Raw genomic sequence first — 144,179 nt, forward strand, 5'->3', positions numbered from 1 at the left:
CTTGTTCATTGACTGATATCGTTTAAACAACCCCCGGGAAATCTTAGATTAGAACAAAAAATTGGAACACATCTACTAAATTTCTTGCGTTCCGGTTGCACTTCAGTATGGCTACAATGAAGGAATTTCATGAGATAGTCTTAACCTTTATACAAAAGAGGTGCAGGATACTCAAAGGACATTCAAACTTATAAGTCGAACATAAACTAACAACGCCATGGAAGAAAAAAGACCAAAAACTTAAAGACCAGCAACAGCATACAAAAGTCAACACATGAAAAATAAAAAGAAGCTAGCATTATCTTTTCACTTCATTTTTCGCTATATGGATGGTGTCCTCTCACTTAATAGTTTTTTGACCATTTTGTATGAATATATTCCACCAATCTTGTAATAAATGATACAACAGATACATTTACTACATTGGTTAGAGGAATAGAGATCTCAAAAACCATGTTGAGCCCCCCTAAATATTGCGCCTGTCCCAAGTCAGGAGCCTCTAGCCTTTGTTAGTCTTGTATGATTTTAAATTTTAGTTCTTGTGTATAATTCGGAGTTTAGTATGACGTCCATTATCACTGAACTAGTATACAAATGGTTTAGGAGCCAGCTGAAAGTGCGGGAGTTTCTCGCTGCATTGAAGACCCATTGGTGGCCTTCGGCTGTTGTCTGCTCCATGGTCGGGTTTTTGTCTCTTTGACACATTCCCCATTTCCATTTTCATTTTTATTTAAGTGATGACAATGGTTCATTCTCCAACTTATGGGTTTACTGGTAGGGAATTTAGCAAATTATACACAAAGTTTCCAGATAAAAATGAATTGTTCGAACTTACCAACACATCATTGTGTTGTTGATGGTTTAAACTGCGTAAGTGTTTTTTCAGAAGCCATTCAACATTTGTTTCTGAAACGATGATGTGAAAATGCAAAGTAAATTTAAACATTCATATTTTATGGTAAACAACAGGAATTAATCACTTCTTTCAATTGAAAGTGTTTTTTTTTTATTCGTAAATGAACTATATATTCATCATTCAAGGTTTTGAAATTTTACAGAAAAATGTATGGTATGCACTTATATTTGGACATCTTTCAACAAATGTTGATATACCTTATCACTTTGTCTATCACAAATGCATGTATTTAAAAAAAAAACAAAAAACATACTGAATGACACACAAATTGCAACTATTAAAGATGTGAAATTAGTTTTTTAATTTGTTAGATGAATAGATAACTTTCAGATAGTCCCCTCCTCAAAAATTTAAATTTGGACTGAATAATTTTGTTCTACCCGTTAAATTGAATAGTAGATATCAAAATTTGGCATGAAATATATGAAATTTTTTTTAAAAAGCAAGAACTTATCAAGATGCAGCCTACAACTGACCAAAATTTTGATCATTGAAAAATCCGCGCTTGGTTAAATAGAAAAGTGTAGCACTAACTTATTAAAGTGAGTTTACAGTTAGCGTCAGGCAGTATCACAATATCAAAGTTTTTATGAGCTGTAACATTAGAACTAGAAACAATATAGGCTATAAAGTAAATAGATTATTACCTACACGTATTTACATGAACATGGTGGGATTAGCCCAAATATAGACTTTTGAATTTGGTGCAAATGACTGTCATTGGTCCAAACATAACACTTATTTTACATCACTTATCCAATTGTGCATCTCTCAGACATCAGGCTATTATTCTCGATTCTTTCCAACAGTTGAAGATTTACATTTTAACAAAACAGTGTAAAAAGGTCCCATATTTTATCGAAATAAAAGTTACAAACATGTCAAAATAAAGTAAAGTATGTTTTACCTTTTGTTTGAAAATTCATATAAATAACCAAAACCGTATACGTAACAAATCCAAAAGCAGTGACTCTTCCAAATCTCCCAACTGCTTTCATTTTTCTGAAAGAAGGACATTCGCAACACAACATAGTATTACTGTAATCAATATCCTCTCAAATAATTATATTTATCTTACCTACTATGCATTTCTAGGAATATAATTGGTTAAAACAGTCCGCGTGGAGATCGTGTATATTTCCTATTATATTCCATATTAGATTAAAAGGAAGGCGGGGCTTATTTCATACACGGTTAGTAGTGGTGTTACGTCCATTTATAAACAAAAAAACGGTATTGAGAAAAAATCTTAAACGTTTCGAAGAAATTGATGATTAATCATCATTTAAACCTAACAAGTTGTTATTGTTGGCATCTGTTTTTGTAGGATCAATGGAAGAAGTTTCTTAATGCTAACCGTATTGAAGACCTGCTCATTTTGATAGGTCACTAGTCTAAATTTCACACGTTAAGAGAGTCGGTAAGATAAATTCGTTAAATAGTGTGCTAGTGACGTAATATGGTATATATGGGGTCAGTAAATTCCATATGGGGATTCGAGCTTCGTTCGCTCTCATCCCATAGGGAATTTACTGACCCCATGTCTACTGTATTAGGTCACTAGCACAGTATGTAACTAATAGTATTTCTCTTTCGTTCAATCGTTCGTAAAATAAAATGCAGAATTGAATATTATTCTATTCCTTTGCCCCATCAAAATTGCTTAAATAATTTGTGTTATGAAAAAGTTATAATTCTTCTTTCTTGTATCAATTCACTTAAGGTTTGTTTGTTACTCTTGTTATCATATTTGGCATTTCCACAACCATCTTGAAAGTAAATGAATATTCTTAGCAAATGATGAATAAAGATGAATTAAAAATATCAATTTACTTACCTTTAATTACCTTACTTCAGCAAGAAATGCGACAGAATATTTAGTTGATGTTTGTAGATCTCACTTCAGTTTTACTGCATTATTTACTACATGCGATAAAACAATCGATACGGAAATCGAAGAAATTTACAAATGTCTATTAAAGGTTAATCTATCGCTAAGTGAAAATGATTAGCTCGTGTTGTAAAATAAAGCATGTTAAAACTACTACCTCAACCAGTATTTATAAATTAAATCGAAATTTTTCTCGATGCATAACTTTTGTTTATTTTTTCATCTTCTTTGAATGTATTTTATTACCGTTAATATCATTGTGAACAGCTATTATTTTTCCTGTAATAATCATTAGATATAGAAATTGGATGTAAGGGACGAAAGAATGTTTTACATACAACGCATATATCATGTAGAATAGTCCTATGACGACCCTGATTATGACTTTTTTATGACACCTTTCATTCACAGTCTTAGATGTATCCTAGGATGATCCAGGGTAGGACATACATGTCGTTAGATATTTTTTCGAACATGACTTATGGTACTTTCAAAAACTAAACCCTTCGACTTTGCTAACTCGCTTTAACGACTAAACTAATTCATTGACATACATATTTTCCTCGTAATCACGACTAAGTCACCTCGTTGTAACGATTTAGATAACTTGTTGTAAAGACTTGGTCACTCGTTAAGACGACATAACTTAATCGTTAGTTCTCAAAGGTACCAGGGTTATAATTTTATACGCCAGACGCGCGTTTCGTCTACATAAGACTCACCAGTGACGCTGAGATCAAAAAAGTTTGAAAGCCAAAACAAATACAAAGTTGAAGAGCATTGAGGACCAAAAATTCCAAAATAAGATACTTCGCCTCAGAAATAGTTGGTATCTCTGGAACAAAGAAACTTGCCATTGTTGTTTGTGAAATCAAGATAAAGGTTGTTTATGGATTTAACAGAGGAAAACATTCAAGTGAAGTAATCATCGAAATGAAGACACATCTGAACAAAACAGGTTATGGTCCTAAGCCATGTCGATATAAAACACATTCAAACAAAACAGGATTATGGTCCAAAGTCATGTCGATATAAAACATATTCAAACAAAACAGTTTATGGTCCAAAGCCATGTCGATATAAAACAGATACGAACAAAACAGGTTATGGTCCAAAGCCATGTCGATATAAAACACATTCGAACAAAACAGGTTATGGTCCAAAGTCATGTCGATATAAAACACATTCAAACAAAACAGTTTATGGTCCAAAGCCATGTCGATATAAAACAGATACGAACAAAACAGGTTATGGTCCAAAGCCATGTCGATATAAAACACATTCGAACAAAACAGGTTATGGTCCAAAGTCATGTCGATATAAAACACATTCGAATAAAACAGGTTCTGGTCCAAAGCCATGTCGATATAAAACACATTCGAACAAAACAGGTTATGGTCCAAAGCCATGTCAATATAAAACACATTCGAACAAAACAGGTTATGGTCCAAAGCCATGTCAATATAAAACAGATACAAACAAAACAGGTTATGGTCCAAAGCCATGTCAATATAAAACAGATACAAACAAAACAGGTTATGGTCCAAAGCCATGTCAATATAAAACAGATACAAACAAAACAGGTTGTGGTCCAAAGCCATGTCAATATAAAACAGATACAAACAAAACAGGTTATGGTCCAAAGCCATGTCGATATAAAACAGATACAAACAAAACAGGTTATGGTCCAAAGCCATGTCGATATAAACACATTCGAACAAAACAGGTTATGGTCCAAAGCCATGTCGATATAAAACACATTCGAACAAAGCAGGTTATGATCCCAAGCCATGTCGATAATGATTGGCAATTGAAATTTAATTTCATTTATACAAACCTGCAAAAATACCTGCTGGAATAATTATACAATACATAATAAAATAATACACACGCTAAAACATTATAAATGTATGAATAATAATTTACTTACTTTTATCTAAATGGAACTACTAATCATTTTATAATTCCAAATATATTTATGTCTGGTGTTTAGAATGTGTATAGAAATATTATATTTTGACCCTCAACTTTAAAAAAGGAATTATTAATTTTTCAAATGACATAATAAAAAACAATATTGTTGCCTCATTTAAAACCTTCTATTTACAAATGTGCACATGGATATCTTGTTATACATCTCTTTTGTGTTAAATAAAGGCAACAGTAGAATTACGCTGTTCAATAGTCATACATCAATTTAACTGAAACAAAGCCGGGTTATTACCAAAACCGAAGAAACACATCAACTATAAGAGGAAAACAACGGAACACAGAAACACTAATTGCTACGAAAAACCAAAAGCCAACAAACTTAGAAACACATTAACACATAGGATTTTATGGACATATATATAAGTGTCTAAGAATGTAACTTTAACACACTAATGAGTGTTATAAAATTAGTTTTTTTGTAAAATTCATTAGTGTGTTAAAGTTACATTCTTAGACACTTATATAATTTAATTTAGTAACTGCATCAGTTTATTTACAAACTGATCCACACCTAGATAGATTGAATGTTGATTGTTGCTATTTTTAGACACTATATATATATATGTATGTTTTGCCATCCGTATTATCTGTCTGATCTCTCAATGCTCTGTTTTGATTTAGTAAGAATTTTAATGTCTTTTTGGTACTTGTCAAATAAAATAATACGTTTTGATGCGTACATTTTGTTGATGTAGTAAATAGACAATTTCATTCTTTTTCTCTCCTCAAAATACATCTACTTGAATTGATGTGCTTAGCGTTCTTTCTTTGAACCTGAAGTACAGCCGTTCTATATAATTAATTAATGTTACGAACAGCTACCTTCAAAGTTACGTACGGCTTCTTGTTTTTTTTTTAACGTCGTATAAAACCATTTTTTTTTATTTAACATTTAGCGTCAGCATTCTGACCGAACGTGGCTGTGTACTTATACATCCCACAATTAGTATTACGGCCGAACAGAAGACCAAGAGTAAAACAAATTATCCCCCGTGTCACCTTATATAATTAGAGGCGCTCTTTATTGAATGCCGTAAAATGGCCTATAATTGTTGACACGTCATTTGAACTCTGTGTGAAAGTTGATCAATTGGCTCCATAACTTTATAGAAGGGGCCACATTCAACCATACTGAAGCATAGAGATTTGGAGTTACTGATGTTATGCAATTAGCTGCTGTAACGTACGATTCCGGTAATTAATAAAGGCATCAATTAATATGGACCTCAAAATAACGAATCACAAGAATTTCCTTGTCCAATTTGGAATAATTATAGCTTAAACCGTCTCTATTTTAATGAATAAGTTCCAAGTGGGCCTCATTAGGGTCTAAGCGTGACGCGGGATTGCTGAGTTTTTGTAAGCGGGACACGTGAAAGTCAAATTATTGTGTCGTGAAAACGGGAAATGAGGTCTTGCGGGACCCGGGAAATGACAAAAAAATGAGAATTGCTTCCGTAAATAGTGTAAGCGGGATACGGGAATCTGACAAAACAGTAAGCGGGATCCGAACCCCCACATTAGACCCCCTTCCAAGCTGATATGCGTACCGCTTCAAGTTTAACCACGTTGTGCGGACGAAAAAAAAACCCAACCCAATATGTCATCTACTATCGTAGACAGAACATAATTTTGACTTGAGTTTGACGTTATTTTCATATTTTAAATCAAACACTACCTGGTCATACCCGTTCTGTCCCCATTCATCATAGATTTTGACTGCTGTGTCAGAAGTGACTTTTCCCACCAAAATTTCCTTCAATCTCTCATTAAAGTGATCTAAAAAAAAAGAGCAAATTAATAAAACTTTTAATGTTAAGTTATTCACAGTTAAGAGACACGGATATGTACGTGTAGCACTGACAAAGGTAACGACGTTTTCAATACGAAGTGTATTCATTTGAGCAAAATACAAGCCGTGTTTGATTTCAAAGTAATATACATGTACCTGTTTAAAATGATATTATCATAAACTTTTTAATATCAAGTAAATTTATTGGTCTAATGTCGGTAGTTACTTGAAAAAATGTGTGTGTTTTACTATTATTATTGAGTATATGCTGTTTCGATGTGCTCAGGTTAAAGAAGGTTGTTCACATTTTTTGCACTTTCAAAATTTGAAACTATATTTTGTAGCGGGTATAATATATATAAATTTGTTTTACCAAGCCTCTGCTGTGGGTCGTATTAAACTAGATGTTAGATGCGATAGTTTGTTTTCGGTTAAAGACCTCATTGTTACTGTTGTATGAAGAACATCAGTAAAAGCATTTCTTCTTCTTTAGTTGAGTAAAACGCGTGGAGGGATTTGAAGTCACAGCTACATTGGTGCATCTTTTCCATTGTTTGATCATTTCGGTGTTTACGAGAGGAGGGAAATGGATCGTAACCCTTGGTTAGCGAAGATGTTTATACATCCGACCGTTTACTTTTATATTTTTATTGAATATAAAATTTGATAAAGATAATGCGGTTTTGCAATTGTTTCATTCTTTTACAAATAGTTTAATTTGTATCCCCAAATTTCATTCAGATAAGATATATGACGAGGGATGACTGTTTAACGTCCAGTTGGAAGTTGAATGCATATATTCAGGACGACAGCGTGTTCATGTAAGGCAGCAACCATTTGATTTTCGGGGGGGGGGGGGGGGGGGGCTATGGTTTTTTTTGGAAAAAAAAGTTTGTTTCCAGTTTTTGGAGAAAAAATAATTTGTTTTTGATTCTGAGAAAAAAAAATTGTTTCTTTCACCCTCAGCTGCCACTATATGTAATGCTAAAATTGAAAGAAAAAAATTGTTTTCGACTTGTCGCGAAAAAAATAGATTGTTTTTCGCCACAGGCGGAAAAAAAAGTTTGTCCAGAAAAAAAAACCATAGCCCCCCCAGAAAATCAAATGGTTGCTGCCTAATATGATTTTTTAAACAGATTGTACTAGACATGCCGTGTCGGATTTTCATCGTACTAGTATATATGATAACAGTCTGACATGCGTAGCAGAGAAACAACAAATACCATATTTCAAGTCTTTGATTTGACCCGTCAAGGAATCGAACCACGGGTCTCCAGTCCTGAAAGACGTACGGATTGACCATTTTTTAATTCGGGTAAAATTGTGAACGAGATTCGGGGTTTTCGTCTTTTAAGCTCGGGAAATCGTGAATCTTCATAACTCGTAACGATAACTATACTCATCACTGACTATATTAATCTGTCATCACTGGGGTTGTAAGTTTAAATAGGATCACCTTTTGAAGTGCGGACGGTGTTAGACTTTTTTTCTGAATTTAGAAGGATTTCATTTTTACTGCCAAAAGACGGCGAAAACCCACAACAAAACCCAACAATAAAATTTCAGAATCCGCATAGCACAAAACAATAACTTGGGGAATTTATAAAATACATTAAAAAACTGTCGGTTACGGCTAACGGTTTCAAATAAAACTTCCTCCATTACACACATGCTTCAAATGGAATCCAGTTTCGCCAAAAAGTGTTACTAGACCAAGTTTTAAGATTGGGATTTCCGGAAAAGAACCATTCCTGTCCCCTCTTCAACTGTGGTGCCAATGATGGTAAAAACGTCCCTAACTGACGTTAAACTATGATCGAAGACCCACTGCTGTTTCGATAGACTAATTTTTAAAATATCATAATTAATTCTTTTTCTAAACATGATTTGAGTACTATAAAAACTGGTTAAAATGATTATTCTTGAACTTCATACATTATAATGGATGTTTTATAAAAATGCTATATCTAAAGCCAAGAGCATCATTCTGATAAATGTGAAAAATCCACAAACATCGCAGATTTTCACCAAGCATTATTTGCACGTGCAATAAATGCTTACAACCGTACTGCTGTCGTATTAATACTTCGATCGACACGATTTATTTTTTGAAGAAAGCGATATGAATTCCGGATATATGTGTCACACAATCGACATTCTTCTGGTTTCTAGTTGAATCCCATATTTGGCAATTTTGAAATGGTTATTTGAATTGATTTGGCGTAATTCTTGTTTACTGTAGCATTTCTTAGGCTCTGGATTTATTTATGTTGTAAGGTATATTGTTGTTTAGTCGTGTTTATTAAATTTAACCATGAAATTTGCATTCATTGTAGGCTTTCTGGTGTGTTCGATTTGTTGAATATTCAATTAAAAGGACAATTACGGATTATGTACCCTTGTGTTGATTCAATGCTAAACATATGGACATTTTATTAAAAAAAAAAACACTTTTTCCTTGTACTCTAGTATTTGACAATTCGGTGATTGATAGATAGAGGTTTATTGCATGCAGTTCTAGCAATGATGTCCTTAAAACAAGCTTATAATTTGAAATATTGGTTTAAACAAATATAAATATGGAGCAATTCATGTACACTTTCAAAGGTGCGCTCGACATTAGGGACTCAGTACAAGGTTTTTGGGTTTGTAAATATCATTTAGTATTTTTTGGTAAAAAAACAAACACAAGCACACCATGGCAAAACAAGTTAGTAGATCTTGATCCTAATCTGTGTTTAAAATTTTATAACAAAAAATCTCTGCCTTAAACATGTTAAAAGTCTGTGGATTTTCTACAAAAGTCTTGGTTTTTTTTGCCACAAAATACCCAATTTCTATTAAATGCCATACAACAATAAATAATAATGCTTAACATGAACTTTTTCGTTGGCATATGTCCAAAATGGCCTGTTTCTGTTATTCATATTTTTTGCTATTTTGATACTATTGCAGCAAGAAAATATCTCATTTCATATGGGTACAGAAGGGGCAATAAACATTAAAGTAACCAATACATTACCTTTAATTTAGTTTTTTGTTGAAATTTTAATAATAGTATCAGAATCAAGAAAAAAAAACGGTCTGCAGAGACCTGATGCCCACATGCTTGACATCAAGACCAAATTACACAAAAAGTTTTTTTTAAAATTATAGACTAAGACATTATTCGTGACAAAGACTCAATGTTGATAATGTACCAGTTTTTCTAACCAAATTACTGAAATCCCTAGTTATCTAGCCTCATTGTTAGACTTAAGAGGCGTAACGTGGGTGCATTAGTGATATTTTCTAAACAAGAACCGGGTAAATCGAACATTTAATTAGCAAGCATCATGTTTATTTGCGACGCCTATAAAGCCGCGAATACAAATGTAAAACAAAGGAATCTGAAAAATTGTTCTAAACCCGATCGGTAATGTTATTAGCTGTCCCGACTTTACGTCGTAACCATCGAGAGGCAGATCTTAGGCCAATTAAAATTAATTGATAGATTTTCATCCCCGCCCGCCCCTCTGAAATCGTCCCGCCCCGATTTTTTTTATTTTGCAAAATTTACGATTTCCGGATTTTGTTCATTTCCGTTACCGGTAACCGTCAATAATTTCGTTTCATTCGAACTTCCTGTTTATAAAATTTCGGTTTTCATATTTCTTGTTTCGAGTACTTTAAAACGATTATGTTGACAAATTCTGCTGCTCAATGATGACAGTATCATCTACGGAGAATATAGAAAGATTACCAGAAGGGCATGAAATATTCGGGTTACGAGTATAAAATACGCTGTGTCCAACGCAAATCGCGGTATGTCACAAATTGGAAATTTCTTTCATCAGAAAATTGTGGATTTATTTAATAATACACTGACTTTATGTAAGCAAATTTGGGCTGTGAATGATTTCCAAAGTGCAAGAATCGTGGAACAAATTGGTAGAAAAAAAAGAGTTCAAAAAGTCGACAAACATACACATTGTGTACTAGAAAACCCTTAGATTCATGAGATTTACCTATGGCTAAATACCATTTATAATGTAATTATATATGCGTCACTTCTTGCATAACTTGAGAATCTTAAAAGCGCCAACTTGACTATTCCTGGCAACACTTGTTTGAGTGTTCATTTCATTCATAATATTTGTGCTGCATACCATTGCATTTGCATAAGTTTATGGGGACTACAAACCATCGCTTAGAGAGCAAAATAAATTTGGAGTTGGTAGTCAAATGAATAGAGAATTTCTCCATGGTTTTACTGTTTGCTGAAAATATGTTTCTAAAGTAGCGATTGCATGTAGAACAGTCCGCGTTGCAAATCAGAGATGTTTATTCAAGAATTATGTACGATTTTTTATACATGTTTAAACATTTACATGGTATAAGCTAAATTTTGTAATTATAACACTTGCATATATATGAAGTTCACGCCACAAGAAGGTTTCAAATTGAATAAAATTTAAAAAAATTAAATCCTCCCACCCGCCCCATTTTTTTCAAAACTTTGGATGAAAATCTACTAATTAATTTTAGTTGGCCTTAGCCTGATGAATAAAAGACAAATGTATACCAGTTCAAATTCTTTTGAATCGCAAAAAGTCGGAAAGCAAGCCATTACAGTAATTCTGTAGCATTAACACACGGCGATGATGATAGTGCTTGTTACTGCAATACATAGCTTTGAATGAAAATTCAATAAATCACACAACAGTTTAGCTTAACCTTTCACTTGTATGGCAGTCGCATAAAATTCCATTATATTGACAACGATGTGTGAACAAAACAAACTGACATAATATAATGTAGTTAATATATCTGTACTGTAAGAGTTTTTAGATAATTATTTGATTATAAAAAAATAAATCTTCACAAATTAACCATCTTCAATTTTCAAACTTTTCATATTAAAAGTCACTAGACTAGTGTGTCGCCAACGACATGCTTTAAAACATCATCAGTTCATCTCTAAAATTGTCCGATGATTTAAAATCTTATGTTACAACTGCCTTATAGAGCACAGTTTACCGATTTGGCTATAATTCATTTGGTTCAAATATGTTTTTTTTTCTATATTAAATGCCTTTCGGTCATTTATACACTCTTTTAAATACATGATATTATTGATGAATACATGATAGCATATATTTATACTTGATAGTATTTACTTCTCAGGCGTGATATTAGACAATAATGCAGAATAAGTTAATGATTAAGTCAAAAATCGTATTAAAAAAAAATCAAGAATAGGGAAAAAAAACAGGGGAACAAGATGGAAAAGGTGATGTAAATTTTATCACTTTTATTTTTAATATTAAAAAAAATTAAAACATTTTGACTGCTAACTTATGCATTTATTAGTATACGTACCAGAATTCAAAGGACGAAGACCCGTTGAATATTTATAATTGTTTTAACCGAGTTTTTCAGAACTTCGTTCCTCATTTCTTCGATTTCTTTAACTAGTTCTCTCGTGGATTTTCTCTTTCTTGTTTGCTTTGTCTTCTTTTTTTATGTCTCTTTTGTTCGCATTGTTTGGCTACTTTCCTAGCCCAGTGAAGCCTTACATCGTCCGCATCCTTGATATCAACTAAAGTGGATGAGGTAGATGGTCTTGGCCTCGGTGTTGATGTACAAGGCTTCACGGGGGATAAGGCTGGATCGGGAAGATCATGAATCCTTCCCTGATGATTGGTTAAGTCGAACTAATCCTGTACGTTTCTTCTGTAGCTTCATCTTCAGGGGGTGAGATTGGAACAGGTAGTATAAGTAGATTTTGAGCGAAATCACGAGAAAGCGAGTCATTGACTCTGGTCGTCCGAAATCTTTTAACTGTGATGAAATTATCTTACCGTAAATTCAATTAGTAAGAGTTCAAATATGGCTCTATATGAGATGTAATTATAAGCATCTACATTGTAATGTTAAAATCATTGAATCATAAAATACACACATAATACACAAACAGATACATACACAATCAGACACAATTCTTACCTGTCATGTTGTTATCACACTATTTAAGGCCGGGTTCACACTAATCTACATGTACTGTAAACCTTTTAGCAATAAATTGTATTGAACATTTTCAATGCACATTAGATTCTCATTAAATAGTTTTCATCTGTACATCGGTTTTCGATTACCTGTATATGAAAATTATTCACAATTGTTAAATAGAAGTTACTTAAATGTACATTACATATATGTTAGAAAATATTCACCCCAACTCGTCCAATTGGAAATCAGTTTTTCCCTTCTAATTTTCATAGTACATGGCTTTTAATGCATTATACCATGTAAATTAATTATGAAAATTAACTGTGTGCAAAAGTGTGCAATTCCTCTCAGGCATGCTCCGAGGAAACAGCATACTGAAACGATAAAAGAGAATAGAATTATATATTTTCTTTAATTTAGAATAAAGTAAAATGCTGTCGACCAATGGAATGCAAGATTTGTTACCCTCGTAATAGTGAACAATGATCTGATGACACAAAACATGTTCTTAGTAACGGATCACCAACAAAGGGCCAAATTTACTGTAGCAAGATATTTTCTTTGGAAATTTGGTCATGAAAGTGAGTTCAACTAGGAAGAAGATTTTATGATACCTGGCAATTTAAATTTGCATTAATTATTTTTATGAATAGTATTAAGATGAACAAAAGATTTGAACACGCACGTAGTTCAAATTTTTAAATAAAATCTCTTTCAATTAGAACATGTGATCGCATACATATAATACAGGGATAACACCTTTTCGGAACCTACATGGATTGACAGTTTCGCGTACGTGAACAGTGTCTATGAGGGAGTAAGACGGTTCATTTTAAACAAAAGTGGGCTTCTTCCTGTGGGCCTGTACTACTTTTGGGTGCCACCACAACATCAACCACCTCTTCCTCAGTCGTGTCTGCAATTAAAAATATGTTCGTGTTATAATTGAAATGTTGATGATTTATACAGATACAAAGGGAAAGCGGTGACCCGTTGTCATTTGCAACGACAGATTATTTGCATGAATCGAGACTTGTATTGAAATGTGTTGATCTACAGTTGAGAGAAGGATGTTTGAACATGTGATTGCATACATATAATACAGTGATAACACCTTTTGGGCACCTACATTGATTGACAGTTACGCGAAAATGAACAGTATCTATGAGGGAGTAAGACGGTTCATTTTAAACAAAAGTGTCATTGACTTACCAACATCAGTGTCGATGTGGGCTTCTTCCTGTAGGCATGTACTACTTTTGGGTGCCACCACAACATCAACCACCTCTTCCTCAGTCGTGTCTGCAATTAAAAATATGTTCGTGTTATAATTGAAATGTTGATGATTTATACAGATGCAAAGGGAAAGCGATGACCCGTTGTCATTTGCAACGACAGATCACTTGCATGAATCGAGACTTGTATTGAAATATGTTGATCTACAGTTGAGAAAAGGATGTTTGAAACTGTGATTGTATACATATAATAAAGTGATAACACCTTCTTGGCAGATATATGGATTGACAGTTTAGCGTACGTGAATAGTGTCTATCAGGAGTAAGACGGTTCATTCTAAAATTTGTCATTGACTTACCAAGATCAGTGGCCTTGTGTTTTTCCTGTGTTCCATGAGTAATCTGCCTCATGTCTGCAATTAAGATATGTACATGTTATTATTGATGAGTTGAGAAGTAATACCCAAAAAATACAAGAGTCCCAAAGTCACGCGTCAGTGTATTGTGTGTATGAGGAGGTAATGGGCCCGGGGTTAATTGATGTAGTGTCGTTAACTTACCGAAATCCCAGACTGGTTTATATAGACCTATGAGGTGGAGGCTTTCATCCAATTGTACGGTGTTGCTGGTGTTGATGGTATTTCTGTAATAGTAAACCACTTAATTTACATCAAAACTTTTAACATGTACAGTTAATCTTAGTCAAATGTTGTCATTGATAGGAAACGTGTGTTACTTTACGTTATGCAACATAATGTTATGCACGTGTTCATTTATATTCACCCCTCCTAATAAATTATATCACATTTTGCAAAAAAGATATCAATTGCATTTCAACAACATGCTTAAATAAATTACAAACCTGGTGAACATCTACCACTGGAGGAGTGGACTGTTTCTGTTGAAGAAATATAGCACACACATATACATATATCTGTAAATTTGCTTTCACAAATTTTTGGTTCTTCCCTCGCCGGGATTCGAACCCATGCTACTGTGATATCGTGACACCAAATCGCCTGCACTGCAGCCGTCCCGCTAGACCACACGACCACCTGGGCTCTCAAAAAAAGAGCTTTCGCTGGCCGTGTGTTACCTTTCCTCGTCAGTTTTAATCTAGCGGCGTACTACAGTACATGATATATAAGGCATGAAGATGTTATTGTTACAGATCAGCTAAATTATCTATAGTAAAGGATCCTACAAATTAATGTAATATACAGTCACAGAAAATAATTATATTTATAAGTACGTCTGAGTCAGTGACAACTCTACAACAGATGTATCCATCGGATCGCCATCAATGATGGTGATACATGGCTGTGTACATAATGTATATACAACTCGTCTAAACATCAACCCAACAATGTTAGATCTGTAAATTTGCTTTCACAAATTTTTGGTTCTTCCCTCGCCGGGATTCGAACCCATGCTACTGTGATATCGTGACACCAAATCGCCTGCACTGCAGCCGTCCCGCTAGACCACACGACCACCTGGGCTCTAAAAAAAAAGAGCTTTCGCTAGCTGTGTGTTACCTTTCCTCGTCAGTTTTAATCTAGCGGCGTACTACAGTACATGATATATAAGGCATATATATTTGGTCTTTTTTTTCTTCTTCTTTATTTCGATAAAATTGTATAATAACTGTATATAAATGTCCAATACCACCATCCATCCCCCATCCCAAGCGAACCACTTTCGCCCGGGTTGTGGATGGATGGTGGCATTGGATTTTGTTATATCACCATACACCCCCAAGCCTGCCAAATCACGTTCGGTTGCAGTTGGCCTGGATGTCGGCATTAAACAGTTATGTAGAGTAATAATACAGTTATTGCCTATTAATCAATTAAAACCAATGGACATTATATTGTCAAAGTATTATAAGTTCCAGCGGTCTCCCACCACAGTTCCGCTTAAGTGTACAGCGTATGTGAGTCGGTGTGATGGGGTTCATTTTAGTTATGTAATTGACTTACTAATATGTGGGGATAGCATCTGGTACTCTACACCACTATGGTTATTATCGGCAGTAAACATATGTGCATATTATAATGGATATATTGAGCAATAATAAAACAGTACACCAGAGGCCTGTAATCAATTCCGAAGACACTTACATTGAACGGTTGATGTAACAGCAGTATACTACTGTTGCCTTAACTTCCGTCTGCACTATACCATGTAAAAATGTAATTGTGGAGTCCAAACGTTTGTTCATGAAAAGGATATATTGTCCACTTTCAGTTTTTTCATAAATAATTCGATACACGTGTACATTGATAATCCAACCTCCAAATATGACATGAATCCATTGTTGTAATCAAATGTGAGTGTGTAATCGTTGAGTGAAGAATGACTAAACATGACTGTGATCGGCTACATATCATAAAGTCACAACAGCAGTGGGAGCGCCCTGCCATCAGAGTTAGTCGTAATTGTACAGCATATGTCAAGATGTAATGGGTTTAAATTAACAATAGCCATAGACTTACCAGTCATATCAGTGGCCTGCTTATTGCCACTTGTTATGAGCCAGTTGTACGGACTGCATATCTTTGTGGATGAGTGTTCTGTAAAAATAAAAAATAAATATATTTACATCTAAGCTGTAACATGTTGAGCTCAATTGTACGTTTGGCAGAAATAACTATATACACGTGTAAATTAATAATTACAACTTTGTTCATTGAATTTCGCACATTTATTGTCATTGTATTATAATCATTTTCTTTGTTTTCGCTTTCATTTCGATAATTCTTTCGAACGGACAATACGTGTTCCTTCCTTATATAATTATTTACAGATGGCGGCTGTAACGCCTTGATAACATTCTCTCATAATACTTCCAACGAACTCTTATACGTATCAAGGGCCGAGATCGGAGACCCGTCTATGACTTTTCAGTGGAATCGTCGCTTTCATATTTTATAATTCTTGTGAACGGGCAAGTCATTTTCTTCTTTATATATCTATTGACGGATGGCGGCTGTAAAGCCTAACTTTCAAGGTCCTAAATCGCTAACCACGTCTGGACTTTACAATGGATCAATAAAATCTGCTTTCAAGAGTGAAGTGCAACATGTAACTTTTTCCAGAATGATCGAAGTTATTGCGGTCAGTGATTAAAATACCGACAGTCTTGAATACTTCCTTCATTTTGAAAGATAAACTGTACGTTTCTTACTATAGGTTATACACTGAATAGAACATAAACATTTGAATTTTCATAGAAAAATACTTGCAGTAAAACCTACCGTTACATGGAATTAAAGAAAATACTTTTCAAAGATTTTACCAAGCATATAGTGTTTGATGGATCTTTTTTCTAAGTAATGCGTTTTACCTCAATATTTCTGTTGTTAAGCCCATCTTGTACATTCTTGCACAGCCTCCTGGTATAATGTAATAACTTGTATCCATTCGTATCAACTGAAATACCACACTGACTAGCGTCAAGTTATTTGTGCTCATCGAGTGCAAGAAATAATTAAGAGAGCTTACAGTTATAGAAACAAAAAACGTTGTTAAGACCAGTGGCCGTTTCATAACCGAAAACCCTGCTGTCCCACCTAATTTCTTCGTCTTATTTCAATAAAGGGTCTCCTCTTTCAGCATTGATTCCAATATGATTATTCGTAAGTTCATTAATTCTATTGTCAAGACATTTTCTAAAAACGAAAATGGAACGGAGTCTATTCGATTTGTTTTTATGTCATTTCTATTACAATCTGTTCTCAGATACCTGAAATATTATGCGGATTTTGCTTCTTCTATCAATACACCATCGTAAGGATTATTTAGACTTTGTTTTGTTAAAATTTGTCCATCTGGTTTTATGAGATGATATTTAGAGAAAAAAAAAAGAATAGTTTGCCTTATGATGAGATGATAATATAAGTAAATTAATATAAATGTAATTTTTCACACGAAAACTAGTTTGATTTTAGATTGATGATGAATTGCTGCTTATTAAACGGAAAAGTAATATTTTTTGTTGTTTCGTTATTCTTTACACAAATTCCTTTTCTTTTATAATTTTGTTCGTGTAAATCTCGATCTGATATTGGAGCCAAAAATCTACGGGTGGCAACAGCCGCACATACGAGAGGCTCGGTTTCATATTTTACTAAGTCCTATGTAGGGAAAAGGATGAGAACGTACTCGGACACTTCTTCATGCTATTCCCAATTACAAATTCCCACATATTTATTTATTAAACATGTTAAAAGGCTTAAGACATGAGTTACTGAATATAATACAATTTTTTTATAGTAGAAAATCAAAATCGTGCAAGTCGACTACAATACCGCTAGATGGGTATTTTTTTGATACCTTATATTTAAGAACTATATGCATTAAGACTATTTTTAAAGGAGATATAATGGACTGACTTGTATAACATTTTGTGTTATTTCAAGAAATATAAGTAGGTCATCCGAATCAGAAAATAGGTTTGAACAATTTCCTCTTTTGTCCTCACAAAACTACGTCAGTGTTATTTCATTTCATCCATTCAAATGACCATTAACATTTTAACATCAAGCATCTTTTTTTTCAAACTAATCCGGAAAAAACTGATCTTATTACATATCAAATATAAACAAAGTTTTAAGAAAAACTGTAATGACCAAATAATACCCACGTGTTAAAACCCTGCCTATAGCCATGAATGGTCTCCTCTTCTTTCTTCATCTGTTTATGTGGGTCACATATAGAGGCTGTATACCTGCAACAAAAAACTATGAATTAGTATCACCTTTAACTAGAGACTCTTTGCTGTTGCAATTTTTTCAGAATTTAATCTTGATAAAGAAAGAAGATGTGGTATGATTGCCAATGAGACAACTCTCCACAAGAGACCAACATGACAGAGAAATTAACAATTATAGGTAACCGTAAGGCCCTTCAACAATGAGCAAAGCATATACCGCAAGTCATTTTTAAATCAAAACCTAAATTTGCTTTCCGCAGAGTTAATACTGCTTTTACAAGTCCCATTTTAACATGAAGCATCTTTTTTTTTCAAAATACTGTGGATTCATTATTATTCGTTGGATACCAATTTTCGTGGGTATAGGTAAACCACGAATTTAGATGTTCAACGAATTATAAATTTGTATAGGTTTATTATGCAAATATTGGCAATATTACGAAATCAAATGCCTACGAACATGCAAGTTTTCCTCAATCTTGCTCATTCATTTGTGCTCTTCTTTTTTTTTCGATAGAACCGGTACCAGATCTTTGCTATCGTTAGGTTCATTGGGTTCTTCATCGAGATCGTCTATTTGTATTGGATGGTAATTTATATCCTTTTCCTGTTTTCTTCGGGGACAAACTTCTTTAATGCGTTCCTCAGCCTCAGCATGAGTTCTTTATAATGCTTCTCTATTGATTTTCCCAACACTCCAACCTTATCAGAAATATAAACATTTCTTTAACGTGTTGAACGTCACCTTACATGTACCATAACAGTTTGTTTACGAATAATACTGAAAAATTAGCTATTGTGTGGCATTTACAAATGATTAAGGCTTCGAATTTAAAGTTAAAATACTTTGAAATATATATGTTTATATTTTAATCACTCATGTGCATAAATTCACGTACATACTATATCAAAGAAAAAGAAGCGAACATAATGTACATTGTACATGCACTTCTGTTTTCAATAATATTTTTTTGGTCTCTTTCTCTCAAACTATTAGACAAAACATTAATTATTCAAACATACCGAACGTGGGTTTACAATTCCATGTTCATTTTTGTTCATTCGTTGTGAAGAAATAACATGAAGACCAGTCTCGCTTTATGATTACCTGAATTCATGAAACTAAACAAAAAAGCTTTAGTGATTGATAATTTCCCAATTTTTCATTCATTTTCCACGTGATAAAAACAACTGTTCCTACTACTGTCATTGTAAGGTCATAAAGATAAGAGCATTTTACTAAAATATGCTATGAAAAATGCAACTGATATATCATTAACAACACAAACCTATTTATGTACTGCTTTTCTTTCTAATGGGTGTTTGTTTGTGCTGTATCTGCACTCTAATTATTTATTTTTGGCTTTGAGTTGTTAGATTTCCATATTAGGTATAAGAGTAACAAGTCTTGTAATTTGGTCTGACATCCTTCTTTTGATTTAGTATAGTAAGCCTTTGCTCTGTCAGACAGTTTTTCTACATCCTTGAAGTACGTCTGAGTAAAATGATTGCCAGTTGCATTTATTTCTTGCATTGCTATTGGGAAATCGCATTAGTTCTTCACTGCTTCCTGTTGCGTGACCGCATTACAATTTTATCATGTTTTTGAGGAATATAACAAAAAAATAGTATTGCGATAAAACAATTGAAACACATGTGTGGTATGCGTATGCATAATGTAAAAACGTTTTTATTTATACCATTATTTATCGCTATAATTGTTAAAACTGTACGTATACATTGACTCGGTAATTTGTTTTAATATTACCATGATTGCTAAATGAGTTCAAAATTAAAAATTGTGATTTATACATTTTGTGTAAAATAAAAATAAATTGTAATAAAACGTTAACGCATCCGCAACTGTCTTGGCTAGCTGGTTCGTGGTTGGAACTGCCTAAGCAAATCTAGTGAAGTGATATGTGATGACTAATAGTGTTGATAGCCTCCCTTAGATGGATCAAGGGAAAGGAAGTCCATGCACATTAACTGCAATGGCGATATCGTTGACATACTTGCCAGTGGTGCACGTTCGTTGGTAGTCGACTTTCTACGGACACATCTTCCACATTCCTTTATCCATTTCTATTTTGTATTTTGCATTGGTGCAATTTTGGCCAGTAAAACTTATCCGTGGCCAGTGATGTTGTTTGATATCTCCCAGGATGCCCGATGTCTTTGTGTATGGCTTCCAACCGATGGTACATGTTCTAATGGTAGCATTAGTTGACATTTTTCCTCTTCATTTACATCGGTAACACTATCAAGAAATCCGTCTTACAGCAAAAGATGGTTAAACTGCTAAACGAATGTGTTCGGTCCAATGTTTTTCCTGGTAGGCTTTATGTTTCCTGAAATTTTGTAAAGTGCTAAAGACTCAGGTTCAAATTTACAAGTTGCTTTTTCATCTAGGGCGACATTTTTTTATTCCATGAGGGCATTTTCATTATGTCTCTTTTCTCCTAATGTCAAGGATGTTCGCTTGTCATGTTTGGGATTATTGTAAAATTTTCGAAATCCTCTGGTTTTATCCATTTTAATTGCCTTCGACATTTTTGCCCATTGACCCCCCAATTGCCTTGTGTATAATTATAAGCCATCTATCAAATCTTTGTTATTTTCTAATAGTTTTTGAAAACTTCAACTTGTCAATGACAAAGCTATGAAAAATCAAGAGAGAAGATTTTCCCGCCAAAATTAAAATGTTCTTATCTCGAAAACAAGCACATTGACTTATATATATATTTTGTTTAACTTTTTTTGGTTCCTTTATTTAACCTCTATCAACATATACTAGTGTTATGAAATTAAAGCTTGTTATTTTGAAACTGAGCAGCGAACTACCCTAATACAGTTCCAAAAATGTCATTTATGTCATGCGGAATGTGAATACAGCGTAAGGAAGAGACATTCAGAAACTTATGTTGAACGAAATAATCCGAGTATTGTATAAATTCCTTCCCAGTTTGGAAAAGAAATTCAGGGACTGTCATATCATCAGTTTTGATAGTATATACATCAATAAGATTGAATTACAGTTCATTTAAAGTAGAAAATATGACATGCTACTACTTAAAAATATTGATGCATATGCATATGCTTGTCAGTTAAAAAATGTATAACGGTTCTCAATGTAATAATCTGAACAGTTATTCATATTCCTACATGTAATATAATCTAGCAAAATTCATTTGGAAGATAATATGAAGTTGGAAAGGCTACTAATGTTGTAACAAGAAAGACTTTTCTAGACATGTATTTCAGGAAACCGTTCTTATGCATTTTTTTCAAATCACTGTGCCGTTTCCCACAATACGGTTCGCAATTAGATGGTTCTGTATCTCCCGCAAAATATCATATGGTGCAACGAGGTTAAAAAGTTCCGAAGACATTTTCCAGGCAATAAGATACTACATGTATTAATTTCGATAGCAATCCATTTATGGGAAGGAAATTCAAAGTAAGTTAGTGTCTGATGGAGTAATGACAAATGATCTTTTACCAAGTCTATCTACAATTTCTAAAATGCGAGAAATGACTTTCTCTAATTTTTGCGATACTTCCACATTTTTTGATCGGTGGGAGAAAACTATTTCTCTTTACTAGTGAAAAATCTGTTCTCGGCAAATGATTGGTCAAAATTTTATTGTGACGTTAATTTTTCTTGGTGTCTTAATAGTTTTCCTATTGTGAAGTCATGAAAAAAGGCGACCATGCCTCATGACGTCACATAAAAAGTAAACAACTTTCTTCAAATCTTTGAAAAGAAAGGATAAAAATCGTTAGAGAAAAAGATTTCACCACTATAACTCATGTGTTACGATATTTCTTCACACTAGACAATTAAATTTTAATTATTTTAAAAGCTCCGCAAGCCTTGCGCTTTAAATAATAAAATTCAACTATCTCGAGTGGAGAAATATCGTAACACACTTGTTGCAGTTGTGCAATCTATATGCCAAAATTAGAGAAATGACTGCCACATGTCGCACACAAAATCAAAAGTATGTGTTAGGGAAGCCTTAAATGCTTAGAACCAACGACGATTTGACAAATATGTAAATATTGTTTCGGAAATTAATCCTTATTCTTTACATTTCTTTGACGAATCATCTGTCATAAAAAATAACTGAAAAATGGAAATAGGCATCCAACAGTAGAGGAAAAGGCTGAAAATAGGCTTCAAATGCCACCCACACGGTCAACCTCTTTCATGGCCCTTTGTAATTGATTATTTCAATGTTTAAGATGGACCTTCAAATGGATTTCATCTCTTTGACGTTTTTCTAATGCTTTATCGGAATTAGATCGATTTGGAAATTATTGCTTACATTCGGGGACACTGTTGTTATGGACAATTGTGGCTTCCAGTACGATAGAGTCACCGAAAATACCCTAATATTTATTTTGGTTCACCGTAACGTAGACTCATATCACCAGACTTAAATACACGTAAAGTATGTTTTAAAGTAATGAAAGGCTTTTCGTGTAGCCATACGATTTACGCACGTGAATAGTCTTAAATGGCTATATGTGACGGTCTAGAACAAATTACCGCTTCAAAGTCTTATTTCTATATTTTGTGGATGTGGTTATTTGTAAAAACACTTGGTTATTGCATCATATATATCCTAATAATGGATTCAATAAAAATTGTTCATGTATTTTTTTTTGAAGGGGGAGGTACACAGATCTATACAAAGTATAATACTGAAAGAGAACCTCTTTCAACGGATTTTTATAGTTCGTTCTTATGTTGTACTGTTACACCACTGTCCCAGGTTAGGAGCGTCCCGCTAACATGTTTAACCCCGCCACATTATGTGTGCATGTGCATGTCACAAGTCAGGGGCCTGTAATTCGTTGGTTGTCGTTTGTTGATGTGTTACATATTTGTTTTTCGTTATTTTTTATATATAAATTTGGCCGTTAGTTTTCCTGTTTGAATTGTTTCATAATTTCGGGGCCTTTTATATTTGACTATGCGGTATTGGCGCTGTCCATTATTGAAGGCCGTACGGTGAACTACAGTTGTTAATTTCTGTGTTATTTGATCTCTTGCGGAAAGTTATCTCATTGGCAATCATACCACATCTTCTTCATTATATTCAATATCATGCCCCACCTAATTAGACAAATGCAATTTAGCAATCGTCTTTTTATGACAGAACGATGACTTATCTACTCACGACGAGTTTATATGAACAATCCAAATAATTGAATTCCGCTGATTGCATAAAACGATGTGCTACTCACAACCCAATATACAAATGTAATTTGACAAGTTAATGGCTGTCTATTAAAATTGAAAAGACCAATCTTATCACTCCCAAACGATACAAGATTCTTGTAATGAAAACATGTATGCACTTGTCCTACGTCAGGAACCTGATGTTCAGTGGTTGTCGTCTGTTGGTGCGGTTTATAATAACATTAACTGCACCAGATGCGCATTTCGACAATACATGTCTCTTCAGTGATGCTCGTGGCCAAAATATTTGCAATCCAAAGCTTTAATAAATGATGAAGAGCTATAATCCAAAAGGTCCAAAAAGTAATCACAGATTTGCATGAGGGAGATACATTCCTTAACTTATCATAATTTCTAACATTTTGTAACAGTAAATTTTAATAACACAAAAAAATCCGTATTTTCATGCCAGTACCGAAGTACTGGCTACTGAGCTGGTGTTACCCTCGGGAACTAACAGTCCACCAGCAGATGCATCGACCCAGTGGTAGTAATAACATTAACGGTACCAATTTTTTCTGCACCAGATGCGCATTTCGACAATACATGTCTCTTCAGTGATGCTCGTTGCCAAAATATTTGAAACCCAAAGCTTATATAAATGATGAAGAGCTATAATCAAAAAGGTCCAAAAAGTATAGCCAAATCCGTGAAAGAAATCAGAGCTTTTCATGAGGGAGATACATTCCTTAATTTATTATAATTTCTAACATTTTGTAACAGTAAATTTTATTAACACAAAAAATCCGTTTTTTCATGCCAGTACCGAAGAACTGGCTACTGGGCTCTTGCACCAGATGCGCATTTCGACAATACATGTCTCTTCAGTGATGCTCGTGGCCAAAATATTTGAGATCCAAAGCTTATATAAAAGATGAAGAGCTATAATCCAAAAGGTCCAAAAAGTATAGCCAAATCCGTGAAAGGAATCAGAGCTTTGCATGAGGGAGATACATTCCTTAATATATAATAATTTCTATCATTTTGTAACAGCAAATTTTAATTACACAAAAAATCCGTATTTTCATGCCAGTACCGAAGTACTGGCTACTGGGCTGGTGATACCCTCAGGGACTAATAGTCCACCAGCAGAGGTATCGACCCAGTGGTAGTAATAAAATTAACGGTACCAGTTTTCTTGCACCATATAAGTGTTTCTAGTTTTTAATATATATATAAGATCGTTGGTTTTCTCGTTTGAATGGTTTAACAATAGTAATTTTTGGGCCCTTTATAGTGTACTGTTCAGTGTGAACTGATGCTCCGTGTTGAAGACCTTACTTTGATCTATAATGGTTTACTTTTATAAATTATGAATTGGATGGATAGTTGTCTCATTGGCAATAATACCAATCTTCGTATATCTATATAACGTGGATCGAAAAACCGATAGTAAGTGCTTGCTCCTTTGTTGTGAATCTTCAACAAAAAACAATTTTGTTTGTCATGTTTGTCGATGAGACAATGCTAATGTGTAGCCTTGGTGATATATCATGTACATGTTTTTTTTTATAGATTTATTTATTCTCAGTGATACCATTGTATCTCTCCTTTCTATTATTAATTCTGGGAAGATATCTTTAAGTGACGTTTCTGTTTTGTTTAAGTGGCGATTTGATAAGTCAATCAAAATTAAAAGCATTGTTGATATCTTTATTTTGGTAAAGACAAATCAGCCATGTTGGATCCTACTCTCCACATCCTGAAAGTCCAACACTGAAAATATACATGAAATATGTGCATCAATGTGTATACACATGTTAGACTAGTCCATGCATTATAAGTTGTCTTGTTCGTTTCTTTTCTGTGCTGATATGTCGCAACAACTAGCGTAATAGCGATATATGCCCGACGATTTCTTAACTTTTAAATGATGTTTGTTCCAGACTCGACGATCTGATTAATTAATGACATGCTATTTTTATTCATTTTTTCCTAGCGTTTAAGTCACTGATATTAAGGAGATAATCGTAACTGGAATTACGATTATCCCAATATGGCGACGGCAGATATAGGTAAAATCTTTACAGTCATTTTTCTCAAATCAATCATGTTTTTGTCAATAGTTACTGAGCTTCAAGGTTTTTCTATACCATTACATCATATTTGAATCGTAACGGTGCACTTGAATTGTCTAAGCGCTTTAAAAATTGCCGTTGAAAAATTCGGGTTGATAATCGTAACTCTATGGATTTTTTCTTGTTTGATAATCGTAATTCCTTTATCGGATAATAGTAACTGAAAAATAATAAATGTGTCTTTCAGCATTTCAATGGTATTTTGTGCATGTTGTGTGTTAAAATGCAAATGTCCAGTTAATTGATGACATTAACTGAAAATAAAAATAAATGAAGAAACTTACAGGTTAATATCTAAGAAAAATGTACTTATATATCTCGATTTATGGGCGTTTTTCAACAAAACCGTGATTTCTTGTCCCAGCCACTTAAAAAAAAGTGTTTGATCTTTACAAGTGAGTTTTTGTGCATGGAATTAGATTTAACATTTTTAAGCAAAAAAACATACTATTTTTAGAGGGACTAATAAGCTGTTGATTCCTTCATGATTCAAAATAACCAAAAAAAGCATGTCCCCAGACGCCCTATTCAACATTCATTCTCAATGTTTGCAAGATATATAAACATAAGGATCTTACAAAAGAAGTTATGATTTTATAACGGCAGTTTAATTGTTTGGAAAAAAAAATAGCACATCATATGGACCAGAGTGATACCGTATTTTTGTTAATATCCACTACGAAACGGTTCAAATCACCTTCAGTATCTGGTTTGAAAATTATGAAAAAAATATCAGTATACAGCTTAGTACGTGCTTTGATGAATAGAATCATTCTTGTTACTATTGCAATATAGGGATTGTGGGGGAAATATAACATGTAAAAATGTCCACTACGAAACAAGTATATTGGACATTTTGTATTTTTTTCAATTCTATTCGTGCGAAACAAATAACAAGGATTAGTTTCATGCTTCCCAGGGGGGGGGGGAGAAATAGCACATATAGCCACCTGCAATAAATGATTTAAAACAATATTTTCTACATTTACTTTGTTTTATTCAGGATAAATCTCAATGTTTTTAACAGTCTTAATCACAAATCTGATGTAGGGTGACATGCATTTTGCCCGAAAATTATTGCCATATATCATAACTTCCTTTAAAATTGCCTCTTCGCTCGTTCTCATGTGTTGTGACATTCCTAGTTCTCGGAGTTTTCTGTATTTTAACATAGTTCGTGTTTTTCCCATTTCCAAATTTATCGAAGATTGTTCAACTTTCCAATTTGATGATATGATAGTATGTAGCTGTTTTCATTAGAACTATTAATAATATATGCACAAAAAGAAATGTCATAAGATGTTAAAACGTGATTAATTTATCACCATGATTTCATTATGTGCTATCATATATACGTTTTTAGTGTCAATATCAATAAAACACTATCCAGTTACGATTATCTTCTCATTTTTTAATACCATAATTACGATTATCTTTTTTCCGAGTTACGATTATCATCCCGAATTTTTCAACGGCTATTTTAAAAGCGCTCAGACAATTCCAGTGCAACGTTACGATTCAAATATGATGTAATTGTATAGAAAAACCTTGCAGCTGAGTAACTATTGACGAAAAATGACTGTAAAGATTTTACCTATATCTGCCGTCGCCATATTGGGATAATCGTAATTCCAGTTACGATTATCTCTTTAATACCAGTGTAAGTGAAAGGCACCTATCTTAAATAAAAATTACGATGCGGTATAATTGCCATCAAGACAATTATTAGGCAAATTCCAAATCAAGTTGATTTTAAAACAAATGTTATCATCATGTTTATAGGACATACAGTGCCTTAAAACATTTTCAAATTCAAACTGTATAGTTAGTTATTAAAGGTCCCGGAATGACAAAATATGAATTGTCATGAATAAATCAACACACTGATATATGACAAAACCATAAAAGATATGGAAGACAGCAACCTACGGCAACTGTGTTTATTAGTCTTTTGACTTGCAACAGGTTCACATAATATGTGTAGTCGTAAGTATGCATTAGATAAACTTCGGTTCCAGGACCGTTATAGAACAGCATATCATAAAAAATAACTAATACAAGTTTGTTGAGTTAACAAAAGAGTTAGCATACTATGGAAAAGTAAAGGTTTACATTTAACTCAATATTTGGTATCTAGCAAACTAGTGTCACAGACATATGTTATTGAATTACCTTTTTTCACACACAAAGAAGTGCCACGTTGAGCATGCCCTATCGTTCCAATGAAGTTTACCATCATTGTACATGTGCGTTGATAGACAGTGTTCATAATCACGCCCATTAGGCTCGCCAGGTCCCCAGTCAGTAAAATCCAAGTAGGTGGAGCTATTGTTCCAGATGAATAGTCTTTTGACATTTAAAGCATTTGCACCGAGCCAAACCTCTCCAGCCAAACCAGCTGAAGTTAATAGGTATGATTAGATAAGATTATATAGTCGCCGTCAGCTGAAATTCGTAGCGGTTATCGGTAAAAATTATCTAAACTATCAATCCCGTTCACTCGAGATATAGTTTTTCACATTCCATTCATAAATCGCAAAAAGAAAAACCACTACTGACCTACCTTTTAAGTGATCACACTGTAATAATCCTGACCTTCACATTTTCCAGAATATTTTCCATTGTAATTCCGCCATCTTCGTTTCTATGAGGATCATTTGTTTACATATGACATTCGTCACTGTACGCAGTTTCCTGAAATGTTCCTTTCATTGATGTGATAAGGTTTCCCGCTCTTTATGCAAATTTTATGAAATTGAACTCCACGGAAACACTTCCGGTAAAAACAATGGCTGATTCCACCATTCAAAATCGTCTATGAAAAAGTGAAGGTCAGGATTATTACAGTGCGATCACTTAAAAGGTAGGTCAGTAGTGGTTTTTCTTTTTGCGATTTATGAATGGAATGTGAAAAACTATATCTCGAGTGAACGGGATTGATAGTTAAGATAATTTTTACCGATAACCGCTACGAATTTCAGCTGACGGCGACTATACTTGATCTTTGCTCAAATGGGTCTACTTATTTTTAAGATGATTGCCTTTACTTGGTGTACACAAAGACTAGCTGCAAAAACATGTTTACATATAAAGAAACGAAAATGCATTTACAAACAAAAAAAATCATCATTATCCTTTTACAGGCGGAATTTAAAGATACTTTAAGTGAGTGCAGATTTTATTAGGAAATGAAGGTATTTTTTTTTTTAAATTAATCGTTATAAATTATTGAAGTGAATGGTACTATCAATAAATACAGCAAACAAGCGTAAAAAAGGTAAAATTTTCGAGAATCTAAAACATATATCCGGTACATGTACAATCGATTCAAATTGTATCTGCATGCGTACAGTATCGATAAACTCTAGATTTTATTTGATTTTCAATATGTGTTTGGTAATGTTGTTAAGTGTGTTTTTGTAGCTAAATTATTATCTGTCTCATGAATTACTTACTGATATCTATGTTTGGCTTGGGAAGGATACCCATCAGGAAGCTGTTTTCTCTAGAAGTTTTAATTTCAGCTAAATACGCATTTAGGTTGTCGTGACAGAGGTTCTGAAAGAAAGGAAATCTCAATTTGATGGACATTTTATCAACTTGTGAGCTCTTTTTATTATATGTGTATCAATAATTCATTGCATTACCTTTAAGAAATATATCGTTATATATGCCTGCATATGCATAACTATTTATATTGCCAGTTCCACAGATAAACTTTCTAGATTCAATTTTCATTGAATTTCTTACAGTAATAACCTACATTTACAACTACTTAACTAATCATAAGTTATATGAATTAATATGAAAAAAGTACATATTGTGGATTTAGCGTTCTTCGTTGGATACAACATTTACAAGTGAACCAATAATTCAACAATTAGATGTTCATGAAAGAACGAATTTACCATTGGCTTGTATACAGACTGTGGCAAAACCAAAAAATCAAATATCCACGAAAATAAACGAATCAACAAAATGTTTTGAGATGAAATAATCATTATAAACTATGTATATATTCATAATCGTATTGGTATTTAAATATGAAATTAAGAAGAGACACAAAAAATTTAAAAAATAAGTAGAGGAGAAGATTTATCAATTCAAGGCAACAAACTGAAAAACAAACAGATTGTAAGGACAATACAGATACAATTTCATTTTGATCAAAACCAGCAACAGCAAAGGTATACCTTTGCCTCATCCCAAGTTTGTAATGTATACTGGATTATATAACACGAATCTTCATATCTTTGCCAGCCATGTTTCCAATTTTGCCATCCTGTAGTATTTATAAAAAAAATGAGGTAAGTGCATTTAAAGATATTATACATAATATGAAAATACACTTTCGAATAATATTTATATAACGACTTTAATGTTTACGTTATTTTTTATATAATCGTGTGTCATATCTTAAAACATAATTATTTTGACATTTATAACGTAAAGTTGTTGTATTTGAATTCGAAGGTACTGTCCATCATGCAGTATTTTTGATTCAGTTCTAAGTAAACGGTTTACACGCGTCTCTGAAACAAACTTTATTTTTAAATTTAAATCACTACATGACATGACTGAGTTTTAGCATGTCAGATAGACCTGGGTGTTAATAATCGATCAGGTTTCAGATAAATCGTGTTTCAACAGTATAAATGTATACAAATGAATCATCAGAGCAGACTAGTATGATTAAAACAACTATGAAGATATATTTGGCAAAGAGATTTACAAGACCGTTAATGCCTGCAAAATTTCTTCATCGCGAGTTTTATGCTAATAATAGTTATCAAAGGTACCAGGATTATAATTTAGTACGCCAGACGCGCGTTTCGTCTACATAAGACTCATCAGTGACGCTCATATCAAAATAGTTATAAACCAAACAAATACAAAGTTGGAAGAGCATTGAGGATCCAAAATTCCAAAAAGTTGTGCCAAATACGGCTAAGGTAATCTATGCCTGGGATAAGAAAATCCTTAGTTTTTCGAAAAATTCAAAGTTTTGTAAACAGGAAATTTATAAAAATGACCACATAATTGATATTCATGTCAACACAGAAGTGCTGACTACTGGGCTGGTGATACCCTCGGGGACGAAACGTCCACTCAGTATAATTGTTATTTGTTTGATGATGAATGTTATCATGCAACTTCATTACAAATATCATTTTCAATATGTTGACATAAACTGACACCATGTTAGTAAAAAGCGTCTGGTAATTGTTTTTCCAATAACAATAATAAGCCAACTCTATAATAGACATTTATTATAAAATATTACATAAGGTATAGTAGACAAAATCGGAAAATAGATGTTGCAACGTAGTTGTTTGACATTATGCAGATAATCATTTAAGTTATTTGTTTTTAGAGTGATTAAGTTTTAGCATGTTCGCTTGTCATGTTTGGGATTTTCGTCAATTCTCGGAATCCTCTGGATTTATCCATTTGAATGCCTTAGAAATATTTGACTATGGACCCTCTTCTTTTTTCTTTTAATAAATAATACGTATAAGCCATCTGTAAAAATCTTATAAAATCTTTGTTATTTTCTAATAGTTTTTGAGAAATTTAAGTTGTCAATGATTAAGCTATGAAAAATCAAGAGATAACATTTTCCGTCCAAAATTTAATAGGCTAATATCATGAAATCATGCACGTTGACCTATATTTTTTTTTGCTTTTTGGTTCCTTTATTAAACCCCTATCAATATATACCAGTGTTATGAAAAGCTTGTTATTTTGAAACTGACATGCTTACCTTTTATGTCTGTGAGTGTTTGTTCACATATTGTTTTCAATATGATAGAATTTTACGAATTGTCACCCGAAGTTAGAAGTTAGAACTTAGATAATTACAACCAGGTGTAAACCACAATGTTCTACATACGGAATTGCTTGTATCAGTCTTAAAAAAAGACAGTTGTTTTCCATTTGTTTGATGTGTTTTGAGTTTTTGATTTTGCCATTTGGTATGGTTCTTTCCGTTTTAATCTGAACTTGGAGCTCTTTTTTTATTTTTTATTTGTTGCCATGTCTTATCCGGTAAACATGGTAAAAGATATTTATAGCTCAGTTTTTCTTTATTTATAGAGAGATTAAGGTTGTCCTTATGTCAACTTTACTTACCTGGGAAATTGGCTCCTTCATCTGCCAAAAAATATATACAAGCTTGATAAGCACTATCGGTATTTCTGACATTCAATACAATTATCTAAACAACATTTATATTGTAGGACATTACCATATTTATAAAGTAAATTAAAGGCATTGGTAGTATACCACTTCGAAAGTCATAAATCCGATTGACACACTTAAAACGAAAAATACACATCTACTTACAGAGTAAAACTAGGATTAACTGCACATTTGCTTGAATAGATTTCATTGATGTACAAATATATGAATAAATCCGGATAAAAACGGGAAAAGGATCGACATTCTTGTCTCTCTTACCAATGTATTTGCAAGTTATGAAAACACGTTTTCCCTGTGTCTTTTATTTGATAAAGTAATTTTTAATCGACCATAGCGTTATGTTAATATGGCAAAATATCATGAACAAAGAACAAAAGTTAAAAAAAAATAAGATATGATTTCTGCGAGATAAATTATAATAATTGTAGTTTTGGATTGATGACCAACGGATAGCATAATCCCTTCTTAAAACAGCCAAACTAATTAGTGTTTGATTATTTTTGAAACAGTTAGACTTAAGTTTTCATAAACTATAACAATGTATCATTAACTATTTACTATGGTGATTAAACATAATATAAGGTTAATACTCGTGGAGAAACATGTCATTTAATCAATACAGTGGTCAGTGACCGGAAATCTAATAACGTGTGTTACATCCCAGCTCCTTTGTTCTAACAGGGTGATCTGAGCCGGATCACCCCTACCAGATCACCCCAGTATGAGTTTCTTTGTTATGCATGCTTTCCTTTGTTCTGTAACATTTTGGCGGGAATGTCAAAAACTTATAATTAATCATACGGAAAAGACTATCCAGTGTATATGCTGGGATTCGAACTCAAGACCTTTAGCATATCAAGCCACGACACATACCTCTACACCAGGAAGACTGGATACGAATTAATAGTAATTTGACATACTTAAAGGAAGCAAGATCATTTTATAAGTGGGGCGAGTTGTCAAACTTTTATTCAGTGGGGGTTAAACCTTTTTCGTTAATAGCATGAATAAGTGAGTTTTCAGACTGATTGTTCAATTTGATTTTACACTTTTTGAAAAGTGGGACGAGTCGGTAAACAAGAGTGGGGCGTTTTTTTTTTATATAAAGTGGCGATATAGTGTTGGCCGATTGGCAAGTGGGGCGAGTTGACATTATTTGATATCTACTCATCGTGTTTGAGGGTCATTAAGGGTATATATCATATAGTAATATATAAAGTATATTATAATGATTGTGTGGCATTCTAAACTGATCTAAACTAGATTTTATGAATTGTAAATGGTTTTCCGTCTAATCTAAAACAACTGGGATGTAAAATAAATATCCCATTCGGACTTGGTGTGTCAGTGTTAGATCACCCTCTGGCCTCCGGCCATCGGGGTGATCTTACACTGACACACCGCGTCCTTGTGGGATAACTATTAATATTATCAGATTAACTCTTCAATCCATTTAAATCACCGAGTTATGTGTTGTTATATGAGTAGTAGTTGAAGATACATAATATATTTTAAATGCTTTTGTCAAACTTGTTAATTTAGTTCGAGTTGACCGATTTTTCGACTCATCAGGGGTATAAATTCATACTTTCATATCTTCGCTGAGCTTCCAAAATGTCGTATATGACTTTTTTTGGCTGAAAATACTTTTTGGCACAAATGGTCTGGGCGGGAGGAAATATTTGGTATTACAAAATAGCATACAGTTAGACCAATCAAAACATTTGAAATAAGACATATTACAAAATTGCCAATCTCTGTTGTTTGTAAAGTTTTCTTCCAAAATGTAGTATGATAACTCGAAAATTGTTATTTAATGGCTCTGGGAATAATATAATTGTATATTTCTTTATATCTGTGAAAATAATTTAAGTTCTCGGGTAATCCAGAAATGTCAAGGTTTTTATTTCACTGCGATTTACAAAAAAATTCAAGTTCACATGCAACATTTTGGAAGCATGCATTTTGTCAAAATTTTCAAAGCCTGTTTGTTAGATATGTTTTTCTTGAAAAAATTATAATTCACAACATTTTGGAAGCCCAGCGACGATATTGAACTAAGCTTGGAACCACGAGAAAAAAACGATGACTCATCCGAAGTTTCGAGTAAACCGAGTCTCGAAACAACGAAGGTTAATACAAAGAATGTATCGGGAATGTATAATTTCGGAAAATATTTGAAATTCGCCAGATATAAAATTTTCATAGCAATCCTCTGAATGATTTATAATATGTAGTTTTGCCCCCGATTGTGTTTAAAATGCCCTGTTATGATTTACATGTATATATTTTTGATATTTAATAAGCTGTATTGCTTCTGGTTTGACATAAACTACTAACTGTAAACATTTCTACATACCACAAAAAGGAATACCGCAATATCCCCATTCTTCTGAATCAGGTCCATGATCATACGTATAACACCAAGGTCCATATCGGTCATTATCAGGATTTCGACAATAGTTATGTGAATCTCCTAGCAGCTGTTTTGTGTTTTCAGTCATATTGAGACCTACTCTTGCCCATTCCTCGCAGGAAAATCCACTGCGTGTTGTATTTACGGTTCCAGTATAATCTAAACCCTCAATAGTTGTCAGACATTCTTTAGCTTTTATGAAGGAAAAAAATCAGGATGCGGTAAATTGTTCTATTTCTACGTTTTTTCAGTTGACCAATAGCTACACAATAAGACATGCTACACAAATGATTTCCTTAATTGAGATAATAGAAGCCATACATGTAAAGTATAGAGATTATTGATCATTTGTGGACTAAAACAATGTTTCGTGAATAAATGTTGATGACGAATAAATACATAATGTACATCGTAAAAACTTCAACATTACAACTTTTTTACAGAATCTTTTACGTTCCCCTTCTTTCCACCAGATCAACGTTGTTAGTTTGAGTCACAATTACAGGTTAATTTCTTTGACATTTGGTCTCTTGTGGAGAGTTGTCTTATTGGCAATCTTACCACATATTCTTTTAAATATTTATTATTCATGTTATTATTAGTTTTAATTGTGTTTAGCATTCCCATGCCAGTTGCAGTTAGATCGAAGCGTGTCAAGGTTTCTATGATGTCAGTGAAAGCTGTACATAGATTGATATAGGGAGTTTGTTTCTCAATTCCAAAATAATTAGCTTTTTTAAACACTAGTTTATATTGATAGAGGATTACTAAAGGAATCTAAAGAGCAAAACAAATATATAGATCAATGTGCTTATTTTCGAGATGTAAGTTATTGAAATTTTGGCAGGAACATGTTCTCTCTTAACTTTTCATAGCTTTATCATTGACAAGTTCAAGTTCTCAAAAACTATTAAACAAAAATACAAAATAGGACAAGCAAACATCCTTAAATGATTCTGGTATTCTCATAACATTCATAAGTGCAAACCAAAACAAAAAGCAAGAATGAAAATTTTGCATACGATAACGACTATTGATACTATCATGTTGTGACTAATATTGACACCTATTTACTGAATACTAAAAGTTACGATACACGTACACACATAGGGTACTAATAGTAACACAAAAAAATATATAAAAAATCAACAAGCAAAGACACAAGGAATGTCAATGTAACAACTAAAGATCAATCTATCAACAACTGATTGCTATGCTATTTTAGGTAAAAGTTGCTAAAATTGAATATTATTGCGTTTTTATTAATCGTTATATATAAAATCATACCTGCTACATTTACAGTCAAAACACTAAGAAACCATATTTCACAGAAGAGTGTATATCTTGTCAAAAAAGACATCATGTTCTACAAAACAGCAAAATAGTTTGTCATTATTTCTATATCTACATAAATCAGGTAGCAGATTTATTGTAATCGAATAATTGACTTTATGGTGATAAATATTTCATATTTCTCGATTTCTTCATGTTCTCTATCTTTACGCAATGTAGGTTGCATTTCTTGGTTGAACCGTACCACTTTTACTGTGAAGTTTCGATTTGTTTAATAAATCCTTGAATGGAAAGCTCATATGCACTACTTACATCTATTTGGAGAGTAGAAAATTAGTACTGTATACTTACCTCTCAGATGTAATTTATAAAATAAAAACAATACACAATGTATTTGGAGAGTTGAACATTAGTACTGTATACTTACCTCTCAGATGTAATTTATAAAATAAAAACAATACACAATGTATTTAGAGAGTAGAAAATTAGTACTGTATACTTACCTCTCAGATGTAATTTATAAAATAAAAACAATACACAATGTATTTAGAGAGTAGAAAATTAGTACTGTATACTTACCTCTCAGATGTAATTTATAAAATAAAAACAATACACAATGTATTTAGAGAGTAGAAAATTAGTACTGTATACTTACCTCTCAGATGTAATTTATAAAATAAAAACAATACACAATGTATTTAGAGAGTAGAAAATTAGTACTGTATACTTACCTCTCAGATGTAATTTATAAAATAAAAACAATACACAATGTATTTAGAGAGTAGAAAATTAGTACTGTATACTTACCTCTCAGATGTAATTTATAAAATAAAAACAATACACAATGTATTTAGAGAGTAGAAAATTAGTACTGTATACTTACCTCTCAGATGTAATTTATAAAATAAAAATAAAACACAATGTATTTAGAGAGTAGAAAATTAGTACTGTATACTTACCTCTCAGATGTAATTTATAAAATAAAAAACAATACACAATGTTTTTGGAGAGTAGAAAATTAGTACTGTATACTTACCTCTCAGATGTAATTTATAAAATAAAAATAAAACACAATGTATTTGGAGAGTTGAACATTAGAACTGTATACTTACCTCTCATATGTAATTTATAAAATAAAAATAAAACACAATGTATTTGGAGAGTTGAACATTAGTACTGTATACTTACCTCTCAGATGTAATTTATAAAATAAAAACAATACACAATGTATTTAGAGAGTAGAAAATTAGTACTGTATACTTACCTCTCAGATGTAATTTATAAAATAAAAACAATACACAACGTATTTAGAGAGTAGAAAATTAGGTCTGTATACTTACCTCTCAGATGTAATTTATAAAATAAAAACAATACACAATGTATTTAGAGAGTAGAAAATTAGTACTGTATACTTACCTCTCAGATGTAATTTATAAAGTAAAAACAATACACAATGTATTTAGAGAGTAGAAAATTAGTACTGTATACTTACCTCTCAGATGTAATTTATAAAATAAAAATAAAACACAATGTATTTAGAGAGTAGAAAATTAGTACTGTATACTTACCTCTCAGATGTAATTTATAAAATAAAAAACAATACACAATGTTTTTGGAGAGTAGAAAATTAGTACTGTATACTTACCTCTCAGATGTAATTTATAAAATAAAAATAAAACACAATGTATTTGGAGAGTTGAACATTAGAACTGTATACTTACCTCTCAGATGTAATTTATAAATGAAAATAAAACACAATGTATTTGGAGAGTAGAAAATTAGTACTGCATACTTACCTCTCAGATGTAATTTATAAAATTGAAATAAAACACAATGTTTTTGGAGAGTAGAACATTAGTATACTTAACTCTCAGATGTAATTTATAAAATTAAAATAAAACACAATGTATTTGGAGAGTAGAAAATTAGTACTGTATACTTACCTCTCAGATGTAATTTATAAAAAAAAAACCACAATGCATTTGGAGATTAGAAAGTTAGTACTGTATATATACTTACCTCTCAAATGTAATTTATAAAATAAGAATAACACACTGTATTTGGAGAGAAGAAAATCAGTAGTTTGTGCTTACCTCTCAGAGCTATGTTGCTGTTTGAAAATACCATTAGTGGTGATGTTTTATATTTGTAATCAGCACTGTTTCAAAAGGTTAGCAATCAATTGTAATTGTGATAAACGTGGCGGCGTGATATTTGTCACAACAGTTCGTATCCTTTCACCAAAAAATAAACTATATTACAATAGGTATCATTATCTATTTTAAATATTATATTACAGATTGATAAAATCGTATAATGCATAATTGTTCAACTAAATGTTCATTCTAATGCAACAAATTTGTAACGTTCATTTTGATTGGATAACGTCACATATTTACATGGCATCAATTGACAATTGATGCTATGGGACGTACGCGCAAGCGCAGACGGCATATGGCAAACTTTAAATACATGTTTTAACGTTGTTTTCAGTCAGTTTCATTAGAATGGAGATAACAATATTGTATTTTAAGCTCCGACGGCATCAATTGGGGATTTGATGGTCGCAAATACCCGTTTACTGTCTCCGCTAACGCGTCGCCAGTAAACTTAATTTGCGACCATCAAATCACCAATTGATGCCGTCGGAGCTTAAAAAACAATACAGTTATCTTCTAAATCGCACAATTTTAAAATTACAATTGCTACTATATTCTCTACAAATTCTGTAAATGACATTACATTTCTAAATTTCTGTCAAATTATAAATAAACAGCAACAGTAAATTTGAGATATAAGCATACTTTAATATCCTAATAGGTTATCAAAACACAATTAATATATAGTTATCTAACTGGTACAGTTTTCCTTCCGGTGGAAAAATAGTATTATAGTATTATCTAAAAGTTTAGTAATATCATGAACTTCATACAATGATTCTACGTTCAATTTCTTTAAGAAATGTCTCCTTAAACAGAAACAAAATTAACATTCATTTCTTAAATGAATGTGGCCTCCCAAAGATCCCCAGATGAAATAACATTTTTTAGTTGTTTCATAATAAAAAAAATATGCTGTCATACGGTTATATGACCAAATAGTGCAAACATGAATTAGTTCATGCAGTTATCAGAATCGGGACAAACTATAACAATACATGTACATCAACATGTTCATCTTTTTTTATCTTGATGTTGATTGGTAGATCCGAAAAAGACTTATATATTTTTGATTTGAGCGTCACTGATGAGTCTTATGTAGACGAAACGCGCGTCTTGCGTACTAAATTATAATCCTGGTACCTTTGATAACTAATTATATATGTATTTAAATCAGATTGCATTGCCATATTATATACATGATATAAAGATATGAATATTGTTAACGAGCTATACTGTATATTGTGTTGGTTAATATGATATTATCGTCTTTAGTTTATTCATACATATTAAAAATATTCGTTCATAAAGTCTATATATATGTATTAAATAACCTTGTATTCACTTCGAATTCCTCTCAGCAATACATGCAAAAACAAATGAGCTGGAACATTTTACTTATGTCTGTAGCTTGCATATGGATGAGTGGAAATACATATTCTTTCCTAAAAATACACACACACACACACAATTACAGATATCATGGACATAGCATCGTACCAACTGTATATATATATATATATAACTCGTCTAAACATCAACCCAACAATGTTAGATCTGTAAACTTGCTTTTGCAAATTTTTGGTTCCTCCCTCGCCGGGATTCGAACCCATGCATATATATATATACATAAATAAGCATTGTAAATCCATTTCCGCTTTTTCAAAAAATAAAACTATTTAAATTGTGACACCTCATTCACGTGGCACAAAAAAATAATCGTGTGAGAAATACAATTGACAGCAATACCGGTTTGTGTTTATTCATATTCAGAATTCAACCAGTTTAATGAATCAAAGAAAAGTAAAACAATTGATGCAAAAAATTGAAAACAACACGTTTAATAAGTTTCTTGCGTCCGAAGCGCTCTTTTTTTATTTACCTTCATCAGGACCGCTCAAAGCCAAACATTTGAAATCCGAAGATGTATAAGTACCGAAACCGTTGAAGAGCTATATGTCAAAAATACCTAAAATAAATAACCAAATTCATCTAAAGCCAACTTTGCCTGAGGGAGTTAATAATTTCAAAATTTATAAACGAGAAATTCAAGTAAAGTTTGTTAAATCATGTTAGTACCGAAGTACTGACTACTGAGCTGGTGATACCCTCGGGACTGATAGTCCACCAGCAGAGGTATCGACCCAGTGATGCAAGTTGTTTGACATTTGATTTCAACTTCTCTATTATATAGCGGCGTAAAATAGCACAGCATAAACCCGAACTCAAATGCAAATTTAAAAAGGGGAAGTCCATAACAAAACTTTGTAGTTTGAAGTCAATTTGACAATGAAGTCAACAAAAATGCTTTTTGTAGTTGATGGTAAATAGACAAAGACGCTGATAACAAATTGGGGGAAAATATGAATACAAGGATGAACAAAATAGAAATAACACTGTCAAGCTTTGTTGCGTTCGAATCGCACATCTGGACCCACACGCACCAGGAACGCCCAAATCTAAATACACGACAGTGAGATGCATAAATACGCAAAATACGTCAAAACTCATACAAAAACATAATAGCACGGAGAAAAATATAGGGAAAACTGGTTAGTAAACAAAAAGATACCCAACATTGAAATGAGATCATCTTGTATCAATCTTTGAAGTAAAACACTGAATATGAATCAATCAGGTCTTCGACTTTCTGATGAACCTTTTTGAGAAAAAAAACGTTGACCAAACTCTGGCTCATTATTAATATTTTGCTCAGACGCCTTAGAGATCTTATGAAGTTTAAGCAACAGCTCCGATCTCTTGAATATCGTCTTGTTTGTCATAGAATCATGTACTGATACGACCGCTTGTGTCCAATTCTGAGTAGATGTCTAGAAATGAAGTGGAAGAAGCTGTATCTGTAGTTTATTTAGATCTCTAGTTCAGGATATATTCATGGGTACCAATCAGTAAAGCTTGAATTGTTATTGGAAAGAATATTATCAATATACGTGTAAGTCAAATAAATTAATCTGTTTCTTTGATCCTCTTGTTTTTATTTGTGTCTGAAGGAATTACAACTCATACGAAAATTTTTAAAAAAAATTTAAAAAAAGGGCGACCAGAAAAGGTACACAGTTGGTTCTCATAGGCATGCTGACAACCTGCAGGAAGAAAATTCAACTACTAAATTCAAATGGCAAAGGGCCAATGTCAATGAGAAATTCAACCATACTAGTTACTTATTGTTTTATGGAGAACCTGTATTTTACATATATAAATAAATCCGAAAACACCGGTACTCGGTCTGTCTTGAATTTGCAATGAGGTGAGAGCTTATTTTATCGAGGTTGACGACTACACTGTGACTATGAAATGAAGAACAGTAATAAAAGCGGTGCTCTTTTTATCTTGATTTTTTCCAGTGTAAATAGTGAACCTATGTCAAGAATGGAAACACTTTGATGTTTCGTGTTTTTTTAACATTCAGAAAGTAAATATATACTGATATGAAGTTAGGACTTTTTCTATATTATTCCAGTAAAACAGCCTCAAAGATTTAACATCACCAAACACTTATGATTTGATAAATAAAAGCGTAACATAAGATTTAAAAATGAGCACCATTCCAAATTGTTTAATTTATTCATCGCTTTGTCCCGTTATTGAAATGCAATATTCAAACCATAACAACATTCAACTAGTTATCCTGTCAAAGGCTTTTATTGCGTTGTGGCTTTGAATTCTGTAATGCATCAATATATATCCATTCCATTACTCTGTATGGTGATAATAAAGTACAGTCATCTTGTCCAGATATACTGCTGTCTGGGTTGGTTTCGGTTGTGTGGAATCGAGTTGCTCCCACAAAAAGTCCCGTAGTGTTATACGTCAAATGTAAGTAAGCTCGATTCCAATGGTTTTTTGAAGACACGTTTACATCTTTAAGAAACTTTATTGGTCGTCCCTTTGCTTGATATCTTGATTGTGCAGTCCTCGATGATTTCGAAAATGCTAGCGTAAATGCATCCTAAAATAAATACAATTTGAAAATAGTGGAAATAATTTTAAAATATCTACTGTATCAGCGTTATGAGATACGCGTAGAGTCGATTGTTTTATCACAAGATAAAAAAAAAACTATCTGCATGCCAAAATATTACTGATATAGTCATTTATCATATATTTAGTACGAAATACAGGAATTTTGTATCTAATTTTTGAATCTAATAGAGTTGTTTTACTCCAGTCTGTATCATCTACCATGTATCGCATACTCCATATCGCAAAGATAAACCCGTATCGCATTACACGTATCGCACCCCTTTTGATACATCTCGTGATTATTTCTGGAACTCCTCGGTTGTTATCCAATTGAAATATATTTATTAAATGACGTCAAGTTTGGACATACCTTGACGTCCAGTTGCCGTATTTCCTGGCATGATACGAAATGTACCCACATCAAACAATAGTCAGAAAGAGGGCTAAGCAGCAGTATGTTAGACGACCATCTTTGTCAAGATTATTCATTTTAATCTAAAATTTGCCAGACCACACCTTAGAATCTAATGATTTTCCCACATTAAGTGATAACATTTGGAAAAATTATACATTATTCTAACATGACGTCCTTCAAACGCTTTGAGTACACACCCGTGGTAAAATATGAATATATTGCCAGTGCTGTTCCGATTGTACTCCCACGTCATATGCTTTTTTATGAATGAGATACCCGACGTCATAGAACAATGACGTTAGAATGTAAGCATTTTACGGGAAAATACACGCTTGTGAATCCGAAAATCATCACAAGGAAACATACACAAATGATGCTAAAATGTGGCAAAAGCCCTTTATTGTACATCATATAAGACATATAAATAAATTATCATTCAAATTCATCCAAAACTGTCTAAATACATTATTTTAAATAGTTTAAACATGTCACTAATGCAGTTTGCTCCGTTCTTTTACGCTAGTTTATTAGTGCGTTTATTTATGGAAACGGCAAATATTTGCCTACACCTAGAGCGCTTCGATCCAAAAGAATTGCCGTATGTGTCCTATCAGAATCGAAATAATTCATGGGGGCTTGAATATATCTAGATTTTACCACGGGTTGTCCCTTTATGCCGATATTTTACCCCTCGCTATCGCTCAGGGGTAAAATATTTGTCATAAAGGGCCAACCCGTGGTAAAATCACGATATATTCAAGCCCCCATGAATTATTTCTTAATAATGTTAAACAGTAGCGTCTCCAGCATCACATGTTAGACAATTACAAATCAATACACAAGTGTGAATAAGTCTGGAACATATGTTCAGAACATCTATAATTTTATGTGTGATAAGACAGTTATTTACTTCTAAAAATCTACCATGCTTCCACCACAGAATCAAACGGTTGTCCGCTTACATTTGTTAAATATATGATAAACAGATCAATACATGGTAAAATCCGTATCGAATGCTGTATCACCACTCGAACAATATCAGCCCTCGGGACTGATATTAGTTTCTCGTGGTCATACAGCATGCGATACGGATTTTGCCATTTATTATTCTTTATATACGATCCTTCAAATTTAACAACAAATAAATGAATTTATTTTATGTATACTTAAATGTCTATGTTTTACACATAGAAAAAAAATTGTAGGATTAAATCAAAATAAGCTGTGAAAAGCATTATTTTACGTCGAATATACAAACTAGTATCAGAAGGATTTTAAGTGGCACGATCGTTTCTTTTGACAACCGGGTAACATGTGTAAATATTCTCCTTTTAAAGCTCGTTATTTATCAACATGTACAAATCGGTTGTTCATTCAAATTCAAAATGGATCAACGTAGTCCCCTGAATTGCCGTTCCAGGTATACGATTTTACTTAAGTACTACAACTGAACCTGATTAATATCTTTGCATGATGCAGGATCTCCAAACTGGTTTGTTCCTATCATCTTCCTCACTACTTCTTGACTGGTCATTGTTGCTTTTAGTTGCAATGGACTCTGTGGATACACTGCGCTATCTTTCTGTCTTTTATCAAACATTATTGATGTTGAGCTAACAATCTGTAAATCGTCTGTCAGACTCGATGGATTTGGTTGTTTTTCCTTTCCAGCATTTTCAGAACCAGTTTCATGATTTACAAACTAGATATAAAAAGTAATAAACTATTATTTTACTATAAAAAGGAGATACGGTGTGATTGCTAATGAGACAATACAAATAACTACAAATAATGGCCTTAGTTTTCTCCTTTGGATTGTTTTACATAGTCATATCGGGGCCTTTAATAGCTGACTATGCGGTATGGGCTTTGCTCATTGTTGAAGGCGGTACGGTGACCTATAGTTGTTAATGTCTGTTTCATTTTAGTCTCTTGTGGACAGTTGTCTCATTGGCAATCATATCACATCTTCTTTTTTATATTCAGCAATGGATGAGCCATATTCTACAGACGTCGCAAATATAATATAAGATTTTGCATGATTGCAAGTGAGATGATTGTAACTAACACCTAGAACCAACATCACGTAGATTTAAGCAACTATAGGTCACAATAATGACCTTCAAAAATGAGCAACACTTATTTCGTATAGTCAGCTATAGATTATGCCAAAATTACAAAATGTAGAACAATTCAAACGAAATAATCAAACGGCCTGATTTAAGACAAAACAATTGAAGAAAACAAAATATAACAAACAATAACCAACAATTACACTGAATCACAGGTTCCTGACTTGTCAATCTTGTTTTACTATATGACAATATTTTCTTACACGCCATATGAAATAATCACTATGTATACCGTAATCTTTTTGTAAACATTTCATGTCTAGTACCAAATGAAAATAAATATATCAGTGAAATCTGAAAATTATAAAGTAGACAGCCAGAACAAAATAAATAAATATATATATATATATAATATATATATAGTACTGGTATACCTCAACTGATGTGGAATTGAGCAAATTAACAATAAGCTGTTGAGCAGTAGTTGTCCAGTGAGATACTAACTCTATGTTCTTGTCTAAAGCCTTCACCTGTGAAAGAGGCTGAAACAAAAATAAACATTCACTTGTTTTATCTGTATAGGGCAGTAATCATATTACGTAATCATCTGTAATGGCTTTTAACACGTAAACCAGGTACCCACTGTTTTTTTCTTGAAATGTCTGTGCCAAGTCAGGAATATGACAGTTATTTAACATTCTTTACCAGCGTTAGTTGATATAGTAAAGTATGAATTTATCATGAAGTTTCGGCTATTTTTGATAAAACATGTTTTGATAAATTTACCAATGTGACGTGTCACCTAAAAGTAACTTCGGCATTTTCTGCATGAATCTTCAAGAAACTGTACACGTAATAATAATGTTACATTAATTTAACAGCGGGATAGATAGTACAAAATTACAAAATTGTCAAATAAACGACTAACCAAATTTACCGCCCCCCCACCCCAAAAACCCAAGATATATTATATAAATAACACATAGCTGAGAGGGTGATAGAGCAGATCAAACTCCCCGGCAGTTCCAGTTCCGATCCGCATACGGGCCCGAATACTACTCTACACTAATGGATTGATGGAGTAAAGGAAAACAGTTCCGGAACGGAAACGATCACTGTCCGGAGTTTGAGAGCAGATTGTTACAAGGAGAAAACATTGTCAACTGAGGCGAAGCCAAGGTTGACAATGTCTTTTCGAGGGATAACAATCTGCTCTATCACCCTCTCAGATATGTGTTATTTAATTTATTATACTGAATGTTCTGTTATTATTGTCGATTAAATTTCAAATTCAAAGTAATAAACTATGACATATTGTACATAACAACCATCCGATTTAATAAAGCGCTAACTTGATCAAGCGTCTCTGTGAAGGGTAATAGAGTATTTGCCATAGGATGTATTTAATAAAGCGCACACTTGATTAAGCGTCTCAGTGAAGGGTAATAGAGTATTTGTCATAAGATAGAGTCGTATTTAATAAAGCGCACACTTTATCAAGCGTCTCCATGAAGGGTAATAGAGTAAATAAACAACCTCGTATTAGCCAATCAAAATCTGGCATTTTGACATGAAGTATAATAAATCTAAATATCTCGTATTCATGTCACAAGCAGAAATTCCTCTCTTAGGAGAGTTGGGAACCTGAAATCGAACAGAGCCCAGAACAGATCCGCCACCAACACTAAATTAATAAAAGATCATAAACTCGAGATCGATGTCCGGGTCCTCCACCATGTAATATATCTTAATAAATTCGGGGACTAAATGTAAGGTATAAAAGAAATAAAAACATTAAAAATTACAGAGCTGTGAATTATTACATCATTTGCTCTACTTTTTTTTATTTTCCAACAACAATACAATAGTAACCATCGTGAAAAACATGTAGTCAAACATAGAACAAATAAACAAGCTTCAACTTATTTTATTTAATACTTTTTGCTAATTAAATGATATAAATATATAATACCAAACTTACTTGAAGTAATAACTGAGTATTTGAGTACCCCTGATCCAGAAAAGCATGAGCTGCTGTCACGTTAGTCATTAAGACGTTTCGTGCAGATACCATGAATGCGCTCGTGTAGTCAGCTATAGTGTGATAGGCATCTAAGTGTGACACCTCTGGTGTTAAATCGTGTTCACCGTACCACCATGGTAGTTTGCCGAATGCAAATTGTCCGAAGTTTACACCTTCCATCACAATTACTGGAGTTTTGTACTTTTGTGTTGGGTTTTGTGCAATATCTGCCTGTAACTCTCTAAATAAAGAAAATTTGGTTTAATTTACCTCTGCCAGTTGTGGAATAAAAGTATACCAGTAAATATATCATTTCAAAATACTCGTAGTTTTGGGATGATTTGATGTCTGAAGACTCTGAACTGTCCAAGTTAGAACACTTGCGGAAATTAGTTATGTAGATAAAGAAACATACAATCTAGGCAATAAATTGAGATAAAAAATGAAGACAACCGTAAATGAGTTTGATGGTTTAGGACAGTTATTCAGTTTGGTGACAATAACATCCCATTCGTTCTACAGTCTATCACTTTTTTTATATATAATTTTGAATAAAATACATAATTTGATTTTGTATATCACAACTGGTTATGATGATCAAGTCTTTCAATTTAGTGGTATCACTTTTTTATATAGAAATACCAATACGCTAAAAAGCTACATTCCAAAGTATTGAATATTTGTTTTAACTTGTCCATAGAATTTTTATTTAATACACGTTATTTACCTTTTCTATATTGGACAACATTTGATGCTGACTATGTGTTTCATGTTGGTGACTTTTATAAGGTACTACTTGTTCCTATCTTTTGAAAGCCGTATAGTGACCTATATTGCCAACATCCAAGTCATCTGAATTCTGTGCGATATTTGTCTCATTGGCAATCATCTGCTTATTTTTAAACTAAAATTTTTGATTTTTTTAAAACTCGAAATTTCGCCTTTTTCTAAATTCAAAATTTTGACTTTTTAAAACTCAAAATTTCGACTTTTCCACAGTATTTATACTGCGTTTTGCGTTTATCACATCCACAGTCATTTATATCAGCAAGCGGAGAGCCATATACATAATAAACTTGATAAGCATATTTTAATAAACTAAACCATTTTCAAGAGGTTATTTTAGATAGAAAATCTTGTTTTTGTCGAAGAATAATCAAAATATGTTTCACGTCTGAACTTCAGATATGTGTATCAAGGCAACCCCGTTATTCCGACACACCTATATAACAACATACTTTTCTTCAGTCTAATATATAAAGACAAGGGTTAATAGTTGTGTCAATAGAATGTCAATTTGTAGAGTTCAATCAATGTTCCAGAAAAAAGAACCATTATTTCAAAATTCAAAAACTAGAAAACCGAGCAGCTCATTTGTCGTCCTGAATATGCATTGCATTTTTGGCTACTTGATTTACCATTGTTTAAACAAGGCAAAGTCAGTTACTTGCTATTGGGAAACCAAACAGGCCTTTGAAACTGCGATGCTAAATGTTCTCAGATCTGACGATCCTATGACAGTGTCGTGGGAACTAAAACATGGAATATGGGAAAACATTTTTTTTTTTCTGTCAACATGCATGTTCTTTCCAAATTCAATATTAAATGCTAATTCATATCTTAATATCTTAATTTAAGAACAAATAAAATTTAAAATAGAAATGGGGAATCTGCCAAAGAGACAACAACCCGACCATAGAGCAGACAACAGCAGAAGGTCACCAACAGGTCTTGGAACAATGCAACGAGAAATTCCCGCACCCGGAGCTCGAGGCGTCCTTCAGAAAACCAATTTCTGAATATAAATTGCCAATTGTGTGGATGACGCTTTAATAATTTGCGTCCATGTCTTCTCCTTCTAAAATTGTAATATTTAAATAACTGTGTTTGAATACTAACATCAAAGTTTTAAAAGTACTTAGAAAAAGTCAAAATTTCGAGATTTCAACAGTCGAAATTTTAAGATCAAAGTAGAATTTCGATTTTAAAAAAAGTAGAAATTTTGAGTTTACAAAAAGTAGAAATTTTGAGTTTAAAATAAGTTGAAATTTCGAGTATAAAATAAGTCGAAATTTCAAGTTTTAAAAAAGTCGAAATTTTGAGTTTAAAATAAGTTCAAATTTCGAGTTTTAAATAAGTCGAAATTTCGAGTTTCAAAAAAGTCTAAAATTTCGACTTTTCAAAAAGTCGAAATTTCAAGATTTTAGAAAGTCAAAATTTCAAGTTTAAGTCAAAATTTCGGGATTTGAAAAGTCAAAATTTCAAGTTAAAGTCAAAATTGAGAGATTTGAAAAGTCAAAATTTCGAATTTGAAAAAAGTTCACTGCCAATTTTATTATTTTTTCTATGTCCCTAATACGCTTCCGTAATAAACTACCGTCCAGTCTCACTTACCTGCATCTGCTGTAAAATCATGGAACACATTGTAACAAGCCACATTATGACCCATGCTGACAAATATGATATACTTATACACATTACAACATGGATCCAGGAGAGGACTATCCATGTATCCTGCGAGACACAACTGATAGACTTCATAAATGACATCACCATAAACATGGATGCAGGGAAACAGACAGACTGCCTAATTATGGATTTGTCAAAGGCGTTAGATAAAGTAGGTCACAGTTTACTAATACACAAACTGGATCACTATGGCATCAGAGGTAACGCCAACAAATGAATACATAATTTCCTTTCTGACAGGAAACAAGTGGTAGTTGTAGAAGGGGAAAATCTGACACAATCAATGTAGAATCAGGCGTCCCACAAGGCTCTGTACTTGGACCCAGTTTGTTCCTCTTCTACATAAATGACATACTAAGTACCAGAAGGTATTCGCTCAAGGGTTAAACTCTTTGCAGATGACACCATAGATTACCTTACCATTGAATCAGATGCAGATAGTGTGAACCTACAAGAGGACATCAACAAGCATGCAATCTGGGAAACAAAATGGAAAATGGCCTTTCATCCTGATAAATGCAATGTAATCACAAGAAAACGCAAACCTATAGTTAGAGAGTACAAATTGCATGAACACACAATGGCGAAACGAAACTTTAATTTCAGTAACACCACTATTAAGGAAACTGCATACAAAACCTAGTCAGATCAACCTTGGCGTATGCTGCACAGTATGTGACCCTATCCAACAGAACAACAAACACCGGCTGGAAATGGTCAGTTTAAAATAATCAGTTTGTTGATGGTGGCCCGCAAAATAATGGTAGAAGTAGAAGAGTAATGTAATTGATTGATTGGCATTTAACGTCACTTTCAGTACTGTGTGAGATAGATTTGCTTTTTTCTCTAGCTCATCGCTGTCAATAAAATTGTTTGTCTCTAAGAAGGGAAACAACTCACAAAATGGAAATTTTATCACAGGTCAATACGGGAGTTGGCATATAGACCATTCATCGAACATCTTCAAAAGTCATATTTCAAATCATTTTGTACATACTAGGTATTAAATGTTACATGCTCTGGTTCTACTAGTTCAGTTCAATAAAGAAAACATAACCAGTTACGCATGTTTAATTATGATCAATGATAATTGTTAATGAAAACTCACTCGAAGATGTCGACAATTTTTGTAACTCTCGTTAATCCGTCCAGATCTCCGCTTACGGTCAAAACAGGTGTCGGATATTTATTAAGAAGACTTCCACCCGGTAGATATGAAGAATACAACAAAACTCCGCCAAGAAGGTGACTCGAAAAAAGTCCAAAACGAGCAGCTACTATACCTTCAAAATAAACAATTGTTAGTAGAAACTATAGTATTAGCTGAAATTATCAGGTTCTTTTTAGTGTGTTTCAGGTGAAAAGTTCTGGATATCCAAAACGTTAAAGTGGGAGTAGAAGGACGAATGAATCACCATATATTACTCGGGGATATATTAAACATGAATAAATGCCGGTCAGACAGTTTATAAGCTTAGTCTGTGAAGAACTGCGATAAATTTTTGAATATGAATTGATCAATGCACTTTCAATTTTTAAGAAAAGGAATTTAGAATATTTGAAAAGAAAATGGATAATATTTATATAACAAATCTAATTAAATTTGAGCAATACAGTTAATCCGGATAAAACATTTATAGAAGTGTATTGTGGTCATATTATGTAGAATTCCTGATTTTTCAGGGATTATGTAGAATCACTAAACTCATTAGTGATTAAATATAATCCCTGAAAATGACCAGTGATTTTACATAATCACTGAACATTTTACTAATTATTTTACAAATTCCATAAGATGATTTCAGGAATTATCAATAATGAAAAATAAATAAATAAGGGAAAGTGATATTTTATTTAACTGTACGTTGAACCACATTATTTCACAAACAAATAAGTATGACAGGGGAAAATTTAAATTGGCTTTCAAGATATGGACAAGGAAATACATGTACAATGGTATTTTTACATTGATGACAAAAGAACCAAGTAAAAGAGAATATAATCTCCTGCTTAATTTTATCTGCTAACAAACAAAGTATATATTTATATTGTTTTACAGCCGATTTCTTAAAGGAGGATAATATACTAACGAGCAAGCAAGCTAACCAAAGATATTACCTTAAGCTACACACTCATTTAAATCGGCTGTAAGGCTGTTATTATCCTATATATTTCTTACATATCACACTCTTTACAGCATTATGCATTACTATAGGAGGGGACGGGGTTGGTGGGCATGGATCTAAAAATAGATAGTCTTAAATATCTAACATATAATTTTTTGTAAAAAGCAAAAGTTATAGAAAAATTCATTTGGTCAAACTATAATGTATATACTCTTACCTCCATCTCCATGTCCAGCTAGGAAAGTCGACATTCCTTTGTATCCATGAGTTTTTAAATGTGTAAATGCCGATAGAAATGCCAATGGCATGTCGGCAAGAAATGGCTGTTCATCAAATATGGCAACCCATAGTTTCAAATCACTTCGTCGTATGATCTCCTCAGCTGCAAATTTTAAATCATTTGTAATTAAAAAAAAACCTAGCAGTTGCTCGTTTATCTTGCTTTCGTTCTAAACAGACCAAGAACATGCCAAAGATTTTTTTTTATAACGGAAAATAGAATAAAATAAACGTTTACTTTTCTACATTGGTTAGAGGTATAGGGGGGAGGGTTGAGATCTCACAAACATGTTTAACCCCGCCGCATTTTTGCGCCTGTCCCAAGTCAGGAGCCTCTGGCCTTTGTTAGTCTTGTATTATTTTAATTTTAGTTTCTTGTGTACAATTTGGAAATTAGTATGGCGTTCATTATCACTGGACTAGTATATATTTGTTTAGGGGCCAGCTGAAGGACGCCTCCGGGTGCGGGAATTTCTCGCTACATTGAAGACCTGTTGGTGACCCTCTGCTGTTGTTTTTTTATTTGGTCGGGTTGTTGTCTCTTTGGCACATTCCCCATTTCCATTCTCAATTTTATTTATAGATAACCAAACATTTCATTACAAAAACTGTAATGAAAATCTGACTGTTTCTCGGTAAGTATTGGGAGATTCTTGTTTAATCAGTTGTGTCCCTCATTTTAAGTGACGAAGAAAGGAATTAAATTTATATGAGACAAAATATATGTTCAGGGACACTATGCCATTTGACACTATCTTAAGACCATTTTTAGTGAAGGGGATCAAAATTGTAAATTTTCATTTAATTCTTTATTAAGTTAACCTCACAATAAAAAAAAAAGTTTACTACGTTTTAAATATGATCGATGATCCCCTAAACTACCACGACATTAAGCTTTGTACATATTGAACACTGATATCGTATCTTTGAATATTGTTTTTATTTGTATATTGAGTTTGTTATCAGTAAACTAAAACCAAATTTAATATTATTGTTATATACATATACATATTGATGGCTATACAATCTGTCGATACCTGTATCTTGGCATCGCATAAGGTCATGTTTTTTTTCTGACTGTTTATGACGTCTTTAAACTTAAAACGTTGATAATTTAGTCTTCGATGCATGAAATTTTGTTATTTGCTTTGAACTAGATGTTAGTAACTGCGAGTACTCTCAGATCTGTACTTACTGTCTTTTTAGAGATTAAAAGGCTGATTGTGTCTATCATATCTTAACGTCCAGTATGTTGATCCAACAGACAAAGCTTCAAATAATATTGTATTTGTATGTAAATCGTTATACCACGAGATTCCATTGAACAACAAATGGGAGGACTTGCCTTGTATGTATTATATACCTAAGCCTCACAAAATGCCGTACAAACAACGGTGCATTGCCGGCTCAATTGCATGTTCGACAAAAGAATTGTCCATTATATTGATAACAATTCTGTCCATAGTGAAAGAGGGTCTTCAGAAATACTGTAAAACTGTTAACTCGCGTAGTGGTTTTAACCATGTGTGGATTCTAAAAAAAACTCTAAAGAACTCCTGGATAATTCTAAATCTCGATCTTCTTCTGAAATTAGTTCTATCAAAACTTTTGATTTTTTTACCCTGTATACCACCATTCCCCATGTTTTATTCATGTGAAATTGAAAATCGTCTTGAAGAAATAATCTGCAATGCTTTTCAACATAAAAATGATAGCATACGCTATAAATTCATTACTTTGGGATACCATACGGCATGTTTTGTAAATAGTGACCAAACAAGGTAAAACATGATACACAGAGGAACAAGTGATCAGTATGCTGGAGTTTCTTATCGACAACATGTTTGTTTAATTTAGAGGTATACGTTTTCAACAAATTGTCGGCATTGTTGGAATAAACTTTGCGTCTGTGCGTGCCGACCTCTTTTTTTTTCATATGAATCGGAGTTCCTGCAGACCCTTGTCAAATACAAGTAGATCATTTAATTTCATTTTCAGATATTTTGATGATGTTTTTTTTATCTATTTACAATCCAAAATTTTCTGATTGAGTTCCATTAATATATCCACCAGAACTAGAAATTAAAGAAAAAACAGACACGACTTCCTCTGTCTCATGTTTGGACTTATACCTCAAATTTGATATACACGGTCCTCTCAGTACCAGAATCAATTTCCCCAACCTTAGTAGCAATATACAGTGGCGGATCCAGGGGGGGGGGGGGTTCCGGGGCTGCGCACCCCCCCTTTATTTTTGCCGATCAATGCATTTGTATCGGGACATATGTTTTGCACCCCCCCCCCCTTTGCCCTGGGTGCCCTGGGTTAGCACCCCCCCCCCTTTCGAAAATTCCTGCATCCGCCCCTGATATACCAACTTCAACTGCATATGGGATATACATTTTCCAACTATTCGGTATTCAAGAGCATGCAGCAACTACTTAGACTTTGTAAAACGTCACCAGTGTCTGAGCAGAAAGTTGATGAACCAGGGGTATGTCAAAGAACGTCTAGTCCTTTTTCTAAAACAAAAATTCATCGGTAGGTACCAAGACCTTGTTGATATATATTCCGTATCAATATCAAAATGAATACACGATGGTCTTGAAGTATAGGTTCTTGGTACTGACGTTGTTTATCATCTCAATAACTGGTTATAGTATTCTTCGTCATGAATATTAGTTTTACTGTTTTTTTGGTGGTATTTATTTGACGTGTCTCTGTACCTATACATGCCGTCACTTGATTGTTCTATATAATTTTTGTATTCTTGTCTTCCATTATTGCTACTATGCTGTGTCTATGTGCCTAGTGTTTCTTTGTGCCAATGACGTGACTCTGTACTTATACATCCTGTCATTGTGTTTTATCCCATGGGAAATGTTTGTTTATGTATTTGTTTGTTTTTATAGTGATTAAGATAATAAAACAATGTTGACTGCTATAGTCATTTTTTTTACGTTTATACCTATTATGTTAGGTTGGTTTGTTCACTAATCGTTGTCAATATAATGGAATTTTATGCGACTTTACCATGCTATAAAACCAGGTTTGACCCACCATTTTCTACACTAGAAAATTCCTGTACCAAGTCAGAAATATGACAGTTGTTATCAATTCGTTTGATGTGTTTGGGCTTTTGATTTTGCCATTTGATTAGGGACTTTCCTTTTACAATTTTCCTCGGAGTTCAGTTTTTGGTTTTACTTTTTTGCTGTTGGGATGTACAAGAAACCGGCTACGTCTACCGATTTAAGGGCGTCTGTCCTTCCTCTTTGAATACAGTTATGTTCAAAAATAGTTTTCACTTGAAAAGCCGATGCGTTGTAATATGGCATTTGTCTTTTTGGAGAGCATTTTTTCAAATATGCTTGATCAATAAACATGACGTGTTGTTAAACAACGCAACATATTGCGATCCTGTAATCAACACGATATTCACCAAAACAAGGGTTGATCTCCGGTTTTTAAAGAGGAAGCAGATCCTGCCAAACATATGGCTCCCGTCATGTTGTTCATGTAAGTATATACTGGTGAGTATAGATTATCGGGTTTTCTACACATTGATATCGTAAAATATCAGCCGCGAGCCACAATGTGAACCTTTTTGAACGAGCTAAAAAGTTTCACATTGTGTCGAGCGGCTGATATTTTACGATATCTATACGAAGAAAACCCTATTATCTTTTTATCGTATTATTACTGGTCGTTTCTTTTTCCCTAAGACAGTTTTACGCTTGACAAAAACAAGCTTGATAACGTCTCCTCTCGCATTGTGACGTCGCTGATAACTTCTCCTCTCACATTGTGACGTCACTGATAATGCCTGGTATCGTTTTGAAGTCTTGATACGAGAATTACGGAGCAACAGAGCAGGGTGATATCGTCAGAGGAAAGGACGATAATAAGTCTTATTTGGCAGGTCACATTAGAGAGGGAAAGGGACAAGAATGTGATTACGACAATTGGAACATATCTATTACCATCTGAGAAACAATTATTCTATAACGATTACTCGTGATGGATGGCGTCCGTAAAATTTTCCAAGTGATGAATTCAACCGCACAGTTTGAGACTCTTTGTTTAATAACTTCCTTGTGAGCAACAAACCCCTATCAACATGAAATATTGCATTTACTTGGAGATATGATAAAGATCGTAATTCATTTATCAGTTATCAGTTCCGTAAAAATCTGTTAGTTTCTCCTTTATCAGTTATAAAGTTCATCATTTGTAGAATTATAATATACATGTACCTTGTCTTAGTTAGACATATTATGTCGTACCTTGGCCCTCTATTCAAATGTCAGAGAGAGTCGTATATGTAATTTATATTGTTATTTGACCTTACCTAAAGGTATGTACCTGTCTCCATGTATATCCTTTGCGGGAATGAAAACAATAGCAGCTTCCGGGTCCCTACAATTTGATTTTACTACTTCTACAGATAAAGCTGAACACAAATGTGCATTTAGAACAAGTACAGTTGCTAAATACAAGGTTATCATGATTCTTGAAGCTTTGCTTACATACACAAACTAAACACGAGTACGCTCTATGACGTTACTTATCAATATGTTTCGGAAATAATAATCCAATAAATGACCTTGACAAGGTTCTTCCGAACCTAACAGATGCTGATTTCCCATCGCGAAGGGTTTTCCTATAATGTGTATAAAAGAATCAACATTCATATGTCATGGTCTACCTGCATGACATGATTGAACATCCTTTTTATCGAAATACAGAATTCTCGAAGCATATTATCGTTTTTCACAGCATATTATATACTATTCTTGTGCTATTTTCACATTTCCTGACCGGTGTGAGAAAAATATTTCTCCTCACTAGTGAAAAATCCGTTCTCGGCAAATGATTAGTCGAAATTTGATTATGACGTCAAAATGTTTTGTTTTCTTCTGAATTTTCCTATTGTGACGTCATGAAAAAGGCGACCTTGCCTGATGACGTCGCATATAAAGAACACAAAAATCATCAGAGAAATATAGATTCCTACACTGCAACAAGTGTATAACGATATTTCTCCACTCGAGACAGTTAAATTCTATTATTTAAATTAAAATTTAACTGTCGAGAGTGGAAAAAAAAGGATTACACGAGTTATGGTGTCGGAATCTGTTTCTCTGATGATTTTTATCATTCTTTTTCAAAGATTTTCAGAAACTTGTGTTCTTTATATGCGACGTCATCAGGCAAGTTCGCCTTTTTTCATGACGTCGCAATAGGAAAATTCAAAAGAAAACAAAACATTTTTACCACGTCTCACTAACTGGTGGGGTTTAACGACATTGACTTGCTGGTAAGCCCTTGCACGCTCGGCTCAGTTCTCGAAGGCGTTTGTTGAGCGATAAAATATTTTGTTGCTTAATGATGATAAGTTGGAAAATGACGGCCGCCATTTTGATTTTTGGTATAATCTTTTGGTTTGTTGACTAATTTGGTTAGCTCACTTCGTTCACAACGGCTGCTTTCATTCAGGACCAGGTTGGTCAACTGTGCAGCCTGCTAACCTCTATGACGGAGTACTGGTCGATGAGTCTCGGACATACCATTAACGATAACAGAAAGCTTAATCAGGACCAAAATCGTTAGACAATGAAATGGCGGTTTATTATATATCATCTAGGATACAGCAGTCGGCATAACAATCTCCCATCCATAATGCTAGCGTGGGCATTTACACAAGCAAGAATGTAAACTGTATGTGCAGATTGGTATTTTTCATCAAAAGTTGCAAGTCGTTGAGCCATCCATCAGTAAACCAACATCGTAGATAGCGGGTAAAGAGGAGCTGACCAAGCACGTCCGTTCTGTTGTATTAATGACTGAGATGTGACTGATCTTTGTTGAATGAGATTGTGGTTTGACTTTATGTCAGCTGAGTGCCGAACTAGACCTATTCCCACGTGAGACTGATTTGCAGAGTGTAAATTTGCATTGCTATTCGACATGTCTCAGTGTTTATACATCCATCATTCATGTGTTTGGTTGTTGTGTTTTTGTTTGTGGGTTCGAATTATGACTCTTTTCATCTTGTTCCATATAACTTTATGAATTTCAAGATTATACATACGTCACAAAATCCGTCACTATTTGTGGTGTCCTACAAATGTATACTGTCGTTAAAGGAAGCTGTCTGATGTTATTCTGTGGGTAATACATTTGTTTATGTACAATTATATTATGTACTTATGCATTTTTCAGTGCTGAGTGTTTTGCGTTTGGTTATACTGTATTCCTGCCACGTAATATTGCCATTTTAGCGATATATTTTTTACATTGCCATCTAAGCGGGAGGTTGGGCTAGCCATAAAACCTGGTTCAACCCATTATATTTGCTTAAAATTTCCTCTACCAATTTGGGAATATGGCAGTTGTTATCAAACAGTCCGTTTCTATGTATGCTAACGTTTATTTTTGTTGCAGTTCGGTGCTTCTGTTGTTCTGTTGTTAACCTGCTTAAAGTTCTTCTTCTGACATCGCATTAGATTAACGATATAAAAAGTATCAGTGAAAAAGACAACCTCAGTTTTTAACCGAGATATAACGAAAGTTCGCGACGTTACATGCGCTTGGAAAAAATACCTGTTCTTAATGTACTCGTAACACTTTTAATGATTAAACTGGAACATTTCCGATCTGATATTTTCCACAAAAAAATTACAGTATCATGCAGAGTTTATTTTAAAATCAAAATTCTCGTGCGTAAAAAAATCGATAAGTATTTTCACTAATCAAAGTTTTACTATTGGAATACTATCGTTACGTATTTACTCATTTAATTGTTGTTTGCGGTAAGTTCAGTGGCAACTATTACATGCATGTACACTTAGATAATATTTGCAAATCTCGTAACAATCTTATCGAATGGAATACAAGTCCGTCTAATACATCTGCCACGAAAAATTCAACTTTTATTCTAAAACATGTAAAGAGCAAGTAATGAAAAAAAAATATCATTAGATAGTTGTTTTTAGAACGGAAGTCATAGAAACCTTGTCTTTTTTGTTTTAGGAAGATATGAGTGTACAGGGTCAACGAAGACCAAGTTTTCAAAACTAAAAGTGAAAGAATATTATAGTATAAGTAAAAAATCGAGAAGCGTAAACAACAGAAAAATAATTCAAAGCTAAAACATAAAAATGAGTATAATATTAGTCGGCGAAAAACAGAAAAAATGTTAGTCTCAACCCTAAGGCGCTTATCATGAGAAAACAAAGGCATAAAAAGAGTAAAATAAAGCAAAAACATAACAGTATGTAAGAAAGCATAGAGGAAAAGGAGCTAGTCAGGACATATTCAAAGGAGGAGCTTGACAATTCTTTTAATACTAAAATGTCAGAATGCAGGTCATTGAAAAAAAATGAAGGACGCTTTGCCAAGAACCCCAACAAAACGTGCAGCTTTGATATCTTCATATATCCATATAAAACGTGCGAGTATATCACCAACTGTCGCTACTTTACAGAAACTTCAAATATTAACATCTAATGAACAGAGAGAAATGTCCGCGATGGGTTCATCAATCATTAAAGATATGAAAATTGCACAACAAAGCCTGGTGAAATGTTTACCTACCTCAAAGATATTTTAAAAACTTTCCCGTCTCACCAATTTCGCGCAAACTGGCAAAATAAACAGTTCCAAATGTTGAAAGAAAATCTTCCACAACAACACTGCATTTTCGTACACGATTTTTCAGATAATTATCGATGTTTCGAAAAAATTAAAATTCAATCATCTTATTTTGCAAGACTCGAAATATCTATTCATGTTACATTAATATATAAACATGCCATATTAGAAATTGACGGAGAGGAAAGAACCGTCGAAAACCCATCTATAAGAACAGAACAATTGTTTGTGTTTAGTCCAGATGACTCACACGACATGTATTTCACGCATGATGTTAGAAAACTTGTAACCTATTATTTACGTTCCATTTCTGCATATGTTACTACGATTCACGAATTTATAGACGGTTGTCAAGCTCAATACAAAAGCCGACATTGTCTTGGTGACTTTAGTTATTCTAAAGAAGACTTTGGATTTGATCAATACTTCGCAATTTTTTTGAAACCAGTCATGCGAAAGGCCCACATGCGCCGCAGACGGTTTTGTGAAACGACAGACATATTGCTGTTCTTCGATGTAAAGTTACTATCAAAACAGCTGAAGATATGTATCAATTCGCCATTCAAAATTTGAAAAAAAAACCAAATAAAAGTGCAAGTTGTAAACTTAAACGACTATTAGATAATATAGAGCGTGACGAACTGAGACGATTTAAACCAGTGATAGACAATAAGTTTATTCACCGTGTACATTGCGTTGAAAACGGAATTATTTCGATAAAAAAAATTATCCTGCTACTCATGCGATTCGTGTATAAATGGCAACTATTCACATTGTCAAAATTGTCATATCACAGGAACGGAACGAAAAATAACAATGACAAGAGAAGATGAGCTTAATATGGAAAACGATTTTGAAGACGAGGATGAAACCGAGATATAAGACTTAGTCAACAGAAGATGTATCATTGCCGTTGTTGCCGATGATCCAAACGATGATTATTTTTTGTTGAAAGCTTCGGGAAAAGCGCAAGTTTTAAGCGTTGATACCACTGATGAATGGGGTGCACATTTTCTAAAAGGTAGTGAAATTATTCGCGGACTTTACTTTAACAAATTGACAGTTGAAGATGGAATGGTAAAATTTAAACTCCTGCAGCGCAAAACAGCTTTGGTACCTGCTGTTTCAACGAGATTTATATGCATGGACTTAGATACAAGTAATGAAGGAATCTTGACCATGCCCGAGGATACACATCTTGCAATAATTGACAGTCTTTAAAAGTGATAAATATGTAAATGATATGCTTTCAATAAAATAAGATAATGATTTGATACAGATTTACGTGTCAAAAATGTATAATCAGTCATCTAAACAATCTTCCTTTTTTACACAAATGCTCAGAAATCAAAATGAAATCTGTTTTTAAAAATTGCAAAGTTTTGACGTTTTGTAAAGAAGTTGGCAAAAATGAAAGAAAAACGACGTCGCGTAACGTTACCACTATTAAACCGAACACCGTGCGTAACGTCTATGTATTAAGGTTTATAGGATTTTTTCAAAGACAAATGCATGTGCCGTCACTCGTAAGCGCAATCTCGGATTACATTCATAAGAAACACTTAAAGCTTTTACTATTCGTGTATATTCAAAAGCAAGGAAGATTTGTGCTAAGAATAAGCAACTAAGGAGATTTAACATGGTTGCTAAAGTACAACTTTCACTAGAGTTCAAGTAATGTAAATATAAGCTATTACAATCACCGTATGACCTTAAATGCTAAAGTACAACTTTCACTAGAGTTCAAGTAATGTAAATATAAGCTATTGCAATCACCGTATGACCTTAAATGCTAAAGTACAACTTTCCACTAGAGTTCAAGTATTGTAAATATAGGCTATTACAATCAACGTATGACCTTAAATGCTAAAGTACAACTTTCCACTAGAGTTCAAGTAATATAAATATAAGCTATTACAATCACCGTATGACCTTAAATGCTAAAGTACAACTTTCCACTAGAGTTCAAGTATTGTAAATATAAGCTATTACAATCACCGTATGACCTTAAATGCTAAAGTACAACTTTCCACTAGAGTTCAAGTATTGTAAATATAAGCTATTACAATCACCGTATAACCTTAAATGTTAAAGTACAACTTTTCACTAGAGTTCAAGTATTGTAAATATAAGCTATTACAATCACCGTATGACCTTAAATGCTAAAGTACAACTTTCCACTAGAGTTCAAGTATTGTAAATATAAGCTAATAATTACATTAGATGTATGTTTCATTATAATACTTTATTCTGATTGGCTAACTGCACATCACGTGTTATTCCGTAAGCAGTTACATTGCTCAATACAACTTTTCATTCATGATAACACGTGGTCCAACAATAAAGTGCACAGGTGAATTAAATAAAAAAATATATAAATTCGTGTTTTCAAGATCATAGCTAAAAAATGTAATTAAAAGTATTGAATGCTTTTTGTAACTTTATAGGGTTGTAAAAGCGTTGACCGTGCGCACATTTTTAGAATGAAGCGCTTCCGCGCTTCATACAAAATGTACTTCGGTCAACGCTTTTACACTTCAATAAATTTACAAAATGAAGCATTCAATTCTTAATTACAATCACCGTTAACCTTAAATGCTAAAGTACAACTTTCCACTAGAGTTCAAGTAATGTAAATATAAGCTATTACAATCACCGTATGACCTTAAACAAGAAGAACAAACTCCGTACTGTCAACTATAAAGATGTTATGAAAAATGTAAAATAATTCAAATGCGAATTTACAACAATTCAAAACAAACTTGAAAACCAAAATCATACACGATAGACATCAACAAACAAGGCACTGAATTACAGGATTCCTTGACTACGATATGCGTTAAACATTTAAAAAACAACACTTAAACAACATTATGTGAAAAACTGTAAACATTCAACAATCACTAGAAATGACAGAAAATATAAGAATGTGTGAAAACTAAAAATATAATACATGTATCCATGTATTGAAAGTTGTTAATTTCAAGAGATGATGTTTTTTTTTTTTTTTTTTAAAGTTTATCACTGTCATGTATTATTTGTATAAGTTTGTTCTTTTGTATTTTTCAAAGAATCTACGTATATCCATTCCATTGCTCTAAAGGGCGATAACAAGGTACAGTCATCATCTCTCCCTGATGGTTTTGTAGATATATAACGTGATGCTTGAACAAACAGACCAGTTATGTTGTAGTTAAGTTTTAGATCTCCATATTGGTTCCAATTGTTCTTCGATGTAACTTTGACGTCTTGAAGAAATTTTATCGGCCTTCCTTTAGACTGGTATCTAGCCTTTGCTGTGGCTGAAGATTTTGAAAAGGCTAGTGTAAAGGCATCCTACAATATTAAAGAAAAACAAATTAGTATCACGAATAAATGAAGATGTTTAGTGTCGGTCATTTGACCGCAACCTAACAACAAAATAAAATCAGTGAATACGCCATCAGTTTAACACTTATGTTCCATAATTTGTTATAATTGTTTTCCAATATAAGTATTTCTAAATCTGTTGCTAACGTTAAGTTTATGTTCTTTTTATAAAATTCGAATCCATACAACAGTATGGAATTTTTAGGGTTTTGATACTCTTCAACTTCGTACTTGATTTGGCTTTATAAAAGTTTTGATTCTGGCGTCACTGATTAGTCCTGTGTAGACGAAGCATGTGTTTGGCGTACACAATTTTTAGCCTGGTATTAATGGTAAGTTTATAATAATATTCAAGGAAAACAGATGCCTCTCATACGACTAAGAAAAAATGCATGATACTGATTTCATGGCGCATAACACCTGACTTTTGATTTTCCTACGTTATACAAACTCGAGACCAAATGTGTGAAAGAAACTTCAGAATACAATAATATCTAAATGAAATTCATATAGTTAAAAAGTCCACATCGTTGATTGGCTCTTGTGCGAGTGTAAACAGAGAACCAGTCCGCCAACACCGCAAGTGGTAGTGAAAAAGATAAATTATGACACAAAAAAAAAGAAACTACCCCTAGTGCTAGTGATATACGCATGCTAAGATAGATATAGGAAGATGTGGTATGAGTGCCACTGAGAATCTTCAAAGCGCTGCATGTCATTGACAATTTAAACTTAATAATACTTCTGTTTTTAGGTGTGAAAATGTTCCATTTCAGTCAACTTAAGTTTTTAGGCATGCATTCATATTATCTCGATTGCTTGCAAATATTAAACAATCTAAACATAACTATTTTCATTATTATTATTGTTATTATTATTATGTTGATGTCAGTTAATAATTATGAGGTAAACAATCAGCGTATAAATCAAGTACCTGATTGATATCTTGACAGGTAGCAGGTGCGCCAAAAGGTGCAGATGGCAAGAGTGTTTTAATAGCTCTTTGATTTGTCATAGTTGCTTTAAGTTGTAGGGGACTTTGAGGAATCTTAGTACCATCTGTGTTTGGAAAATATACTTCAGTAGAGCTGTTAATTTTTAACATATCTGACTGATGCGGTTTGCGAAATCGAAATGATTTAGGCTGTGATGGTGTTTCTTCGGTATTATCAAACTGAAATAAACAAGTAAGATATGTTCAAATAAATAAGTGAGCAAAATTAGGGAAAAAAAACTTATATTGCAAAATCTCACAGTTTAAATATTCTATCCAAACGCGAAATCCTTCCAATAGATTAACGAAAATGCGGGTAGTAACACTTCTATGGAGGTCGCTTTGAATTTTGTGGAAGAACATCAATAAATTGGTTGGGGTTTTTGTTTTTGTTTTTATCAAGTGTATATATTGGGATTCTGTGTAGTTGATTTAATTCAATACATCTTTCCCATTGGTAAAGTCATTTCTACTAGATGTTAAAACATGTATTATGATTCAAATCTCCCAATTATGATAATCCTTCAAGTTTACATCTGGTGGGCCAATAAACACTTTTTATTCTCTATTTGCCGTTATTTATTAAAGACCTATATAGAGTTCGATGATCTCTTTTGTGATAATCATATAGTCAATCGAGATAAAATTGAACCCTTTCAAGTTCGCTTATGGCAACAAAACCTGGGGTGATCTCAGGTACTCCGGTATAAGTGTTGAATGCTTTTTGATATGTTAATATTAATACAATATCTATATGATAATAACAATGTGTTATCTTTTACCTCTACTAGTGAGGTATCCAGGAGATTGACTATAAGTTGCTGAGCAGTGTTTGTCCAATGTGACACATATTCTTCATTATCATCAAGAGCTTTCACTTGTGAAAGGGGCTGAAATTATACAAAAATACATTTCCATGAGATTTTTTCTTGAAAACAATCATTTAGTCGCTTATATTCATAAGTGTTTGGTTCTAGACTGATTTTGATAATACATATTTATCATAAGTTTTAGGTATTCAAATCTTGACATTGGCTTTTGCATTTCATTCCTGTAAAATAAGCGTATTTTTATACTATGCATTTTGTGTTTGTCATTATCTGTACCTTCATTTATTCAAAACAAATTAGCGGTCAGAGAAACCTATATCGATGCAACTGGTAATTGGCTTAAAAAGCAAATTTTAATTTTTAGAAAATACAATGCTACTCGGGAGTCAAAATATAAATTTTAATTAGTAGTGTGTGTCAACACTGTCTAGTTTATCAAATTTTTTCAAATATAAAAAAAATGAAAATTAGCCGATTTCATTTCTGTGGAATAAAGTTAATATTCTCAAATTCGCCCCTTAGAGCTAATAAACAATTTTGGACGAAGTTACAAAAAATCAAGTTAACAATAATAATGATTAAATTTGGTGACTGCGGTGATGATTAAAACTCACTTGAAGTATCGACTGTGTCTTCGAATATCCCTCTTCGAGCATAGATGTTGCTTCTGATACATTGGTGTCCCGTACATACAACATAAATGCGTTCGTGTAGTTAGCTATAGCATCATATGCATCTTTTTGGGAAATTTCTGGTTTCAAATCATAACCCGCTACAGCTGGTGGAAGTGTACCAGATGCAAACTGTCCATAGTTCATACCTTCCATTACAATTACAGGTGTGGTGTATTTTTGTGTTGGAGTTAGGATTAAATCTTCTTCCAACTCTCTGAAATTTGATTTAAAAGGTGACAATGTTTGACGAAATCGTGCAAAATTAGTAAGTAAGTGAGTAGGCAATGTAATAAAATCAATGAAAAGGTAAGAAGTGAAAAAGAAAATCTAAATTGTATCGTTCGAGATTAGATACAAATATCACGATTCTTCAAATTTCTACATTATTTTTACTTTTTTTTACTGTACTATTTTACTAATTTTCGGTCAATGCACTAACAAACTAGAAAATTAAACCAAGTTTATAAAACTGTAATTTCCGCATAAATATCAGTTATTATTTTTTACTTCCCAAAACACACAAAAACATGAAAAAAATTCTTTTGGTTATTACAATAAAATGCTCAAAAGTTTTATATTCATATGAAAATAAATGAATTACTATTTTGTTAACACATAATTCATATACTCCTCACGTAAATTTGATATATCATTGTCAAAATATTTCGGTTTTCACTGCCTATAAATTAAAATAATGGTAGTTTATATCAGCTCTTTGTGAAAATAGCAGTTACATGGGAGATAATACGTCTGACATTATAATCAAAAATAAGTTATGTTTTATATATATATATAAACGAGTCTAAATTGAAAACTACGTTCAAACTTGATTGTGTTAGATAAAAACCGCATTTTATATCCGTGTGCATGTAAAACAAATTTCGTTATAGAAGGGTCTGAAAACAGCACAAACAACATTTTCCAAAAGACCAAAAAAGTGAAAAAGTATATTTAAACAAAACGCATTTGACTAACAGGTCGAACAACTGATGTTCTTTAACCCTGCTGACTGCCATTGGCGATTGTCAAATAAAATTGATCACAAGAGGTAACAAAATGGATCTTAATATAAATTTAATACTAAACAGAAACAAAACAAAATTTAACTTGTGGCCACGATGTTATGCCACAAACATACAGTGTCAATATTTTTTTAGTACACCAGATCCGGATTTCGACAATAAATGTCTCTTCAGTGATGTTAGGGATCGAAACGGTATTTGGAAGGCCATATAAAAAGTACCCTCATTTTTAGATAGACTCTTGAATTTTAAGAGTCAATACAGGATGAACCGATCATATAAACCGGAGGGAAAATATGATACAAGTCCAAACGAAAAAATATAAACGAGTCTAAATTGAAAACTACGTTCAAACCTATGATCGCGTTGGATAAAAACCGCAATTTATATACGTGTGCATGTAAAACAAATTTCGTTGTAGAAGGGTCTAAAAACAGCACAAACAACATTTTCCAAAAGACCAAAAAAGTGAAAAAGTATATTTAAACAAAACGCATTTGACTAACAGGTCGAACAACTGATGTTCTTTAACCATGCTGACTGCCATTGGCGATTGCCAAATAAAATTGATCACAAGAGGTAACAAAATGCATCTGAATATCAATTTAATACTAAACAGAAACAAAAAAAATTTAACTTGTGGCCACGATGTTATGCCACAAACATACAGTGTCAATATTTTTTTAGTACACCAGAACCGGATTTCGACAATAAATGTCTCTTCAGTGATGTTAGGGATCGAAACGGTATTTGGAAGGCCATATAAAAAGTACTCTCATTTTTAGAAAAAGTACCCTCATTTTTAGAAAAAGTACCCTCATTTTTAGAAAAAGTACCCTCATTTTTAGATAGACTCTTGAATTTTAAGAGTCAATACAGGATGAACGGATCATATAAACCGGAGGGAAAATATGATACAAGCCCAAACGAAAAAATATAAACGAGTCTAAATTGAAAACTACGTTCAAACCTATGATTACGTTGGATAAAAACCGCAATTTATATATTTACCTTCTTCCGTATTCCCAAGATTAAACAATTGAAAGTCAGTGATGTATAAATGCGTAGAAGCGTAAGGCGCTAAATGATCAACATACATCAAAGCATAGCCAAATTCATCTGAGGTCAAATTTTGATAGTATCGCACGTTAGAGGTTGTTATTTCACAGAACAACAATGTATTGATCGTGTTAATCGAATATGTAAGGAACTTCATTTTACCTAACTACTATCATTATTATAACAAAAAATCACTCACTCGAATGCATCAACCATTTTGGTTACTCTCGTTATTCCGTCTAAGTCCCCACTAATTGTAAGAACTGGGTATGGATAATTGTTCAGCCGATAACTTCCGCTGAGGAACGATGAAAACAACAGCACTCCATCAAGTCGATTCTTATGGAAGATTGAATGGCCATAACTAGATGCCCTCTGACCTATGAAATAAATTTTTAACCTTGGTTTATCATGAAAAGGTATCAAATGTATGCTAAACATTTAAAACGAAACCTATTTGCAAAACCCAAAAACCGTTTATTGTATTGACGTTACTTCAAATAGCTTATGTGTTCTAAGCTGCATTTTTATTCATTTATTAACAAAACAAAAAATTACACAGTAAACATACGTACATTGTCGATAAGGATATAAAATATCAAGTTTTACAAACCATATCATGTTTGGGTTGACCGTTAATTCCCTTTGATATGTGTCACAGATTACCATGAGTATGTTCCAATTGTCGCAGACGCCTTCTTTCCGCAATTGGGACAACACCGAATGAGATTTATAAAACAGAGTTACACATTACACGAGCAGCACGACGGGTGTTACATGTATAACACAGTTACTTTGTCTTACAGAACCCCTAAAATCACCTCTGTTTTATATCGAATTCGTGTTCCTTAGATTTTTGTTTGTCTTTTCGTCGTTTTTTTTTTTTTTTTTTTTTTTTGTCATGGTATTTTTGACATATGAATTGTCATTGACCATTTGGTGTATCCTCCTCTTTTTTATTAAACCTTTCATCTGTTTCATCGTAGCGATTACATATACCGTTACCATGTAACTTAGTTCTTTTATTTTTATCCTACAATTTAACATTAAAGAATTGCAAATATTGTCTTTTATTTTGTCATGAACTGGGATTTTTTTTAATGCAGCCCTTAATGACCCCTGATCTATAACATTTACAGTAATTATAATATTACCGTTCGTCTCTAACAGAAGCAGGATATTGGGAAATGAAAAAGGTGTTCACTGTTCAAACAAAGCAATAATAGTATGTAGGTCTTAATTTATTGGGTAATTGCAGGATAAAATGATTTCAAACAAAATATGCATAAACAAGAAACAATAATAATATTTCATTACAAAGCGTTCAGATAGCTTGAATTGTACCCTTTGAGGTTTTTGTTTTCGTTTCTTTGAAGTTACAAAAGATAAAATTACATTACTATTAAACTTAAATGCAAATCCAGTTCTTGTTAAAAGAAAATGTGAAGTCCACTACTAGGAGAAGAACGGAGACTTATATAAAGCAACACAGATCAGAGTGTATTCACAGTTGCAATTGAGTTCTCCGTAAACGTTTTTTTGTTTGCAAACTTTTCTTAGTAATGGACTTCTAGAAATATGAAAATATAGAGCAATTTATTGTACATAAACTAACTATGGAAATGGATTTCTTGTGCAATCATTTCATTGTGAATGAAATGAGAAGCGGAAAAGGCATGCACAATGTTTAAATCCGAATGTATATCACAAAGGTTCATCATTTTGAATTATGAACGTGCATGATTAGATTTAAGTAAAATTGGTTTGAAGAAATATCAGATAATCTTTTCTAGAAGCTTTATCACAAAAGTAAAACTATAGATTAAATATATATATCAAAAGGATATGAAAACATCATGCCATAATTTGAGTCTACCTCCTAAGCCGTGACCAGCTAGAAAGACTTTGTCGCCTTCAAAGCCAGCATTCAGCAACTGCTTACAAGCACCGTTGAATTTAAGAGGGAATAAAAGTGAAGTTGGTGTGCTCTCTAAAACCACAACCCATAATCTCATAGTACTTCTGCTCTGTAATACTTTTGCTGAAAGAGAACATGATCAGATAGATTAAAAGTGAAAGAGCATAAAAATGTGTTCTACCTCCATCACCATGGCCTGCTAGAAATACTTTATCTCCACGGAAACCTTTATCCACTAACTCGTTACATGCATAGTTGAATTCAAAAGGGAATGCTAATGAACCTGGTTTCGTCTCTAAAATTGCAACCCATAAGCTGAGAGCGCTGCGGATCTGTATTGCGTTAGCTGAAACATCATCCATGTGATATGTATTGAAAGCTAAGTTAAATTACTAAGACTAAACAAGAATGTATCAATAATAAGTCTTGTAAAGGGCGCGATATTACTAAATCACTTTACCAAGTCAGGAATATGACAGGTGCTATCCGTTCATTTGATGTGTTTGAGTATTTAATATTGTCAATTTTTTAGGGACTTTCCGTTTTGAATTTTCCTCGGAATTCAGTTTTTTTGTGATTTTACTTTTTACTATGACTTTCCTTTTCCATTTTGTTAATTAACTTTATGCATTTACAAGTTATTTCAGAATTGTATATGTGTTACTTGTTTCTACAATTTGATAATAGTATTAAACTTATCTGGCCAAATGAATTTAGCATGGAATTGTTGACAGAGCTTACATATTTGCACGTAATTCAAATATATATGTTAGAGAATTGACTATGATTGTCAGTTTTCCAACCGAATGTCGGCGGTTCTCTCTGGCTTCCTCCACCAAACAATACTGAGCGCATTGAATAATAATAGGATTTTTTTTAAATAACATTTAGTTATAACAATAGCTATAATATAAACTATATTTGACTTTTATACCCTTTACACAATATATTTCAGTTTACACACAGATAGACGAAAAGAATTAATCTTGCATTATTTCATTCAAACATTGGTCATCGTAGATACAAATATAGATTCAAAACACTTAAGTGACGTTTTATGACGTGTTTTTAAACAAACAATCAGCAGTTCAATCGGAACCCGCTGTGGTCATCTTCTTACCGATTTGTTCCGTTACTAAAAAAGTTACATATTACACATGCAGTTTTGAGGAAAAATAAAAAGAAACTATTTCCTTCTGCTTAAACTTTACGTTCCGCTTTTCAGGTGTGTCCCATTCCGAAATAAGTTTGGTGACAATGTTTAACGCTTATGTATTACCGAACTTGAAATACGATACACCAGTTACAGTTATGTCTGCTACGTATCTTGACGTACATCTCAAAATTGACGATGAAGATCGATCGAGAATAGTCATTACGCTAAAAAATTAGTTTAAGCTTCCCAATTGTGAACTTACCATTTCTATTTAATAACATTTAAGCAGCGTCTGCTTATATAGAATATATATATATCCGAGCCGATACAATATTTCACAGGTTGTATTACTATAATGATTTCCATTATAGACAATTGCTGCTTACAATGAAGTTATTTAACGAAGGAGGTGAGGTTGAAGTCATACCATCGTAAATTTTACGGACGCCATACTTTGATCAACCGTTATGTAATATCTGTTTCGAAAATGACGATGGATATGTTTAATTTTTCGTAGCGCAATTCCATCCTTTTTCCTCGAAAGGGATATCATCAAATTACATTTATCGCCGATTTTGTACCGTCATGAGCAACACGACCGGTACCTCATGTGAAACATAATTTACTCAACCTTCTGGAGTGACTTTTTTCAGTATTTTGTATGCTATGTTTTGTATACTGTTATTTGCCTCTAGATATTGTTTTGTTTTTTGCAATGTCGTTTTCAATTTGCAACCGACTTTTGTATCTTTCGCCTTCCTTTTTCTAGTGTATGAATATATATATAAAAAACAGTTGGTTTTTTTTCCTCGGTGTTTTAAATATAATTATTCAGATGAAAATCTAATTAGAGGCATGTTGTAACGCATTTGAATAAGAAAAGAAAACATGGATTGTGTTATCCATGTAACATGTTTGTATATTTCATTGTATTTGTGTCATTCATTAACATTCCAATTTATTGTTTGGATTTTATACCTATAAGATATTATATATTATCTTTTAAAAAGATAAACCAACAAGTATGCATTCATCTATACTGTGTCTTAATAACTATGCTTGTATATTCAAGCCAGCTTTGTTTGTATTATATTTACGCTATACATTTTATTAAACGACATCACAACATTTAATCATTTAATATATGAATATATATTATCATCTCATCCATGTATTGTTTATCATCTTTATTGATTTGTAAAAATTATGTTGTTCCTTACAATTTAACAAAAGTTTGTTTTAGTTTTATGGGTTTGACTGTCCCTTTGGTATCTTTCGTCCCTCTTTTAACAACTGAGATAATCTAATAATAGCTACATGAACAACGCCATCTTATTTCAAATTCAATCTTAGTTGACAAGGATTGTCAGTTTTCCTCACGATGAGAACTCCGACTTCCTCCACCAATTAGAACTGACCGCCACGAAATAGCACAATAGTGTTAAAAGTGGCATTAAACACTTATCAATCAATCAAATTCGATAGACCGTTTGGAAAAATTTCCACTAAATTTCTCATTTTCAAATTTTACTCATTATTTTGAAATACTGACACTATTCTGACTTATTTAAAATCATTCGACCAAATTACAAATGTAAAACTATATCTAAAACTTCAAAAGGTTTTATATTTGTACAACGTAATGCATAAGGACATTCTAAACTAAAACAAAATTTACATAAAAGATAACAGGATAACAGGTATCTCAATATTTTGTACCAAATTGAAGTTCACTTTATACCACACAAAACCTCCTTCACAAAAAAATAGACGTTCAAACAAACGATAACGAACAAGACGGTATAGGTATCATGACTTGTACAAGACGGTATAGATATCATGACTTATACAACACGGTATAGATATCATGACGTGTACAACACGGTATAGATATCATGCGTGTACAACACGGTATAGATATCATGACGTGTACAACACGGTAAAGATATCATTACGAGTACAACACGGTATAGATATCATGACGTGTACAACACGGTATACATATCATGACGTGTACAACACGGTATAGATATCATGACGTGTACAACACGGTATAGATATCATGTCGTGTACAACACGGGATAGATATCATGACGTGTACAACACGGTATAGATATAATGATGTGTACAACACGGTATAGTTGTCATGACGTGTACAACACGGTATAGATATCATGACTTGTACAACACGGAATAGATATCATTACTTGTACATGAATGTTATGAGTTGGGATAAACCAGATTTTTGTAAGCTGCTCCTCGCCTATTGTCATTGTACTCTTTCTGGAGTACAGAAATACGAGTTGTCAGACACAAGGTAGTCATTTAATAAAGATGTCACCCACGATGTAAAATTTTACAAAAACAGATAAAAATTTAAATTTTGTGTAAAAAGTCATTAAAAGTTAACGTGGTAATTATTTTGAAAAATATTTAAGTATTTTTTGTAGATCTGTATATTAACATTCTTGTTGACTTTTGATAACTCTTTCATGTTTAACCTATGAGTGAACACACATACTGAAGCAACTGGCCATAACTCCAAGATTTTGCTTCTCAGTTAAAATACATGCACAATGTATTTACGAATTCATTGTTTAGTGACCTGTATTTCTTACACATTAATTTGTTTTGCCTCGGTCAGACGTATTCATGAAGATGTGCGATTTAAATTGAATTTATCTTTCGATAAAATTCATTTCATTTTTTCAGTTGCCTTTCTTTTCGATTTGCAATACCATTTTTGATACCAGTATAATACGGGTAATTCAGATGCATCGACTTTATACGTAAAATATTGCAGTATTAAGTAAATCTCGCTAATATTATTCAATATGTTATTCCAAAATTCAGTTAAACGGTATATAATCCTATTCCCATAAGTTAATTTAAATTATCGAAAAACCATTATATTCTTAGATTGTTTAGTCCTCTTACCTAGAGGCTTATACGCAGCTCCTGATATAGACGAATCCGGGACTATCACTATTGCAGCTTCCAATCCAGTTTTGTTCGGAGCCATAACAGTTACTTTTATACTCAAACATGATTGAATGCACAAAGAAAACAAAACTATTTTAAATATTGTATCCATTTTGTCCAAAGATGTATATACAAATACGTGTATCTTTGTTTATCAGGTGATTATCTTTATAATAGGATATATCATATCTATGTATATCATAACATATCGTCCTCATGTGATGACTTGTATACCATACCGAGGAGCGTCATTGATATTATCAGCAGATTGGACTATAGACTTGGCCTTGGGAATTACTATCTCTTACTGTTTTTTTTTATTTTTTGTTTTGATTAAGCATCTGAAAAAAACAATACAACATCCGATATCACTATTCGAGCGCCCCTAGTGAGTTAACCGCGTGTATTGCGTACTATACTAATATATTTGAAAACATTTAAGTGACTTGTTAATTATTTGGTTTGTATGTGTACAAATGGATACACTTAAGCGATGTATGAAATGTAAGGAGAGCCGTGGTGTAGTGGTTAGTGCATATGACTACTAACACAAAGGTTCCTGGTTCGATCCCCGCTCTGGGGAGAATATTTCAGGGACTGAATTTCGGCTCTCCTTGACACCATTTGCGAGTATGGTCTTCAAGAAACTATGTTAGTGCGTCTGGAGGGGACGACAATAAATCGCTGACCCGTGTTAAGAGAGAGTCATATCTCTTGCACGTAAAAGACACTCTTGCAGATTTCGAAAAAAAGAGGAGGCTAATGTCGCTACAAGGCAGTACTCGCACCCGGAAAGTGGAAAGGGATTAATATAAGTGACGATAACTTGTTTCCCAATCCACTTTAAATAAATATGTTTAAACTAAAAAGATAATACAAATGTACAGCACCAGTTTGTATCTAAAAAAGTAATGCTTCTTCTTCAGTGATGATCAAGCTAAGAATTTAAAACCAAGGCATTGTAATCATGGTTTTTAGAACAGAATAAGAATAACAAGAGCAAAATAACTACATGTTGATTTTAGTTGCAATAATAGTTTTTATCCTGCCTCAATTTCACCATTTATATATATTTATAGCAACTATATTCTAGGAAGTCATATTGGCAGGAGAGAACTACCGAATAGTATTAATTAAGTCTTATTGCAGTAAATTTTCGAACTGGTTGTCCAGGGTTCAAGATTTTAAAAGATGATTTGTAGTGCTTTTTATAAGATATGTTGATCTCTGCTGGATTGTGCGTTGGTAATAAAATGGGGAACTTTTTAAGCAATATAGCACCGAAGATCATCAGTAGATCATTACTATGTTGGTGGCGTAATGAACGTTACTTGAAACACAAGTCCGGGAAGGTAACATAAACTCGAACCGAAGGAACGATACTAAAATGACAGTGTCAGCATCTGCTGCTATAAATACATCGACCTCAATACGATTTCAATTATATAGGTAGCACAATTCAAAGCGACCAATACGTCAAAACCTAGAAATAATGTCAGAAGAACACTATTATTTAAATGGGATCTATTAAAATGTTAAAATAATACACGCAAGTTGTTTGCGTCCGACTAAGTACATTAAGTTGCTGTGTTGGATTTTAAAAATACAACCGACCGAAAATTATGCTGGGGAAATCAAACATTGAAAGGATTAGTCAATTTTTAATTGCAACTATATAGTGATAGTTTAAATTGTCAATCCTATAAAATGCGGAGCTGTAATAGTTTTTGAATTGGGTATACACTTGTTAGTTAAATTACAAGATCGGTACAACTCAGAGTTCAGTTTGAATGGGTTTCCTTGTCATGATGAATTTCGATGATGACTTTCCATTACAAATGATAAAATCTAATTTAAAATGTTTCATCTTGTGTCCCATTTTTTTTTTTTTTTTTTTAATATCTGTTTATAGAATGTTGTGCTTTCTTTAATCACTTTCTAGAGAGTTTTAAAACTTCGTCTCTATTTGAAGTTTCTGGTAGAATCGTTGAGTTTTCAATATCCACATAAATAATACAGTGATTTTTTATTATATAAAACCTCTTTATTTTTATAATCATATCCTGCATTTTAAAACTTTTAGTTGATATACACATGGACTAAAATCTCAAATTATGTAGTATTAGATTCTATTTGTGACTTTGTATATTTTAGAGAATCGATATAAATCCATTCCATTGCTCTGAATGGCGATATCAAAGTACAATCACTTTGTCCAGAATAGCTTTTCGTTGGCTGACTCATATCAGTATGGAATCTGGTAGCTGTTACAAAGAGACCTGTTTGATTATAGTTGAGATCTAATTGTGACTTAATCCATTGAAATTGTGATGAAACACTGACGTCCTCATTGAATACTATTCGTCTTCCTCTTGATGTGTACCTTTCCTTTGCGATCGGTGACGATTTGGCAAAAGCTAGTTCATAAGCATTCTAAAACATATTGGGTTTTTAATAAAGTATACGTCACAATCTATGTTATCATTTATCATTATGGATCATTAAAAATAACAACCTTGCGTGAAAAATATTTAAAGCAGAGAACTCAATTAATAGAGGCCATACCAAAAACAAACAGAATTGCCTTACCTGTCGATTTAAGATGAGTTTATTTACAATCACTGGGTCGATGCCACTGCTAGTGGAGATTTATTTCCCCGAGGGTATCACAAGCCCAGTAGTCAGCACTGTTTGTGCTGACATGAATTATCATTGATATTGTTATATTTATAAATTAACTGTTTACAAAATTTTGAATTATTTAAAATACTAAGGCTTTTCTACCTCAGGCATAGATTACCTTAGCTGTATTTGGCAAAACTTTTAGGAATTTTGGTCCTCAATGCTCCTCAACTTCGTACTTTATTTTGGCCTTTTTAACTTTTTTGGATTCGAGCGCCACTGATGAGTCTTTTGTTGACGAAACGCGCGTCTGGCGTATATATTAAATTTAGTCCTGGTATCTATGATGAGTTTATTTAAACATTCACGCTTTAATACAGGTTCCTGAATTTGATCACGGCATAATAAGACGGGTGACTAACGCGGAGCAAAATACTCTTTCAAGTTCATTATGATGCCTTTTCCTGTGTATTTCCAACGATTTAGCTGTCAGTCATAAATTATTTCTATTATTTCTGTTGTCTGAACTTTGTGTTCGGTGATAGTTTAATTACAAATTGCAGTTTCCAAACAGATATTTTACCAAATCCGTTGTTTTCAATTTGTCCTTTCCTTTCAATTACCAAACATTTATTCTAAGAATCATTTGCATAGTTAATAAACATACCGTTCATATTTGATAATAACATAATTTCTTTGGGAAAAAATAGGTCTGACAATACCTGGTTGACTTCTTTACAGGATGCCGATATTCCGAATTGGCTGGAGGGTAAAATCGTTTTGACAGCCTCTTGACTTTTCATTGTTGCTTTGAGTTGTAATGGACTCAGAGGAGATGTAGTTGAATCTAGAGGGTTTGGTTGCATCCATAAAGTTGTTAAACTTTCAATTTTTACATTATCTGACGGAAGTAAGACAGGTAATTCCTTTGGTAAAATGTCCAGTGATTCGTCTTCGTAGTTGATAAACTAATAAATTAGAGGTTAATTCAATTTGAACAAAAACGCTTTTCACGTTTGTAGTTCTGATAAAAGTGTACAAGTGTATAACATATAAATCATTGTGAAAAAATCGCGTCTTTTAATGAAAAAAAAAAACACAACACGTTATAAATGTTATGCTTCAGAAGCTTTCCTGGGTTGATCTTCAACAGGATTGCTCAAAGCCGAATATTTGAAAGCCAAGATGGTGTTGACACGAATATCAATTATATGGTCATTTTTATAAATTTCCTGTTTACAAAAGTATGAATTTTTCAAAATAAATAAGGTTCTCTTATCCCAGGCATATATTACCTATAAGCTGTATTTGGCACAACTTTTTGGGATTTTGGGTCCTCAATGCTCTTCACTTTTGTACTTGTTTGGCTTTATAACTATTTTGATAGTGCCATTGATGAGTGTTATGTAGACGAAACGCGCGTCTGGTGTATTAAATTATAAGCCTGGTACCTTTGTTACTATTTATAACTACTGTCTGTACCAGGCGAGGAATAAGACAATCGATTTCCACTCGTGCCCTTAATTGATACAGTGGATCGTTGATTTCGTCAGCTTTTATGGACTCCCCCTTCGTTGAATTTATATTGGAGGTCGGTATTTTTGTTTATGCATTTTTACGTACACATCAAATACTTTTGTAGGATACAATCCACGTAGATCATGACAAATGGCTTATCTTCTGCTAACGATAAAGGTATTTATTTCTACTTTAACAGTTCTACTGAAAAGAAACGTTTATAGAAAATAATATTACCTCAACATCTGTTATATTTTTCAGACTGACAACGAGTTCCTGAGCAGTGTTAGTCCAGTGTGAGGTAAAATCTGGGTTTTGATCAAGAGCTTTCACTTTCGAGAGAGGCTAAAATGATACCAACATAAATAATGCGCTTCTAAAGCGGTGGCATGTTCAAAATACAATTAAAAGTATTAACAGATTTTTTACAGAATAATTTGATTGAAGTATAAACGTGAAATATAAAAAAGAATAATTTGATTCGAACTAAACCTATAATTTTAATTCTAACAAAAAATGTGAAAGCATTGATTTCCCTTAAATGGCCTTATAGGGCAAGATCCTTATCAGACACAAGTACGAAGTATAACCATCTTTAGTTGAAAAAGAGCACAAAAACGTTCGCTGAGGAAAAAGGAAACCAAGATCTACAACAGTTAAACCAAAAAATAAACAACAAAAAAGTTTCAACAACAAAACTAGATTATTTATCAGAATACTTCCTTTTCATCTACCCTTTATACATCTAATGAAACTTTCTTTGAATCTTTAACAAATAATGTCATTGTGTATCCGCTATTTTGGTTTTAGTTTGAATTATTTTTGTGGTTTCCCTAGGCAAATCGTGGACTTTGCAACTGATTAATGTGCGGATGTAATCATTTTGTATCCACATCTCTGTTTAATCCCTCATATCAATGTGATGTTCTCTTATAAGAAGGTACTTAGAATAGAATCCTATACGGCTTCTAATTGGTTGATACAGGATTGGAATTATATTTAATCGAAAGCTTATCCAATTAGGATTAACAATTGCCGAAAATTATATTCACATTTTACGAAGTATAGAAAATATCTTCCATTTCTGTACGTCGGACATTAAAAATATGCCTTTTTCATTTAGCGAAAAAAGTAAGCGATCTTTTTCGACTGCATTTTAAGTCAATTTGAGCCGCATGACCCTACATTTTTTTTAGTTGTAATGCCACACTGGCATTTTTAGTAAAAGGAAAATGCATTACGAATAATTGCGCTCTTGTAACCATGAGTTAATGGCTAGGTCGTTGCTTTTAATATGCAAGACGGGTTGATATCTTTTTGTGAGTACCTCTCGTAATTACATATCATGGGGTTCTTAACGGCTTTCCTCAATGACAATTTTGACTTTCATAGACACTTCTGATTTAACAGTCTTTTATAGCAACGACACTCTTTTTTAAGAATTCAAAATAAGTAGATCTAGTGGAAATTTAGTGGAAACGTTGATTCTACATTCCAATAGTCAGAATACGAGCTAGTATTTTGCTGTGTTTTGATATTTCTTATATAAATACTAGAAAAATTTGTCAAAAGACTACTAATAAAAAGCTGCGCCATGAGCGCATGATAAGCCCGTCGTCTCGTGTGTGAACTTTTATGCAATATTCATAAATAGTTTCTGACATACTGCGCAACATCTGAAAAAAAACAACCTTTTTTAACAAAAAAAACTCATTTACTCTAAAATTAAATTTTGAATTATCACCAAAAAGTATACAGATCTTTAGATTGATATAGCTAAGAAGTGTGTAAAGTTTTAAGCAATAATCATAAATTGTTTTTTAATATGGCGCGACATGTAACCCCCCCCCCCCCCCTCCTTATTTCTTTTTACAAAAATTCAATATCTCTAAAACAAAATATTGAATCAAAACCAAAAAGTATACCGATCTTTAGATTAATATAACTAAGAAATGTGTAAAGTTTTAAGCAATAATCATAAATCGTTTTTGAGATACGGCGCGACATGTGAAAAAAAAAACACATTCCCTGTTATAGTTACAAAGTCCCGTAACTCAAAAAAAAATGTTATCTTATTTTCACCAAAAGGTATACAGATTGTCTGACCATCATAAGAAACAACTATGTAAAGTTTTATGAAATTTGGATAAGTCGTTCACAAATTACGGTGCGACATGTTTACGCCGGACAGACAGACGACATTTGTATACCATAATAAATAAATTTGTTGTTTTTACTGTCTTCTGATTGGTTAAAATTATTAGTTTTATTTTCAATGTTGTCAATTTTGATGGCGACACGCCCACTCTGACGTTGTGTATTCATACGCTAACATGTGTGTACGTTGTTATTGTTAATATAAATATTATAAAAAGTTCTTTGAGCCTTATTTTTGATAGAAATTTATTTATAATGAATGGCAATAATTTATTTTGATTTTATTGAACCATAAAACTAATTGTTGACTCTTCACATTTTACATAATCCGCTTCGCGGATTATTCAATGTGAAGAGTCAAAAATTAGTTTTATGGTTCAATAAATTCAAATTAGATAATAGCCATTCATTAAATACGTAATAATGTTTTGACAGTTTTAACTAATAAAACATAATTATATTCACCTGCATCATTGCAGCGGTTTTAGTATGACCGTCTTCTAAGATGTTTTTGGCTTTCGTTACATTGGTATCTGTTTCATTTCTGACGACTACCATGAAAGCGTTCGAGTAATTAGCTATGGTATTATATGCTACAGATTGAGATAACTCTGGATTTAGATCATGATCAGTTACAGGTTTGGGTAACGGACCCGAAGCGAACTGTCCATGATTTATGCTCTCCATTACCACTACAGGTGTCCTGTATATTTGCTCTGGGTCACTTATTACGTCTTCTTGGAGTTCCCTGAAAATAGAAAAAAAATATTGCACTTTTCAGACCTTGCAGTATTGGAAAATATAGTCAAGATAACATGAAAAATACGCTAAATGGACGATCTCAGATTTTCAATGACAATTATTTTTATAGTTTTTTTACGGAAATGTCAGCCATATGGCGCATTGTTTGCCGTGTGTATTTCACAACTGGTACGCTTCGCTATAAATGTTTAATGGATCTTACCGAACAAGTACGTTCTTTCTTGTTAACGTTATACGTGGTTCCATATAGGATTCTTATCACTAGTAAGTCGTTTTCATAAAAATGTATATATATATGTTATTTCTAATTTTTTTATTTGAACTTCTTTTCCATTTATATGGTTATTATTGCATGGCTTATGTTTGCTGTTGTTAACAAGGGCGAAAGATACCAGAGGGACATTTAAAACTTACACATTAATTAAACATATATGAAAGTAAAAAAACAGCGTCTACCAAATAATCTCACTCGAATGTATCTACAATCCTTGTTATTCTAGTTAATCCATCTAGGTCTCCGCTTATTGTCAGAACTGGGAATGGATACTCTTTTAGTTTGTTGTTCTTAGTAATGTAAGATGCGAATAACAACACTCCATCTAAAATATGGTTCGCTTTTTGTCCATAAAGGGCTGCAACTTCACCTATAATTAAACTTCACATATAGTTGGTGGTAATTCAACTTAAAAAAGAGATTATGGCTATTTAAAGTTCGGTCTGATAGATTTTTTTAGCACTACAATTCAACGTTTCACTTATCTACTCAGAACATGAATTTTTCCTATGCCTTAGTTTTATAATACATATGTTTGATTTATCTGCTGATGTTATAGCGCCACTTTATACAAAAAACGGTCAGATTTTACTTGTGGTGGAAGCTGTTGTACCCGGAGAGAACCAACATCATTCAGCAGAAAAACTCGATATCCTAGTCAATTAAGACGTAAAACGCACAGGTCTGTCTCGTGCCTGGTTCGAACTCTTAAATTCACATATACAGTAGGTATTATCAATATTTAGATATCTATACCATGGCTTATATAAAAAAGAAGATGTGGTATGATTGCCAATGAGACAACTGTCCACAAGAGACCAAAATGACACAGACATTAACAACTATAGGTCACCGTACGGCCTTCAACAATGAGCAAAGCCCATACGGCATAGTCAGCTACAAAAGGCCCCGATAAGACAATGTAAAACAATTCACACGAGAAAACTAACGACCTTAATTATATAAAGAAATGAACGAAAAACAAATATGTAACACATAAACAAACGACAACCACTGAATTACAGGCTCCTGACTTTGCACAGGCACATACTTATAAGCTTTTAAAACTCATACTATTGACAATGAGTTCGCTGTGTGAAGGCGTTTAAATGCTAAAAATATCTTATTTCACCTCGCTTTATGTTGTGCAAGATAGATGTTTAGAGTCAGGATCTGATGATCAATGTCGGGTACTAGTCTAAACCAATCAAATATTTATTTAGCTATCAATATTTACATACAGTGTTATAATATAGAATACATACCTCCAAGACTATGTCCAGCCAAGAAAACTTTCTTCCCTTTATAACCTGCTTTTTGTAACTCATTGACAGCTTTTTTAAATACTATAGGAAGCTGGAGTGGGTTAGCAAGTTTATTGAAAAATCCGTCCAGTAAGGCAACCCATAACTTCAGATTGCTATTCTTCTGAATGACTTCGGCTGTGGAAAATATTTATGTAAGTTATAGTTTGAGCAGTAAGTTATAAATGTATCACACGCAAACGAGAAAGTAAAATGTTAGAACATAGAATTATTTTAAGTACAAGTGGTTTGAAACTTTAGTTCTCGTTATATACGTAGCTTGTTTGCACTTAAATTTAAGTTAAAATTGTGGGGCAAAATGTTTAAAGGGGAACAGCGATTCCACATTGTAAACCTCTTTATGGTCCATGATCATCCAAAATCATGTGTAGCACTAGACCCCAAATCTCTATTTGCATAGAGACAATGATTGTTTTTATTAGCTCGTGTCAATGGTCCTAACTTATTTCACTTGAATTATAAAGAAAGTTTTCTGTTGTGTTTTAACATAGTTCTAGTTTGTAAGTTACTGGTATTGTGTTACCTAGTCTGAAAAAGGAAAAAAAGGGGGGGGTAATAAAAAAAAATATGTAAGAATTGTTTGGTACCGTTTCTTTTATCAAAGTTTCCTATATCAAATCATATGACCTTAATCTAGTTAAATACCAGAACCATATTTTCAAGATCAAAAAGTCAAAAATAGTTTTTGTGGATATCAAATTTCAGTATTTTGTTCTCTTACAACTCGTTGCAGGCTGAAATACAGGTTTGTTTTGTTCAAGTAATCACCCCTTATTTTAACTTATACGTTAACTCACCTAAAGGTTTATATGCTGAACCTGAAATATACGCTCCAGGGACGATAATTAGTGCAGCTTCTGGTCCGGTATTGTTTGGCTTCAAAATTTCTACAGACAGACTTGAACAGAAAGGAAATTGCAAAATAGCACACAATGCCAACGCATGGATTTTCATTGTGTCCAAACTGTCTAACACTGATACCGTTTGTGATGTCTTATCGAATCAAATTTTGACCATATGTTGGTTTTCCACTTGTATGTTTAGATACAGGTTAACGGAAATAAGGTTTGGAAATTTTGTTTTGGTGAAACTCAATCTTACGCAATAGGCGGTAATTTTCTTTTTATTTCTTTTTTGATAACTAGACCTCATTGAATTACTTCTGACAACCGAAAAGATACATGTATCGTTGAAATTTCCAAATATTCAATCAGTAAAAATTTATGGAAACACCTGAATATGTTTAGAAGGTTCGTAAAAGTGGCAAGTAAATTATTTTTCTCTTTTAATTACTGGTTATTTCTATAAGTTCAGTTAAAATATTTATTCAAAAATAGTGCATTATTTTTTTTCTGCGAAAATATCGAGTATCAAAGTGTTTACCAAAATTAACATGAAACACTACGTTTTTGCAACTAGACGTTGTCTTTATATTTCACTTATTTTGTCTTTTCTGTGTTTTATAACTCTAGATAATGAGAATTATTGATTTCCTTGAGGAAAGGGAACCTTTGTTCTCAAATAATTTCCATAGCATTAAGATGGAAATGTTCATCGCAATAAACATTATGGTCAAGTTCAGAAACTACAAATAGTTTCTCTTGAAATATAACTGCTACATGTATCCTTGTGTCGTTAATCAGGCGATATTGACGAGTTCTAAATGCTCACATATTTTCATTAAAATCCGAAATACCTCCCAATACCTAACAATTACGTATACTTTGCCCGAATTATTTTTTATCTTTAAAAATACCGTACTATAGAAATACCAATACACGTATTTGTATGAAATGAATTCATGTTTTGTTCATATGCCATGATTTTAATTTTATGTTCGTAATATAAAAGCATAATTGTTTTGATTTATTTTCCATATGATTAAAAATGTACATTAGGTGCAGGTGCAGCCAGAATACACATGATAATCCACGTTCTAGTCTCTCCTCTTTCTCTTTGCTATTTTATTTTATTTGTACGTATCCTGAGAATCGGATTTTGTTAGAGTCTTGCATAGTTGTCTTCTCTTTCATATGATATCTAGAACTAAAAAAAACATACTTATAACATGTATGAATACTTATTTTAAAAAATCATACATAATAAAGAATAAGTATAAGACATCTCAATCATTTAAGTTCGAACTCCTGCAGATAAAGCTGACCCATAAGTCCTAATCTTATTTAGCTACTTTGGATGGATTGGTTTTAGGCTTTGTGTATTTTAACGCGGTTTTGCTTTTTTTTTTTTTATTATTATTCTCTTTGTAATTCAGTGTGGAGAATTTTACATAACTAATCTGAATTGCGTAAACACTTTTTATGCATAGAAAATTACTAATTTCTTCACACACACACACACACACACACTCAAATGAAATAATATTATTTTCATATTCATAGCACATTTAAAAAAAAAAACACAGACACCGTATACAGATACAGATAGTTCATTTTAAAATTAAGATAAAATAGACAAACAAATTCCTGCAGGTGTTGAAATTACTGAGATGATACCACAGTCTTAAAATATTTGCAAAAAATAAAAATAATGAAACAATGATAGAACCATAGACTTAATACCCAACTATGATAGAACGAATAAATGTAAAAGCGGAAAAATGTTTCAAATACATTTCCATATTGAACAACTATAAGTAACGGAGCATAAGTTTGCCTGAAACTTATATGAGTTCAGTTACAGTTCGGCTTTTAATTTTTTCAAAAAGACAGTAACATTTTTTTAGAGAAGCGAAGCTAATGGTCAAAATTCCAAATTAACTAACTTTCAAAACTGTCATATTTGTTTATACTACGAAAAACAAGGATTCATCATGTTAGGATTATAAGTTTTGATTTCAAATCAATACTGCAATTTCCAAACCTTTTCTTAGATCGAATTATCCGTTAGCTATGCGTAGCTGTTTCAAACTGGTCCAATCAGGTCAAAGGCATCAGCATTGGTATATATTTCTCATACAAGCCAAAAAGTAACAGTATTAAAATCATTGTGACTCATTAGCATATAGAGAGAAATCCGTTTTCATTAATATCAAATTATATGTAATATACTAGACTGTTTGCTCAAAAAGTTAATCCACTATAACTACTTTTCGATATTGTAAAACTTAATACAAAACTTTGAAAAAGTGATTGAATTTGAGGTGAATAAAAACACTGCCGAATTTTATCACCTACCAATATTATATATGTTTGTCCAAGTGAAATAATCTAAATATTGAAGTAGTTCATTCACACAAGAGTACATACAAGGGGTTTTGTTTGCAGAAGTACGTCAGATGAATGCAAATCTTAATCCATAAAGAAAAAAACTTGGCACGGTAGTAGATCGAGTGTAGACTTGTATATAGTACCTGACATTTAATTACATATCTATATCATATCTCTATTTATAAGGTCGGATATGTATATCCGAATATTGTGATATTTATTTTGAAATGTTTTGATTTGTTTATTTATTTATTCATGTGTTTATTTGTTTATGTGTGTGTTTAAAACTACAAAATGGGTGCATTAAAATCGAAATTCAAAGGATCTAAATCTAAATCTAGCCAAAAGGCGAAAACGAAGATTCATTTACCCGAATCCAGCTCAGCTAAGAAAACGGTTGATCCAAGGCTGCCATTCCAGACATACAGGCAGATATTCAGTTTGAGAAATGCATGGAAAGCGGTGACCCGTTCCATGGAGGAAACTGCAAAGGAAAACCTAATGAGGTAACGTTGTGACTACAATCAAATTCATTATATTAAACTGATGATAGGAGTTACTTTATTGACTTCTTTAATGCAACTTCAAATTACATACTAGTACTCGAGGATATTGACAAGTACTTAATTTTCTATTATACTGATAAAAAAAAACAATGAATGTAACTATCTATGAAAGGTCAGATTTTTAATTGCAAGGAAGAGGCAGGTCCAATATTTCGGTTATTATTTTGATATGATATGAATATTTTTATAACGTTACGATTGACCACTTGACAATTTGATATTTCACGTCCGAGCACTCAAAGATTTTTTATTGTTTTATGAGATAATAAAATTGTATTTTTATGAACTAATAGTGATCAAACAACAAATACAAGTAGAGGCTTTGTTTAGTTACGCCTTACACGAATGATAGATATACAATCTAGCACAATGACTTGTATTCATCAAATTTTATTGGATGTGATTATCATTATATGATACGGTATGCAACTTAGTAGAAACAAGAAATTTTTATTCGCAAACACTGGATACTCGAAATAATTTCTCTATTTCCAAACTGTTGATTTGACATTGTACAGTAATTTTGATACAGCGTTAGTTGAAAAAAAAATGATATGTGGCAAAGAAAAGGTGAATTGAACAAATAACAAGATCAAAGTATATTACAAAGTCGTAGTCTCTTTTGAAACTGTACATAATAGCTTTCGTGTATTTCTTTACCGTTTTTTTTTTTTTTTACCTTTAGGATATTTATTTGTGATTTATTTCATCCATTTTTTTTTTATTATATAAAAATCTGTTTAAATTGATTTAATCTAATGTGTTTGTTCGAACGGTCGTATACACAAGTCTAAACACTTCTTCAGATGAACCGAAAGTAAATCAAATCATCTTCGAAAGATTTTGATTTGATAGCAAAATTAATGTTTGTATCGCATGTATACACAGACTTTTGTTAATCCTCTTCAAGCATTATGCCTGAATGCATACACATATAAGCTGATCTTATTAAAAAAGTTTACTTTTAATTAAAAGTTTTGGGATTTGGTTTGCAATTTAAATATTACGATGTTAAGGCAAGTGTACAGGTGAAAATAATCCTTGGAGCTAAACCTCGGGTGAAAAGGTAAAGCTCTGGATCTGTAACTGAATTCATTTTCAACATTAAATTACTTCCCTTTGAACACAATACTGGTTCAAAATACTACTCTATCGAACGAGTCGACGGGTAACCAAAATATTATTACAATAAAATAGTTTGAGTGTAGCATATTTCTTTTTTCCAGATTTTTGAAGAAACATGAGCAATATGCAGAATATTTCCCATCTTACGATACTAATAAAAGTGAAGAAGACATTAAGGACAGTTTCGAATTTGAAAACGATGCATTAGAAATATTTGGACTATTTGACGATGTTGTAAATAATTTAGAGGAAGTTGATAAAGCATTGGTAGAAATCAGTCATGTCTTCTCGACAAATGAGAAAATATCAGAAATACTGAAGGTAAGGAAGTTGAAATAGGAGATATTAGACCAACACCATGTTCACGTCTCGGTGCCATACTATCTGTGTCTTAGGCGGATCCAGGGGGCCTGGGAGACCAGCCCCCTCATTTCGTGGGAAAAATTTGGTTGATTATATTATAGGGAATCACTGAAGCATGTCTGGAGCGGGCCCCCCTTAGGTCAGTCAGCGAATTCCCCCTTATGAAAAGTTCTGGATCCGCCACTGTGTATTTTGGTACCTGAGGATAAAATATATATTTTATCAGCTCATGTATATATATGGACTGAGAAACGGAATTGAAACAAAAAAAAAATCTTTGAAGCTTGAAATCAGAAACAGGTCAAACAAAACGTAATTGATTTCAATTGTGCGAGATAAAAGAGACCGATATCGAGCAATGAAAGTAATACGACCGTCTAAAATCGAAATTTATTATTCTAAATTACGCAATTCAAAAATACATGTTTCATCGTAATTGAAATCTTAATTATCAGATCTAATCAAGACTACACTTAAATGAAATAAAACCTTCCTGCATTGAAATAGTACTTAACATGCATGTTGTTCTATATTTTTCTTACTTCAGCTTAGCAAATTTATAAAAAGTGACCTTGCATTTTAATTAAAATTGACAGTTTTAAGGTAGCACAATACAAAGATTTTTCATCCCCAATCAGACATCTTTAAACTGATGTAATTCCACTCATCTTTCTTTAAATTTTATAAATGAGGCACCAAAAGAAAGAAGAAAGATTAACCTTTCAAATTGGGATACTTTCATTATGACATAATTATTACATAATTGATTGTTATTTAATTATGAAAACAGAAGTAGGTGCTTATGTGAGTAACGTCGTAGCATTAATCTTAATCCCGATTATACTAAAACATGCATAGTCTTATAGTTTTGATGTTATTTTCTCATATAGTCCAGTATTAAACTATATCCCCTTCCGAACGTTCATTTGTTGTTAAATTCGTAGCAAACAAACGCCTTAATTAAAATTTTAATAGATGTATGGTTTCTGCAGAATTTATTTTTGGTGTTGTATATTTTGTAAAAAATAGTAAAGTAACTCGAGTTCTTTGCTCACGACCAAACAGAGAACTAAATCACTGGACAAATTGAGAATAAATCGAACAGAGACTATGAAGGACCCTTAAGTTTGAGATCTAATTTCTATTTACAAAGACCTGAGAGGGGAACATTGACAGGGAAATATTATCTGTAAAATATGGTATTTCATGTCAAAAGTTTTGAAAACAAATTGCCAAAATGCTTCTTGTCTTACACGTTTTCGTGTCCCTCCAAACTATGTTTTGCCATTTCAATAATAGTCGTTCATTTTCCCTTTGTTCTTTTTCAGGCAATGGATCCGACCTTTATGGGATTATTATCAGAGATTTTGGGAGATCGTTATACAGAAACTACCGAAGAAAACTTTCGATTACTTTATGACTTTGTTTTGACAGAAGGCGAAAAATGCATAGGCGGCAAAAGTTAATGAACATATGAAGAGTAATAAATCTACGTAAAACATTGTTAACTCTGATAAACCGAGCATGCAGAATCGGACAATCGTCAAAGTTCCATTCCATTTCTATGAGAAAATAGCGATTATTCGATGATACCATTGTATACCTCTAAGGAGTGCACGTTATGAACACGTGTGTTCTATTTTCTAATTGTTTGTCTTTAAAAGATATTTTTGAGATTTTGGCAAAAAGAATACTGATTTTTATCACAGTCACTTGTTTCTGAAAAATTACCTGCATACACATCAAGATAACACTTGATAGGTATAGCAAGGTATAATATAGGTAACTGCTCTCAGAGACAAGTACCAGTGGTTTTTTGATGTATTATACTTTTCATATACAATGAAAACTTAAACGTTGAATACAATAAAGATGCATTTATGACATTCAATTGTGTCACAAAACTTTTTTTAACCGACAAGGTCTGACTGTCAATATCATTTTAGAAATTTTAAGAACTCAAGTCAATCTGTCAATTCGCAGTTGTTTCCCGTTGGCTATAGATCCCTCATTAGACAAACACGTTGTCATTTCTAAAACATGCGGAAATTTTTCAAATTACTTCAATTTCGATTTAACAGATGACTAAAATACTGAAAACAAGAACAATATGCAGTTATGATCATCAGCGCGTAATTAATGAGGGTGTATTAGATATATATCAGTAACAAACAATGTTTATAGTTCAACCCAGATGACAATTCATTTACTAGTATGTAAATAAATAGATATGGAAAGATTACCAATGATACAACTATTCACTATAGTCAAAATCACGTGGTTTGTCGCAACTACATGTCACCTTAAGACCTTCAACAATAAGCGAAACCCAATATGTATAGTTAAAGTTAATGACAAATTTATTCAGAAGAGCAAAACCTAATTACATATATATGTATACGGGTACGCTTGAGACACAATGATGTCATTAAAAGTTTGAGAGCATTTAAGCCAAAATTGTTGAAGATTAACTCTGTCATGATTTTTAGATTTGGTGCAATTCCATAGTTCATAACTAACGAATTACAATAGAAGATATTATTTCGATAAAGCCATTACTGTAACACTTGGTACTGGACAGATGAAGATCTTGGGAACTGTAAAACACCAACATCGGTTCCGACTAATTCATGTCAATGTGCACCACAAAAATACTTTGGAAACGCCTCCATTTTATCAATGCTAAGTGATTGATAAGTTAAGCATTGGAAACTTGAGCACACAAACCACATGAGACATGCACCTGAGCTCCAAAACGACCAAGCATAATAAAATGAGCGAGTGCGGAGGTTTAATTTTCATTAGATTGTACGCAATGGTCAACAAATGTACATACTAGTTTTTATTTCACAAAAAAAAACAACAATTCTACTCAGACCTTGTAAAACGTCACTCGTGTCTTAGCAGAAAGTTGATCAACCAGGGGTATGTCAAAGAACGTCTCGTCATTTTCTAAAAATGAAAGTTCATCGGAAGATACCAGTACCTTGTTGATAAATATTTCGTATCAACTTCACAAATAAGAAACGACGGTCTTGGGGTATAGATTCTAGGTTCTGAAGTTATTCATCATCTTACTAAAGTGTTATATTATTACGTTTTTTGTCTTTGTATTTGTCTATATTTTTACTGGTAAGTAATTTTTTTGTCATATTCATTTGACGTGGCTGGGTACTTATACATCCCGTGAATGTGTTATTGTGCTATAGTAAATTTTTGTATTCTTGTCTTTTTTTTTTTTTTGCTAATGTTCTTTATTTATATGCCTTTTTGTTTTTCTTTGTTAACATATTTGTTTATTTGAAGATTATTACACAATGTTGACTGCTGTATCCCTTGTTTTATGTTTTATTTACCAATTATTTGTGTTTGTTTTGTTCACACATCGTCGTCAATTTATTGAAAGTTTTTTGCGACTGTTATACAAGGGAGAGGTTTAGCTAGCTATAGAACCAGGTTTAATTTACCATTTTCCTAATACAAATTGTCTGAACCAAGTCAGGTATACGACAGTTCTTTCGTTTGATGTGTTTGGGCTTTTTATTTTGCCATCATTTTAATAGGGACTTTCCGTTTTTAATGTTCCTCGGAGTTCGGTGTTTTGTTATTTTACTTTATTTATATTCGTAAAAGAAAACAATATAACCCCGTTAAAATAAATTGTCTTGTAAAAATATTTGAATGCAGAATCAGCTTTTAAATTTTAAACTTCATAACAGTTTTCATTTATTACGTTTTAATTCATGTTTAAATTATGTCTTATTACAGTGTATTATAAAAATGTTGTTTGTTAAGTTATGATACTAGAATAAGATAATGATTTGAGATTGTGGTAATCTTGAATGCTAGTAAAAGCATATCTTGTAACTTGTCAGGTCTATCGGTCTTCCAAATACTTCTCAGAATTTCAATGTATACATCCATCGCTCTTCTTTTGACTCCATCAACGAACTTATGTGTGATGAAGTTGGTTCTGGCAAAATTCATCATTACTTCATTATTCTCATGTACATTTTATCCAAACTGTTGTTTCCAAAGGGTGATTGAAAAATAGAAATATGATCATTTTTTTTCTCCCCATTAGCGTTTAAACCAGTACCAACTTTGGGTGTCCAGCTGGTTGTGTAGGATGTTTAACAATGCCGCTAAGTCAGGTCAGAAATGGACAGTTGAACCAGATGCCTCGTGTAGAGAGAACATCGTGATAATTTTCAACAACTTAGAGGATGAGTAGGTGTCCTGTTGCAGAGCAAACTTTCTGTACATATCTAACATATCCTCATTTTCTAGTGGTAGTCCATATTTCCGCGACCTTCAACATGGACGGCCTCTATCACAGGAACGCTATTGTTTTTATTGTAAATTTGATCTCGTCTTGAAATATTTGTCACTGGACATTAAGCAAACATCCATCACTGAATCAAGCATTGCTTCAAATTTAAGTTGACAATAACAGCTATTTCGTTCTTCTTTCTTTTAACAATCTAGACTTAACGTCAGTGCAATTTGTATTAGCAAGATATTGTTCTTCCCTCTGTGGAATTCGAGCCCCTGTTTCTCTGAAAAGTAAAGTAAAAAAAATACCGATTTCCGAGGAAATTTCAAAACGGAAAGTTCCTAATCAAATGGCAAAATCAAAAGCCCCAAAACTTCAAACGAATGGATAACAATTGTCATAATCCTGACTTGGTACAGATATTTTATTTAAATGGTATATTAAACCTGGTTTTATTGCTGGCTAAACCTCTATAACTTGTATGACAGTCGCATAAAATTCTATTACATTGGCAACAAAGTGTGAACAAAACAAACAGACATAATAGACAAAAATATAAGTAGAGCAGTCAACATTGTGTTATAATCTTAATCAATATAGAAACAAACTAATATGTCTGTCATCAAAGAAAAACAAAAATGCATGGAGACAAAGCACACTAGAAAAAACGAAAGACAATAATGCAAAAAATTACCATAGCACAATAACACAATGACGAGATGTAGAAGTACCCAGCCATGTCAAATCGACTAAACAGTATAAGTAATGATTTACAAAGACAACTAAAAGAAACATTAAACACATAATTATGATGACAAACAACGTCAGTACCTAGAATCTATACTTCAGGACCATATTGTATTATTTGTGAAGTTGATACGGAATATTTATAAAAAATGTCTTGGTATCTTTCGATGATGTGTTTCAGAAAAAGAACGTGAATATCTGCGACACAACTCTGGTTCAGCAACTTTTTGGTCAGACACTGCATGGAGTCGTTTTACAAAGTCTGTGTAGCTGCTGCAAGCTCTTAAATACCGAATGAGTATATCTTATTTGCCGGTGATTCTTATAATGAGATGATACACAGAAAATATATAAATAGGACAATTTGTTTGTTGACATAAACAGGCATTAATACTTGGAAAAAGTGGAAGAAATTTGAAAATTTTAGTTAACATTTTTTTTACAAACAGAGGATGTCTTGATAACAAAACATGGTCAATGTTGAACGTTGGATGCTTACAAGAAGAAAATTCAATAGCAAATCTCCTTTTGTTTTGAAAACTAGAAAGCGTGTTAGTTGAAACAATAAGCACAAAAAATTATCATAGCAGAGTTAACACACCGTTTACACGGATCATCGATGCAAACTGTCTACTCATTACATTATGGTGTCACCGAACTTGTTTTCTTGCCACAAGTAAAAATAAAACAAAATCCCTATTAGCCCAGTATAAATTTTGTACTAAAAGCCTTAAATGGCTCATTTGAAAAAAAAGGATTTTAAAAACCAAAAAGGTTGATATTTGTTAAAATATTTTGAATAATATAATAAATTAACAAGTTTTCTTTATGTAAATAAATTGTCTAACCATTAAATTGCAAATCTGTTTCCAAATTTGCTGATTTGGGCAAATAACTAGACCGATTTTGTACTGTGATTGTACAATCAAAGATGGCGATATACCATGAATCTACCTTAAGACAAATCACCGAAATTCTGACTTTGCAATTCTCTCTCATTTGACAACTATGTCCCAGATATGCACAACCGATGATTTATCAGAAGCTTTGCACCAGGAAAGGTAAAACTACTACAAAATCAAATTTAACGTTTAAACTGTGGAATGTAAAAGATGTTCAGCTTCTAGGATGCGTATTGACGATATTGAACATTGATGTAGTATTGTTATCACACACACATATTCTCGTTTCCTAAAAATGGAAATGTACTGAGGAACTTTACTACTTGTACCCACCCCTATAGTTTAACACTGCCAATTTTAGTATCCAAGACAATCTCTTGTTTAACAAAAATAATACTTTATCAAATTCATTCGTTTCATGTTTGCATGCTGTCGTGTCGATAACAGAATTGCTTATTGAATACACTTTGGTAGCCATAACCCTAATTCTAATTTAACCCTAACCTTAAACCTAATCATGGGTTAAGTCGATGTTAAGATCTCGATTTTGGCATGATGGAAGAAATTCGAGATCAATTCACAGCATTGTTGAGGACCTTTTGGCAACTGTCACAGTGTAAAAAATAGAAAAAAACTTATATTGAAGAAAATGAATTTAAAAGTTTGTCCTGTACGTCTATTCAAAATCCTTTTCTCTCCCTCTCTGTCTATCTCTCTCATCTTCAAATCTGAACTTTATTTCCCGAATTCAGTGCACCTTTCATGCATTTCTAAAAATAATGATACCCACGAGACCGAAAGTTAAGCAAAAAACTAAAATGTCATAACCAGATAAAATCCATATACAATTAAGTATGTTGACTTATGTTGACTGATGAAAATCTAACCGACAACGCATTTGATGTGTCTTGTGATGACAAAATGGTAAGTTTATTAATCACATCTTGACATTGAATCAAATTTCATACATGTACAATTAAACCACACAATTAGATTATAACATTATGTAACTTTATCCGGTTAAAAGTTTTCAAACATTTATCACCTTTTATTAATGGGCGTCAAGTTGGTTACCTATTCCCTATTCCCTATTCGTTACCTATTCCCTATTCCCTATTCGTTGCCTATTCGTTACCTATTCCCTATTCCCTATTCGTTACCTATTCGTTACCTATTCCCTATTCCCTATTCGTTGCCTATTCGTTACCTATTCCCTATTCCCTATTCGTTACCTATTCCCTATTCCCTATTCGTTACCTATTCGTTACCTATTCCCTATTCCCTATTCGTTACCTATTCGTTACCTATTCCCTATTCGTTACCTATTCGTTACTTATTTGATTTTTAATATCCTTCCCCCTTTTTAATTATGGCATGGAATAGTTTAATATGGCTGCCGTTACCATGGAAACGGCACAATTGTGAAAAAAAATGAGTTTTTGGTTTTTGGTGAACTGTTTGGATATGCTTCAACTTAGAATCATCATATTTTAAAACAATGTAGGTGCCCACTATATACAGGTGTTGGATGATTTTGGCGATCATTGGAACTACTATGTTGCCATGGAAACTACACCAAAATTTTCAAAATTCTAAAAATGCTCAAAACTTCATGAAACTTCACAGTAATGATGAGCAACATTGGAGTTGGAATTTCCAAAATAGGTCTTGTTACCATGGAAACAATGCAAAAAGGTCAAAAATTTCAAAAATAAGAATTTTCCGCAAACTGGATGAAACTTTACAGGAATGGTAACTGGCATAGGCAGAGTTGGATTATGAAGTTAGAATTTTCAAAATGGCCGCCGTAAACCTGGAAACAGCAAAAATATCAAAAATTCAAAATGTTCAAACTTAATGAAACTTTGCAAAAATGTTACTAGACATCTGTAGATGCTCTCTTTGACTTTGGAATTGTCAAAATGGCTGCCGCTCACCTGGTAATAGGGGGAAGGGGTGCCTTCCGTTATTGCTAGCAATTATAAATCTAGTTGTTAATAGTCTTACATATGGTAATAGTTCTGAATTGGTTGAGGTAAAATGATCTTTTTATGACCTATTTATATGTGTTTGTGCTCAACCGATCCTTTTACTTCATGTTCGAAACGCATTTGTTCCTTACTTGTTTTTTATACGTTCTACCTTTTAACTGCTTTATGTCCGTATGTTTGAAGATGGATCTTGGTTCGACGGGATGAAATCACCGTGTTAGCGCTTGCGTAAAAACGAAGATTTGGTATGATTGCCAATAAGACAACACTCCACATTAGACCAAAATGACACAGAAATTATCAACTATAGTTCACTGTACGGCCTTCAACAATGAGCATAGCCCAAACCGTGTAGTCGCCTATAAAAGGCCCAGACATGACAACCTCATACAATTCAAACAACAAAACTGACGGCCGTATTTCATATACAAAAAAATAAACGGAAATATGTAACACAAAAACAAACGATAACTACTTAATTTCAGGCTCTTGTCTAGGGACAGGCACATACTTACATAATGTGGTAGAGTTAAACATGTAAGCAGGGTGTACATCGTTTCGGAGCATGCTATTACCTTGTTTAATTCGTTCCATCACTCGCTTATAATTCGCTTATAATATGTGTATCTTACGTTGACCTTTTAAAACATGATTTCCAATTGTTTTGTTGTCTCTGGTGGAAGATTTGGGCTCTTAGAGGTGATATAACTCTATAAGTGCATTTGTATCCGTTCCAGCGGTCGGATAATACCCTGTTAAATATTCGTTACTAATTCGCTTTTAAAAAGTTTGTTGTACGTTGCACCTTTTAGAAAAGGATTTCCAATTGTGTTCATATCTCTGGTGGTAATAATGTGTTCTTATAGATGAAATACCCCTTGAAGCGCATATGTACTCGTTCCAGCGATCGGTTAATACCCTGTTACCTATTCGTTACCTATTCGTTACCTATTCACTTATAGTACGTTTGTTGTACGTTGCACCTTTTAGAAAAGGATTTTCAATTAAATTCATATCTCTGGTGGTAACAATGTGTTCTTAGAGATGAAATGACCCCATTAGAGCGCATGTACCCGTTCCAGCGCTCGGTAAATAACCTGTTACCTATTCGTTACTTATTCGCTTTTAATGCGCGGGGTATACGGTGCACCTTGAAATAAATAGTTTTTTAATTGTGTTCAGGTCTCTGGTGGTAAGAATGTGTTCTTAGAGATGAAATTACCCTATTAGCGCGCATGTACCCGTTCCAGCGCTCGGTTAATACCCTGTTACCTATTCGTTACCTATTCGTTACCTATTCGCTTATAATACATTTTTTTATACGTTGCACCTGTTAGAAAAGGAATTTCAATTATGTCCAGGTCTCAGACGGTAACAATGTGTTCTTAGAGATGAAATGACCCCTTTAGAGCGCATGTACCCGTTCCAGCGCTCGGTAAATAACCTGTTACCTATTCGTTACCTATTCGCTTTTAATGCGCGGGGTATACGGTGCACCTTGAAATAAATCGTTTTTTAATTGTGTTCAGGTCTCTGGTGGTAAGAATGTGTTCTTAGAGATGAAATTACCCTATTAGCGCGCATGTACCCGTTCCAGAGCTCGGTTAATACCCTGTTACCTATTCGTTACCTATTCGTTACCTATTCGCTTATAATACATTTTTTTATACGTTGCACCTGTTAGAAAAGGATTTTCAATTATGTCCAGGTCTCAGACGGTAACAATGTGTTCTTAGAGATGAAATGACCCCATTAGAGCGCATGTACCCGTTCCAGCGCTCGGTAAATAACCTGTTACCTATTCGTTACCTATTCGCTTTTAATGCGGGGGGTATACGCTGCACCTTGAAATAAATCGTGTTTTAATTGTGTTCAGGTCTCTGGTGGTAAGAATGTGTTCTTAGAGATGAAATGACCCTATTAGCGCGCATGTACCCGTTCCAGCGCTCGGTTAATACCCTGTTACCTATTCGTTACCTATTCGTTACCTATTCGCTTATAATACATTTTCTTATACGTTTCACCTGTTAGAACAGGATTTTCAATTATGTCCATGTCTCAGGTGGTAACAATGTGTTCTTAGAGATGAAATTACCCTATTAGCGCTCATGTACCCGTTCCAGTGCTCGGTAAATAATCTTGTTACCTATTCGTTACCTATTCGCTTTTAATGCGCGGGGTATACGCTGCAACTTGAAATAAATCGTGTTTTAATTGTGTTCATGTCTGGTGGTAACAATGTGTTCTTAGAGATGAATGACCCCATTAGAGCGCATGTACCCGTTCCAGCGCTCGGTAAATAACCTGTTACCTATTCGTTACTTATTCGCTTTTAATGCGCGGGGTATACGGTGCACCTTGAAATAAATCGTTTTTTTTAATTGTGTTCAGGTCTCTGGTGGTAGGAATGTGTTCTTAGAGATGAAATTACCCTATTAGCGCGCATGTACCCGTTCCAGCGCTCGGTTAATACCCTGTTACCTATTCGTTACCTATTCGTTACCTATTCGCTTATAATACGTTTTTTATACGTTGCACCTGTTAGAAAAGGATTTTCAATTATGTCAAGGTCTCAGACGGTAACAATGTGTTCTTAAAGATGAAATGACCCCATTAGAGCGCATGTACCCGTTCCAGCGCTCGGTAAATAACCTGTTACCTATTCGTTACCTATTCGCTTTTAATGCGCGGGGTATACGCTGCACCTTGAAATAAATCGTTTTTTAATTGTGTTCAGGTCTCTGGTGGTAAGAATGTGTTCTTAGAGATGAAATTACCCTATTAGCGCGCATGTACCCGTTCCAGCGCTCGGTTAATACCCTGTTACCTATTCGTTACCTATTCGCTTATAATGCATTTTTTTAAACGTTGCACCTGTTAGAAAAGGATTTTCAATTATGTCCAGGTCTCAGACGGTAACAATATGTTCTTAAAGATGAAATGACCCCATTAGAGCGCATGTACCCGTTCCAGCGCTCGGTAAATAACCTGTTACCTATTCGTTACTTATTCGCTTTTAATGCGCGGGGTATACGGTGCACCTTGAAATAAATCGTTTTTTAATTGTGTTCAGGTCTCTGGTGGTAAGAATGTGTTCTTAGAGATGAAATTACCCTATTAGCGCGCATGTACCCGTTCCAGCGCTCGGTTAATACCCTGTTACCTATTCGTTACCTATTCGCTGATAATACATTTTTTATACTTTGCACCTGTTAGAAAAGGATTTTCAATTATGTCAAGGTCTCAGACGGTAACAATATGTTCTTAAAGATGAAATGACCCCATTAGAGCGCATGTACCCGTTCCAGCGCTCGGTAAATAACCTGTTACCTATTCGTTACCTATTCGCTTTTAATGCGCGGGGTATACGCTGCACCTTGAAATAAATCGTTTTTTAATTGTGTTCAGGTCTCTGGTGGTAGGAATGTGTTCTTAGAGATGAAATGACCCTATTAGCGCGCATGTACCCGTTCCAGCGCTCGGTTAATACCCTGTTACCTATTCGTTACCTATTCGTTACCTATTCGCTTATAATACATTTTTTTATACGTTGCACCTGTTTGAAAAGGATTTTCAATTATGTCCAGGTCTCAGACGGTAACAATGTGTTCTTAGAGATGAAATGACCCCATTAGAGCGCATGTACCCGTTCCAGCGCTCGGTAAATAACCTGTTACCTATTCGTTACCTATTCGCTTTTAATGCGGGGGGTATACGGTGCACCTTGAAATAAATCGTTTTTTAATTGTGTTCAGGTCTCTGGTGGTAAGAATGTGTTCTTAGAGATGAAATGACCCTATTAGCGCGCATGTACCCGTTCCAGCGCTCGGTTAATACCCTGTTACCTATTCGTTACCTATTCGCTTATAATACATTTTCTTATACGTTTCACCTGTTAGAAAAGGATTTTCAATTATGTCCATGTCTCAGGTGGTAACAATGTGTTCTTAGAGATGAAATTACCCTATTAGCGCTCATGTACCCGTTCCAGTGCTCGGTAAATAATCTTGTTACCTATTCGTTACCTATTCGCTTTTAATGCGCGGGGTATACGCTGCAACTTGAAATAAATCGTGTTTTAATTGTGTTCATGTCTGGTGGTAACAATGTGTTCTTAGAGATGAATGACCCCATTAGAGCGCATGTACCCGTTCCAGCGCTCGGTAAATAACCTGTTACCTATTCGTTACTTATTCGCTTTTAATGCGCGGGGTATACGGTGCACCTTGAAATAAATCGTTTTTTTTAATTGTGTTCAGGTCTCTGGTGGTAGGAATGTGTTTTTAGAGATGAAATGACCCTATTAGCGCGCATGTACCCGTTCCAGCGCTCGGTTAATACCCTGTTACCTATTCGTTACCTATTCGTTACCTATTCGCTTATAATGCATTTTTTTAAACGTTGCACCTGTTAGAAAAGGATTTTCAATTATGTCCAGGTCTCAGACGGTAACAATATGTTCTTGAAGATGAAATGACCCCATTAGAGCGCATGTACCCGTTCCAGCGCTCGGTAAATAACCTGTTACCTATTCGTTACTTATTCGCTTTTAATGCGCGGGGTATACGGTGCACCTTGAAATAAATCGTTTTTTAATTGTGTTCAGGTCTCTGGTGGTAAGAATGTGTTCTTAGAGATGAAATTACCCTATTAGCGCGCATGTACCCGTTCCAGCGCTCGGTTAATACCCTGTTACCTATTCGTTACCTATTCGCTTATAATACATTTTTTATACTTTGCACCTGTTAGAAAAGGATTTTCAATTATGTCAAGGTCTCAGACGGTAACAATATGTTCTTAAAGATGAAATGACCCCATTAGAGCGCATGTACCCGTTCCAGCGCTCGGTAAATAACCTGTTACCTATTCGTTACCTATTCGCTTTTAATGCGCGGGGTATACGCTGCACCTTGAAATAAATCGTTTTTTAATTGTATTCAGGTCTCTGGTGGTAGGAATGTGTTCTTAGAGATGAAATGACCCTATTAGCGCGCATGTACCCGTTCCAGCGCTCGGTTAATACCCTGTTACCCATTCGTTACCTATTCGTTACCTATTCGCTTATAATACATTTTTTTATACGTTGCACCTGTTAGAAAATGATTTTCAATTATGTCCAGGTCTCAGACGGTAACAATATGTTCTTAAAGATGAAATGACCCCATTAGAGCGCATGTACCCGTTCCAGCGCTCGGTAAATAACCTGTTACCTATTCGTTACTTATTCGCTTTTAATGCGCGGGGTATACGGTGCACCTTGAAATAAATCGTTTTTTAATTGTGTTCAGGTCTCTGGTGGTAGGAATGTGTTCTTAGAGATGAAATGACCCTATTAGCGCGCATGTACCCGTTCCAGCGCTCGGTTAATACCCTGTTACCTATTCGTTACCTATTCGCTTATAATACATTTTCTTATACGTTTCACCTGTTAGAAAAGGATTTTCAATTATGTCTATGTCTCAGGTGGTAACAATGTGTTCTTAGAGATGAAATTACCCTATTAGCGCTCATGTACCCGTTCTAGTGCTCGGTAAATAATCTTGTTACCTATTCGTTACCTATTCGCTTTTAATGCGCGGGGTATACGCTGCAACTTGAAATAAATCGTGTTTTAATTGTGTTCATGTCTGGTGGTAACAATGTGTTCTTAGAGGTGAATGACCCCATTAGAGCGCATGTACCCGTTCCAGCGCTCGGTAAATAACCTGTTACCTATTCGTTACTTATTCGCTTTTAATGCGCGGGGTATACGGTGCACCTTGAAATAAATCGTTTTTTAATTGTGTTCAGGGGTCTGGTGGTAAGAATGTGTTCTTAGAGATGAAATTACCCTATTAGCGCGCATGTACCCGTTCCAGCGCTCGGTTAATACCCTGTTACCTATTCGTTACCTATTCATTACCTTTTCGCTTATAATACATTTTTTTATACGTTGCACCTGTTAGAAAAGGATTTTCAATTATGTCCAGGTCTCAGACGGTAACAATGTGTTCTTAGAGATGAAATGACCCCATTAGAGCGCATGTACCCGTTCCAGCGCTCGGTAAATAACCTGTTACCTATTCGTTACCTATTCGCTTTTAATGCGGGGGTATACGCTGCACCTTGAAATAAATCGTTTTTTAATTGTATTCAGGTCTCTGGTGGTAGGAATGTGTTCTTAGAGATGAAATGACCCTATTAGCGCGCATGTACCCGTTCCAGCGCTCGGTTAATACCCTGTTACCTATTGGTTACCTATTCGTTACCTATTCGCTTATAATACATTTTTTTATACGTTTCACCTGTTAGAAAAGGATTTTCAATTATGTCCATGTCTCAGGTGGTAACAATGTGTTCTTAGAGATGAAATTACCCTATTAGCGCTCATGTTCCCGTTCCAGTGCTCGGTAAATAATCTTGTTACCTATTCGTTACCTATTCGCTTTTAATGCGCGGGGTATACGCTGCAACTTGAAATAAAGCGTGTTTTAATTGTGTTCATGTCTGGTTGTTACAATGTGTTCTTAGAGATGAAATGACCCCATTAGAGTGCATGTACCCGTTCCAGCGCTCGGTAAATAACCTGTTACCTATTCGTTACCTATTCGCTTTTAATGCGCGGGGTATACGCTGCAACTTGAAATAAAGCGTGTTTTAATTGTGTTCATGTCAGGTTGTTACAATGTGTTCTTAGAGATGAAATGACCCCATTAGAGTGCATGTACCCGTTCCAGCGCTCGGTAAATAACCTGTTACCTATTCGTTACCTATTCGCTTTTAATGCGGGGGTATACGCTGCACCTTGAAATAAATCGTTTTTTAATTGTATTCAGGTCTCTGGTGGTAGGAATGTGTTCTTAGAGATGAAATGACCCTATTAGCGCGCATGTACCCGTTCCAGCGCTCGGTTAATACCCTGTTACCTATTCGTTACCTATTCGTTACCTATTCGTTACCTATTCGCTTATAATACATTTTCTTATACGTTTCACCTGTTAGAAAAGGATTTTCAATTATGTCCATGTCTCAGGTGGTAACAATGTGTTCTTAGAGATGAAATTATCATATTAACGCTCATGTACCCGTTCCAGTGCTCGGTAAATAATCTTGTTACCTATTCGTTACCTATTCGCTTTTAATGCGCGGGGTATACGCTGCAACTTGAAATAAAGCGTGTTTTAATTGTGTTCATGTCTGGTGGTAACAATGTGTTCTTAGAGATGAATGACCCCATTAGAGTGCATGTACCCGTTCCAGCGCTCGGTAAATAACCTGTTACCTATTCGTTACTTATTCGCTTTTAATGCGCGGGGTATACGGTGCACCTTGAAATAAATCGTTTTTTAATTGTGTTCAGGGGTCTGGTGGTAAGAATGTGTTCTTAGAGATGAAATTACTCTATTAGTGCGCATGTACCCGTTCCAGCGCTCGGTTAATACCCTGTTACCTATTTATTACAATAGTAAATTTAACATTTAAGAGAAAGCTGTACTTGTCACATAGCTGCCACCAAAAAATAGGGACATTGCTTTAATCTACAATTTTCTATGACAATAATAAATGTTCATTAAGAATAGCAAATTTTTATCTTTTTCATTCATCATATGTGATTTTCAACCATATTTGTCAGGGTTCTCCAAGGAAAATATGTGCAAAAGCAGAAACATGTAAATACTTTAATTTTATATAACAGATGCTATTAATTATTTATGAAAGGATACTGTGTTTTCTTTGATGTAAATGTTGTGCTCAGTTTTAAATCTAGACTCTCAGAAATTTTACTAAAGCTGTATTGAATTTGATAAATAGCAAGATAAGGACAGTAGCCCTAAGTAAACCATTATAAATATATTTAATATGATTGCTTATATTCATATGCTGTTATGTAAATAAATGCATGTACAGTTGTTAGTTGTTTAGATATATTCCTACACTGATTTCTGAAATGGATAATGCACCAGGAACATTACACATCTCTGTCTTTTGTTTGATACATCATATATGTTATAACATATGCCACTTATTTTAAAGCCGAGAGATAGTGATAGGCAACCTGTTCTATCTTCGTTTCTACAGTATCTAAAACTCATAAAAGAACAGCTACTTTAAAGCAATATAAGTAGTTTATACAAGGAGGTAAAATCAATAAAAACTGAACTCCTAGGAAAATTTGAAAAGGTATGTCCCTATAATCAAATGACAAAATCAAAAGCTTAAACAAACCTAAAGTAATTTTATTAATTGCTTACTAAACCCGATCCTCTTTCTTTATTTAAACTTCATTATGTCCAATCATTTTGACTCTGACAAATGACAAATCAGTAAATAAAACCAAAAGGAAACAGGGTATCAAACACATAAAAAAAACATGACAACAGTGAAATTTTACTCATTAACAAATGTCTTATAAGTGAATAGGTAAAGAATAGGAAACAAATAGGTAACAGGGTATTTATCGAGCGCTGGAACGGGAACATGCGCGCTAATAGGGTCATTTCATCTCTAAGAACACATTGTTACCACCAGAGACATGGACACAATTGAAAATCCTTTTCTGAAAGGTGCAACGTACAACAAACGTATTATAAGTGAAAAGGTAACGAATAGGTAACAGGGTATTTACCGAGCGCTGGAACGGGTACATGCGCGCTAAAAGGGTCATTTCATCACTAAGAACACATTGTTACCACAAGAGACATGGAGACAATTAAAAATCCTTTTCTAAAAGGTGCAACATACAACAAACGTATTATAAGTGAATAGGTAACATATAGGTAACAGGGTATTAAACGAGCGCTGGAACGGGTTCATGCGCTCTAATAGGGTCATTTCATCTCTAAGAACACATTGTTACCACCAGAGACATGAACACAATTAAAAAACGATTTATTTCAAGGTGCAACGTATACCTCGTGCATGAAAAGCCAATAAGGAACGAATAAGAAGCAGGGTATTAACTGAGCGCTGGAACGAGTACATACGCGCTAATAGGGGTATTTCATCTAAAAGAACACATTATTACCACCAGAGATATGAACTGAATTAAAAATCCTTTTCTAAAAGATGCAACGTACAACAAACGTAATATAAGTGAATAGGTAACGAATACGTAACAGGGTATTTATCGAGCGCTGGAACGGGTACATACACGCTAATAGGGTCATTTCATCTCTAAGAACACATTCTTACCACCAGAGACCTGAACACAATTAAAAAACGATTTATTTCAAGGTGCACCGTATACCCCGCGCATTAAAAGCGAATAGGTAACGAATAGGTAACAGGTTATTTACCGAGCACTGGAACGGGTACATGAGCGCTAATAGGGTAATTTCATCTCTAAGAACACATTGTTACCACCTGAGACATGGACATAATTGAAAATCCTTTTCTAACAGGTGAAACGTATAAGAAAATGTATTATAAGCGAATAGGTAACGAATAGGTAACAGGGTATTAACCGAGCGCTGGAACGGGTACATGCGCGCTAATAGGGTCATTTCATCTCTCAGAACACATTCCTACTACCAGAGACCTGAACATAATTGAAAATCCTTTTCTAACAGGTGCAACGTATAAAAAAATGTATTATAAGCGAATAGGTAACGAATAGGTAACGAATAGGTAACAGGGTATTAACCGAGCGCTGGAACGGGTACATGCGCGCTAATAGGGTCATTTCATCTCTAAGAACACATTCTTACCACCAGAGACCTGAATACAATTAAAAAACGATTTATTTCAAGGTGCAGCGTATACCCCCCGCATTAAAAGCGAATAGGTAACGAATAGGTAACAGGTTATTTACCGAGCGCTGGAACGGGTACATGCGCTCTAATGGGGTCATTTCATCTCTAAGAACACATTGTTACCGTCTGAGACCTGGACATAATTGAAAATCCTTTTCTAACAGGTGCAACGTATAAAAAAATGTATTATAATAAGCGAATAGGTAACGAATAGGTAACGAATAGGTAACAGGGTATTAACCGAGCGCTGGAACGGGTACATGCGCGCTAATAGGGTAATTTCATCTCTAAGAACACATTTTTACCACCAGACCCCTGAACACAATTAAAAAACGATTTATTTCAAGGTGCACCGTATACCCCGCGCATTAAAAGCGAATAAGTAACGAATAGGTAACAGGTTATTTACCGAGCGCTGGAACGGGTACATGCGCTCTAATGGGGTCATTCATCTCTAAGAACACATTGTTACCACAAGACATGAACACAATTAAAACACGATTTATTTCAAGTTGCAGCATATACCCCGCGCATTAAAAGCGAATAGTTAACGAATAGGTAACAAGATTATTTACCGAGCACTGGAACGGGTACATGAGCGCTAATAGGGTAATTTCATCTCTAAGAACACATTGTTACCACCTGAGACGTGGACATAATTGAAAATCCTTTTCTAACAGGTGAAACGTATAAGAAAATGTATTATAAGCGAATAGGTAACGAATAGGTAACAGGGTATTAACCGAGCGCTGGAACGGGTACATGCGCGCTAATAGGGTCATTTCATCTCTAAGAACACATTCCTACCACCAGAGACCTGAATACAATTAAAAAACGATTTATTTCAAGGTGCAGCGTATACCCCCCGCATTAAAAGCGAATAGGTAACAGGTTATTTACCGAGCGCTGGAACGGGTACATGCGCTCTAATGGGGTCATTTCATCTCTAAGAACACATTGTTACCGTCTGAGACCTAGACATAATTGAAAATCCTTTTCTAACAGGTGCAACGTATAAAAAAGGGTAATTTCATCTCTAAGAACACATTCTTACCACCAGACCCCTGAACACAATTAAAAAACGATTTATTTCAAGGTGCACCGTATACCCCGCGCATTAAAAGCGAATAAGTAACGAATAGGTAACAGGTTATTTACCGAGCGCTGGAACGGGTACATGCGCTCTAATGGGGTCATTCATCTCTAAGAACACATTGTTACCACCAGACATGAACAATGAACAATTAAAACACGATTTATTTCAAGTTGCAGCGTATACCCCGCGCATTAAAAGCGAATAGGTAACGAATAGGTAACAAGATTATTTACCGAGCACTGGAACGGGTACATGAGCGCTAATAGGGTAATTTCATCTGTAAGAACACATTGTTACCACCTGAGACATGGACATAATTGAAAATCCTTTTCTAACAGGTGAAACGTATAAGAAAATGTATTATAAGCGAATAGGTAACGAATAGGTAACAGGGTATTAACCGAGCGCTGGAACGGGTACATGCGCACTAATAGGGTCATTTCATCTCTAAGAACACATTCCTACCACCAGAGACCTGAATACAATTAAAAAACGATTTATTTCAAGGTGCAGCATATACCCCCCGCATTAAAAGCGAATAGGTAACGAATAGGTAACAGGTTATTTACCGAGCGCTGGAACGGGTACATGCGCTCTAATGAGGTCATTTCATCTTTAAGAACATATTGTTACCGTCTGAGACCTGGACATAACTGAAAATCCTTTTCTAACAGGTGCAACGTATAAAAAAATGTATTATAAGCGAATAGGTAACGAATAGGTAACAGGGTATTAACCGAGCGCTGGAACGGGTACATGCGCGCTAATAGGGTCATTTCATCTCTAAGAACACATTCCTACCACCAGAGACCTGAACACAATTAAAAAACGATTTATTTCAAGGTGCAGCGTATACCCCGCGCATTAAAAGCGAATAGGTAACGAATAGGTAACAGGTTATTTACCGAGCGCTGGAACGGGTACATGCGCTCTAATGGGGTCATTTCATCTTTAAGAACATATTGTTACCGTCTGAGACCTTGACATAATTGAAAATCCTTTTCTAATAGGTGCAACGTATAAAAAATGTATTATAAGCGAATAGGTAACGAATAGGTAACAGGGTATTAACCGAGCGCTGGAACGGGTACATGCGCGCTAATAGGGTCATTTCATCTCTAAGAACACATTCCTACCACCAGAGACCTGAACACAATTAAAAAACGATTTATTTCAAGTGCACCGTATACCCCGCGCATTAAAAGCGAATAAGTAACGAATAGGTAACAGGTTATTTACCGAGCGCTGGAACGGGTACATGTGCTCTAATGGGGTCATTTCATCTTTAAGAACATATTGTTACCGTTTGAGACCTTGACATAATTGAAAATCCTTTTCTAACAGGTGCAACGTATAAAAATTGTATTATAAGCGAATAGGTAACGAATAGGTAACGAATAGGTAACAGGGTATTAACCGAGCGCTGGAACGGGTACATGCGCGCTAATAGGGTCATTTCATCTCTAAGAACACATTCCTACCACCAGAGACCTGAACACAATTAAAAAACGATTTATTTCAAGGTGCACCGTATATCCCGCGCATTAAAAGCGAATAAGTAACGAATAGGTAACAGGTTATTTACCGAGCGCTGGAACGGATACATGCGCTCTAATGAGTCATTTCATCTTGAAGAACATATTGTTACCGTCTGAGACCTGGACATAATTGAAAATCCTTTTCTAACAGGTGCAACGTATAAAAAAATGTATTATAAGCGAATAGGTAACGAATAGGTAACGAATAGGTAACAGGGTATTAACCGAGCGCTGGAACGGGTACATGCGCGCTAATAGGGTCATTTCATCTCTAAGAACACATTCTTACCACCAGAGACCTGAACACAATTAAAAAACGATTTATTTCAAGGTGCAGCGTATACCCCGCGCATTAAAAGCGAATAGGTAACGAATAGGTAACAGGTTATTTACCGAGCGCTGGAACGGGTACATGCGCTCTAATGGGGTCATTTCATCTTTAAGAACATATTGTTACCGTCTGAGACCTTGACATAATTGAAAATCCTTTTCTAACAGGTGCAACGTATAAAAAATGTATTATAAGCGAATAGGTAACGAATAGGTAACAGGGTATTAACCGAGCGCTGGAACGGGTACATGCGCGCTAATAGGGTCATTTCATCTCTAAGAACACATTCCTACCACCAGAGACCTGAACACAATTAAAAAACGATTTATTTCAAGGTGCAGCGTATACCCCGCGCATTAAAAGCGAATAAGTAACGAATAGGTAACAGGTTATTTACCGAGCGCTGGAACGGGTACATGCGCTCTAATGGGGTCATTTCATCTTTAAGAACATATTGTTACCGTCTGAGACCTGGACATAATTGAAAATCCTTTTCTAACAGGTGCAACGTTTAAAAAAATGTATTATAAGCGAATAGGTAACAGGGTATTAACCGGGCGCTGGAACGGGTACATGCGCGCTAATAGGGTCATTTCATCTCTAAGAACACATTCTTACCACCAGAGACCTGAACACAATTAAAAAACGATTTATTTCAAGGTGCAGCGTATACCCCGCGCATTAAAAGCGAATAGGTAACGAATAGGTAACAGGTTATTTACCGAGCGCTGGAACGGGTACATGCGCTCTAATGGGGTCATTTCATCTTTAAGAACATATTGTTACCGTCTGAGACCTTGACATAATTGAAAATCCTTTTCTAACAGGTGCAACGTATAAAAAATGTATTATAAGCGAATAGGTAACGAATAGGTAACGAATAGGTAACAGGGTATTAACCGAGCGCTGGAACGGGTACATGCGCGCTAATAGGGTCATTTCATCGCTAAGAACACATTCCTACCACCAGAGACGTGAACACAATTAAAAAAAACGATTTATTTCAAGGTGCACCGTATACCCCGTGCATTAAAAGCGAATAAGTAACGAATAGGTAACAGGTTATTTACTGAGCGCTGGAACGGGTACATGCGCTCTAATGGGGTCATTCATCTCTAAGAACACATTGTTACCACCAGACATGAACACAATTAAAACACGATTTATTTCAAGTTGCAGCGTATACCCCGCGCATTAAAAGCGAATAGGTAACGAATAGGTAACAAGATTATTTACCGAGCACTGGAACGGGTACATGAGCGCTAATAGGGTAATTTCATCTCTAAGAACACATTGTTACCACCTGAGACATGGACATAATTGAAAATCCTTTTCTAACAGGTGAAACGTATAAGAAAATGTATTATAAGCGAATAGGTAACGAATAGGTAACAGGGTATTAACCGAGCGCTGGAACGGGTACATGCGCGCTAATAGGGTCATTTCATCTCTAAGAACACATTCTTACCACCAGAGACCTGAACACAATTAAAAAACGATTTATTTCAAGGTGCAGCGTATACCCCCCGCATTAAAAGCGAATAGGTAACGAATAGGTAACAGGTTATTTACCGAGCGCTGGAACGGGTACATGCGCTCTAATGGGGTCATTTCATCTCTAAGAACACATTGTTACCGTCTGAGACCTGGACATAATTGAAAATCCTTTTCTAACAGGTGCAACGTATAAAAAAATGTATTATAAGCGAATAGGTAACGAATAGGTTACGAATAGGTAACAGGGTATTAACCGAACCCTGGAACGGGTACATGTGCGCTAATAGGGTAATTTCATCTCTAAGAACACATTCTTACCACCAGAGACCTGAACACAATTAAAAAACGATTTATTTCAATGTGCACCGTATACCCCGCGCATTAAAAGCGAATAGGTAACGAATAGGTAACAGGTCATTTACCGAGCGCTGGAACGGGTACATGCGCTCTAAAGGGGTCATTTCATCTCTAAGAACACATTGTTACCGTTTGAGACCTGAACATAATTGAAAATCCTTTTCTAACAGGTGCAACGTATAAAAAAATGTATTATAAGCGAATAGGTAACGAATAGGTAACGAATAGGTAACAGGGTATTAACCGAGCGCTAGAACGGGTACATGCGCGCTAATAGGGTAATTTTACCTCTAAGAACACATTCTTACCACCAGAGACCTGAACACAATTAAAAAACTATTTATTTCAAGGTGCACCGTATACCCCGCGCATTAAAAGCGAATAAGTAACGAATAGGTAACAGGTTATTTACGGAGCGCTGGAACGGGTACATGCGCTCTAATGGGGTCATTTCATCTCTAAGAACACATTGTTACCGTTTGAGACCTGAACATAATTGAAAATCCTTTTCTAACAGGTGCAACGTATAAAAAAATGTATTATAAGCGAATAGGTAACGAATAGGTAACGAATAGGTAACAGGGTATTAACCGAGCGCTGGAACGGGTACATGCGCGCTAATAGGGTAATTTCATCTCTAAGAACACATTCTTACCACCAGAGACCTGAACACAATTAAAAAACTATTTATTTCAAGGTGCACCGTATACCCCGCGCATTAAAAGCGAATAAGTAACGAATAGGTAACAGGTTATTTACCGAGCGCTGGAACGGGTACATGCGCTCTAATGGGGTCATTTCATCTCTAAGAACACATTGTTACCACCAGAGATATGAATTTAATTGAAAATCCTTTTCTAAAAGGTGCAACGTACAACAAACGCACTATAAGTGAATAGGTAACGAATAGGTAACGAATAGGTAACAGGGTATTAACCGATCGCTGGAACGAGTACATATGCGCTTCAAGGGGTATTTCATCTATAAGAACACATTATTACCACCAGAGATATGAACACAATTGGAAATCCTTTTCTAAAAGGTGCAACGTACAACAAACTTTTTAAAAGCGAATTAGTAACGAATATTTAATAGGGTATTATCCGACCGCTGGAACGGATACAAATGCACTTATAGAGTTATATCACCTCTAAAAGCCGAAATCTTCCACCAGAGACAACAAAACAATTGGAAATCATGTTTTAAAAGGTGCAACGTAAGATACACATATTATAAGCGAATTATAAGCGAGTGATGGAACGAATTAAACAAGGTAATAGCATGCTCCGAAACGATGTACACCCTGCTTACATGTTTAACTCTACCACATTATGTAAGTATGTGCCTGTCCCTAGACAAGAGCCTGAAATTAAGTAGTTATCGTTTGTTTTTGTGTAACATATTTCCGTTTATTTTTTTGTATATGAAATACGGCCGTCAGTTTTGTTGTTTGAATTGTATGAGGTTGTCATGTCTGGGCCTTTTATAGGTGACTACACGGTTTGGGCTATGCTCATTGTTGAAGGCCGTACAGTGAACTATAGTTGATAATTTCTGTGTCATTTTGGTCTAATGTGGAGTGTTGTCTTATTGGCAATCATACCACATCTTCGTTTTTACGCAAGCGCTAACACGGTGATTTCATCCCGTCGAACCAAGATCCATCTTCAAACATACGGACATAAAGCAGTTAAAAGGTAGAACGTATAAAAAACAAGTAAGGAACAAATGCGTATCGAACATGAAGTAAAAGGATCGGTTGAGCACAAACACATATAAATAGGTCATAAAAAGATCATTTTACCTCAACCAATTCAGAACTATTACCATATGTAAGACTATTAACAACTAGATTTGTAATTGCTAGCAATAACGGAAGGCACCCCTTCCCCCTATTACCAGGTGAGCGGCAGCCATTTTGACAATTCCAAAGTCAAAGAGAGCATCTACAGATGTCTAGTAACATTTTTGCAAAGTTTCATTAAGTTTGAACATTTTGAATTTTTGATATTTTTGCTGTTTCCATGGTTACGGCGGCCATTTTGAAAATTCTAACTTCAAAATCCAACTCTGCCTATGCCAGTTACCATTCCTGTAAAGTTTCATCCAGTTTGCGGAAAATTCTTATTTTTGAAATTTTTGACCTTTTTGTATTGTTTCCATGGTAACAAGACCTATTTTGGAAATTCCAACTCCAATGTTGCTCATCATTACTGTGAAGTTTCATGAAGTTTTGAGCATTTTTAGAATTTTGAAAATTTTGGTGTAGTTTCCATGGCAACATAGTAGTTCCAATGATCGCCAAAATCATCCAACACCTGTATATAGTGGGCACCTACATTGTTTTAAAATATGATGATTCTAAGTTGAAGCATATCCAAACAGTTCACCAAAAACCAAAAACTCATTTTTTTTCACAATTGTGCCGTTTCCATGGTAACGGCAGCCATATTAAACTATTCCATGCCATAATTAAAAAGGGGGAAGGATATTAAAAATCAAATAAGTAACGAATAGGTAACGAATAGGGAATAGGGAATAGGTAACGAATAGGTAACGAATAGGGAATAGGGAATAGGTAACGAATAGGCAACGAATAGGGAATAGGGAATAGGTAACGAATAGGTAACGAATAGGGAATAGGGAATAGGTAACGAATAGGCAACGAATAGGGAATAGGGAATAGGTAACGAATAGGGAATAGGGAATAGGTAACCAACTTGACGCCCATCTTTTATTACTTCTTTATGTGTCATATTACCTTTCGATTAAAAACTGGTGTTTATTTAAATGTTTCATTGAACAAACACAAATGTATCACAGTCAATATTGTATCTATATTTGTTATCCATTTAAATTGACTGCTTGATAAAATACTTTGACTTGACATTTTTATTCCGAAATTCCGCATATATTATATCATTACTTACAAGTATAATAAAGTCTGTCTTGTATTCCTGTTATATTCCTAATATTTTCTTATATGGTTACCTCGGGTTCATTTATTAGAAACCTTCATATAAGGGTAAACATCAGGGTTTGGCTAATTGCAGAGGAGCATATCTTTATTTGTTGACATTCCTATGTGGACCAAAGGTGCGCTCTTTTTTTGTGTGTTATATTCATAGTCTAATAATACAACATTCATCAAAGGGTACCAAAAAAAATAAGCTAAATTCCAAATATTTTCCAAATAACTAGATATTAAGTAAATTTACAAAATAAGACGTAGCTGAAAATAGAATGAAATTCAAAACAGTGTGGCTGTGGCCATTGATTGACACATTAAATTCATGTATTGCTGGTAAACTATTAAGTCAGTGATTCCGTTACCACAAATTGCTGAAACCTTTACTAAATTCGTCTATACATATAAAGATCTGATATCGAAGTTTGGTTGTACTTTCTATAGAAAACTTATTTCAAACGGGATGGTACATCCTCATTTTACGGAGATGTTGTTTTCCGTGCCCGGTAATGTAGAAACGGTCCTGGCAATTCTTATCACTCTTCAGATACACGTAGTCTAAAAGGTTACCAATTCAACAATGTAATCAGATCTTTGAATATTGTTTATTTGGTATTATTATTGATTGTGTTATCAATAAATGAAAAGCAAACAAAATATTATTGTTTTATACATATGCATATGCATCGCTGTATAATCTGTGGATATTTTTTGGCATTGCACAAGGACATGTTTTTCTCTTACTGTTTATAACGTATTTACACTAAATTCATGCGTGGAAACAATGAAAGTAGATAGTATTAATCGATCATGAAAGAAAACAATAATACACCAGATCACTTTACAACTGTAGGGACAAAGTTAAAATAACACAATGAGAACGCATAGAAACTGCAAATTAACAACAATATCATCTCTCTTTTTTGTCTTTGCTCCATTGTGTTGAATTGATTGTTTGGACACCAATAACAAACCGGAATTCTAGGTCTGTTTATCCTTCTGGAGCAGGATTATCACATCCCTTTTTGGCGGAGTTCGTGTTCTTCTTTACATCTCTATGTAGTGTTTTGTACACTTATTTGTCTTTTCGTAGTACCTTTGACATATCACAGACGTTGAAATGTCACATTGGTATCATTAATCTCTTCGATAAAAAAAAATCCAAGAATATTTGACCAAACTGAATTTTAAATCATTATTTTAGATCATATCCAAATTTCAAACATATTTTACACAGTTGAGTAAATTTCGTCCACTGAAACCAATTTATTGTATAGATTTGTCTTATTAGTTTTAGCAGATTGTCAGAATATAACTCAATTTAGTCTCATCAGTTTAAACACATGTATAATTGCTTGAGATTGTTTCATTAGATTAAAAAGGTTTGCATCGCATTGTTAAGGTTGAATCTCAAAATATAAAACATTTACGAAGTATTATCTTAGTTTGTCCTTTATCTCAGCTTTTGTTTATTACCTTGATTTGCCTTTCTAATCAAATTAAACTTCGTAAAATTAACTCATCATTGATCTCAGGGTTGAAAGTTTGCACGACATATGCGCGTTTCCTCTACAAATTTATTACCATGAGTTTAATTATGTTCGTTGATAGTTTTACCTCTTTTTGTGACTTCTTATCATCTATCTTTTCAATATGCAGTGTATCCTTGTAAAATATTTTAAACAGGGGTCAGATCACCAATTCGCTCCTTCCAATTTAGAACGTATGTAAAAGTAGCCCTACACAGACAAAAAATCGTGCTTTTGATGTCATTGTTTACTTAAACTAACCAACAAATTTCCGGAAATGAAACTTTTGGTGAAAGAAAAATGTAGAAAGGTGATACATGTACAATACAAGACATACCTGGATTCTAATAAGTTAAAATTACGTTACAATTTTAAGAAAGCTGTGGAAATGCAAAATTTGGTTCAATAGATAGGGATTTCGAATTGGTGGTCTGACACCTAAACAGTATCAGGAGTTTGTCTCATTTTCGAAAGTTTTTTCGCACTTTTGTTGTCATGCTAGACGTTACGAAAGAATCACGGAAAACGATATCCTATATTGTATACGGATTAACAATATTCAGTGTCTTGAATACATACATTTAAAAAGTTGTTCCAATCAACACTGAACTTTCAAGCAATATGAGTGTAAAAAAAAACGGTTGGATAGATGGGTCACCTAGAGATAAGGTTCATATGGAATTGCAAAAACTAATACAAAAATGTGCTGAATACGTCGCGCGGTTGTAAGCATAACTTAACTTTGTAACAAACAATTCTATAACAGAAATCCGAATGAAGACACATATCATATAAGAAAATATAGTTTACACACTATCTTGCTCCTTTAAATTATTGTTATATGTTCTTAAAAGTTAAACTGTTTTGGATTAAACAGGAAAAGGTAAAATAACAAAAAAAAACTCAAATTCATATCGAAAAGTCCCTTATCAGATGGCAAAAACAAAAGCTCAAATACATCGAACGAATCGAAAACAACTTTCATATTCCTGAATTCGTAGAAGCTTTTCTTATGTAGAAAATGGCGGTTTGAAAATGCCATTATGTCAAATTGTCCAGATGCAGGATAAAAGCAACAGTAGTATATCACTGTTCGAAACACTTTCAGGAGATGTTTTGAAATTGTGGATTTTCACATGAAATTAATTGCGTCTTTTTTCTGTATTTCCATATAATTGTTGCTCCATCATCATGTTTTCCTTTTTTGGTACTTAAACAATGTTGACTAATACTTTCAATTTCACTTCGAATATAACTTGGTTCTACAAAGTGGTATAACCTCCCCGTTTATAATGGCCAATTATTGGTTACTGCTTGCAATGTTCCCTTGTGTACTAACATTCAATCAGCAGTGTTACCGACTCGGTTGTAGTATTGTAATGTACGATACCAATTTCAGTGTGCGCTTCACGAGTTATCACGTCCATCGGGCAACCTTTTTGCAAAAAAAACATGGGAAATAAAAAAAATGAAGCTTTTAGACTATGATGAAAGAAACAATACAAGTATTAGTCTGAATGTATCAAAAGTTTCTTTTATCTATCTCAATGGATTTTAATGTTAGAAATCGTGCATGGCTTATCAGTTTCACCAGTATTGAACTGAGTTGGACTTCTGCTATTCATGCTTGTCGTAAGCATATACATTTTGACAACAGAAATTGCAACAGAATCGCAGAACACTTGTGTTATTGTTGTATATAAACATAGTTCATTACCTCATCTGTTATCCAAATCACCGGTATAAAACCCTACTTAGAAATATAACGTTGCTCTAAAGGACATATTTAACATAAATACCAGACTGTTAATCCTCTTAGTAGATATTAGTACACGTACTCATATATACCCGATTACGTGATCTTGTTATTGTCATTTTTATTCACCGCATTTTACCTATGCACTTGTTAACCTGAGTTTTTTTTTTTTTTTATCCTAGAGAGGTTTTGTGAAACAATCTTTTTCTTGTGCTTTTGGCATTTTTTGTGAAACTTAAATACACATATACATATGTTGCCCATTCAGTTCATTGAATATTAAAATTCCATAAAAGAATTCGTACATTCAGTACAGACATATTCATTTCTGATCTTAGAAAATGCAACCCATTTGACTTTCATCTTTGGCGTTATGGAATAGAAAATCAAAGGGTATTGGGTATCAATCCATGACATAAAAAATCAGTATATGCTCAACAAACAAAAACACACAAAAAGTAAAGAACAGGACTGTTATTGCTGTATTTCATTTCAAAGTCACAGTAAGGCCTTCAACACGGAGCACAAATTCTCTCCTCACTGCAAGTTTAAGACGACCCCTAGCAACGGCTTGAGCGGATTTTTTTGCAAAAATAATTTGGATGTGTCTTTTTTTCGACTGATGTTACCCGATTATATTCCAGTTTTAGTTGTTTTTATTTCATATCAATTTGATTATAGACATTCACATTAGCGTACTTTGGTCTAGGATGAAAAATTCTCATACCAAAACGATTAGTTAAGGGGAATCATTCGCCATCCTGGATATAGCAGCAAATGATCGGTCCACTTTTTTATTTAAGTAAGCCAATTTTTAAGGATGCAATTCATTTGTGTCAGATGTTTTACGAAAATTATTTGATTTAATCTAATAATAACAACTGCATTTACCATTTACCAGAATTGTGTTTATTTAATCATTTGTTTAAAGTTTTCTTTATAAGTGGAGAAAATTCGGTATTTATATTTGGTAAAGAAATGTTCAGTATTTTATTCTATTTTGTTATATAGCAAGAAAAAGGTACTTTTTTGTTATTGTTTCTTTTCAGTTTATATAAATGTAAGATCTATCTTCTTACATCTGATTTTAAAGTTCTATAATTTATTGTTCGTTCTATTCACGTGAACTTGGTATATTTCCTACAAATTGTTTCATTTTCACAACTACAATCTGGGTAACCTGATAGTTTTGATATATTTTCTTTATCAACATAACATAACTCATGCATGTAAAACTTATGTCACGTTTTATTTATACCCAGTAAAATTGTAGGTGTACTATAAAATCACAATTCAAGATATAGATAAAGGTAATACGGTACGAAGTTAGTTAAGAAATAATTCATGGGGGCTTGAATATATCGTGATTTTACCACGGGTTGGCCCTTTATGACAAATATTTTACCCCTGAGCGATAGCGAGGGGTAAAATATCGGCATAAAGGGACAACCCGTGGTAAAATCTAGATATATTCAAGCCCCCATGAATTATTTCGATTCTGATAGGACACATACGGCAATTCTTTTGGATCGAAGAGCTCTAGGTGTAGGCAAATATTTGCCGTTCCCATAAATAAACGCACTAATAAACTAGCGTAAAAGAACGGAGCAAACTGCATTAGTGACATGCTTAAACTATTTAAAATAATGTATTTAGACAGTTTTGGATGAATTTGAATGATAATTTATTTATTTGTCTTATATGATGTACAATAAAGGGCTTTTGCCACATTTTAGCATCATTTGTGTATGTTTCCTTGTGATGATTTTCGGATTCACAAGCGTGTATTTTCCCGTAAAATGCTTGCATTCTAACGTCATTGTTCTATGACGTCGGGTATCTCATTCATAAAAAAGCATATGACGTGGGAGTACAATCGGAACAGCACTGGCAATATATTCATATTTTACCACGGGTGTGTACTCAAAGCGTTTGAAGGACGTCATGTTAGAATTAAGATTATAAACTCTATTATAAAACAATAATAATGATATGTGTATTAGTATTTAATGTTTAAAGATATATTATGTTGTTCGTAAAATGTGCTTATATCTACATCATTTGGTCTCTGGTTGATAATTGATTTATTGACAAACAACAATCATACCATATCTTCTTATTTTTGATATTTCCATAAAGCAAACATATATATAAAAGACAGCGACAATGTCTATTTAGGAATGAGGACTACTTCTCCTGTGATGTGATATTTTTTGTTTATATCTTTTATTTTTTTATTCAAGCGTGACTGGTGAGTCTTTTGAAGATAAAACACTCGTCTGGCGTAAATATGAAATTTCAATCCTGGTATCTATGATGAGTTTATTTACTACTTTTTTATAACTATTTACACCACTGGTTCGATGCCACTGCTGGTAGACGTTTTGTCTCCGAGGGTATCACCAGCCCAGTAGTCAGCACTTCAGTGTTGACATGAATATCAATTATATGGTTATTTTTATCAATTTCCTTTTTAAAAACTTTGAATTTTACGAAAAAAATAAGGATTTTCTTATCCAAGGAATAGACTAACCGTATTTGGCACAATTTTGGGGAAATTTCAGTCCTTAATTCTCTTCAACTATGTACTTTCATGGCATCATTACTATTTTGATCTGAGCGTCACTGATGTGTCTTGTGTAGACGAAACGCGCGTCTGGCGGCTTAAATTATAATCCTTGTACCTTTGATAACTATGTACACTACTGGGTCGATTCCACTACTGGGTCGATTCCACTGCTGGTGGACGTTTCGTCCTAGAGGGTAACACCAGCCTAGTATAGTCAGCACTTCGGTGTTGACATGAATATCAACTACATAGTCATTTTTTTATAATTTTTTGGTTTACAAAACTTTTAATTTTATGAAAAAACAAACTAAGAATTTTCTTATCCAAGGCATAGACTACCTTAGCCGTATTTAGTACAATTTTGGGGAATTTTGGGTACTCAATGCTCTTCAACTTTGTACTATTTTGGCTTTATAAATATTTTGACCTGAGCGTCATTGATGAGTCTCATGTACACGAAACGCGCGTTGTTAAATTATAATCCTGGTACCTTTGATAACTATTATGTCTTTTTATCCTTTGGTAGATTTTTGATATTTTTATTAAAACTAAGATATGCTTACATCTTCATTATGATATCATAGTTTTGAAAATTATGCAAATAAAACCCAAAAAAAAACCACCAGCATATCATAAATTTCATGCGTACTATGTACTGAGCAGTATCCTCGGGGACTGATAGTCCACCATCAGAGGTATCGACTCAGAAATGTAAAAATGAAAAACGATCGACATGGTATAAATTGCATGCGTCCGAATTGATTTTTTTCCTGAAAATTCACTAAGTTTCTTATTCGTATTGATATTTTTGTCTTCAATGTACAGGCAATCTGGGTTAATTTACGAGACCTTTATAGGTTCGCAATGAGTTGAGTTAACCATCATTCATTCCTTCCCATAGTGAAACCCTACTGTCTGTGCATGCAATAACTTCTAAGCTAAGAATCCATAAAGATTGACTTTGCCATCCCTGGAATACTCACGTCTGGGAATAAAAATTAAAGCAACAAAAAGAACCGAACTCCACGGAAAATTCAAAACGAAAAGTCCTTTATCAGGTGGCAAAATCAAAAACCCTAGACACATCAAACGAATGGAAAATAACTGTCATATTCCTGACTTGATACATGCATTTCCTAATGTAGAAAATCGTTCATTAAACCTGGTTTAACAGCTAGCTGAACCTCTCGCTTGCAAGACAGTCCATCATATTGGAACCAATGTCTGAGCAAAACAAACTGACATCATAGGTATAAATGTTAAAAATTGAGATACTGCATTCCATCGCTAAAGTGAGCGGTAGTTTGGCTCTGCGAAATGTATGAAAATCCAAGTCAAATCGGAATGGGGACTTTAAATCCGATTCCTCATTTAAGATGAGTGTCACGCTTCTTGTACATTAAAGAACCCTTGTAGTAACTCAGTAAGTTGTCTGTTTAATTTAATTATTAGTATGTCGACAAAAAAAATCCTAGAAACTGTATCAAGGATATTTCGTTCGTTCATCTTTGGTTGTGGCTCTTAAATAAATAATTTCATTTTAATGCATACACAAATTATCCATTAGTTAAGAATACGAGTAACAAGTGTTTAAAGTCTGACACATACATACTTATGAAATACATTTCTTAAAAACAATATCTGTTGTTTTGATCATTGCGTTTGCTTTGGTTATTATTTATTTTCTATATTAATGTCATATCAAAAGTTAAAAATGTAAAGTGAATAAACCGACTACTATTTCTGTTTGCTTTTATTCATTTCACATTCCGCTTTTTTACTTTATACGTATTATAAACTTTAAAAGATTTAAATCAAGCTGTTTGTAACAAAACGAAGAAGTACTTCTTTGGTTTTTCATATTCATGTTCTTTAACTTCGTGTATGATTTGGTCTTCAAGCTATTTTTATTTAAGCGCCAATGATGAGTGTTATGCAGACGAACCACGCTTCATGGCGTGTTTTAATTTGTTTACTTTCAATAACTGATCATAAGTGGGATAAAATTCTCAAGATCATTAACCTTCGCACATTCTGTTAGATTTGGCGAGTTTCTATTTAATTTGATACTGTTAGTACTAAAATTGATTTAATTTATCTTTGTTCGCAGTTCTTAATTTTTCAAAACTTCTTTGTGATATATTTTATTCGTAAAGATTCTAAGTTAACTAATTTTAACAAAAGATGAATGGATGTATGATTCCACTGCAAAAATCTGACAAAAAGTGTTCTGCTATCATCATTTACGGTTATATTCAAAAGAAAGCATCAATTTTAAGAAATAGACCCATTGATCAGTGATAAACTTATATTATTGTTTTTAGATCAGGCATTGCGTCGGTTATTCTTTTAAGGACTATACTTTGCTAATTTTTAGCATTAATATCGATATAAGAATATGAGGCGACATGATTTACAGTAATCGATACTAAAGTGTAGGGCGGCATGGTTTACAGTGATCGACTATTATATGTTTGTAATGATTGTCATGTTTGTCTTGAAACAATCCAATATTTGGATTTTACACCAATAAAATGATTTGATTTGATTTGATTTGATTTGACTATAGAGTAAAGGGTGGCATAGTTTACAGTTATCGATATAAGAGGGTAGGGTGTAATGGTGTACAGCCATCAGTAATAGAGTGAAGGGTGGCATAGTTTCGGTCATCGAAATTAGAGTGTAGAGCAGCATGGTTTACAGTAATCGATATTGGAGAGTAGAGCGGCATGAGTTACCGTAATCTATATAAGAGTGTAGGGTGGCATGATTTGCAGTTGTCGATATTGTAGCCTAGGGCGGCATGATCTACATAAATAGATATATGAATGTAGAGCGGAATGATTAGATTTACTGCAATAAATATTAGAGTGTAGGGCGGCATGATTTGCAGTTATCGATTTTAGAGTCTAGGGCGGCATGGTGTACATAAACTTAGATATATGAATGTAGGGCGGAATGATTTACTACAATCGATATTAGAGTGTAGGGCGGCATGATTTACAGTAATCGACTTAAGAGTGTGGTACAGTATGATTTATATTTATCGATATTAGAGCGGCTTAATTTATAGTTATCGATATTAGAGAGTAGAGCGGCATGATTTACAGTAATCGGTGATAGAGCAGGGCGGCAGGATTTACAGCAATCGATATAGTAATCGATATAAGAAACTAGGACGATATGATCTGCAGAAATCGATTTTAGAGTGTAGTTACGGCATGGTTTTCAGTAATCCATATTGGAGCTAGGACGACATGGTTTACAGAAATTAGAGTGCAAGATGGCATTGTTGGCAGTAATCGATATTGGAGCTATGACGACATGGTTTACAGCAATCGATATAAGGGTGTAAGATGGCATGGTTTGCAGTAATCTATGTTAGAGATAGGACAGCAATTTTCATTTTCAAAGGATCAAAATGATAACTCGGATCATTTATAAATTTACGGGCTTTTTAAACAACATCACCGTTTAGAATGATGTGATATCCCGTTTTTAATTTTAAAAAATTTAGAAACAGCCAAAACATTCTTACCAAATATTTGTGTCAATGAAAGAATTTGGTAACGGGTAATTATTATATCTTTCGTCTCTTTTTATAACTGATTATATGCGTTTTGTTAATGTTTCCCTCTTATTATATAATAAGCTCCGTATGTGTTTTTTTTTTTATTATTATTTAATTCATTTGTTGATGTTTAGGATTTATTCCCTATCTCATAAAAACTCTCCTAACTATTCTTTCGTTAACTGCAAAAACAGTTTTAATTTATGGCCACTAAATACTCAATGCATGAATGTCAATGTACTATGGTACTATCAAACATTACCGAAATATATTATCTCTGATATTAAATCAAAGCTTTTCAGATAATTTAAATTCTTGAAAGGTTTCGTATTTACATTCCATAAAACTTATTAAATGTAATAATAAAAAAATTCGAGTTTTTGAGCAGGTGCCAAACCTTAAATTGAACATTAAAAGGACATGTCGGTACATAATGCACAATAAATACATACATATGAAAAGAAATATTAAATATTGAACTGGAAAGGCATCTAGCCACATTCCTAAGCTTATTCAAGTAGTGGTTGTATTGTTGTAAAATTGCCAAAGGACCTGATTTGATTTATGATTTTAACCTTCAAAATAGTATGTGTATTCATCCATACTATCCTTTTATTGTATGTGAAAACAACCAAATTCCACAGACATTTTATTTAGTATTACGACAAATAAGGGTTTTGACCAGGTAATAAAAACTTACTATTATTGATAGGGGTAAGGTATAGCTTCATAGCTTTGTTTGATATAGAAGAAAAATTGTGTAATATCTTATAATGCTTTTGCGTGTTTAAAATATTTTATTTCAATGTCTTCTTTGGCATGAATAAATAAAATTTGATACCATTTTCTTAAGAAGAAATTTATATGAAGAATAAACAAATAAAATACTGATTATCAGTGTTGATGTAGTTGTGTATTCGTTATCATAGCGCAAGTCGTTGGAATGCAAAATATGCTAGGAGTTATTTATAACAATCATTCAGACTAGTACAGAAAAAAAAAATATTTCTCATATTTAATGAAAACTGCTGTTTGCGTAAGTGCTGAACGTAACTAAGGAATTTTAATACTGAATTTCGATAATATCTTTGAGGAGGTTACAAGTATATCATATACAGGAAGATGTCCATTTCATAATTAACTTTTAAAGGATATACTACTTAAAATTCTTGAGTATAGAAGTGTGTCGGGAAATAGAAAAGGAAAAGGGGATTGATTTAAGTATGATGGCATTCGAGAGACAAGATAATACTCCGACGTATGTTAACTTTCAAATCCGTAAAGGTAGGGATTTCTAATTTAACTAATTACATTTTGTTTTTATTTTTTAATAATTATGTTACTTGTGTTGTAATTAGTTACATTTGTTTATTTTTGTTACTACTTTTCTATGAATACCATTACGTTTTGTGTTTCGTTTTAATGAATGATTGATATTTATTCTCATAAACCAAACACAGATAAAATCAACAAGTATCATAGTTTCTTATTAATTACATTATATTGTATTGATAAAATTATTTCATTCCACAATATTTAAAAATATTACCAAGAACATTGAAATACTCGAAATATTTGTATATTTTAATATTCATATGGACCCTTTCTTTAGCTACGCTAAATGTGAAAAGACCATATCAAAAACTGCAAGTATACTGCATTGACATTGATACAATTCAAAAGGGTTTGCACATGGATCAGATACAGAGAATGAAACTCCCATTATTCCTTTTTTTGAAAAAAAAGTTTAAAAAAATATTTGATTTTCCTTTGATTTATAATTTGAAGCGGAAACTGATTTTGCTGAGTTTAACCCAAAAAGTCTGAATTTGAAACGAAATTTTTCTTATACGCTTGCAGACAGACATATCGCAATAATTCTCGTTTTGTGTGAAATTCGAAAAATGTGTTCGAATATGTGATTTAATATATTTCTTTAGTCTGTTAAAACAAAACAGACCAAACCGCTACAAATTGTTTTAATCATTTAATTCATAGATCAAAAATTTTGTTTATATCGAAATTAGGGATACAGTTGCATTATTATTGAGTGATGAGAATTGAATGACCTTGAATATGGAATTCAATTCAATTACAAAGCTGTAAGAAAAAGATTGGATCAATACATTTTTTTTTATCTGTATGATTCCATGGATTGCTGCATTCGATGCCAAGGTTAAGGGGTTGAAATGGTACGGGCTGCGTAGTTGTTTTAAAACAAAAAGGTTGTTAAATTAAACAAAAGGAAATGACGTGACCAGGAAAGGGAAATTATAAAATTGGAAAACCTTATAAATTGTATAAAATGTTTACTAAATGAAAAACCGAAATTGATGTTGCTTATGTTACATTGAAGTTAGTTTGAGTAACAACTTGTGTGTAGTCTTCCTACAAATTCAATCAAAGAATGCATTTTCATTCCGAAATAATTTCATTATCTCACTGTATAAATGTATTTAAGTATATTTTAAAACAAGAGACTTTTTTGGTAGTATATATATACTAAAAAAAATATATCTCGTTTTAAAGTTCAAGATTGACGGGTTCCAAACACAAAGGAGTGTCTTCTTTTTGGTATGAATAAAATTAGTAAATGATATACAAATGGACATGAATGTGAAAAAAAAATATTCATACGAATTCAAAACTATCGGTTACAGGATGTTTATGTCTTTTAAAACTATGATCATCAAGCTGGTTAAAATCAAAAACACAGAAGTTATATAGGTATTGGTTTTTGGTTTCGGGATGTTGAAAAATTAAAACCCCTTATATTAAGAATTTCGAAAATATTTATGCATAATCATACAACAACAAGTTCGTTATTGAAGGAATATCTTCGTTCTTGAAGGAATATCTTCTGGGCATGCTATATTTATATATTTGTCAGTCAACTTAAAATTTAGAATGGAAATTGGAAATGTATAGATAACATATATCATATATATGTCCAAATTTTAAGCTGTGACCAAGGACATTGTATACAGGTCATAGTTGACCGGAATCTTTTATTTCTTACCGAAGTTACAGTTTTCTTGCATAGCTCTTTGAATTATATGACTATATGATTCGTTTTTGTAAGTAACACCCCCCCCCCTCCTTCTTACACAGTATATCAAATTATTGCATGTGATTCAAAATAATGTATCAATCATTATAGTTTCATGTATATAAATATATCTATATTTATTTAATAGATCATTTCGGATAAGCAAAATGGACTACTTGATAGATTTTAAACTAAACACTTCACAGAAATTTTACATCTTGATTATCTGTTCTTTTCAAAATTTTCTAACTTAAATAATTAAGTATTACATATTTCATAATTGTTTTTTTTTTTACTGCAACGTTCTTTCTTTCATGGGCCCCGTGGATCTGAGCCGTGGATAAAGTGATTATTTTATAATTTTTATAAATTCATTTGATAACGGCTGAGATAACGGTTCTAAATCACGCATCATGTTTGCCATTCCAATGATTGACATTTGTCGTTTCCCTCCTAAATTTACAATCACAGGCCGTAACCTAATATGGAATTAAACAAAATAGTAGAAATATTTTGTCCTACTTCAGTAAATTTATCTCTAAGGCACGTTATCAGTGGAATGCAAGGTATCCCATATTGGAATAAATTAAATGCTTCAGTGACTTGCACACATTTCCCATGATTCCGTGTTACGTCTGACAAAAAGATGTCCGAAGGTATGTTTACGTTCTAATACTTTTACGTTCATTACAATTTTGTACGATTTGCGTTTAAATTATCTGTTTAATTATGAATTTATATAACAACTCTATGTATTGAATTAGATATTGACCCTTGTCGGTGCATTTCTTTCTTAAATCTTAAAATGATCGTAAATTCCTGGGATGTCCCGATAGACTCGCGGGCACCTGCTAGATAATTTAAGGAATGTAACGGTTAACGTGATTTTGGATGTCGGATGGGACACCTGGGAACAGACAATGATTGTTCTAACTCTTCAACTTCATTTGGCTTGCTTTCTTTGAAAGTGGTTCCAATTAACATGACTGGTTCATTTTAATATTATAAAAATGTGTACATATACACGAAATTGTGTATTTCCCCAAATTAGTCAGGTTGGGTACAACGAGGGTACAACCAATCAACTCGGGAACTATTCCCCAAATAAGTCACAATCTCTCAATTGAGTAATCAATTGATAATGCTAAAATCAAATTTTTTAACTGATTTTTTTTATACAAACTTTTTGACATATTTTATAATAAAAAATGCATCAATTTTTTAAAATAATGATAATGAATACTACAGTGACGATCCAGGGGGGTCCGGGGTTTTTTTTTTTTGGCCGATCAATGCATTTGAATGGGTGCATATAGTTGGAACCCCCCTTTACTCTTGGTTGGGAACCCCCCCCCCCCCCCCTTTTTAAAATGGCTGGATCCGCCACTGTACTAAGCCCTAACCTGATTTACTGAAAAGTTATGAGTCTACCAAAAGTTCCCCATTTGGTGTGTTGACCCAATCCTGTTAGTGGCAAGTTGGCAACCTTAAAGTAAAACAATAGAAAGTGTTCTGTATCTCCATTCTTTTTAATTTGGTATCTGGGGGGGGGGGGGGCGCGCACTCCAGTCATGCTTCAGTGATTCCCTATATAATCAACCAAATTTTTCCCACGAAAGGGCCCCCCTGGATCCGCCTATGGTAATGTTATGATGACTTTTTAAAATACAATTATCAAGAAAGAGATAATGATGTCTTGAATATTTTTTTCATTGGGTTGCTTGTCCACATTTTTTTTTCTCCACACATACATATAGTTGTTAAAATATATGCTCGGATTTAGTATTGTTGACTACAATGTATTATTTTGCAATTGAAACCTTTCCACCTTTTAAAATGTTGGCATATCATGGTAATTTGTAATGGTGGGTCATATACATATGCAGTCGTGGTGGTATAAACAAAATATCTAAATGTTATTAATGTATAAAACTGCGTTTTCTACAGTGTATATTCCTTAAACTTGTAATATTATAATTTAGAAATTTATGTAGAATCAAACCAATTTTCAAAATCAAAATTATTTGACAGAACCAATTAATGGTTATTTCTGGTCATATTTTTGACTGATAATTTGTTTATACTGTAAATGTATGGTATGTACATTCATAATGTTGTAGGAGTAGTATGGGTTAATATTCTATCAAACAGCTAAAAAAATAAAGTTCGTTATACATACTAATCCTTAGAATTTGAAAGAAAAATTACAAAGAGATATAATTATGTTAAATGGCTGAGAGTGATTGACCTGGTTTCAATAATGGTGGAGGGAAAACTTTGTACTTATCCTGCTAAGGGGTCACTGTCTCTCCCTTTTTTCAATTTGTTGAAGGCAGTGCAGGAAAAAAATATTAAAATTATTTTAGAACTGTCAGCATATAAAATGTATTTTAAATAGGAATAAGAAATTAACGACTAACATGAGCAGATAACAAAAGAGATAAGTGTTTTCCTGTTTTTGCTTGTAACATTTAAAATATTTTTGTAATATTTCATGTTCTTCTTGAAATGAAATAAAGTCATTAAAAAATGACAAGAAAAATGCATTTGAAACTCATTAAATTAATAAATGGTTTTCATGAAGGCATCATTTCTCTTCATGAAACAGAAATATGCCGAGATGGGTTGGTGTTCATCAGGATAACAGACACAACAGGCTTATATAATCTAAACATTCCAAGCAATAAATATTTTCTTGTATGATTCATACATATTTATTAGAGATTGAAACACAGCCAAAAAATTCAATCACTTATGAAATTCATTACAGATTTATGACCTAGCCAATTACTATGTTACTAATTATGATAGAATTTCACACTTCAATTGACAAAATATAATCACTAAAAGATTTAAATTGTTATGTTTTGTTAATCACATGACATGGTTTTTAAATACACACATGTTTAAACTGTTTGTTTGTTTGTAGAATTAGCCAAAGGAGATATGTTGAGAGGAGATTATATATACACAGAACAAGAACCTAGAACCATGCAGCAACAGACACAATACAGGGACCCTCCTCCTTACCCGGGACATTCGAAACAAATGTATACCCAACAATCAGGTGCGTTATTTTAATAAGATACAAATTAATTATGTGTTAAAAGATGGAAGTTGGTAATCATGTTTTTTCATCTTAAATTTGAGATCTGCAGACATGTAACAAGCATGTGTAATTCACCTTGACACAAATATTAATCAGTATATTCGGTGTATATATGTAATCTTTAAATAGATCATTATGAATGTTGCTTGAATTACTGATGTATGAAATTTCTCAAATTTCGTAAGATGAGCGAAGCTTTTTAAGATTATTATCAATCTCTTTGTTTTTTGTTGTCTATCTTTAGAAGAGTATATAAATACGTGTTTTAAGTATTCTTGATTTAATTATGTAATTCATAGAGGTGGTCTTATTATAACTGAGTGTTTTATTTAGGGAATATTATAACAGCAGTGCATATATTGTGTGTTTCAGGTTTGAGACAAAGTTTTTCAGGAAGTGAAACCAGTACAGATGTATCTGTGTCTTCTATGGAAAACTTATCAACAACACAAAGACAGGAACCACAAGGGGAGGAAACTCACACACCGACCCAACAAAATTACCATCAGCCGGAGTTTAGTGAGATGGGTTATAGTATATTAGAAAGACTTGGAATGCCAAAAACTGCAATGGACTTTATTCCTTCTACAAATCAGCCATATTATAATATGTCAGGACATCCACAACACTGTATTCCTTACCCCACAGATCCTAACGGATATCTGAACTGTCCGTCATGTTCAGTTTCACAATGGCAAACAAATCCAAGTACATTTAGTGGAATTTGTACGGGAATTAAAAATTCATCAGTTAGTAGTGAAAATGTGACGACTTTTTCGAACGCTCCTATTTATTCTAGTCCTAGCTGGAATATTGAACATTCTCCTAATCAGCTTCAGTCGAGTTATTTTACAACTTTACCTCCTCCTCCGGAGTATCCTGGTACTAAAGCTAATGAACTCCGAAGGTCTTATGAAACTGTAGAAAGAACAGACATGACAACATGTCGATCGCAGCCAGATCTGTCTCGATACATGGAAGCACATAATAAACAAAGTCACCATGGAAGTGGACATTTATTAAGTGTTGAACGAGATCACACAAACTTTGGAACAAGGTACAATATTGTTCATCCATTTAACTTTCGGATTTTGTTCAATTATTTTAAATGAGATAAGTCTTCAATTGTTTTTCATTAACAATGGTTAAAGAAACAGAAAACATATTTAAAAAAAAGTTGAAAAAAATCATAGAGAATACATGTACATGTAAAATATGACTTTAGCATTTTAAACTACATGTACATTAATCAATAAGGAATTTTAAAGTGAGTGAGGAAACTTAAAATTTGGTAACCATGCTGAGTCAAAAATATGATTATTCACATTAAAAATATTATTTCCTGTGAATGAAACAAAATATGAAGCTCAGACAATTATTTAAAAGCAGAATGTGGAAGCACATTTAGACACTAATGACTTTAAAAAGTTTTAAAAAAAACTGGAGTCAAGGATACATGAAATACATGCTGCTTAAAGTTACAATAAACCTAGATTGTGTTTTTATTTTATTGCTTTGTAGTTCAATTCAAGGCTTTACAAAGAAAACTTTGCAACTGCAAAGGATAAAAATTATATATCAAACCAAGTACATGTAGTCAGATAGATAGAAATAAAAAGATGTGGAATGAGTGCCAATGAGACAACTTTCCATCCCAGTCACAACATGTGTAAAAAGAAAACAAGTATACATTGTAGGGGAAAGTATGGCCTTATAAACACAGAGCCTTGGGTCACACAGAATGACAGAACAGCTAGGAATCAAGTTTATATTAAATATTAAAATCTTACAAAAAATTAATATTAATGTCATTTTGATGTAATTTCAGATTACCAGTTCAAAATGTGCTACTACCAGAAATGGATGATTGCAGTGTTTTAACAGCAAGTACAGGAAAAATGTTAAATATTTTAACCGATGAAAATAAGAAACTTCGAGAGGACTTGAACAATTACCATAGAAAAGTTGCCATATTACAAAAGGTATGTATATTTAGAATTAGATATTGAAAAGCTATGATAAACTAGTTAGAATTTATAAATATTTCTTATGGTGATCAAAGTAAATACACAAATATTTGACTGAAAGGGATCCGGAGATAACTCTTAGTGAACATAGCTTCTTTAAGTTTTTGGTGCTACACATGTATTTGGTTGCCCTTTGCTTAACATATTCATGTAAACAAGATCTCCTTGTATCCATACATGTATATGATTTATGAAAAGAATTAGGGATTCATTGTTATTGGTTGGAAATTAATTTTCATTTATTTCATGGGAAGGTTACATGTATAAAGGTTAACTGAACCACAAACTTGAATTTTCAACAAAATACAAATCTGCTAGACCATTTAGATTTTGATTATTTCTTTCTTTATACTTGCAGTTTGAATTAGAAATTAAGAAAGTTCATGAAGATTATGAATCCTTAGTCCAGTCATCAAGAAAAAGAGAGAAATTAGAAAACATGAGGAAGAAACGATATGAAGAAGAAATTAAGAAATTGTACTTGTCCAATAAACAGTTACAAGGTATATATATATATACATGTATAAGACATATATATTTACTTTAATGTATGTGCAAATTATTAAAATGCTTACATTTCAAAATATGTCATAAAAAAATCAACTTACCATGAAAAGTAAAATATGCTACATGTATAATGTTAATTCTTTAGGCAAAATGTAGGCAAAAAGGTAGAGTAAAAAATTAGTACTAAAAAGAAATGTCAGATTGCAATAGTCATAAATCAAAGAAATCTGATGAAAATGAAACTGAACAATATATTTTGTTATGTAAATTTGAGAAATGAATTAGCTTTATATCTAAATTTTTTTTTTTTTTTTTTCTCAGAAAAAGTTGCATCAGACACGTCTTTAGATGGGAAATCAGGTATGTAAAGTAGTTGTGAAGTAGTTGAATAATCAACATGATAGATGTCTTTAAAATAAATATCATTAGTAGGTTACAAAAAGTCTGAGTTAAAAGAGAAGAGTAGATTTCGGAAGAGAAGTTGCACGTGTATTTGGTAGATATTATCCAGCCATATCTGATTTAAATGTTGACATATTTTTCCTACAGGTAGAAATTTATCTCTGCCAGACAGGATGTTACGTGCCCTCAGCAGAAATATTTTTCAAGTGCCTGCATTCATGATCATTCATAAAAGTGATTAAGTTTCACATGCTCATTATTGTGATGGCAGCATGCCAAAATTTAATGATCTATACTGAAAGTTTGGTTGATGATATTGCAGTTTATCTTTTTTTCGACTGTACAGTTTTTGTGCACGATGCAGTGAGGGTCTCTAGGTTACAAATAATACTTTATACTGTAATGAAAGGTTTTTCTGCAGCTTGCTTTTTTCTAAACACATGTATGTATTTATTTGCAAGTTCCTTATTCTTCCTCATTAACAAAGGTAGAATTAATAGTAATCTTAATTTTTTATTTTAATTTGGTCTGAAAAACAAGTTTCCTCTCACAATGCCACTGTGCTACATTTTTTTTGTTTTATTTCATGGTGTTTTACACACATTACATCAAGTAATATTGTGCTAATACATGAAAACTTACATTGTGAACAGTGTTAACACATAAGTGTATAAATCTTTGACATGTGTTGTATCTCTTTCTTTTAATAGAAAAGGAAGTACAGACAACACAAAAGAACTATGAAATGGAAATAGTATCTCTGAAAGGAGAAGTACAAGAATGGAAAGACAAAAATGGCATTTTAGATGATGCTTTAACTAATGCACAAGCAAATGTTGTTCATTTGGAAAAAGAGGTAAAGGACTAAAAATAACCTAGGCTCCGTGTTGAAGACCATACCTTGACCTATAATGGTTTACTTTTATAAATTGTGACTTGGATGGAGAGTTGTCTCATTGGCACTCATACCACATCTTCCTATATCGATGTTAATAGCCGACTTTTTTTGATACGATAATATCCTTTATAAAAAGCATGCTTTCTTATGTATGATTAAATTACATAGAAATGAAGAAAGGTTGAGTAAGGGTTCAAAAATAAAATATTTATAATAAACAGAGAAAAAATCTTTGTTATACTCTATTTCATAAGTAGACATGTTCTCTGCAGTTATTGCATATATATTTTTTTATATTTATCACATACATTTGTAGCAATTATAGAATCCCTTATGCTTATACAGTACCATTGTTTTAACAAACTAAAACTGAAGGATTATCCAAAAACTAAAGGATTATCCTAAATCTGAAGGATTATCCAAAAAATTTGATTTTGTGTTTTATCTAGTTCTTGTGTTTGAAACATAAGTAATAGCTTCTGTCTAATTGTAGTGCTGTAAAAAACAAGTACAGATGGAGAGATTAGAAAACTTACAAAAGGCTTTCTCCTCATTACAAGCAGCTTGTTCCAAAAGAGAACAAATGGAAAAACAACTTAGAACAAGATTAGAAAAAGAAAATGAAACACTTAAACAACAAATAAAGGTAAGGGAAGACGTATACAAACAAACTTTATTTGAAAAAGAGAGTCCACGACCGTGATAATGTAATATTTCAGTATGTCATAAGTTCAGACTTGAAGAGTGTTTTATCAACAAAAGAACTGTATTTAAAGACATTGTCATTGTTGAAAGTTTTGAAAAGTCATTCTGTCATTTTCTGATTAACCCTATATTCAAGTTAAATATGAACTACATTGTGTTGTAAAATGTAGAAATCATGTGATGTACATGTACATTGAAAGGATTCTTAAGTGCATAGTTGGTAACATTGTTTCTTTATAACCCTGTTTGAATATGGTCAAGGTGCAGTGATGTAAAATAATGCTGAATGATGTGCCTTTATAAGTTGGGTTTTTGATGTATTGTTTCCTTTTGTTGCAGGGTAAAGATCCAAAAACAATAGAAAAGAAGTCGGACGAAATTTTAGATACCACAAATCTATCTTCTTTACAAAGACTACTGAATGAAAAAGATGCAAAGATATTAGAACTAAAAACAGAAGTTATAAAGGTAATATTTCTTTTCAATTGAGCAGTCATTCATTATAAATAGAATTTCGTCATAAATGATTTGATGTTACACAGTACATGATGATTTTAGAAGATAACAGCATACCTGTTGGGTTTGAAGGATTACTCTGGGTTTGTGTGCACTGGTATTGCACTAGTTATTATTTGTTTTACATTTTTGTGGCAATAAACCACAAATAACATGGTTAACTAAAAATCTATTTGTTATTTGTTTACATTATCACAAGGATATAAATAAACCACAGAATTAAGTAGTTTCAAACACTAAGAATATGTTGCACCATTTCTTAACTTAATGCATGACTGAAATCAAATTAGGGGGATTGGAGGTTTCTAAAACACAACTACCACAAAATTCCAAGATATCTTATGCAAGATACTATCACCTACAAATTATTATACCCTGCTCTTTAGGATGGGGGTATACCATTGTACCTTTGTCAGTCCGTCCCTTCCATGAAATTACCTCACATTTTCTCAGGAACTACAAATCAAGCGTTATTAAAAACTTCCTGTCAAATATTTTTCTTAGAGCAGTGTAACATTAGTGAGCAGTAGCTTACAACTTTACTTGTTTTAAGTTCCTACATTCTCCTCCTTCATACAATTTATGTTTAAGCAAAGTTATATGAAATTGAATAAACCTTTTGAAAAATTTGCTTAGAAATCGATAATTGTCACTTTGTTCAAACACCACTTTGATTGAAAATGTATTATTTATTTAGAAGATAAGTTTCTATCCAATACATTAAATACATCAGTAAGTAAGTAAGTTTGTAAAAATGTTTGAAATTTGATTAATTGTCAGAGTTATGTTTTCCAGTACCCTCAGGCAATGTATGATTTATTGTAATATAAAATATGCAGTTCTGAATATTTTTTCTAAAATTATGTTTCTTTTCTTTTCAGTGGGAACAGAAATATTTAGAAGAAAATGCCCTGCGACAATTTTCACTACAGAATATGTACAGTAGTTCTAGGTATGTTTTGGGGAAAATCCCTCGTATTCAATGAATGTCGTGCCTGTGGGCGTTTGACAGTTAGAAGTGTTACATTTAGCCCATGGTGTAATTAATGTCACATGTCATTGAGGAATGTGTATCAGTGTAATAATCATTCATGTTTATACCGAATTATAAATATGGCGTTAGCTGAGGTCAAGGTGAAAGAATTTCTGACAGTTGTTGGTATTTTCGTTTGTTCACTGAATGGTACAAATATGTAGGTGTATAAAATACATGTCAATTGAGGTTTATGGTCCAAAGCAAGACATTTGTTGTGTATGAAAATAATCATGATGAAATTATTATTGAAGATGAAGTATAAATGCACTAAAATGTTGGTATTATGCTGAAATGGCATAAAAAATGTTGAACAAAAGCAGTGCAATCCTCACTGTAATTTTAGTTTTATGAAAAATAATGAGGTGGTCCAGAAAATTGAACAAAGTGAAATTCAACTGCATCTATATTTTTATAAGTGAATAAATTATGAATCATTATAAAATTTAAACATTGTAAAAATGTAACATAAATTAATTAAAATACCAGAAAAGTCATATTTTGTTAACTTTTTTACAGTGACTCTATAAACACAATGGAGTTGGAGAATGAGAAACGAGAAAAACTTCGTCAAATGGAAGAAATTATTTACAACAAACAGCAGATGCAAGATCTAGAAGCAAAGTAAGTTATCATGAAACATTTGCTGATAAAATAGTGGTAATGATTTCTTGTCAAGATCTAAACATCAAGTTACATGTCAGATATTGTAAGAGATATGATAAACAAGAATTCTTACTTCCTATTTAAAAATGTATATCATTTATACTAGTTGAATTACTATTCATGTTTATTGTATATATTTTCAAATCAGCACTGGTCCCAAATAAGATTTTTTGGGTCTTTTAGCCACTGATGAAAATAATGTTATGGATTATGGGGCAAATAAAAAATTTCCAATTGAGTATTCTGTAAAAAATAAATTTTTAGTGCTTAGGGCAGAAGTTAATGCCAATCATGAACCCAATATAAAAAAATTCAGAAACAGCTCTGAAAAAAGAGTCTTGAGAAAGTTTCAGATTTTCCATGTATTTACACAATCATTTTGCTCAAAATGTATGTGACAAAATGTATATATGAAGTCTGTACATCATTGCCAATTTTTATCTACAGGGTAAAAGCACTGCAGACACAGCTAGCAGAGAAAGATGCGATGATTCGTGTATTTCAGCGATCCCCAATGATGAGAAGTAGTAGTGTGCATACTTTATCCTGCTCTCCCCAGCATTCTCCCCGTCCATCGATGACAAGTTCACTCAGTCGCCAGTTTGATATGCCTTCTAGTATATATGCAACAATAAGACATAACAAAACAGGTAATTATTTAACATGACACATTTAAATCTGGGTAAGCTCTGTCTAAAGAAAAATCTATTGACAGTTTCCCTTCATGATTATCATACTGCTGAATGGGTTTGATTTTTTTCTTTTGAATACATAGATTACAGAAAAAACACATAGTAGTCCTTATTGTAAGATAGATAACAGAAAAAAACACATAGTAGTCCTTATTGTATACATAGATAACAGAAAAAACACATAGTAGTCCTTATTGTATACATAGATAACAGAAAAAACACATAGTAGTTCTTATTGTAAGATAGATAACAGAAAAAACACATAGTAGTCCTTATTGTAAGATAGATAACAGAAAAAAAACACATAGTAGTCCTTATTGTATACATAGATAACAGAAAAAACACATAGTAGTCCTTATTGTAAGATAGATAACAGAAAAAAACACATAGTAGTCCTTATTGTATACATAGATAACAGAAAAAACACATAGTAGTCCTTATTGTATACATAGATAACAGAAAAAACACATAGTAGTTCTTATTGTAAGATAGATAACAGAAAAAACACATAGTAGTCCTTATTGTAAGATAGATAACAGAAAAAAAACACATAGTAGTCCTTATTGTATACATATATAACAGGAAAAACACATAGTTGTCCTTATTGTATACATAGATAACAGAAAAAACACATAGTAGTCTTTATTGTAAGATATGTTTTGATATGTCAAATGGCTATCTTTACATATGTGGATTCATTTTTTTTTTGGGGTATCAATTTTCGTTGATTGAGGAAAACTTGCATTTTAGTTGATATTTGTAGCTATCTCTGTAAACAAAGCCTAAATGAAATTTGTAATTTGTTGAACATTTGAATTTCGTGGTTCACCAATGCCCACGAAACCCACAAAAATTGGTATCCAACGAATAATAATGAATACACAGTATGTGTACAGTTGCAATGAATCTTGTTATCACAATGTACATTTCTGAATCTAAATTAACCTAGATGGGTTATTGAATCATTATTCTCTGAATCTAAATTACCTAGATGGGTCATTGAATCATTATTCTCTGAATCTAAATTACCTAGATGGGTCATTAAATCATTATTCTAGCAGTCATTGGTCATCAACCCGGAAGACACTTCTATAAAATAAACAATTAATAGATGCTGTCTGAAAAATAACATTCCTTTCTTGAAAAAGATTTTTTTTCTATTTTGAAAGATGAGTAACAGTGATTTCCTTTTATATTTTGTGAATGTGTAAATGATTTCAGATTTATAATGAGAAATTTTTGTACGATTTGATGGATATGAAGGAAGTAGTTTTAAAATGATGTATGATTTATACCTATCATTTATACATTTATTTCATTATCTCATTCTTGCATATTTGTCCAAATTGATGGTAAAAAAAATGAAATGAATATTTAATTGTGTAGGACAAGAAGCCATTTTTCATTTTACGAGTGTATAAAATTTCCTAGCTTGTAATTCAAGTGAAAAGTAGTTGTAATTTATCATGTGTGGCCTTAAGGAAATATTCTCATTTTTTTTCTTTGTGAGAAATTACAGGTGTCAGATAAATTTATTTTTAAATATTATTTTCCCCTAAGCAGGTGTATAAAAGATAAGATAATGGAATTTTCCACTGATTTCAGGTAGTACAAGTGCATTAGAAACAGGGAGAGCAATGTCTCTAGACGATGATTTAAAAGACAAGTTTGATAGTATCCACTTAGAGGTAATGAACATTATTAGACTGAAATATATATACAAGTCTTAAGATTTGCACAACGATACCAATATAAGATGGTAATATAGGAAGAGGATGTTATAAAATCATGTTTAATATTGATACAGTGTGTGTGTGTGTCAGTTAAAATGCAGAATACCTGCATTACATCAATGTTCAATTTGCCACAGATTTTATGGTCACTAATACTTTTTACAAGCTTTCCCAAAATTACATTGAAAAAAAGAAAGCATGAAACCCGCATAATGTCAAGTTCCAAAGATCATCTTGAATACCAATCATATCTCCTGACAAAAAAAAAATATGTATTCATTATTTAGCTCTATTGATTGCCACTCTGATTTCTGCTGTATTCCTAAGATGGGACCAGTTCTTGGAAGTTAATCAAATGTGTTTAGAAGTAAGATTAAAATGAAATTAATTTTCCAACTTGGGGTATAAAATCTAGGCTATAATCTGACTTTGATTTGTTGAGAGTGAAAAGTCATTAAAGTAAACTTTTATACACAATATTATGAATATGAAAACAAGTTCAAATATCAAGGTTACATAGTAAATTACTGTTAGATGAAATGTGAATCAACTGATCGTTAAAGTAGCCCCTTAAATTTTATAGAAATGGTAAGCCAATGGAAAGCTCAAGTTTCTGAAGATTTGAAATAGTCCTTAGTTTGATAGTCAAATAAGTTATTTTTTTAATGTATCATTTTCTACCTTTATGTTCTATATTTCCTCTTTGTTTTTCAGAATAAAGATGATTCTTCCGAAGAGGAAGGAGAAAAGGTATGGCAGGTGTGAACAAGGAGAGAAAGAATGGCGGGTGTAAACAAGTGATTTGTTTGAAATCAAGATTCTCTTTTGTGGACCTTGGACTCAAGTTTCTTAAAGAGGACACCTCTTTAAAATTAGTGCTATATCTGTTAAATGTATTAAGATCTATGGTTGTTAGTATTTCCGAGAATAGTTTTGATGTTGTTTCTTTTTTCGTAAGCATATTTTGTTTCGTCTGGGACTGCAAATTTGTACTCTCAGTTATAATGTTTTGTAAATAAGCTTATGTATTTGAAACAACAAGCAAGTCTTGTAAACATACAAGACTTAAAAATTGAAAGTTTAGCAGGATTCATCTTTAGTCATAGATCTGCAGTGTTGTCAAGAACTAGTCTTTTGTTAATTACAGAAGACACTTTCGTAGTTTTTTTTCGTTACCTTTTCTCTCTGGAAGTTGTAGTCTATTAGTATTAGGTTAAACACAGTACCAATATATGAATTGAATGTAAAAAGTATGCATCAACCAAAAATTTGAGATAAAATAAAATATTTATTCATTTAGAGCTATCATGATTTTAAGATTCATTTAAAAATTTAAAAATAGAGCTAACCTGCTCTTGAAATCAGGTCTAGAAATAAAGTCGTAATGTGGTAAAATAAATGTCACATTTTATAAATCTCATTTTACAGGAATGTTAAATGCTTTATTAGTTCAATGCGTTTGAAAAACAAACCTTTTAAGAGGCTGTCCAAGTAAATATCAGGCAAATCCTATGATATGGGTGGCACAACATATTTTTTTTCCCACTGATTTTTTGGTTCCAATGCAATGTTTATATCATACAAAGGATATATATGTCAAAGATATTTTTGAATCAACAGTGGATGGCTCAGAAAATGATTTTAAAGTTCACTAACAACGCAACAAAATTTTGTACAAAAAGAAGAGTTATCTCCCCTTTTCAATGAATTTTCAGTGCTTTCTATGTATTTTTTTTTCTCTTTATTTGTTGCAGTTAATAAAAAAACAAAATCTGATTTTGAGAAAAAATGAATTTGTGATATGAAATAGATGAAAAAACTTTGAAAACAAAATATGTCATGTGCCATCCACTGCCTGGTTTTTCAATGGACACCCTCTTAATCATAATTAACAGCTATTTTGAATATAGATTTCATTTTCCAAATGTCCAAGGTTTTCCATTTTGTGGAATGGCCTTGATTCCATAGCCTCACTTTCATATTCTATCAAATATAGGGAAAATGTTTACATGGTCTTAGTCTTATATGAAATTTTTATTTAATAGGGGGATTTCTTTCACTCAAATTTTAATGTTAACATTCTATTAAATGAGATTATCCTCATAATTTTAATGAAAAGTTTGTTAGCATTTAATATGTTCTGGAACAACTTCAAATTTAATTTTGCCTGTATTTTATTTTTAAATGAAAAAATGTGTTTCTTTAGATATTCATATGATAAAAAAAAGACAACTTCTGAGGTGAATTTAATATTTAGGTTTTTAAAAAACATCAAAGTGACCTTCACCTCTGACCCACATATTTAAACCTCTTGGAAATAAAATTGTACAAAGTATCATTACCTTTTTACACCACGCACATAAAAATCAGATCGTTATTCTTTGTACATAACTTCATCAGAGCTTTCACTGAGGCAGTTGATCTGCTTACAGTAAACATCATTTTACATCGTTCATTGTTTCTTCTAATATCTTGTCAACTTACTTCATATTAAAATTCCATATTTAGAACATAACCAAATTATGACTGCCAGATTTTAAGAGCTGTAATGATTCAGACAGTTTTGTGTCTGACCTTGGCAGCTTTGTGGTTTGTTTGATTATAAAACAATTTGTCTATTTTTAGTTCAATTGACTTTGTTTAGTCAAAATATTATTGTTTTTACTGGTTAATTTATTGAATGTATGGAGAGAACAAAATGACACCATTGTCTTTCAGTGTGAGAGTTGCTTAGAGAGATTTGAATTAGGAATGGTGCATTGCTAGAACCAAATTGATGTTATCTATGTAAAAGAAAGTGTTCATATGTTCATTATCATAATTTGTATATAGTCAACCTATTGAGATTATTGTCATATGTTTAGAAGTGCAATACTAGTTACTATGGTGCTATCAACATAAAATGTTAGAGATATTGTATAAAATTATTATCAGAATGTAGACATTTGCTAGTATTTTTGAAAATTTACATGTTTCCTATGGTACCATTCATCAACAAAGTGATTAAACTTTATTTTAGTAATTTGTCTTGAATACATTTTTTTCCATTGCACATTTTACATACAAAGGTAATATAATTGTTACTTGCTTGATATTCTTCACAATTTTGTTGTAAAAATTCTGACAGGAAGGCAATCAAAATGGCTGTCTTCATGAATTGTGTTTTTTAACCAGTACTTGACCGATGATGATGTACATACTATATATTAGAAATGTTTACATTTGAGCATTTAACAGGGTATTCTGTTGTTTGAATCTCTTATTTGTTTTTTGTTGTTTTTTTGTTGTTGTTGATATGCACATTAACTTGAGCAAACCTTGTTTTAGCAATGTATCCAATATTGAGTGTGAGAAGGGAGATAATTCAATTTGAAAATCCTGACTGGAGAATAGTTCTCTTAGTCATATTTATTTGTAAATATTTTTTAAAGTGCCAATTTTGTATGTAAACCAGCTGGACTGTGATTTTTATTGTGTAAAAATTGTAAAATATGATGTCAAAAATTATCTATGCAAAATAAAACATGAAAATTGATAGCTTGTTTATTTCACGAGTAAATGGACCAATCAATGATATTTCACATCAATACAGCAGTGAAAAATGACTACTGGGCTGAATTAGAATACATGCAACAGAGTTTTTACAAGGCTTCAAAGCTTATTCATTTACCACAAATGATAAATAAACTCTGTATGTGCCTGTCCCAAGTCAGGAGCCTGTAATTCAGTGTTTGTCGCTTGTTTATGTGTTACATATTTGTTTTTCGTTCATTTTTTTACATAAATAAGGCCGTTAGTTTTCTCATTTGAATTGTTTTACATTGTCTTATCGGGGCCTTTTATAGCTGACTATGCGGTATGGGCTTTGCACATTGTTGAAGGCCGTATGGTGACCTATAGTTGTTAATGTCTGTGTCATTTTGGTGGATAGTTGTCTCATTGGCAATCATATCACATCTTCTTTTTTATATCATCATAGATACCAGGACTAAATTTTGTATATACGCCAGACGTGCGTTTTGTCTACAAAAGACTCATCAGTGACACTCGAATCCAAAAAAGTTGAAAAGGTCAAATAAAGTATGAAGTTGAAGAGCACTGAGGACCAAAATTCCTAAAAGTTATATGAGGATCAAAATGAAAAATTATACATTTCCTAACAGCTTCAATATTGACAGAGTGGTTAAGAAAAATAATGAGAAGTAGGATACTCCACATTTCCATACACTGATAGTTCCTTCAATAATAAGAATGAGAAAATGAAGAGTTGGTTTTACCTTAAAAAGATGCTAAAGCCATTTCTTATATCAGGATGAATAGTCAAAAGAATTGTAAATTATCAAAGAATCTTCCATTATGGATGTAAAAATGTTTGTTCTGGTCATAGGTTATTGTCATATTGGAATCATTCTTGTTATTCATTGAAGTCAAGAGTTTCTGTGGCAATAAGGGTTCATATAAATGAGTATAACACTTTTGAAGGCCAGACAGTTTAGAGAATGACATAGCATGAACAGTCATCTATTATTGAGAGTATTTGGACCTCACAATTAAATTAGGGTTTTTTTTCTTGCCTGCACTGGAAATCAATGTTTAAGTCAGTGTATTGGTTGCTATGACTAAATGTCTGTCTGATATATTGGCCCTTGGTCTCATGTTTACCTACCAGGATGAAAAATGTTTCTAATGTAAGTCACCATCATTTGTTATAAGTTTTGGTTTCGAGGATTTGCATATGACTTTTACCTGAAATTACAGAAGTTATTTTTAAGTCTCCCAAACAAAGTTTGGAGACTTATTGTTTTTGCTCAGTTCTTATTATTTTTATTATTCTTCTTTTTCTTTTTCTTTTTCTTTTTCTTTTTCTTTTTCTTTTTCCGCCACTTTAAAAAAATGAACTTGTTCGCAGCGTTTCTCCAAAACCACTTGTCTGATTTACTTAGGATTTCATAAAATGTTAGACTAACATGTCTAGGTGAGCCATCAATCGTTCGTTTGTGCATTGGGTCTATTAAGGGGTATTTTGGGGGGCTGAAAGAAGGGAGGGGTTTACTATAGAATCCTATGGGATTTTATTTTCGAAAATTTTCAAATGAATATAACTTGAAAACTTTAAGTGATAAACACACACAGTCTTCGGAAATGATCAAGTGACAATAAAACAAATCACCTGAAATAAAGGGGGAATCTCTGGAGGGTCATCCCCATCCCCTTAAATTTGAGAATATGCTATTATCTTGTAAACAGTCCAAATCTCCACCCCTAAACCATATATTTTCTTGAATGGCACGATAAAACAAATTTAATGATGTTAAAGAGGAGTCCCTGGGGGTCGCCCCCACCCCGTTCAATTTGAGAATGTGCTATTATCTTGTAAACGGTCCAGATCCCCACCCCTAAACCATATATATTCTTGTAGGGGACAATAGAACAAATCGAATGAAATTAAAGGGAAGTCCCTGGGGGTCAACCCCACCCCATTCAATTTGAGAATGTGCTATTATCTTGTGAACGGTCCAGATCCCCACCCCTAAACCATATATATTCTTGTAGGGGACAATAAAACTAATGAAAAGAAATCAAAAGGAAGTCCCTAGGGGGTCACCCCACCCCCTCGTGTTTGAAAACTTGTAAACGGTCCATATCCCCACCCCTAAACCATGTATATTCTTATATGGAACAATAAAACACATCAACAGAAATATAGGGGGAGTCCATGGGGATTACCCCTACCCCGCTCAATTTGAGAATGTGCTATTATCTTGTAAACGGTCCAGATCCCCACCCCTAAACCATATATATTCTTGTAGGGGACAATAAGATAAATGAAATGAAATAAAAGGGAAGTCCCTAGGGGGTCACCCCACCCCCTCTTGTTTGAAAACTTGTAAACGGTCAAGATCCCCACCCCTAAACCATATATATTCTTGTAATTAAACAAGTCAAATTAATATGGGAGCTTTGTTTGGGAGACTTCGTAACAGCATCCTGTTACAATTACTTCTTGTTGTTTTTGGATCATTAGTTATGATGACAATCTCTGTGGTCTTGTTCGCCTCAATTGCAGGAGATTGTGGGTTCAAAAACTCTGAATGTCTCAAACCAAAGACTTGAAAATTGGTAATTGCTGAGCCTCCAATAGACATCCTAAAGGAGTACATACTGTAGGCTCTGATTCAGAGAAGAATGACTGTTACCTTGTGAAATATATAAAAATAAGATGTGGTATGATTTCCAAAGAGACAACTATCCACCAAAGTCTAAATAAAGTGGATGGCTGCAATTATAGGCAACCATGCGTCCTTTAACAATGAGAGAAACCCATACCGCAGCACGTTAAAAATCAGGCTCAGTGTGGCAGTCTAGTACAAAGCAGGGTTAATATTCACTATTATTATTATATATATATATACTAGTATCATGAACAAGTAATCGTCTTGGATATGTGTATATTGTTGGCTTTTTTCAAAACTAACTCTACCCTTTTTTATTGGGAAAATATGCGTCATTTTTATCAAATTGGGAAATTTATAATAAACCATGAATTTGACTGAACTTCAATTTGCAGACCCCCTTTTAAGAGGTAACCCTTCATTTGAAAAATGTTTAAATGAGTGTTTTTCAGTTCGATTCATGCACAATTACTACTGAGACTGCACTGTTTGGGGAAAAAGTTGTCTATTTGGGAATAATTTTAAGCCATTTTTTTCAAATTGGGATTCTTCTCCAGGGGAAAAAGCCTTTACTCTCCAGTAATTTAAGGCAAACAATATCACTGCGTTTAATTTCCCACTGGACGTGAAGCAGCCATCTATCATCATCATCAATGTGACAAATTATAGACAAATAACATTTGATAGCACGGTGATTTGTTTTCATTTGGTTCTTTCTTTTTATCAAGGGTGTAGCTCAGAAATTATACAAAATAACTAAGTTGAATACATTATGAATCAATTACATGTACATGAATATTTTCACTTGACGGATTCCATTTGCTTATTGCGTTGACCTCAGCTTGAGAGTTGATTGTCCTAAGAAATATTTGATATTGAAGCAGGCGAAAAGTTTAAGTGTATCAGCA

General features: G+C 33.1%; 6 protein-coding genes and 1 long non-coding RNA gene across 13 annotated transcripts in view; 2 read left to right on the top strand and 5 right to left on the bottom strand.

The window, feature by feature from the left end:
* LOC143069368 (uncharacterized) overlaps window positions 1–2,188 on the bottom strand; it is a 3,984-nt gene extending 1,796 nt beyond the window's left edge. The window contains exons 1-2 of the long non-coding RNA XR_012976374.1: window positions 1,824–2,188; window positions 836–906 (exon numbers count right to left, since the gene is read on the bottom strand). This is a non-coding gene — a long non-coding RNA (uncharacterized LOC143069368). The remainder of the gene's footprint in view (window positions 1–835; window positions 907–1,823) is intronic.
* Window positions 2,189–25,424: 23,236 nt separating this feature from the next.
* Window positions 25,425–37,924, bottom strand: LOC143066631 (C-type lectin lectoxin-Lio3-like). Of its 2 annotated transcripts, none has more exons than XM_076239489.1 (8): window positions 37,867–37,924; window positions 35,768–35,846; window positions 34,424–34,672; window positions 31,996–32,016; window positions 30,057–30,145; window positions 29,319–29,421; window positions 28,036–28,261; window positions 25,425–25,501 (listed from the first exon to the last, which is right to left on the bottom strand). In XM_076239489.1, exons 2-8 carry the CDS (start codon window positions 35,841–35,843, stop codon window positions 25,474–25,476), a joined length of 792 nt encoding a protein of 263 aa, XP_076095604.1. In that variant the 5' UTR covers window positions 35,844–35,846; window positions 37,867–37,924; the 3' UTR covers window positions 25,425–25,473. The 2 variants fall into 2 exon arrangements, with proteins under 2 accessions (XP_076095604.1, XP_076095605.1); XM_076239490.1 differs by lacking the exon at window positions 37,867–37,924 and adding an exon at window positions 37,793–37,842.
* Window positions 37,925–41,567: 3,643 nt separating this feature from the next.
* LOC143069370 (uncharacterized) lies at window positions 41,568–55,879 on the bottom strand. Its single transcript, XM_076243963.1, has 7 exons — window positions 55,652–55,879; window positions 51,239–51,403; window positions 50,004–50,178; window positions 46,385–46,667; window positions 44,838–44,945; window positions 43,785–44,033; window positions 41,568–41,902 (listed from the first exon to the last, which is right to left on the bottom strand). Exons 1-7 carry the CDS (start codon window positions 55,806–55,808, stop codon window positions 41,585–41,587), a joined length of 1,455 nt encoding a protein of 484 aa, XP_076100078.1. The 5' UTR covers window positions 55,809–55,879; the 3' UTR covers window positions 41,568–41,584.
* Window positions 55,880–61,827: 5,948 nt separating this feature from the next.
* On the bottom strand, window positions 61,828–73,141 carry LOC143069371 (uncharacterized). Of its 2 annotated transcripts, none has more exons than XM_076243965.1 (7): window positions 72,916–73,141; window positions 69,004–69,168; window positions 67,104–67,284; window positions 64,764–65,037; window positions 64,102–64,209; window positions 63,260–63,499; window positions 61,828–62,292 (listed from the first exon to the last, which is right to left on the bottom strand). In XM_076243965.1, exons 1-7 carry the CDS (start codon window positions 73,070–73,072, stop codon window positions 61,984–61,986), a joined length of 1,434 nt encoding a protein of 477 aa, XP_076100080.1. In that variant the 5' UTR covers window positions 73,073–73,141; the 3' UTR covers window positions 61,828–61,983. The 2 variants fall into 2 exon arrangements, with proteins under 2 accessions (XP_076100080.1, XP_076100079.1); XM_076243964.1 differs by lacking the exon at window positions 69,004–69,168 and adding an exon at window positions 68,781–68,945 and having other exon boundaries at window positions 72,916–73,088.
* Window positions 73,142–74,982: 1,841 nt separating this feature from the next.
* Window positions 74,983–82,621, bottom strand: LOC143069366 (uncharacterized). Its single transcript, XM_076243959.1, has 7 exons — window positions 82,416–82,621; window positions 81,559–81,735; window positions 80,489–80,663; window positions 79,723–80,005; window positions 77,338–77,445; window positions 76,305–76,550; window positions 74,983–75,393 (listed from the first exon to the last, which is right to left on the bottom strand). Exons 1-7 carry the CDS (start codon window positions 82,570–82,572, stop codon window positions 75,073–75,075), a joined length of 1,467 nt encoding a protein of 488 aa, XP_076100074.1. The 5' UTR covers window positions 82,573–82,621; the 3' UTR covers window positions 74,983–75,072.
* Window positions 82,622–82,627: 6 nt separating this feature from the next.
* On the top strand, window positions 82,628–88,793 carry LOC143069367 (uncharacterized). 3 transcript variants are annotated; one of them, XM_076243961.1, is made up of 4 exons: window positions 82,628–82,683; window positions 85,190–85,354; window positions 86,641–86,860; window positions 88,231–88,793. In XM_076243961.1, exons 1-4 carry the CDS (start codon window positions 82,655–82,657, stop codon window positions 88,366–88,368), a joined length of 552 nt encoding a protein of 183 aa, XP_076100076.1. In that variant the 5' UTR covers window positions 82,628–82,654; the 3' UTR covers window positions 88,369–88,793. The 3 variants fall into 3 exon arrangements, with proteins under 3 accessions (XP_076100076.1, XP_076100077.1, XP_076100075.1); XM_076243962.1 differs by lacking the exon at window positions 82,628–82,683 and adding an exon at window positions 82,768–82,868; XM_076243960.1 differs by lacking the exon at window positions 82,628–82,683 and having other exon boundaries at window positions 84,931–85,354.
* A 34,054-nt stretch (window positions 88,794–122,847) lies between these two features.
* Window positions 122,848–138,366, top strand: LOC143069372 (angiomotin-like protein 1). Of its 3 annotated transcripts, none has more exons than XM_076243967.1 (14): window positions 122,848–123,045; window positions 127,740–127,877; window positions 128,292–128,976; window positions 129,748–129,901; window positions 130,305–130,449; window positions 130,775–130,813; window positions 131,566–131,711; window positions 132,247–132,399; window positions 132,798–132,926; window positions 133,856–133,926; window positions 134,527–134,631; window positions 135,121–135,323; window positions 136,971–137,053; window positions 137,813–138,366. In XM_076243967.1, the coding sequence occupies exons 1-14, from the start codon at window positions 122,985–122,987 to the stop codon at window positions 137,861–137,863; spliced, it is 2,163 nt and encodes a 720-aa protein (XP_076100082.1). In that variant the 5' UTR covers window positions 122,848–122,984; the 3' UTR covers window positions 137,864–138,366. The 3 variants fall into 3 exon arrangements, with proteins under 3 accessions (XP_076100082.1, XP_076100083.1, XP_076100081.1); XM_076243968.1 differs by lacking the exon at window positions 122,848–123,045 and adding an exon at window positions 125,343–125,466; XM_076243966.1 differs by lacking the exon at window positions 122,848–123,045 and adding an exon at window positions 125,678–125,799.
* The last annotated feature ends 5,813 nt before the right edge of the window (window positions 138,367–144,179 follow it).

This window comes from Mytilus galloprovincialis, chromosome 3, assembly GCF_965363235.1.
Source record: "Mytilus galloprovincialis chromosome 3, xbMytGall1.hap1.1, whole genome shotgun sequence".
Classification (NCBI taxonomy): domain Eukaryota; kingdom Metazoa; phylum Mollusca; class Bivalvia; order Mytilida; family Mytilidae; genus Mytilus; species Mytilus galloprovincialis.

Coding starts and splice junctions, on each gene's coding strand:
- LOC143069367 (XM_076243960.1), top strand. CDS start 85,143: ATGGGTGCATTAAAATCGAAATTCAAAGGATCTAAATCTAAATCTAGC. Junction 85,355..86,640: donor GCAAAGGAAAACCTAATGAG/GTAACGTTGTGA, acceptor TCTTTTTTCCAG/ATTTTTGAAGAAACATGAGC. Junction 86,861..88,230: donor AAATATCAGAAATACTGAAG/GTAAGGAAGTTG, acceptor GTTCTTTTTCAG/GCAATGGATCCGACCTTTAT.
- LOC143066631 (XM_076239489.1), bottom strand. CDS start 35,843: ATGATGTCTTTTTTGACAAGATATACACTCTTCTGTGAAATATGGTTT. Junction 34,673..35,767: donor TTTGACTGTAAATGTAGCAG/GTATGATTTTAT, acceptor CCTTCATAAAAG/CTAAAGAATGTCTGACAACT. Junction 29,422..30,056: donor AAACTTGGGATGAGGCAAAG/GTATACCTTTGC, acceptor CCTTTCTTTCAG/AACCTCTGTCACGACAACCT.
- LOC143069370 (XM_076243963.1), bottom strand. CDS start 55,808: ATGATAACCTTGTATTTAGCAACTGTACTTGTTCTAAATGCACATTTG. Junction 50,179..51,238: donor AGCTGGACATGGAGATGGAG/GTAAGAGTATAT, acceptor TTTATTTTGAAG/GTATAGTAGCTGCTCGTTTT. Junction 46,668..50,003: donor AAAATTGTCGACATCTTCGA/GTGAGTTTTCAT, acceptor TTCTTTATTTAG/AGAGTTACAGGCAGATATTG.
- LOC143069372 (XM_076243966.1), top strand. CDS start 125,709: ATGGGACACCTGGGAACAGACAATGATTGTTCTAACTCTTCAACTTCA. Junction 131,712..132,246: donor TTGTTCATTTGGAAAAAGAG/GTAAAGGACTAA, acceptor GTCTAATTGTAG/TGCTGTAAAAAACAAGTACA. Junction 135,324..136,970: donor AATAAGACATAACAAAACAG/GTAATTATTTAA, acceptor CACTGATTTCAG/GTAGTACAAGTGCATTAGAA.
- LOC143069371 (XM_076243965.1), bottom strand. CDS start 73,072: ATGGATACAATATTTAAAATAGTTTTGTTTTCTTTGTGCATTCAATCA. Junction 65,038..67,103: donor AAAATGGTTGATGCATTCGA/GTGAGTGATTTT, acceptor ATCAAATTTCAG/AGAGTTGGAAGAAGATTTAA. Junction 64,210..64,763: donor AGACACAGTCGATACTTCAA/GTGAGTTTTAAT, acceptor GTATAATTTCAG/CCCCTTTCACAAGTGAAAGC.
- LOC143069366 (XM_076243959.1), bottom strand. CDS start 82,572: ATGAAAATCCATGCGTTGGCATTGTGTGCTATTTTGCAATTTCCTTTC. Junction 81,736..82,415: donor TTCAGCATATAAACCTTTAG/GTGAGTTAACGT, acceptor TATTTTCCACAG/CCGAAGTCATTCAGAAGAAT. Junction 75,394..76,304: donor CCTGTAAAGAAGTCAACCAG/GTATTGTCAGAC, acceptor AATATGTTTTAG/AATGCTTATGAACTAGCTTT.